At 42.6% G+C, this 137,500-nt stretch overlaps 11 protein-coding genes across 16 annotated transcripts in view; 4 read left to right on the forward strand and 7 right to left on the reverse strand.

Moving 5' to 3' along the window:
* LOC121308371 (CD276 antigen-like) overlaps window positions 1-3,092 on the forward strand; it is a 7,698-nt gene extending 4,606 nt beyond the window's left edge. The window contains exons 3-4 of one of the 2 annotated variants that reach the window (XM_041240728.1): window positions 339-620; window positions 876-3,092. In XM_041240728.1, coding sequence (XP_041096662.1) covers window positions 339-620; window positions 876-1,045 — 452 coding nt within the window. In that variant the 3' untranslated portion in view covers window positions 1,046-3,092. The remainder of the gene's footprint in view (window positions 1-338; window positions 621-875) is intronic. The other variant, XM_041240729.1, reaches the window with a different exon arrangement.
* zbtb8os (zinc finger and BTB domain containing 8 opposite strand) lies at window positions 2,489-8,126 on the reverse strand. Of its 2 annotated transcripts, none has more exons than XM_041240730.1 (7): window positions 8,022-8,126; window positions 5,777-5,801; window positions 5,347-5,468; window positions 5,049-5,131; window positions 4,816-4,868; window positions 4,461-4,497; window positions 2,489-3,539 (listed from the first exon to the last, which is right to left on the reverse strand). In XM_041240730.1, exons 1-7 carry the CDS (start codon window positions 8,113-8,115, stop codon window positions 3,453-3,455), a joined length of 501 nt encoding a protein of 166 aa, XP_041096664.1. In that variant the 5' UTR covers window positions 8,116-8,126; the 3' UTR covers window positions 2,489-3,452. The 2 variants fall into 2 exon arrangements, with proteins under 2 accessions (XP_041096664.1, XP_041096665.1); XM_041240731.1 differs by lacking the exon at window positions 8,022-8,126 and adding an exon at window positions 7,288-7,771.
* A 97-nt stretch (window positions 8,127-8,223) lies between these two features.
* rbbp4 (retinoblastoma binding protein 4) lies at window positions 8,224-16,543 on the forward strand. The gene is made up of 12 exons (XM_041240726.1): window positions 8,224-8,370; window positions 9,725-9,872; window positions 10,363-10,508; window positions 10,910-11,083; window positions 11,419-11,534; window positions 12,050-12,210; window positions 12,639-12,765; window positions 12,878-12,955; window positions 13,341-13,417; window positions 14,410-14,467; window positions 14,661-14,771; window positions 15,041-16,543. Exons 1-12 carry the CDS (start codon window positions 8,355-8,357, stop codon window positions 15,101-15,103), a joined length of 1,275 nt encoding a protein of 424 aa, XP_041096660.1. The 5' UTR covers window positions 8,224-8,354; the 3' UTR covers window positions 15,104-16,543.
* Window positions 15,388-19,024, reverse strand: sync (syncoilin, intermediate filament protein). Its single transcript, XM_041240727.1, has 4 exons — window positions 18,754-19,024; window positions 17,656-18,427; window positions 17,317-17,441; window positions 15,388-16,939 (listed from the first exon to the last, which is right to left on the reverse strand). The coding sequence occupies exons 2-4, from the start codon at window positions 18,418-18,420 to the stop codon at window positions 16,864-16,866; spliced, it is 966 nt and encodes a 321-aa protein (XP_041096661.1). The 5' UTR covers window positions 18,421-18,427; window positions 18,754-19,024; the 3' UTR covers window positions 15,388-16,863.
* A 17,326-nt stretch (window positions 19,025-36,350) lies between these two features.
* On the forward strand, window positions 36,351-80,994 carry kiaa1522 (KIAA1522 ortholog). 3 transcript variants are annotated; one of them, XM_041240715.1, is made up of 8 exons: window positions 36,351-37,129; window positions 37,409-37,687; window positions 70,655-70,810; window positions 70,968-71,017; window positions 71,570-71,687; window positions 72,315-72,422; window positions 72,737-76,762; window positions 77,703-80,994. In XM_041240715.1, the coding sequence occupies exons 2-8, from the start codon at window positions 37,420-37,422 to the stop codon at window positions 77,741-77,743; spliced, it is 4,767 nt and encodes a 1,588-aa protein (XP_041096649.1). In that variant the 5' UTR covers window positions 36,351-37,129; window positions 37,409-37,419; the 3' UTR covers window positions 77,744-80,994. The 3 variants fall into 3 exon arrangements, with proteins under 3 accessions (XP_041096649.1, XP_041096650.1, XP_041096652.1); XM_041240716.1 differs by lacking the exons at window positions 36,351-37,129; window positions 37,409-37,687 and adding an exon at window positions 49,800-50,170; XM_041240718.1 differs by lacking the exons at window positions 36,351-37,129; window positions 37,409-37,687 and adding an exon at window positions 67,573-68,197.
* Window positions 80,850-89,627, reverse strand: yars1 (tyrosyl-tRNA synthetase 1). The gene is made up of 14 exons (XM_041240721.1): window positions 89,521-89,627; window positions 88,591-88,677; window positions 88,031-88,177; window positions 87,370-87,545; window positions 86,707-86,836; window positions 86,308-86,388; window positions 85,633-85,725; window positions 85,046-85,181; window positions 84,361-84,446; window positions 84,033-84,168; window positions 83,656-83,753; window positions 82,852-83,045; window positions 82,396-82,537; window positions 80,850-82,033 (listed from the first exon to the last, which is right to left on the reverse strand). The coding sequence occupies exons 2-14, from the start codon at window positions 88,645-88,647 to the stop codon at window positions 81,923-81,925; spliced, it is 1,587 nt and encodes a 528-aa protein (XP_041096655.1). The 5' UTR covers window positions 88,648-88,677; window positions 89,521-89,627; the 3' UTR covers window positions 80,850-81,922.
* A 330-nt stretch (window positions 89,628-89,957) lies between these two features.
* On the reverse strand, window positions 89,958-94,269 carry LOC121308365 (CD276 antigen-like). Its single transcript, XM_041240722.1, has 5 exons — window positions 94,090-94,269; window positions 93,149-93,242; window positions 92,538-92,885; window positions 92,063-92,344; window positions 89,958-91,654 (listed from the first exon to the last, which is right to left on the reverse strand). The coding sequence occupies exons 2-5, from the start codon at window positions 93,216-93,218 to the stop codon at window positions 91,482-91,484; spliced, it is 873 nt and encodes a 290-aa protein (XP_041096656.1). The 5' UTR covers window positions 93,219-93,242; window positions 94,090-94,269; the 3' UTR covers window positions 89,958-91,481.
* A 1,432-nt stretch (window positions 94,270-95,701) lies between these two features.
* LOC121308362 lies at window positions 95,702-100,660 on the reverse strand. Of its 2 annotated transcripts, none has more exons than XM_041240720.1 (9): window positions 99,994-100,660; window positions 99,731-99,846; window positions 99,457-99,557; window positions 99,175-99,349; window positions 98,761-98,878; window positions 97,942-98,030; window positions 97,779-97,864; window positions 96,258-97,434; window positions 95,702-95,892 (listed from the first exon to the last, which is right to left on the reverse strand). In XM_041240720.1, exons 1-8 carry the CDS (start codon window positions 100,543-100,545, stop codon window positions 96,299-96,301), a joined length of 2,373 nt encoding a protein of 790 aa, XP_041096654.1. In that variant the 5' UTR covers window positions 100,546-100,660; the 3' UTR covers window positions 95,702-95,892; window positions 96,258-96,298. The 2 variants fall into 2 exon arrangements, with proteins under 2 accessions (XP_041096654.1, XP_041096653.1); XM_041240719.1 differs by having other exon boundaries at window positions 95,702-95,896; window positions 99,994-100,659.
* Window positions 100,661-101,844: 1,184 nt separating this feature from the next.
* On the reverse strand, window positions 101,845-105,598 carry LOC121308366 (zona pellucida sperm-binding protein 3-like). Its single transcript, XM_041240723.1, has 5 exons — window positions 105,234-105,598; window positions 104,925-105,028; window positions 104,502-104,676; window positions 104,010-104,124; window positions 101,845-103,788 (listed from the first exon to the last, which is right to left on the reverse strand). The coding sequence occupies exons 1-5, from the start codon at window positions 105,389-105,391 to the stop codon at window positions 103,648-103,650; spliced, it is 693 nt and encodes a 230-aa protein (XP_041096657.1). The 5' UTR covers window positions 105,392-105,598; the 3' UTR covers window positions 101,845-103,647.
* Window positions 105,599-110,450: 4,852 nt separating this feature from the next.
* tmem54a (transmembrane protein 54a) lies at window positions 110,451-116,609 on the forward strand. The gene is made up of 6 exons (XM_041240724.1): window positions 110,451-110,611; window positions 112,541-112,725; window positions 113,124-113,183; window positions 114,303-114,494; window positions 114,649-114,789; window positions 115,045-116,609. The coding sequence occupies exons 1-6, from the start codon at window positions 110,599-110,601 to the stop codon at window positions 115,123-115,125; spliced, it is 672 nt and encodes a 223-aa protein (XP_041096658.1). The 5' UTR covers window positions 110,451-110,598; the 3' UTR covers window positions 115,126-116,609.
* A 3,801-nt stretch (window positions 116,610-120,410) lies between these two features.
* On the reverse strand, window positions 120,411-133,446 carry LOC121308368 (hippocalcin-like protein 1). Its single transcript, XM_041240725.1, has 5 exons — window positions 133,040-133,446; window positions 123,959-124,155; window positions 123,152-123,433; window positions 121,711-121,816; window positions 120,411-120,778 (listed from the first exon to the last, which is right to left on the reverse strand). The coding sequence occupies exons 2-5, from the start codon at window positions 124,052-124,054 to the stop codon at window positions 120,681-120,683; spliced, it is 582 nt and encodes a 193-aa protein (XP_041096659.1). The 5' UTR covers window positions 124,055-124,155; window positions 133,040-133,446; the 3' UTR covers window positions 120,411-120,680.
* Window positions 133,447-137,500: the final 4,054 nt, after the last annotated feature.

Genomic DNA, 137,500 nt, shown 5'->3' on the forward strand with positions numbered 1-137,500 from the left:
TATGAGTTGAATGAGCTCTTGCTTGAAAATTAGACTCAGTTCACTGCTCAATGGCTCACTAACGCCCAGGAGTAGACCCAAGATTCTGTGGGATTATATAACACAATAGAATAGGGATTTACAGACAGGGGACAAGACAGAATCTGTAACAGCAGTGTATCACACAACACTGCCCATTGCACTGGCGCTTACTAATATAAATACACATTGGCTGATCTAGATTAGGTTACGTATATATATCTACGGCAGCCAACTAGAATTGAAGTGCAGCTCCAGAGTCAAATCACCTGAAACAATGTGAATCTGATTACTCTTTGATTTACTGACTCATTCTACAGCTTACTACAAGGAGCCCCGTGTCAGCATCAAGACGCACGCTGGGAGCACCTCTCTCCTGTATGAGACCGAGGGCTATCCTGAAGCACAGGTCCAGTGGCTCACCCCGCAGGGCAGGGACCTCCCGCACCGCACTGAAGCCCTCCAGCAGACCAACGGGAGCGGGCTGTACACTCTCAAGAGCCTCCTTGTGGTGGATCTAAATTCAGACACCGACTTCGCTTTCATACTGCAGAACAACGTGCTGAATCAGACAATCACCAGATTCGTCAGCTTCAGTCAAGGTAACGAGAGAGAGATTTACTCATTCACAGTTTAGTCTTGGGCTCATTTTAAAATGTATTTACAATGGAGCCAAGGTCCTTATTTTAATAAGGCTGACAAAGGATGAACCTTTCAACAGTAAGAAAACTATGTATCTTAAATGAAAGGTTTAAACTCGGAAAGGTAGATTACTACACTGACTTTGTATTTATATTGTGTGAAATATTAATAATGATTATTATTATTACTGCTGTTGTGTTTTGTTTCATATGCAGACGGCTACGGCGATTCAGAAAATAATTGTGATTCTCTCTGGAAAAGATTGACTATCGTTCTCACCGTGATTACTGCTTTACTTCTTTCAGTGGCTGGTTTGATTTGCTACCTGAGAAGAAAAAAATCGGACATTGGGGGGGGGGGACGGACGGACGGACGGACTTTATAGCTAAATGAACTGCTTCAGTATCCTGACTCGATTGTCACTCTTTGCAGCAGATTTCTCTCAAGGATTATTATTTTTTATATATTTGTTTTTTAAACAAAAGTAGCATTTTTATTTTTCAATAATTTCAGTACTTAAATGTCGACTAACTTTGTTTATTCCATGCACTAATGTATATATACATTTCTATACGTTTTTAAATACACTCTTATGATTAATAATATGTTATTTAAACGCACACAAATATACTGTTCTTGTATACGGGCATATCAACACAGTAGAAAAATTCATCGGAATTGTGAGTGGCTGGCCCTGCAGTCCAGATCTACAAAGAGCGTATTTATATATCAGCAAGACTGAAACCCAGAAAGAATTCGGAAACTCAAGTGAATGTTTCCCAGCCTGGATCCTGAAACTGCTGTGTTTTAGAATTCCAAAGACTACTTATTCCTTAAAGGGGTACTGTGTACCCACAGCTTTAACAGCATGGTCGCATTGCCAATCCTGGACCAGTTTACAGAGTGATATTAGGCACTTCAAGATTAGTGTTAACGGGGGGCTATGAAACCAGCCGTTACGCAGCTAGGAAAAACTAGTCAAACTGGACCTTAAACAAAGCCTCTGCTACATTGGGACTTTGTTAACAAACTACATAGTACATGAACAGATGCATTAGGGCAGGACGCCAGGGGAAAAAAATCCCCAAATAACCATTTGCTGTACTTTCTTTCTAAACAGGATATCCGGTACAGCGCACAATCAAGACTTTGTTTGCAAGCCTTGCTTACTGGTAGTCCAGCACTTCCATGGTCATTGTATTGATATTGTTATTGTACTGTATGGTCTACTTAGATCTCTCTTTGTATTAGTGCTGCATTACTGTACCAGTGCTGGCTCTGTGGCCACATACTGAACAAACTAACTAAACACTGAGAATGTGGTTTTCTATTTTTAGAATGGGACAAATCCAGCACCATCGGTGCGTGCACGCCACTCCTGCACTAATGCTCCTTATTCAACAGATGCTGGAACGAGAAGCTTTCTTTTTAGAGGCCCACCCTTTCAAACTGCCCATTAAACTTTCGACAGTGCGTTAGTCTTTTTTTTTTTGTCATGCAAATACCAATATTTTAGCATAGTGAGCAGATGACTGGGTGACATACATATAACATGTAACAGGTTATTAATATTAGTCATTTAGCAGACGCTTTTCTCACAGGGACTAGGGGGTGAACTATGCATCAACAACTGAAGCTGCAGAGTCACTTACAATAGGGCCTCGGTTTTAAATGTCATCCGACGGACAGAGAAACCCCAGCAGGTTTGATTTATCCTTCATGGGAAGTAAAAAAAAAAAAACACACATGAGCCATTGTAAGGTTATGAAAGGGCTCATTGTTGTGAACCTGTTTTGACTGGAATGAATTGAGGGAATGAATCTGCAAATAGCATTCTTAAGAGCTTTTATTCTGGGGAGGAGTGCGTGAATCTTTGAAACAGATTTTTTGCTCTGTTCTGAAACTAAAAACTGAAAAACACAGAAACGGCATGTTAAAAAAACAAAGGTCACAGCCATCTTTTAAACAAGCTGCACTCACATCTACTTGACCTGTCTAAGCTTTCTTTCTGCAGAATTGCAATAAAAAATGTACCATCAGTTAGTGTTTGTGACAGATACATATGTTTCTACAGAACTAACAGCCGTTTCAGAATGCGATTCCTGCACACCCATCAGCACTTTGAAACAGCTGCCATTGAGAATTTTTACCTGCGAGGCAAGCCGATATCTGAAAAGGATAATTAAATAAGAATTAAATAATTAAATAATGCAAGCTTTATACTGTATGCTTTACTGTATAATCTTGGCTAAATACAATTTATAAAAAGATAAAAATTGCACACCAGAAAAAATACAACACACACACACACATCATTCCCAGTACATCAAGCAAACAAAATAATACATGTAAATCTGAGCTAATTTGCATTGCCATCACTTTGTCAGTCTCACATTTTTCTGTATGAAAGACACGCTTGGTATACATGCATTTTAATGCTGCATTAGAAAAATAACTACCGAATTGCCAATTGTTGCTTTTCCAATGACTCGCGTGATTTCAATGTCCACGCTTTCAATCAAATACAAGTTTACTTTCCCGTGGGTGTCTTTGATAAAGAAAACGAGAAGTGAATACGACAATGGCAATACAAGTTTAGATATATGATTTTGTTAGCTCTCAGCGCTTTAATTAAGGAGAGTCACTCTGTCAATAATTACAGCAGCCTTTCAAGATATCGCTCCCACTAACACAGTGCCCGGGGTCTGAAAGAACCACTGTGAAGATCAAGCAGCCCTTTAGTCCACTGAGCCACATCTTCCCGTAAACCAGCTGTATAGTCCATGCCGTCTTCAGATGTCAATAATGACAAAAACCTGGGGCTTGTTCTCTTCGTGAATCTGCATCGCTGAGTAAGTGATGGCTTTTACTTCAGTTCCCTGGGAGGAAACAAAGTGGTGTCTTTTCACCTTCAGTGTTTTCAAATGCACATGTTAAACATAAATCAGGGTCTATTTCACGGACTTGAACAGTGACTGATCTTAATACTGTACCACCACCAGATAAGCACATCTACTCGCGGATGCATGTGGGCTCAGAAGTAAAACCACTGCATGAGCACACTGGCAGGGTTAGATGGGATCACTAATGAATGATATCCTTGGTGGCAGCAATACAGGGCTGAGTACCTCCTGAATCCACAAAAGAAATCCCATGATGCAGGGGAGCATTTCAAACTGAGCCGGCCCCACCTGATCTATTCACTGTGGAAAGATCTTTATCTCGGAACAAGGCTGGGAACCACTGCACAATACAACAGAATTCACGCTGTAGCACGCTGTAGTAAAACACAGATTTATAAGTTGTCACGTGACCTGACAACCATTCACAAAGTATACAAAGCAGCAAGGAACGCTACAGCAGGTGCATCTGAATGGGATATCAGCCCTGAGAACAGATGAGAAATTCTCAAACTTGCACAACAAAAGCTTGCTTGCCTGCCACTGAAGGCGAGGTATTGTCTGCTAGTTGAGGGAGTGCATCAGGGAGATACGAGTCAAGCTGCTGCTACTGATTAGACAAGGCTGGTCCAATTAAAAAGCATTAAAAAGGGTGTCCTTGTTTTTTGTAAGATAAAACCTCCACACATACCAGAATAGCATGCCTAAGGAGCACGTAGCTTCAAGTCTCTTTTTTGTTGCAATTACTTAAAGCAGAATTGAAGCAAGATTAGTTCTGCTGGCAAAACCTGGTGTGGGATCTTACTAATACAAAGACACTCGGGCTGGTCTGGATTAGATTACATTTGCAAGCAACTAGAACCGAACAGCAGCTCCGAAACTCAGCATGTGTTTACATACCTGTGGGTGTTTGGTTAAATTAAACTCCTCACCCCACCTGAAATAAAACAAAAGAATCATGTAACACTGTTCAAACTGCTACACCACCTTCCTTTTATTAAGCAGACATGCAGAGAACCCAGATTACAGGCTGGGTAATGTTAAACAAAATGGGATTCGATGACTGATATACATTTCAGAGCATGGCTTTTTAGTTTTGTTTCAGGTCTGCAGGTAGACGGCAACACATATGTGAGGAATTAATGTTCCTACAGTATTTCTGGAAATGCTCTGCCTTTAATACTTTGCATTTAACTACATGCCCATGTTACTTAGCTGATCTAGTTGTTCCAAGAAACCCATACAAATCACTTACCCTATGGACCGGATTCTGAAGCGCATCCTGTCTATGTGCAGCACTTTCACCTCCTGGAAAGACATTGCAACACATTTAGCAAGTGTCACTGGATCACCTCCTTCACCTCTAGCTACACTTGGGGTTACCCTGGAAACAACAGCATTGACAACTGTGACAGTCTGGTTTTTGTGATTAAATTGTGAAATAACACAAGGAAATGCCGCTATGTTTTCTTGTTTCACTGTGCTTACCCTGGGAACAAAGAACAGGTCAGCACTGAATTTATACAACCAGTCATCCAGAAAGTGGTAGAGGAGGGAAATCATGTCATCACCTGAAAAAGAAGAGAAGGAGCCAATCCAGTGTTAGTGTGAGCTCAACGGTACAGCCCTGGGCCTGTTTCCACAGTGTGAGATCAACGGTACAGCCCGGAGCCTGTTTCATTTCAGTTCAGCAGGACAACTTATCAAAATTCAAATGAACTGTAATCTTCGATCATTTCGGGGGGGGGGGGGGGGGGGGGGGGCTAGACAGGCTTTTTAGGGTTACCTTCCGATTCCACTTCAACCGTGTCGATGGGCTCCACGGTTTCGGTGTCTGTCATGTAGCCGAACATCGCCATGGCGCACTGTTCAAACGCTTCCTCTAATGTGTCTCCCCACGAATGCAGCCTGGAATGGAAACACTCGAAATGAACACGCGTGCCCAAGCAGGAAAGGGAAAGCCTGGCTGTACATTCACAAAGAAAAGCACATGTCACTGCAATTGATACTGCCAAACAAACACTATACACGCATGCAAAACTGCACTACAATAAGGATGGGATTGCATTCAGGACTGGAGACAGCAGTCAATGAATGAATCATTTGTATACAACGAATGACACATTTCTCTGGGACTGTAGTACGCTTTTAAGGCCACATTCGTGGCGCAGAACAAAGCAAGATCTGTATACAGAAGAAGCAACAGAACAACTTACTGGACATCGGCTGTGTGGTCAAGGTCTGAAACAGAAGCAAAAGTTTACTGGTTTTAGAACGTGAAATTCAGAAAGCCGAAAACTTTACTGCAAAGGCTTTTACTCATACAGATAAACAGCAGCAGTGACACGTTAGCAGTCCACTTTAGGGCACAGGTGAGTTTGATGGCTTTTCAAACCTTGCAGCAAAGAAAATTCAATACATCTTACCTTTCATGCAATTTTGAAAGAAAAACATTATAGAAAACATGTGTTTTATTTTTATTATTTAACCCATTAAGTACCAAAAAAAAAAATCACAACACGAGCTGTATTTAAGTAATTTGATACAAATGGCTGCGTCCTATTTTGAGGACAGTCAAGTTAGAAGTGTCCAGAAAAATTTCATATATCGGCTATGAAGCTCAACACATAGAAAATGGAGCACAGCAGTTTCACCCATTCTAGGTTTGACTGGGAGCTCGACCAGCCACAGTGTATAGGGAACAAGCTCAGGTGTGTCTTGTTAATCTCATTGTAAAACCAGGAATGGATCAAACGGCAATGCAGCGGGAGTCGTTTTTCCAAACGGCAATGCAGCGGGAGTCGTTTTTCCAAACGGCAATGCAGCGGGAGTCGTTTTTCCATTCCTTTAATTATTGTTATTTATTATTATTTGTTCTGCGCCTTATTTATAATATAGTCCAGGCAGGCACAGCTGGAGTTGCTAGGCAACGTTCCGCCGCTGCATTCCAGCTAGACTTGTGAAGCCAGGATTTGCAATAAAAGTTATACAAAAGCACCGAAGTTCAGAGTTTCAAAAAGTTAATTAAAGAAAGGGAATGTGTTGATTACATTTTTAATAAGATGTACGACAATCATGAGATGAACAACGGTTGGAATCTATCCAAAGCCGTACATGTTATTAAAGGGATGTAGCCGAGTCACTGAAAATATGATTCAGCATCAGCCTTGGGTTTGTCATCTTACAATCACAATGAATATGTTGCTTTTCACCAGCAGAGGAAATCATGCAGACAAAAACAACTACTTGATTTCAACTCAAGTTCACACACTTTGTTTCGTGTTTCCCGGACAAAAAAAAAAAAAAAAATAGGTTACATATCTGAATGACAGATTGCCTGCATGCATTAGTACAAAAATCAATAATTAAATACTGGCTCTGTACCTCGAATTCGCGTTCAGGTGACGCGCAAAATACTGTAGGGCAGCGTACGTAACGTGCCGATGCCATGAGTCATAAATGACTGTGTACTGACACAACCCAACTAGCAGAATAATATCTGGAGCGTTATTTTTCTGAAATACAACAACAGACGGTTTTAGGGCATTACAGGGCTAGTTTTAAAAGGTATTAAGCCCGTAATGTGTAAGTTTAACACGCGTTTAAAATGTGTATGGCAAACGGATCGAGGCTGTAGACCCGTGATGTTTACTGATCACCACATACTGCCGCCGGCAACTTCTTCAGACGCGCTGAAAGCACACGGCAGAAGCAAAGCCCCACTCACACTCGTATTTCTTGTTTATAGCCGGGTACTTTGCCTTGGTTTTCTTCTGCTGCTCCGTGAGATCCAGCGCTCTGTCATCCATGGCTGTCTGCCTCTGATTTCCGTGTTTAATGCGCGACTCTTCTTTTCGGTTAAAGGCCACCCAGCTTCCGCCGAAGCTTATTATCGCCACCTACTGTTTGTTCTGATTATAGTTATCGTGAGCCCAACACTTATTCCTGGTGGATTTTTTTAAGGTCAAATCTCCTTGTTTTCCTACATACCTGCCCCCTATCTATTCTACTACCACCCCCTATACCCTCCCTAAAAAATACATTCAGAATATTCGAAGCCCTCAATTCTCCCCCCTACCTCTAATCTCACTTCCCTATAACTAGCACATTCAACCACTTCCAGTTTCCATAGCATCTCATACACATCCCATTCTCCTGAGCTCTGTAGAAATATTCATTTATAGTTGAGTGTCCTATAAAGAGCCTTATTAGGTTACCTTCCTCCTGTCTATTCTCTCCATGCCATCCTTCCCGCAAACTGACTTTGTGATTCAGATCATTTTCGCCCCTTTTTCCTCCCTATTCCACATATTCTGCCCCTCATCCACTATAATGTTATTTTTTTTTTCTATTATAGTACTCCCTTGACCCACAGTGCACATCCATACCCACACACACCTTCTCCGCTGCTATTGCTAACCCACCCGCTCTCTCGTTCCCCTGTCCCTGTATTTCACTTGCCTCGCGTGTCACAGTGTGCTCTGGGTTGCAGGTTTATTCTGGTTTTTCTTTTGTAAGCGTTAGTGCTGGGGTGTGTAAAAGCTGCACAGGACATCACATTGCGTCTCACTCTATTATAATTCTACACAGTACGCGCTTCAGAAGGGATTCCCGCACTCGGAATGACGTGAGCGCCTCGCCTTCTGATTGGCTGGCGGCGGTTCTGGGAGCGTGACGTGTGCCCGGCGGAGTTGGCGCCAATGTGTTCTGTGACTGGAAGAGAGACAAAGAGCAACCGGTTGCGTTTTACATTTCAACATCTTTTTTTTTTTTACCCGCAGTTAGGGCTCAGCTATGGCGGATAAAGAAGGTAAGGCGAAAGCTTGTTGTTTTTTGCCCAGTTCCAGACAGAGACTGGCGTGTGTGTGTTTTATTACAGAGGGATGAAGAGCGCACGTTACCGTAACAACGCAGGCCTCACGCATTCGTCATGTATATTCGGTGCTATTCAATAGCGCTGGCGCCAAATAACAATGAACTGCTGGTATAGTCCAGACGCAATTTCAAATACCTAATGTGTGCTTTACTGTTAATGTCACTCTTTTAAGCTATAGCAATAATTACGGTTTAACTATACCGTGTTATTCTGCGGGCTAGAGCTACTTCCTATGTACAGTACCCTGTATTACTGATTATTAACCAGAACGTAAAAACACGAAGCTGCTGTTTTTGCCGTATCATTTGTATTGTGTCGTGCTCTATTGTATTTGTTGTTATGAAAATGAAGTTTCTACTTGATATGTCACTGTCAGTCGGAGCGTTGCTTATCTAAGAGATATATATATATATATATATATATATATATATATATATATATATATATATATATATATATATATATATTTCGCCAAGCTGGATTTGATCATTTCTTTCATGACCACTCCTGCGATATCTTAATTTGACAATGCATTGGAAGCGGTTACGGTAGAAAAAAAGCCTTTCTGTGAAACAAAACAAAAAAAACAACTACGTTTGAGTTTTTGTGCCTGCATTGAATTGTACAGTCGTCATGTCAGGAATCGTGCGTTAAAATCGACGAACTTGCCTTTCATGTACTATTTCACTTTCTTTTAAAACTGTACCAGTCTACTGTTGGACCTTTTTAAGATATAATTTTAAACTCTAGCCGCAGTCCTGTTTCAATAGGGACTGTTATTAAAACCAGTCTCTAGTTTGTTCCTGTACATCTAGTGGAATCTAGAGCTTGGCATATGAATGGGATGTTTGAAAAATAAGTTTATAAACCCTGGTAGCTAAAAGGGTTATTTGTTATTGCAACACAGAGGTGGCTAGGATATCAGAATTGTGATTTCCATTTTTAAACAGTGTTTTAAAGATGCAAAGTGTGTCATTAGTAAATACAATTGCTTAGGTGACTGCATTATTTGATGTCATCGAGGAAATCCCTGGTTTTCAACTATTTTAAAATTTGCACAGGCAAACATTTAAGCCAGTGAGAATCTCAGTGATTTAGTTAAATACTTGCATCCAAAAATAGCAATCCCAACAATGCTTGGGTCCTAGCAATAGAAGGATGTAATGTACTTTGTATGTGCATTACAGTTCAGCACTTTGTAGAATACACACAGTGTTTTTAGCAATGAGGAAGATGACTATGAGTGACTGATATTAAAATGCTTGTGTGCCCCTCTTGACTGTTGTAGCAGCGTTTGACGATGCGGTGGAGGAGCGTGTTATTAATGAGGAGTACAAGATATGGAAGAAGAACACCCCTTTCCTGTATGACCTGGTGATGACACACGCTCTGGAGTGGCCCAGTCTTACGGCACAGTGGTTACCAGATGTCACCAGGTAAGTGCAATGCCCTCCACCACCTAAAACGATGCCGGATGTAGGAGTCAGGTCAGTTTCTCAAATGCGACCACGAGGATGGTTTTGTGCAATAGCTGTAACCACCCCCCAAGTAACCACTCGACAAACTTACAATGTTGTTGGTCACTGCTGATGGCTGTTGTCCTTGACTGGGCTTGCATATAGTTTCTTCAGTTTTCCCTTTTTATTGCCTGCTGTTGGGCAACGTTCATGCACTCATGCAGACTCTCCCGTGCTTTACTGTGTGCCGGCACCTGTTTGACAGCTGCACTGTCACCCTGGCTGTGGCAACGCAGATTGGTTGATTGTTGCAAGCTTCTTGAGTTTTTGGGAAAGCGTATTGGTGCCAAGTTGTTCAGCTGGAGAACCACTGAGTGAGTAGCTTTTTGCCCCACGCAGTTTGATGTTATCCATGGAGATGTTGGAGATCCGTTGCTAAATGTGTGTTTTTGTTTCTTTCGTTTTGCAGGCCTGAAGGGAAGGACTTCAGCATTCACAGGCTGGTGCTCGGCACTCACACGTCTGATGAACAAAACCACCTTGTCATCGCCAGCGTTCAGCTGCCCAACGATGATGCCCAGTTTGACGCTTCTCATTATGACAGCGAGAAAGGAGGTAAAGAACTTGCATGTGAAGAATACATTAAAAAATATAGACGTATACGTATTGTAGACTTCATCACTGTACAGAAGAGCCTGCAGGTGTCTGAATCCTTATGATGTAATGGACTTATCACTAGGTATGTCTTGCATAAAATAAAATTTTAAAAAATCTGGTATCAATGTAGGGAAGTTTAACACATATAAAAATGTGCTATTCACTTTAAAATCAAGTAGATCATTCCTGCTTGTATGGACCCCTTGAAATTCAATTTAAATGCCAGTAGAAAGTTGACACAACTTGTTTATCATAATGTGGGTTTTTCCATTGCTATCAGGAACCACCCTCAAATGTTGGTGAAACTTGTATGACGTGCATTTTTTTTCCCACATTCTCCAATTTTGGATCCTCCACAGAGTTTGGCGGATTTGGATCAGTCAGCGGGAAGATTGAAATAGAAATCAAAATCAACCACGAGGGGGAAGTGAACCGGGCCCGCTACATGCCACAGAACCCGTGCATCATCGCTACGAAAACCCCAACCAGTGATGTGCTGGTGTTCGACTACACAAAGCACCCCTCAAAACCAGGTGAAGGGTTACCGTCATTTCTATTGCATTTCCCACTCGCAGCTCCACACTGATCACAAGAAGAAAGCCTGGTTTATTATCAGATACAAAAAATGACAAGTCTAAGTGTGTATTCATGCCAGTCACATTTATGTAAAATTCTCTTGTAAGAATTGGGTGCAGTTGAAGTAGCCTCTCCGGGCTTGCGGTTTTTTTAACGACACTCCTAGCGTAAAGATCAGTGTGTTGTTGTGCAACAGAATAACATTCGAGCAGGGTGGATGGTTTTATTATTTTATTTTGGTTCATTTTCTGAAATACAAGCCTTGACTGTAGTTTCTGTTGCTTCTGTCTAGATCCCTCGGGCGAATGCAACCCCGATCTGCGTTTACGAGGGCATCAGAAAGAAGGGTACGGTCTGTCCTGGAACCCCAACCTCAGCGGCTACCTGCTGAGCGCGTCGGACGATCATGTAAGGAAAGCAAGTTTGACTTTTTAAACTTAACATACAAGTTCTGATTTTTATGACTTGCACGCAACAGTAGAACCTCTGTAACGAACTGACCGGTCACTTAAAAATGGAGACAGGGCTCCTGCCTACTATAAATAACCCGCTGATCAGATGCTGTAATTATTAATTTTTTTTTAAACCTGTTAGACTTGTCTGTCCCGTCTTTTAATTTTATTATCATTAATCTTCAGTTTTTAAATGTCAGGACCTTTTACTGTGAATACAAAAGTACACCTACATTAAACCATTGGAAATAATGCATGTTTCTGAGTTAGACGTTTCAGGCTTACAAACAACCTCCATTCCTGCTGTTTCGGTACATTTTAGCTTCTGCATCATCTTCTCTGGTGTGTATTGAAATCATGACAGAACGCAATGTATTACTGACATGCCTGTTTTATTTACAGCAGCTGATCAAGTTCTCTGTCACGTTTATAACTAATTGTGTGGGTTTTTTTTTTTTTTATCTGTTGTAGACGATCTGTCTGTGGGATATCAGCGCTGTCCCGAAGGAGGGGAAGGTGGTGGACGCTAAGACAATCTTCACCGGGCACACAGCGGTGGTGGAGGACGTGTCGTGGCATCTGCTGCACGAGTCTCTCTTTGGATCAGTCGCTGATGATCAAAAACTCATGATGTAGGGAGACTTGAAAGTGTTGCATGTGCTTTTGAATACGGTTACCCCTTCTTACACTGGTTCTTTCAAGTCAAAGACAACAGGTCCTGACAACATACTGTGAACTCTATATATATATATATATATATATATATATATATATATATATATATATATATATATATATATATAGTGAGTTCGAGCAGAGGCTTTGTGCTTTAGGGACACGTGAAGCTGGCTGCTTGCAGGAATTCCAGGTTGCAGTCATCTACTCAACTGAAGAAACTTTTTTGAGGTTAACGTCGTGCATTCCTTATAGGTCTCCATTGAGCTACAAGACCAGACAGCTGAACAAACTATTGAAGTGTAGGTTGGTTTGGCTTGTAGAGTAGCACAGAGCATAAAGTCAAAATGCAAAATTAAATGTATTTATTTTTGTTCTCCTTCAGCTGGGACACCAGGTCTAACAATACATCAAAACCAAGCCATGCTGTCGATGCCCACACTGCCGAAGTGAACTGCCTGTCCTTCAACCCCTACAGTGAATTTATCCTGGCAACAGGCTCTGCCGACAAGGTGGGACCAACTTTTGATAGATCGTATATATTTCTAATATTTGATAACCAAACACATTGTAGTCTGTACACGAATCTGTCTAAACCTGTGTGTTTCTGCTTTTCTCTTGCAGACTGTTGCACTTTGGGATTTGCGTAACTTGAAACTGAAGTTACACTCGTTTGAGTCTCACAAAGATGAAATCTTCCAGGTATTCTACCTCTATTGAAACTGAAGTGACACTCCATTGCAATAAGAAAGAAAAAATATATATATACCAGATCAGTTGCTGCTAGGACATCATTAATCCCTTGCATCCACTTAACAGCAGAATAAATAAACTGGGCACTAATATATATATATATATATATATATATATATATATATATATATATATATATATATATATATATATATATATATATATATATATATATATATAAAAAATTGTGTGTGTGTGTTTTACAAAGGTTTATGATTTTGTTATATACCACTTTATAACAGACACTCGCTTTCCTTAAAGGGCTGTTAAAGAAGGTTGTAAAATCTATTTTCTTACCTCTCTTAAAGGGTTTACTCTGTTTTTATTCCAATAGGTTCAGTGGTCTCCTCATAATGAAACTATTCTGGCATCCAGTGGAACTGACAGGCGGCTCAATGTCTGGGATTTGAGGTGAAGTGGGGGCGTCTTTGTTTTTGACTTTTAATTCAGTCATGTAGCATCTGCTTCTTGGTCGTCTGTTGCGTTTAAAATATCCAGCTTCTTTAACTAGGATAGCTACAAGCTTGCTGGCCGCACATCTGAGCACTTTTGAGTGAGATACAAGAGTGGGATGTGAAGTCATACTGCAGAAATGCAGAGTTAATATACTGCATCAAATCCATAAACAACATCAAACCTAAAATAAAGGACGGCTGTTAGACTCTGTCTTTAAGAAAGGGTTATTTCCCAAAGTGGGAAACTTGAGAGCGGAATACTTCCCATGGGGTGGTGGTGGTGGTAGTTTGAGTGCTGTACTGTTTGGGAGAGATGTCTGCAGTCGTCAAAGCAACCGTTAATAGCGATCACTCATTGGTTGAGCAGACAGCCAAACCTGGGGTGCTGAAGTCTGAGACTGCTCCGGCTTCATTGCATGATCGGGTTACCCTTCTGACTTTCGTGGAACGAGTTGAATAAAAAATACATTTTAAATAAGTAAAGGATGAGCACAGTCTACAATTAAACAGTTGACAGGCTGTTTCATTATTAAACCTTGCAGATCTACTGCATTTTTGAAAAGCATGAACTCTATACCTTAGTCTAAACTTCTCTCTCTGTGCCATAGATAAAGTGCGGTCTGGGTGTGATGGCGTGGAAACTGCTTTATTTATAGTTCTGTACTGTACTGGCTGGAATAAATTCTCATGCTTTTTTTTTTTTTTCTTTAATGATGGGATTGATTTTTTTTTTTGTACACCACATGAAACTAAACCACCATTAAAACAAATTTATTTTTTGCATATCTTTTCATGTCTCATTTCTCTTACTAAATGGGGGTATCTCTAGAGTTTAGCTTTAAACATTCAGTGAATGGCTAAATGTTGCGAGGTAGTAAACTAAACTGAATTGTGTGCGCGTTTAAACGCCCGTACTAATGAGACTGTAACACGTTTCTCCATCTGCAGTAAAATCGGCGAGGAACAATCCCCTGAAGATGCAGAGGATGGACCCCCAGAGTTGCTGGTGAGTGTATATTTCAGCCTTTCCGATCAATCTGGAGGCTTAAGCAGTGTAACCCTGCTCCTAACCGATGGAGAGGTGCTGCTCAAGGTTGTGTGTTTTCATTAACCTTGTCAGTACCCAGTCTCTGAACCTGCACAGTTTGCATTTTATTTGTGCATCGCTTATATCCTTGTTTTTTTAAACTACCATTCAGTTTATCCACGGCGGACACACGGCCAAGATTTCTGATTTCTCATGGAACCCCAATGAACCGTGGGTGATATGCTCTGTATCAGAGGACAACATCATGCAAGTCTGGCAAATGGTGAGTTTCAAACTGTAATACACCTTATTGTCAAAGGAAATGGAACAGAATCAAAATGCAGCATGCAAAGGCATGAAAGACTTCAGCCTTCTGATCAGAGTGATGTATTTTACCAAGCCACCTAACTAATTAATCTCGTATTTCGACGTGAACACGTTACTGCATAATATGGTATTGCATGTGACACCTGGGACATCATGTGTATCATTTTGTCATATTCATTTGTTTAATGCAGTTTCGTAAGAACAGTAACTTTCTTTTTTTTGCAGGCTGAGAACATTTACAATGACGAAGACCCTGAAGGAGCTGCAGATGCAGAAGTGCAAGGCTGATGAACCACAAATCCATTGTGTCTCTGTCTGTCTTTCTCTGCTCTTTCTCTTCTCTCTTACCCATTAAGCTTTCCTACTCCTTTTTGTCTGTATCTTCTAGACACAAAGCACAGAGTTAGCGGTTGCATTTGGCACATAAAGGGCTGGTTTCGTGGACCCCGATCAGCATGACTCTTGGCCAGCCTAATGTTATTTTAGGTAAGGTGCTTATTGGTGTCTGTGAAACCAGGCGATTTTTAGTTTTTTCAAAAACAGATTTTTCAGAAACCAAACCGTGCCGTAAATGAAGGTAGTACCAAGATGGACGATTTATTGGCAAAATCTTATACAAAAAACACTGCCGTTATGGAGTGGGTGCCTGTATTGTATTAACTGTGCAATTTCTTAACAGTTACATAAACAATCGCCCCAACACAAGGGGTGTACAAAAATCTATTTAAGTAGGGCAACATTTTCTACTTCTCCAAATGAATCACTTTAGTTCTAAGTGGGGGAGGAGTTGATGCAGTGATGTTCATTTAGCATTACCTGACAGGTGACTGACTTGCGATGCCCCAATCCAGAGGTACCTATACTTTCTTTAAAGCCATATGTGCCCCACAAGTAACCCTTATTGGAACACCCTTCAGGTGGGCCATTTGTAAAACTGGAGCAGTTAAGGCTGTATTCTATCTTTTTAAAGTGTCGTATACAGCCAGTGGTGGAATACCCAGTTCGACACTCTGTCTGATAAAGAAGTAATTCCTGATGTTTATTGGATCAATTTTTTCAGTGGCATGTTTTGTAAACTAACCAACGAGAAGATGGTGCTTTTTTTTTTTTTTTTTAAATAAAGAAAAAAGCAAGCTTTGCACCGATCTATGTCTTGTATAGATGTAAAGCATTTTCTATTGCTTTTTGCTTATGTTGAGAGAATAGAACTGTAAAGAGGCATGTTTTCAGGAGAGTGAAATCACCAGCCTTTATAGCTACCTTGTAGGGAATGGTGTTTGAGTGGGTTCGGATGTGCTCATTCTGCTATATCCATCTCCCCAATCACCTTGTTTTTAAAGAACTGTTTTAAGTTCTTGCATTACTGGTTAAGAGGTTTACCAGTCAAACTAAGTTGTATTTCTCAGTTTTAAGAAGAAAAAAAAAAAAAATTTGAAGAGAAGTTGAACAGGAGATTCTGAATTTTCAAGCCTTTAACCGCTCGCAATTTTACTTTTGAACCTAGCGCATCCGAAGCCAGATAATTATTTTCAATTTGTAAATCCTACTTTACAGTTGCTATTTATCTCGTCGCAGACCTTGTATAATTGGACTGTCCCATTCCAAATACCATGTTTATTAGCTTTGTGTCTTGGTGGATCAAGCCTTCCTGCAGCTGCTCCTGTTGGTATTGTCTCTTGAATTGTCAGTTTTTTATATTTTAATAATAAATATTGTGATCTTTTTTTATGCACTCTGTCTATCGTCTTTAACTAATTGTATAAAGTGCATCAGAATTAATAAATTGTTTTTTTTTTTTGTATTTATTTTGTTGTGACACTTACTAACAACAAATTATACTCTTTGCTTCTGTATGGGATTGGTACAGAAACTTGGTACTGTAATATTGCATACAAGACTAACATTGATATTTACCTTTTTGCAGTTGGTGTAAGCTGGTCATGGGGGAGGACGCTACAAAATCTAAATGGCTTATTAGACTATTTTCCTAAATGCTTATAGAAGTAGGCATAGGTAGATAGATCTTCAGGGATTTTAGAGTTAGCTTCTCAGGAAAGTTCTTTTTTTGTGTCTTTTGGCTTCTCTGTGGCAGTAAAAATATTTTCATAAACTTCAATGCAGCCTCTGGAGGAAAGACAACAAAAACATCGGAGTGAACTCCACCTTGTTAAGAAATTTGCATTCATCTACAATAAATCGTTGGCTTAAGTTTGGACTTTTACAGCAACATGGTTCTGATGCAGCATATGCTGTTTTACAATGTACTATGCATAGCTGTAAAGAATAGACGGGCATTGCCAAAGCAGCAATTTAGTTTTGCTGCATGCTTCCAAGTAAAGAGAGAGCACCACAGAGCTGCTTTCTCAATATTCAGATACTCTATTTGGATAGTGGAGTGATAAAAAAATTAATTAGCAAACCCTCTGGATTTGTTAGTTGTATGTTTTTTTTGTTTTTGTTTTTTTAATCTGCAACGTTTAGTGTGAATTTGAGCTCCTTACTTGTAAACTGTAAGCTCTTGTGAAAGGCTGTTCTTCAAGGTTTCCATCTCTTTCTTTTTTCTCTCCTGCAGTTGCACTTCAATTTTCAGTTCCCTGATGCTGTCTTCCAGTCTTTCCAATGTTTCCTATTAAATTGTGAAACTCTTGTAATGGCAAAGTTGCATTGTCCCAAACTGTTGCGTCTTTAAAGCCCTAATAAGTAAAGCTGCACCTCAGTAAGCATTAAACCCCAGCATAGATAGCTGTGCAAACCTCTGCCTCTATTGTATTTCTTTCTTTGGGATGCCCTTGTCTCCTCTCCTAACTTCACCCATGTACACACTGTAGAATTGGCCTTACCCGATACTGCAAGACATCCTCGTCCCTATTTCTCTGAATGAGCGTCACCCGTTCTTCAAGGCATTTCCTCTGCAGACTCAGCCCTTCCACCTCTCTCTTGAGGGGCCCCAGTTTGTCCTTGAGGTTCTTGGCTTGCTCACGTGTCTGTCGCAGATCTTCCATGCTGGCCTGCCTCTGTTTCAAGAGGCTGACGACCCTGGGATCGTAAAACTCCTCCACGCTCCTCCTGCCTTCCTTCAGGGAGCTTTCAAAGTCCAGAGACAACCTGCGACAGTCTGTCAGGTCCAGGCTTCCTCTGGGCCTGCGAGAGCTTTCTAGTTTTTGCCTGAACTGGTCTAGGCGCTGCTGCTGGGCAGCCTTGAGCTGAGAAATCTCCTCAGATAGAGAGCAGACTTGGTTCTGGAGCTCCTCCTGGGTTATTGAGAACTGGGCCACATCGTGGCGCTGGTTCTCCAGCATGCACTGGCACTGCACGTGCTCTCTTGTAGTCTTGAAAAGACTCCACTTGACCAGGCGTACCTCTTCTCTCAGGCTGTGGTACTCCAGCTCTGCCTTGGCTTTCTGTTTCCAGGCAGCAGTCAGCTCCCCGTGCAGCGCTCTCATCTCCTGGAGCATCGGCTCCTGGAGTACGATGATCTCATGAGCCAGAATCTCCCTCTGAGCTACGAGCCGATCCACCGCGTCAATGCACGTTTGGAAGCGGTTCCCTAGTTCTTCCATGATGTCTGTCTCTGTGATGGAGTCTGCTGGGTCTGTGGCTTCCATTAAGTACCTTTAAAAAAAAAAAAAAAAAAAAAAAAAAGATGTTTGAAGCTTGAAAAGAGTACAACTGTTTTATAGTACTACTAATAATTAATTTTACCCTTGCATTTTTCTTCTGTTGTGAGAGTTTTGTATCTATACTGAGTTAAAAGCACAGTGGAAGCATCATATTAAGCAGCAAATACAAGCACGGTAGAATATAATTTAAAAACCTACGATAAAACTTAACTGTGTTATGCATTGTAGAAGCATGGTATGTTTAACGACAGAATAGCTGCACGGGGACCATTGCAAACTTAACGAACATAAAAGAAAGTTCTCTCCGGTGCTACCTACCTCTTCTTGAAGCAGCGGCCGCTTCTAATGCTGCGTGGCGCTAAGATAACAGGGAGACCGTGTTTGTGTTTATTAATAAATGGGTGAGACCGAACCCAACCCTCCTGAGTGCATTTATTTGCTTGCACACCAACTGTGCTGCCAGCTGTGGCCAGATACTATATCTAACAAGCAGGGACCAGCTTGGGACGTTGATATTATTAATACTCTTGTTGACATGACTAGCAGTGCCCGTGGTTGAGATTAAAATTAGCCAGAGTCCGGCTGAGGTGGCTTTTACCCAGGAGAGCATGGTGAAAACCCAACCCAAGACCACTGAACGCTCTCATTTTACGTTCAAAAGGTCACTGGTTTGGGTTCCAGCCTGACCCCTGCTGCTCCCTAGGCATTGAGCTATTCAGATCACATGCTTGCTTTCTCCATGCCGAAGTGCACCACATGGGTAGGAAACCCTGCTGTAAGTGTGCTGGTCTTTCGTCTGTGGCAGCCTAGTATCAAGTCCAGTTCGATCACGAGTGAAATGCATGCAACCGTTGCGGATTGCTTAATCTTTGAAACGCTACACCCTGCACTGTTCCCATGCCTCAATGAAATGACCAGGGAGGGATTACTATTGGCTGGCAAAGAATTGTATTGCATGCAACTTGTATTTTTATGCTACAATCTTGCTTTAAAAAGTCCATGATTTGTGTCGGGGGGGGGGATCATTAACTTAAATATATATATATAGAGAGAGAGAGAGAGAGATAGATAGATAAGTTTATTTATTCTGCTGCTAATTGGATGTAAGGGATGTATGAGTCACACAACACACCACACATCTGTATATGTTGACTCTGAAACACGGTTCCAGACCAGGCAAGGCCCCACATAAATCCAGGAATAACACACTTCTGTATCTCGTTAATCAGTCGTGAACTCAGTCCCTCGATAAAAGCCAATGACAGCTCGGTCACAGAACAAGCTGAATTGTGTTCTGCACAGAAGAATGAAGTCAGCCATTGTTTAAAGTGAACACAAACGTTTTGTTTTGCAAACCTTTTTTTTTTTCTTTTACCGTTGGCACTGTCAGGTCATTCTGTTGAAGATCAAAAGTAATGCACGGCAACTGGCAGGAATACAATAACGAGTTGGTCAATACCCCTATATCGCCACATGGTGGCTCCAAAGCATCAGTCAAGATGTGAAACGTAATAAACTCTGTCTTATTTTTTTATTTTAGGTTTTTATTTTGAGTTTCGGTTAAAGCACGTGTACTGCAGGAGAATCTCCAGGTAATAAAATGCAGAATGTATTGTTATTTTACCAAAATGAATACCTCTAAAGGATTAGTATTCATTTTACTTCTAAACAATCAGTAACACGTGTGAGACAATTGCTCATGCATCATTGGTGGATTTGAGGATTGTGTAAGTTAACTTGGCAGCGCTACGCTACATTGTGTTTTATTGCGGTATATTTATAAAATAAAAATTAAAAGCTAACAATATCAATCTTTTTAGGCTTAACAGCATGACTGTGCTAAATTAGGCACATACGCATCGGTTAATGCTTCAGTCGCGCAACTAGTTAGTGCAAATGCAACGGGAATAGAAGTAACAGGAAAAAAACAAACAATGGAATAGGATTGAGACCAACGTGACGGCAAATGTCAAAAACATCACATTTCATGTTTAATTTCCTGGACAAATACACTAGCAAGCAAGCAAGCAAGCACTAGCATCTGGGTGTTGAAGGTGACGCGCATCGCTTGTGGAAACAAGGTATGTTATAGATTTAGTTACATTATTATTATTATTATTATTATTATTATTATTATTATTATTATTATTATGAGCGATGTTAATATAGCACGTAAAACATCAGTCTTTTATATTAGTGCCTGCTAGATCATGTAACCGCCTACCGCGCATGTGTGTGACATTCCCAAGCGTAAAGTGCTTTATAAACGCGGCCACAAAAACGAAAAAAATAAAAAACATTTCCTAACAATGGGTTTTTGTGTAAAGTAATCGCGTACAGTAGTTTTTACTGCTAATTTATTTTTGTATTTGCATGTGTAGTTGGTTGTGTTACGGTTTTAATCATTTTGAGATGTTTTTTGGGGTAAGGAACGCTCTGTGTTGACGCGGCTGCTCCTGTACACCCCGCCAGGCCCGTTGCAAGGACCACACTGCCAGGTGACCAAGGAAGACCCGGGTACTGATGCTGTGTGGGTGCTGTCAGAATAGACGTAAGCACGAAATATCAGTTATCCTCCAGTATATAGTAACCAGGAATGTTAAGCACACTGTTGGTATTCATTATCAGCTCTGTCGGGTACAGTAATATAATTAGTGACACTGTACACACACACACACACAGGTCAGTGCTTCTTCAGCACGTTTGCATTCAATTGGACCAAACATTTGCAACCTGTGCAACCCTTTACACGTGTTACCAGCAGAATAGCTTCATCATTAGAAGCTGGACAGTAATGTCTTTGACTTTAGTAGGCCATTCATTTCAGTTGCTCATTTAGTGGTGGGTGCTGTAGTTATTATTGTACAGGTAAAAACCTGGTAGGAATTGAAGAGTACATGTTGCATATTTCATGAACCGGCCACAGCTGGTTACAAGAGGATAGCCCACAATATGAGAGAGGTCCACTCCTGCTGCCAGACCAGCTGACTGTGTTTTGTCCAGTAATCATTAAGCAGGAAAAAAGGATCGAAGGTTCTGTTTGCATTCAGCCCCCATAACGTCACATGAAATCAGCCAAACCTAACACGAATGTCCCGGGGCATGGCCAGGGTGTAACTGTTTGCTTTGTTCTTTGATAATGTAGAGTGCATTGGAAGCCAGTTTGAGTTAGCTATGCAGCATTCTTAGCACAGGCATTAATAAGCAGGTGAAAGATGTTTGCAAGCACAGGCTGCTTCCTAATGCTGTTACTCAGATCTGTACTGTGTATATTGGTGCTGGCTCGTCCTTCTATATCTAGCCTGTGTGCCATATGTCTATGACTGGCTACTAGAACTGAAGTCGTTGAAGCGTTCAAAATGATTGCAGACGTCATAAAAAGATAAGATGGTGGAAAAAGAATAAACTGTTATTGGAAGCTGTTTTAAACATTGTAAACGCGATTTTGGTGTTGTTATAAAAGTGTTGTCCACTACACCTTTTAATAAGCGTGTAAAGATTCATCATGCAATGAATAATCGTGATACTTTCAATACATGATACATGAGGTGTGCATCGTGATACAAGAAAAAATCCACAACATAACTCTCTGTAGTTCAAGTTGTTCTTGAATGCAGAACAGGTACTTTCCCTGTTTCATTAAATTTGTGGTCTTTTAACTAACAGTCCGTCACTAATTGATCATTTGATCTTGTTATGCATCATAACCATCGGGACCGTCACATGTATCGTGATACTTATCGCATTGTGACCTACATATCGCGATACATGTAGTATTGTGACAGTGTTGTGGTTACACCCCTATTTTTTAAGTTGTGCATTTGATCCAGCTTTTTAAATCCAAATGAATTGTCGCGTTTCAGTTTTTTTTTTTTTTTTTTTATTATTATTATTATTATTATTTTATTTTTATTAAAACGCACAGACCAGCTTTGAAAACAATTGCATGTTGCAGGCAGGGCTTTCTCCATGTGAGTCATAATAGAGCCATCATCCTTTTAACTGTTTATTTAAAGCAAGGCGTGCTTGCAGGGGTGTGGTGCCTATGCATGCTGTGCGTTCTGACTTGTATAAACATGCATCTGTAGAACAGGCTGTAATTGAGGAACCATTCCATTAGGTACTTGGGGAGAAATGTCCGTGGGGTAAATATCAGAGGCAGGGCAGTGAGAGGGCAGTAATTTTCAGAGCTGACTCTTACACAGGTTTGCTGAGCAGTGCCACTGGTCAGATCATTAAAACAGGACCCTGCCGACTGGTTTTACAGACCCAGAGTAGCACCTGGGCTACCTTGTGTTACCCTAGGTTTACCATTTGAGACCGAGGCTTTGTTTACAAGGGGGTCCTGAGTAACAATAAAAAGACCATTTCAAAGTACAAAAATCCTATGGTTCAAGCTTAATCAGCAGCATACAGAGATCAAAGAACAGAATAAATTGACACGTATTTGTTCACGTGGACTGAGGGAGAAGCATTGACAGGAGGTTTTAAGCAATTCCCAAATTCAAGCTTTTAAAACCAGAGAAAAACAATCGAAAAAAAAAAACATTTATTGATTTCTCTTTGCTTGTAAAAATGTTTAAAACACCAAGAATGGTTCTATTTTAAAGGAACAAAGAGGGTAACACAAAAATAACCAACAGTGAGGGAAAGCATAAACCTGGAGGGGGCAAGGTAGCTGTTTACTGTTGTAGCTGTTTACGTCTTTCATCGCACAAAGATTATTTCTGAGTTGCACAAAGAACCATTTTGTGTTTTCTGATTGTTCCAAGCGTATTTAACCGTTTACTTCTGATGAAACGTTTAAGTTTGGCGGAGCCGCTGTTGTGATGTCACACTGTTACAAGCTAACCGCTGAAATAGAGCATAAAAAAATAAATCTGCCTTAGAAAACCCAGTACTGAAGATTCTGTCATGGCTAGCTCAAAGCTCCCTCTGCCTGCTGCTTCAATCAGTTGTGGTCCGACTGCATTGATTAATTCAAAGCTTGACCCTGTCTGGGACTCTGTTCTATTCCTTACGCAGTTCTCTGGTGATTTCAGCGCTAAAGAATCCAGGTAAACAGCCAGCACTCCCTCCCTCATCCAGCCAGATCCACAGGGAAGATGGAAAGACTTCAATAGGAAACGCTCATGATAACATTTCTTTATATGAGGTCATTGTTTGTTACACAGTTGATGTAAATAACGCTAGTCCATCTCAAATGTATAAAGCTTTCACTCCATGCTTTGATTTTTGATGTTGGAAAAAGCACAAAGGATTGCGTTAGATCCACTCCAGCGCCCTTACAAAACATTATCCTTTTATTCCCCCCCAGACAAAATATCATGCAGATTTTACCCTGGTCTGAAAAACAACTGAGTCCTTATCAGATTTTAGCACATCAAATCCATCATTTTAATAGCAGATTTCAACTAGGCAGAAATAAAGATCAGGAGAAGACAAGTGGATGTCCCCTCCCCAGATTGTATTAAAAGCTAAAGATATAAAGCATATTTGTAAAGCACTTACTAATATAAAGACACTAATCCAGTCTACATCCCATAGGACTTGGACAACTAGACCTGAGCAGAGAACCCGGTCAAAGTAGCTTAACAGAGACTTGCCAAAAAACACAGCTTTTTAGTATCACAGTGCAGCAAATATCGTAAAAAGATAAAGGATCAGAAAAAAACATGTGACTCAACGATCCTCTTTTAAAATAAATTATAGATTCATATTCTGTGATGGTCTTTATCCAGTGTAAAGCAATGCTTTCCAACCTAGCCAACTGCCGTGTCACAAGAGGGGGAGATTTTGAATTATTTTAGTGAAATCTGGTTTAATCGACTGTTGCATGTATTTTTATTTTTTTTGTTCCACTGCTGTATTCTGTCATTCTGAAGGAAATCTTCAACGCGGCTTCAAAATCTTGTTTGATCCTATTAAGCCATTTTCCAAAGCATGAATTCCTTTGATTATAGACTCTTAAAGGAGTTTATCCGGGTTGGCTTTGCCAAAAGCTCTCGTTCCTGATTTTTATAGTGGCTTTAAATAAAGAAAACTGAATCTAGTCCAAAATCCAAAAGTGCAGAACCAACAGAAGAAGGTTTGAAAGGCTGAATCTCAAAAGCTTTAGCAAGGGATCTATTTATAGAATGTCTTCTTATTTTTTATTAAGGTATTTTCACATGAATTGACCGTTTTACATGCATGAAGTATTTTACTCATTAAACAACTAAAAAACATTTTTAAAATACCTCATTTGCTAAAGCTTTGTTCATAGGTGAACTGTGGCTAAAGGAAATTTACTGGCATCAACATGACCTTAAGTTTAAAAAAAACTAAAAAAAACTAAAAAAAACCTCTTAGATATATAAGACAGGGATGGAAATAAGATTCCCATTGCATAGCAGTTTGATCCATTCCTGGTTTTACCATGAGTTTTTTTTTGTTATCTATATGCTATGGCCGAACAGGCTCGTAATAAAACCTGGAATGGACATAACTGCTATGCGATAAGAGTCGACTTGCCTTCCCTGTCAGAGCAACTTTGATATGGGGCACTAGACTTTTAAATTATTATTATTTTTTTTTTTTTTTATCTTTTAAAGCGTGAATGTGAGCAGGCTGATTTTGCAGGCCAGTTTGTTTAGAGTAAAACATATATACTGTTTGTTTTTTTTTTTTAAAACGGTGAAGCTGTCTTTGTAAACGTTTTCCTAAACAGACTGATCTTTACCTAGAAAAATGTTTGTCAACAACAACAACAACAACAAAAAAAAATACGCCCCAAGACTAGCGGGCACGCAGACACATTGAAGGCTGGAAAACCAAACCGAATGGAACAGTAAGACCCATGTAGAACACACTGATCCACATGGGAGCCCCCAGGCCCAAATCCACAGGGTGCAGAGAAGCAAACAGGAACTCCTGGCAGGCACTGAAGGGAACGCGGGACGGCTGGGTGTCATGGGGGCAGCCACGGCCCCCGAAGGCTTGTGAGGTTTTTAGACTCGGTTCCTTTTGAGCAGTATTTATTCATAGTCTTCATTTATTCATAGTCTGTCATACACACTAGTGGTGTACACATTTAGTCTTACACACATTCATATTTTGTAATTTGTTTGAAACTCGGAGTGATTCTTGTTATGGTTTTACTGTATCTGGTTGAGTGCTTTACCTGCATTTCAAACATGTTACATTTGAAATAGAATCTAGATGATGGGTTAAAAAATATATAGTTTTATTTGTTTCAAAACTTGATTTGCTGGTGACCACAAAATGTGTGAACTGAATTGGAAATGACTAAAGCCATTAGATTTTTTTTTAAATGTTCCTATCAAATCCCTAGCACTGTCACAGTTATTGTTTTTTTCATTAAAAGATACCAAATGATTTTGCAGCCGTGCGCCATCCTCCCTTCAAGCAGGTGAACTCCAGAAATGATAGATAAACAACAGACTCAACCCTTTCAATCCAGGATTTGATAACGAGGGAGGGAGGGAGGAGGGGGGGGTTACAAAGTTGAATAACGTTTTTTAATTAAGAACTTTTTCTTTTTATGATCGACGAAAGAGCCAGAAGGTATTGCTGCACTACATTTTAATAAAGTCCTGATTCACCGTGATGGTATGAGGCATGGAGACATGGGAACATTCCTTTCCCCAGTCTGTCAGCTCCTATCGCATGATAAGAGGGGTCACAAAGGGCATTTTTCACCCAGGACAGAGCCTCTGCATGCCAACACTAGCTTTGTAGTTCAGGTGTCCATGGAGAGACAGACTGAGTGAGGTGGAAGATCACACAGCTTTTTCATTCTGCTTTTTCTTTCTGCTTACCATCATAAAAGCAAAGCTTATTGAAGCGCAGTGGCAGCATGAGTAAGTGTACCGGGCAGTGATGTGTGATACCAGACCAGTCGGTGAGGTGAGATGAGGTTTAAAGCTCTGTAACCACGAATGAGAAGATGCCTTGCAGGGTGCGTAGTCGCTGGTTCGTGCCCAGCCTCCTCTGCTCTTTGAGCACTCTAAAGCCCAGACAGGTCTGTATGTAAACGTTGGTGAATGCATAGTATAACCATGGGAAAACTGCAAAAAATACAGTGCAATTTTACATTCATGAGTGTATGCCTTTTTAATTTTGTTATCTATTTAAACTACTGTATAGCACAATAGGATTCCCTGTATGTTTTAGGTTCCCTGTTCTTTCGTGGAATTAGATTGATACCGGACTAGTTTTGCAGAAACCTGCTGCAGGTAATTCCAAGCCGGAATTAGAACAGTGCAGTTCCAATGCAGGGCTCTCCCTCATTCTTATACCAGCCTCGGAAGCCTCTCCAGTGCAGTGTCCTGGGGAAAGAATCAGGGCTTGGCCCTCCTAGTGTGCAGGCTCTTTTGTGTTTTACTGTGTTTTGTTTTATCATGCTTTGATACACTTTGCGATGCACAGCTACTGTCTGCAGCATTGTGTTCTGAGCACGGCTGGTTATTCAGATGACATCTAGTCTCAATGCCCGCCCACCCCGTGGTTTAAGGATCTTGCCAACACAGGCAGGCTTATTGCCGTTGCTGTCTACTGGAGGGGTGGTGTTTGTCAAACCTGGAGAATTGCTTTAGTAAAGTTGTCACTTGTCAGACCAATGAGAACAAATAGTTTTTCAAAATCCCAGATAGATAAAAAGTGCTTGAGTAAAGCTTTTGTAATTTTGGTTAAAAAAAAAAAAAAAATCCTTGCTAATGCAAAACCTTCAGTGTGCTGTATCTTTACAGGCTTGTCTCTATAACTTCTTACACATTTTACTAAACATTAACCAGGGTGTGGCCAGCTGTGGGCAGTTTATTACCCCCTGGCTTGTTAATCATTTTTCAATCTTAGCTGACGGTATTTCGTTTTAGTTTCTTTTTAAAATAGTTTTCTCGGATGACTGTTCTTAATTCCGCTGTTATTTCCTTTCCTGATGACTACGCATCCCAATAATGAGCTGTTTGGTTTTGTTCTCCAGTTATTTATTTGCTTGGGGTGCTCCGTTTCCTAAGCAGGAACAGATCTGCTTTTGCTGGATTCCTATAGCAGCCTCCCCCTGTCTTGTATCTGAGGATTGTTAAATGCTGAGCTGGTATCAGCGTTGTTTTCCAAGAGCATGGTTGTGAGATCATGGGCTGTACTCCCATTGATTTAATACACTGACAGGCCAAAGAGTTAGGGGAATTAGAACGCCCTGCAGTGTGTGGTGGCGTGGTCCACCAGGTCTAGCTAATCTGCAACAAAAATGGGAAAGCAGAAGGATCTTGGTGACTTAGTGGTCATGATAATGGGTGTCCCATGCAAGTGGCTTGCCCTGCTTGGACAGAGTGGCTGCATTGACTCGTCTATTGGCGTTACTGAAACGGTTTGCAGAAAACCACCACCACCAGATTAACCCTAATTACGGCACACTTTTGAAATAGTTTTTTGCTAGAAAATGTTCTATTCTTGGTTCATAAATGCATAACACTGAGACAAGTGCAGCATTTGAAGAGACGTGAAATTGGTGGCAAAAATGACCCATGTTCTTCTTCATTCGTATAATATCAAAAAGGTATTGTGCAAAAGGAAACTAATGCGTAAAGGACACCAAAGATAAGCACTAAACATTATACTGTACTCGAGCGTTCCCAGTACATCAAGAAGCATTGAGGTGGCAGGCTAGCTTTCCATAAACTGCAAACCTTGAAAAGAATCAACTGTAAATAAGGGAAAATTCCTGAGCGCAGCTGCTGGACAAGACTGAACTGGAAAAGCAACGTTGGGTGAGGAGATGTGAAGGGACGCTGCCTCAAAGGCAGGGTGAGGCACAGGGCATTCCAGGTAGAAGCTGCCCCTGTGCTATAGCCACAGCAGAGGGAAACAGAATGAAGAAAGTGAAGCAGGTTTGAAAGGACCATGAAAGTAGGCTCAGGAGTAGAGCCCTGTTGCCATAGCACCCTGTCGCCATGGCAGTTCGGTCAGTGGTGGAGCACTGTGGGTTCTGAGCCGGCATTCCTTTACTGTTGCGCTGTGGAGCCGAGGAATTCAGCATTCTTTCAGCTGAACCTAGCACTGCCACTGCTCTATTCAAAGAATAACAAATGAGGCCGGCGCAATGTACGTTTTTACAAGGGGCTGTGCTCGGGAGTGTGAAATTAATTGCTGAAAATTTGGACACTCTTTTGTTGCGTGTTTCATAAACACATTTTTTAGTCCTGTGTTTTGTGATGCTACCCCAACTGCTTTTACTACCCCTACAGAAGAATGGGTGGGGTATTTGCTCATCGTTCACCCCGAATCTGAAAGACTGTGAAGACGCTATAGAAATGTAAGGGTTAAGGCCGTAGATAAGGTTCTGCATGTCTAATTGGAGATGACATGCTGGTATGCAGTTGCTGTAGCTCCATTGGCTCACTGGTGCATCTGCTAGACTCTGTAATTAGACTGCCCTCTGAATAGAATGGGTTCTGTGTACAATAACGCTAACTATATTTAAAAGTCTCTGTTTTTACAAAAGGGAAAAATAAATTAGAGGTTTTATCCTCACAGAGAGCTTGCTGTTCTGGGATTCAGTTTCAGCAAGACGACTCTTTCTGAGATGGTACAGTTTTAAATAGGAAAATGTAATGAAGATGTTTAGCGTTTTCTCCAAAATCGGCTGTTTTGTTTGATGCGGCTCTCAAAGGCATGGCTGTGTTGAAATGGAAATCCAAACTTTATTTCAGCTTTTGATCCCCTTCAGCTACGTGGAACAAATAATTCAGATTTCTTACAAAATGCACCCCTTATTTCCAGTGGAAGAAAAATGTTTTGCTAGCACAGAACGCATGTAATCAGTGAATGGTAACTGCAGGGTTGGCAATAACACTCCTATTGCATAGCACTCTCACCCATTCCAGGTTTTAATAGGAGCTTCATTAGCATCAGTGTACAGGTAACAAGCTCAGATGTGTTTTATTAAACTCATAGTAAAATCAGGACTGGATCAAAGGGCTATGCAATAGAAAGTCTTATTGCCAGTCCTGCAACCGTATGAATAAAAACTATAGAAACAAAGTCAAGCAGGGTCGGATCCATTGTCTTCAGTTTTTGAAGTGATTCAGTGTTTGAGAGTAAAGTTATATTGTTACAGTATAACTGGGCGGGGCAGGCTCTGCTCTGTCAATTAAAAGCAAAATGCCCGCCCCCTATGTTTGTTCCTGAAATCAGAGTTGAAGGACGTGCTTGACGTGTCTGACGTTTTTGTTTAGTTTTCAGCCCAAGGGGTCAATTCCCTTAACTTCCTGCAATTACTGGAGTGAACGGGGAGCAAAAATAATAACTGGGATGAATAAAAAAAATAGTTTCCAAATTTTAAAAGTACTTCTTCCCCAAGATAAGTCAATCCCCATTTGTCCTCAAGGATGTCTTGGCTGTTTTGTGACCTTGTTTTTTAGTCTGGTTTTATTAACAGGGGAGCACTTTATTCTCTTCTGTTGTAGCAGTTACAGATAGAAGTTTGCGTGGATTTATCCAGCTGTGCCTTCCTTGTATTGAAACCAACCTGTTTCCCTAACTAATGAGCTCAGGAGCAGTTGATTTGCATTACTCGCTGGCAGGGAAGACTGGTCCCCTCCTGTGCTTCAAAGACGCACAGTGCTCTGAGGTATTAGAAAGGGTGAAACGCTTATCCGTTGAGGCGTTTGGAACAAGGCTGGGCTGGCACAGAAATTAAAACTCGGTCGTTGTGTGGGTCGTGATACACAGCAATGGATGCACAGTGCGACCCTTCTGAGACGTGCGCTCCACTGCAGCAAGCATTACCCTGGAGATGTGTCTGGGTCAGCGAGTAAAGGAAGAGGGTCGGGTTACAAGGTCGCTGTGCTGTCTCAGAGACTGTAACATGGGCCAGGGACTGGAGTGGGTGAACTGAACCAGAACACAAAGCCCGTCACTCATCACTGCCTCCCCGGTCTCCTCCTTGCGAAACATCTTTTTGTTTGTTTTGAGTTATGTAATGCATTGCAGGCTGTATTCACTAAGACCTTCTTTTGTATCAGATAGTTTTGTTTTAGACAGAAATTACGTTGCATTAAGAATAGCTGTACTGTTTAACCCTTTAATGCATGGTGAACTGTCTATACCTGTCTTCTCGTCTCTCTCTCTCTCTCTCTCTCTCTCTCTCTCTCTCTCTCTCTCTCTCTCTCTCTATATATATATATATATATATATATATATATATATATATATATATATAGCCCAGCTGATCTTTAAGTCACCAGTTAAGTATATTTTTTACCCTTAAAAGGGAACTCAAAAACATCTCCCTGTTTGGAATTTTCAGAAGGCTCTGTGGTTTGACCCCTCCCACCTCTGGAATGCCCGTGCCTGACCCCTGTGTCAAGTCTACCAGACGTATTTCATGGGAATAATCCTGCTTCATAAAACACAGTCATGCAAGGAAATCTGGAACTGTAATAGTTTAAGAGCCACTTCCAAATACAGGTACCTTAACGATGAAAAATCTCTGTTCTCTAGCTGCAGTTTCTTGGTATAAACTTCAGAAAGAACTGAAGCTCACTGTCTTCATACCTTTAAAGGAGTTCGAACAAAAACTTGGCGTCTGTGTAGCTGAGATGTGTTTTTGCTAAGGCCTGTGCTCCTAAGTTGTCTCTTGGAATTTGATTAAATTGTTTGTATTGGTTGTGGCTTCTGTTACAAAAAAATGCACCAGATGTGGTTCTGGTTTCTCTGTAATTCTGTTCCAGTGCTCCGGTAGAACTCTGCAGGAGTCCCGTCTTCCAATTGATAGCTAGACTCTCCAGCAGACCTGACAGGCAGAGTGTGGTGTCTGTTTTTAAATGAGTGGTTGGTTGGTTTGTTTGTTTTATCAGTATTTGAACCTGGACTGGTATGGAGATACTGACATAATTATAACCTGATGCATACTGTAGTGGTGAAACTGCAATTAAACTCTCTAAATCATCATTATAATACTGTGTGTTTTTTTGTTTCTCTCTATGGCAAAATATTTCCATCTGCTGGGTGGGGGGAGCATTCCCTCCCAGGTCTGTTTCTGTTTTGATCAGATCCTAATTTAAAGATCAGGCTTGGTGCCCAGATACCGTGGGAAGCTGTTCCGCTGCTTGGTCGTCTTAAGCAATCGCTACAGGGAAGTTTTTGTTTTTATGATTTTTTTTTTCTTCTTTTTAAACGAATGGTTGGACAACCCCCCCCCTGCTTGTAGTTTAACAGCATTGTGTCATCAGACAGATTTGAAAAGAGTTTGGTTTATGAGACCAATCATGCAGCCAGTAGTGGGGTGTATTGCACGAGACTTCATGCTAATAATGGGCTTGGCTTTCTCCAAGATAAAATGAGATAGTAGTGGCGGGGACCGACCAAGACGCAGCTTCACTGCCCCATCTGCACACCTTGCAGTAAGAGCTCAGCCTGCAGTGCATTTCCTCTGCCAGGCAGCGGGGAGTTCCTATTGGCTGAGGGTTGCTCCTAGGATATTTAGTCTATCCAGGTTATGTTTGGACACTCCAGATTTTATCTTGAAAATTAATAACTTCATAAACCTAACCTGGCTTCCGTATCTATCTCTCTCCCGTTGCTAGTTGTCCGGCGCTGTAATTTTCCATTCAGAAAAACGCAACACCTGTGCATAAGTACGCATCAGTCATTCCTGTAATACACCTTTGAATGCAGGTAAGTTAATGACACAGCAGTGAAATGATGTGCTTACAATGCAGTGATGTGATCGGGACAGTAAAGTACATGCTGTTAATGCAGTGTCCATTGTCACAGTCACAGAGTTGAAAGGGAAAGGGAGATGTGTATCTCAAGGGTTCTAGCCTGGTTAAATAAACCCATCTGAAGTAAAGCACAGCACATTTTTCTTGAAGGTACGGAGAAACGTGCTGGTAAAATCCAGCGTGATGTATTTCTAGTTTTTCACCCCCTGTTCGTGATCCTCGGTCTTGCTTTGAATTGTTGTGGCTTTTTAACCTGGGGGGGGGGAGATGTACTGTAGCTTTGTTGCTGTTGTGACAGTGATGTTTTATATCTACTGGCATTTACCTTGATTTGCTGCTTCCAGTACATGGCAATATTAAATATTACCACTGAAGAGGTGTTCAGATTGATCTGTCAAGCAGGATAGATTGTGTTATTCTCAACACTCTGCCGGTACACATTAGCAGTGTTAACACCTGTTGTGACCACGTGTATTAATTACACAGTTTCACACCTTCATATTACAGAAGCCATCGAGCCATGCCGATATCCATGCCTTCAGCAGCCTGGCAGTTGGTCGACTGGTTAAAGCTTATTTTAAAGATGCATTCAAAGTCGTGCAAAGTGTGCTTCCGTTAACCCTTTACTGTCTGGGGTACCCTATCATGCACACTTTGTTTTGCATCAGTGAAACCTGGCAGGGCACATGTTTTGATACCTGCATGGAAAGGAGTCAGAAGTACTTCTCTTGGATCTCGCTAGAATGCAGAGTAGAGTATTATCTCATGGGGGGTATGCTGGTGCCCTCATGATCTGTGAAATAGGCACTGCGTTGTTGTTGTTGTTGTTTTCATAATCTGTATGAATCCTAGACTGTATTAAGTGTGTTTTGAAGCCTTGGTACATTTTAATCTATCATCTTTTTGACAAGCCTAGTTTTCAAGTGTGGTCATGCGTTCAAACTCGGCACATTTTGTTTTCCCAGCAGTGTGTGCTTTGCTGCAGTGTAGCGTTAGTCACAGTCACAGCAGTTAATCCACTTCATTGTGTGCGGTTTCTCTTCTGCACTCTGTCCCTCTCCGTCCCCTTTGTCTGTAGAGAAATGCACGTGTAGGGCTGGTCCTGTCTTGCCGTTCAGCCATGTTAAACCTTCCTGCTGGTAATGTAGGTTTTTTTAATTGCCCATTTGATGAAATGATGATGGCTGGTTCCAGTGATTAGGGTGGGGTTTGCTGACTGTTTACTCACACTGGCCAGTGTTATGGCAACTGCTGTTGTTAACAAGGTCAGGCCTTGCAGTAAAACAACATCACTGTATTGCTGTTTAACTGCCAGGTTTCATTTTTAGTTGCCTGGGGGGGCAATTCATTTTCTCCTGAATTCTCTCTCTCTCTCTCATATGTATATGTGAGAGGAAGACAACGTTTATATATGATGCCTTATGAATGGCTTCAAATGGGCCTGGACAAATTCACTTGCACCCAGGTGTGTGGGCCAATGTATGAAACACGCCAGTTTGCACGATTTTATACAATATTGGTTTCTGTTTTATTACCTTTCAAACACTGTACAGCACAGCAGACTTTAAAATAAAGAAGTCCTTAGCCTGCATTTAAAGCTGGGAACAGTCCAGGTGTCACACGTGCAACTAGGCAGTGAGTTCTTATGGTTTCGTCAAGGACTTTTCTATGACCAGGGAGGGGAAATGGTTCTATAAAAAGGGGACATCCGGGATCCCAGTTTCCAGTTTAGTGATCAATAAAAAGGGAAGTTCAGAGGTATAACGATGTCAGCCGTTTCAGGCGTGGGGTTGTGACTTCAAGTAGTCCCTGTCTTTTTTCAGAAATATTTACAGCACCCAGAAAGTTCTTGCTACTGCTCTTCCAGTACTGCATTTAATATATTCATAAGGAGTGGAATTGTAGCTAGTGGACCCAGGGAGGTCACATGCCAATCCATGATCCTGCGTTGTTACCAGGGTGGACACGTTGTGCTTTTGCTGCCTTTGGTATGCTACAGGATTTTTGTTTTAAAGACAGTTGTGCTGTTGTGATTCTGTGCACGTGTCCTGGACCCTTCATTTTTTTTTCTCGCCACTCCTTTGATCATACAAACACCGTGCTGGGCGCACGTCCGCGTTCATATAGTAAGTCCCTATCAACCCCAGAGCTGCGCTTGCCATCAGCCTTCAAGCCTGGTTACCAGTCCCCCTGATTCCAGCTGCGTTGTTGTGGGTGTTTTTGTTGGTGAGGTCCATCTGTTTTGGATGATTCCCCTGTTCTCCAGGTGGTGTTCTGCTAGCAGTCTTTTCCGATCGCTGCTGTCCTCATCACACGCTGTTTCCTATGCCGCGGTCCAGCTTTGCAGTTTCATGGAAAGCGTTAGCATCTGAACCTAGTTAGTCATGCTCCACGGTCCCTCCCTCAAACTCCATTCTATTCTACTTTTTCTACTCCTCTGTAAACCCCCATAAGAAAAGCTGTCAGCTTGTTACCGTTCAGTGATTTCTCATTGTCTGATTTTCCCCTTATATTTACTGTGCTTTTTTTTTTTTTTTTTTTTTTTATAGTTCTCTGTGATTTACATAGCTTGCCCGGGATGGAAACAAGACTCCTATTACATAGCAGTTTCACGCCATCCATGTTTTACTAGGAGCTTGGTTAGCCACTGTGTACAGGTAACAAGCTCAGGTGTGTCTTATTAAACTCCTAGTAAAACCAGGAACAGATGAAACTGCTATGCTATGGGAGTCTTCTTTCCGTTCCTGCTTGCCTGTGCTTTACTACACATTCACCATTGTGTATTGCAGATATAAAATCTAAATAAAACTAAAGCAATTGGTCTTAACAGGTCTCTTAGTTTTATTGATTCTGAAATCTTTGACAACTATTATCTTATGGGTTGGTGAGCACTAAGCTGTAGAGTCCCTGACTACAGGTGTCACTGTTTGCTATAATAGTCTGACACCCGCAATCAGTTTTGTCAATGTGATGAATCATGAACTGTTTGCCTTGGCATTGCCACTGCATTCTAGGGGAAAGTCAATGCAATGTACAGTACAGTTCCGCTCGCTGTGGTCCGGTCACTTGACTAAATCTGATGTCTTGCAAATGGACAAACTGGCATTGCTCACCCCTGATGTGCTGTAATTGAGAGTCTTCAGGTATGTTTAACTAGCTTACTGTATAACAAGCGAGGGACCGGCAGCTCCATTCAGGCTCTTAGCACGTGTCTTGATTGTTTCATTTAGTTCTTCCTTATTATTGTTGTTGTTCTTTTTTGGAGGTTGTGGATTGAGCAGTATGCTTGAGTAATTTCGCCAGGCTGTGAAGCTCACAGCAGCTGTGGGTGTGGCCTGTAAATACCACCATTCACCCCCTGCAGGTTAATCTGACATTTTCACAGCAGGCAGGACTCGATTTAGTGGCAGTTTATACTTGCAGGGCTGGAGCCAACGCTCCCATTGCATTGCTGTTTGAGCCTTTCCAGAGTTTTTATCAACTCTGTTTAAACACTGGCTCCTAGTAAAACCGGACTGGATCTCGCTGCTTTGCAATAATAATCTATTTACCTATCTTTTAAACAGAGATCTAGCAGCCTCTTTCTTGATCAGTGCCTCCCCAAAGAAACGCCTTCTGAAACACAGCTGTGGCTTAAAAACCGCGCCTGTTAACGGCTGTTAACGTGGGACGTGGCTGAAAGCTAGAAAGATTTATTTTTTGGATGCACACACAGAAGGTTTAAATTATTATATATATATATATATATATATATATATATTTTTTAAAAGCTTTTCAGGACATTTCAGCTGTGTTGAAAGAAAAGTTAACTGCAGTTATACATCCTTTCAAACATATATCAGTCATCAGCATTTTGTGTTGTTTTTATTTGTTTATGTATATTCTGTGATTAAAAGAAGAATGAGCATTCGGAGAACTCTGTTCTTTCTTCCCCAGTAAAACTAATCATTAACTGTTGCAGACAGTCCACCACCAGCACTCAAATGGTTAAACTGATTTGCAGCTTATCTGCAGTACAGCACAGTGTGACTGTGCCGTGCTATAGGGCAGTGCATGAGTCTGCCAGAGGGACGGTGTTTTAGTAGTTCAGCAGCGGCAGCGAGAGGTTGGGCGGATTTTTGTTTTTCTCTCTTCTGCGTGTTTGCTGTGAGCCCTGTCAGGATCAGGTTACAGTCCACAGTACCTACCTGCTGCATTAGTGGAGATCAGAGCTCGGCACTGTTTGCTGGAGGAGTAACCTAGCTAGCTGGCTACCTATTTTGCTCCTAAAGGGGTGTGGACAAGCTCGCTCCGTCTCTTGCTGGATCTGAGAAGCTCCTGGCTGGTTTTTGTTTCATGTTGTTTTCGCAGTGAATTTGGGACACCACGGTGAAAGGCAGCAGCCATGTGCTTCCAATGAGGAGACTGTCTGTCGAAAACAAGCCAGCTATGCTCCTGAAGAAAGAAAGGGAGTGGAAAAAATAGGGTTTTGTAGTGTCATGTGAAGAGGGAGTTTTCGAGAAAGAGAGAGGGAGAGAGCAGAGGAAATATGAAACATGACTGCATTTACAAGAATGAGGAGTGAAGTGCCAGTTCCTTGCTGTGGATTTTACTGGGGAAGCTGGTCAATTGGATAAGTGCATACACACAACACACAGAGACCAGGCAAGAAAATAAGATCACACAGATCTTGTGTGGGCATTTTAGAAGTCAAGCCTGGGAGATACTAAAGCACGGTGTTACAGGAAATCGTGTGCACTTTCTGTAACCAGCAAAGCAATGCTACAGTGCGGAGATCAACGGACACTGGGTTTAGTTATTAGGGTTGTGTCAAGAAAAAGGAAAGTGCTTGTGAGAGAGGATTGTGTCTGTAGGTGGTAATTTCACTTGTAAAGAAGCTACACAGCACAGATTGGAGCAGATTGAACTGCTGTTTCTTTGAGCTGTTCAGAGATTGTGCTGGGAGCAAACTGCTGTTTCACGAGAAGGTTGGCGTTTGTTTGAAGTTGACTTTATACTTTTTGTTTTTACACAACCCTCTGGGATACATTTACTGCTGTTTTTTTTTTTTTAAGGGGTGCACACACAGATATATATTAGATACATGTGTATACATATTTAATACAAGCCACTCGGGGAATCTCTTTGCGTATGGATATGTTATAAAGATCGTGGGAGGAATACGAGCGGAATAACCCACGCCTCTCTCCTTGCTGTTTTCTCAAGTCGTGCTTGTTGTTTCTTTTCTTCCTCCGGGCACCTTCAAGGATTTCTGGGAATGTCGGAGACCAGTTTGGGGGAGCCGCTGTTTGGGGAGGCCCCTGACATTCTAGCTAGAGTGAACAAGGATTCCAAGGCGAGCAAGAAGCGGAGGACGGGCTCCATCAGCCGAGCCTTCAGCTGGCTGAAAGGGAAGAAGAAGAAAAGAAGCAGCACCAGCAGCACGGGGTCTGGAGGAGGAGGAGGAGGAGGAGGAGGAGGAGAAGGGAGCAAGAAAGGAGGGCACCCCAAGAGCAAAGAGCAGCGGGGAGACTTGGCCAACCAAGGTAAGAACAGGGGGCCTTGGAACAGGGAGCTCTGGCTCGCCAGATCTGTTCCAGTCCAGGTCTTTATTCCAACCTGCTAACAGTCCTTTAGGACCAGGCTGGACATGGATTGGAGTGGATCACTGTGCTAGAGCATAGCTTTAGATCCATGGGGGAACAAGCTTCCAACTACCTGTGGAAAACTTGCAGAACTAACCCAGTTATACAAATAAAATGGAATTTGTTTTTTTTTTGCAGTCATTAGGGATTTTCAATTCCAGTCCCGTAGGAGATGGATAGAGGTTTAGTTAGTTCAATTAAGCAATTTTTAGAACCTGGCTGGGTCAGTGTGGCCAATTTTGCAGATTGTGTGATAGTGAAACAAAGTCAAATCGTCTTGATGCCCCAGATAGAAAAAAAATTAACCGGAGTGATTGGTGTTAACTCTTTTAAAGCGCAGGCTTCTTTGTGCTCTCGGCATCCTGTTAAAAATGTGTTTCTGCTACCACCCTGCAACAGGAACAGGTTCTTCAGTAACTTCAGAGCAGCCTGGAGATCTACCGGTCCGGCTCCTTTTAGTCACTGGGTGTGTCCGTTTGTATTTTAAACAAGCCGTCTCTGCTTGACAGGGGGATTTCAGATCCAGCGCTTGCTCATTTCGGCAGGAATAAAAGTTACAGCACAGCAAACTCGGATTAAAATCTGCTCTTCAGATGTGTGTGAAAACCCCATGGTTCACAACTCCATTGCTTAATGAAAGGCATCTTGTGTGTGCGTCTGGGACTCATTTACATTACATTACATCTTTGAATTGTTGGATCATGTTGAAATAGATTTAATAAGTTTATATTTCAACATAACTTTCTGGGAGGGAGAGTGGAAAGATCCCGTGAATTTTAAATTAGTCCAAATCTGGACAAACCCAATGTCGCAATAAATTAAACGAAACACTGACCTTGCCCTCAAGTGATGATGCATTTTACAGTGAGTCATTCACTGGCACACGAATCGCTGGCCATAGCTTTCACTGTTAATACAATAATATGAGATAAGCCTACAATAAAACATGTAGGTGTGTACAATATGCCACACCTTGACCACCTGTCTGTAGACAGTCAACAGATCATTTCAAGGTACAGTATATTACAGCCTGTCTACTCATGCCCTTTCACATACTGTATGTGCTGATCCCCAGAGCCATTGTCATTTCTTTTTTGTTTTATTACACAATGCATGTTTGCCAATAAACACATGGAAATGTTTTAATGAAAATCTCATTCTTGTGTTACAAAGAAAAAACTGGAAAATAATATTGAAACAACACGTGCCAACTGTTTTCAGTGAGATTCTGGGAACTTTCCCTAGACATGACAGTCCTGCTGTTCAAATCCTGTTTGAAGTCACACCTTTTTTCTTGTAACTGCTAGTTGCCTTTTATCTCTGTAAAGACTGTGTTTGTCTTGCTGGTTCTCCTAGATTACCTCCATCGTTGTGCACACTCGGTTGTTATTCTTAGTTGTTCGTTGCTTACCGTGTTATGCTTTTACTTTCTCTTACAGTTCACTACGCTTTTCACTTTAAACTTCTATATAGGAGCTCCCCGCACCCTCCGTCCTGCATGAAGGCTTAGGGCATGGAGCTCTTTAGTCTCCCTCTGTTTACTCTGAACTGGGAATAAACCTGCTGTTGTGTCTGGTTCTGACTGCTGGGTGCACAGGCTCCGTGATTCTGAGTACAGATTGTGAAAGGGACAAGGGGTTATTGAGGCCGAATGATGGCTAAGTCTTGTTCTTTTAAATACTTTTTAATTAGAAAACCTAATTCAGAGAGTGAGCTGCTGTTACACTTTCTTTCTTTTTTTGTTTCCTTGGTAACCTTGTGTGATGTAATTAATTCCATATCCCACTCTGACACATTCATATCTCTGCATGGGAGGCGACACGCTGGCTCTGTGGTGGCTGCGGTGTGATCTTGCACCATTTCCTCCTCAGACTCCATGTCAGGGTTGCAGCTTTACTCCACTTACTGTTTTCTTAACCTCCCCACTATACCGGGTGTGGCTAATTTGAAGTAAGTGAAGACATTCATTGCTCGTTTACTGGAATGAGATTAATTATCCTAACAGCCACACCTGGTGATTTCAAAGCATGTCGTTCTGCAGTTACAGGATAGCATGAAGTTCAGAAAGAATAGTAAATATCAATAAGGTAAGCCCTGACCCTGTCATTAAGGATGATGCGGTAATTCCCCCAAGTCCCCAGAGGGCGCTGTGGATCCTATAGGGTGCAGCACCTCCCAGTGCTTCAGGTTGAAGTAGCCAGCAATAAGAGCCTTCATGACTCTTCATCGTGGTGGATTACTCACCTTGAATAAAGCTGGAGGAGGTTGCTTTATCAGAGCCAGTAACTGCCGACTGCCACTTTTCTTATCTAATTCCTCTGTGTGCTTTCCTGGGTTCTTTCAGAAGAGACGGTGTGTTGTTGGGTTTGAACTTTGAACCCAAACAGAGCTGTGGAATGGCTTACCAACCAATGGTCTGGAACGGAGATTTAAAAAATATATTGATTGGTGACATAACTGTGGATTCCAAAGTCAGATAACGAAAAAAAAAAACAAGTTTATTCAAGTTCTTGCACATTTTAAAACATGTTCTAAAAATAAACAAACAAATGTGTCATTTCATCTCTGATAAATATATGTAAGTAGTAATCTGATATTCATCAATGCCATGTAAACAGACTTGAAGAAGCCTGGAGGCGACTCATTTGAGTCCCGATATATATATATATGTGTGGTCTTGCCTCAGATATCGCACTTAATACTGTAGATTGAGAGAGAACATGTCTGTTTCTCTTCTAGTGATTGCATTTGCTATCTTAGAAAGAATAATAGATTTGCCTAAAGAGCTACGTACAGTTGCAGAAGCCACTCCAGAGTGTGATAGGAGTGCAGAACCTAATAAATGCGTTACGAGGGAGGACAAGAAGTGTGCAGCCAGCTAGCTGTGGTTAACGTCAAGCAGGAATGCGGCTAGCCCCCTGCACCAGTGTACCAAGTTTCAACTTGCATGGAGCGGACCTATGCCTCCTCATTGGCCTGATGCAATACTGTACAGTTCACATTTCTAGAGGCATTTCACAGCAGCCGCACTGATGAAGATTCCTGTCGTCAGAAATAAAGCTGACCTGCGTTGGAGTCCATAGAGTCCAAGGGGGGTTGCTGCAAGCTACTGAACCAAGTTTTACAAGCAATCTGCAGAACCCAGTTTTAATATAAAAGTTTGAGGTTAGAAATGGATTTGGGGATCGTCAGCAGCCGAAGTTCAGACGAGAAGAATCAGGCAGGTGCAGCTGTACCTTCAAGGAAACAGGATGTTGGATATGAGGGTCTGTTCTTTATAAGTAAATAAATAATGTGTAGATGAATCATCTTGCACCATTGTATTTATGTAGATCCAGGTGTGTGTGTATAAGTTCACATGTGATTGTGTAAGATTGGGCTGTAATATAACCAAGTCGGAGGTAGCCTCTCACAGCCACAGTGCATGCCAAATTAATGGGAAAGTTTAGTCCTCAATGTTATCATTTGTAAGGTGGAGTGACTCATGTGGGTTTAAAAATAAACACAGTTTTATATACTTCCTTATGAAAATATGAGAGCTGTATTTCCTGCACAACAGAAGCATCCTTCCCCTTTGTTTTGTAGCTTGCAGTTGGCATACATACTAGCAGCTGCACTAGTGTAACTGTATGGCTTAGCTAAAATGCTATTCTCCCCGGTTGTGGATGGTGACAGGGATATACTGTACTGGTAGTGCCTCTAAAAGTTTCCCACAAGCATTGCAAAGTGTAATAAAGCATAGTGAAAGCATGGCTTGGCAATGTAAAGAATAGCAAGGTGCGGTCAAGCATGTTAACCCTATCAGTCTGTTCATTGTCTGTGCGTCTGTCTGTCACGCTGTCTGTTTCGCAGTTCTGGGGGGTGTGTGGAGAGGCAGGTCTGCGTTGCCTACAGTGATTGCAAGTCGTGGGCATTTCATTTTCAGGGTTGTTCTGCTTTTGTGTTTGCAGCTGTGGCTGACAGAGATGTGTGTCGCTGACGTATTTGTTGAAGGAATGTTAGCTGTGAAATAAAGAAAGGAAGAGCTGTATTTAATTATACAAATCAAAGGGATCGAAACAAGAATCCCTGTCACAGATGGGTTTTAATAAGTTATGCAAAGAAATCGCAGCAGTCTGGACAATATTATATTCCATTTTATATCTGACTTCAATTGTTTTTAGGTGATTTAATGCTATTCCTGTTATCTCTTGTTTTGAGTAAAGGAAGGATAAGTCCTTGGTACACATTGTGCTTTTATCCTCCCAAGGATTACTGGTGTATTTTTGGCGTCAGGCCACAGGTAAAGTTTTCAGATGTAGGACAGTACTTTCAAAGACTTGGAGTGTTGCACGCATTCCAGAATCCAGTCTCTCTTCATTTAAAGAAGTGAAGCAGCTGTAGTGAGAGATCACATCTGTACGTTATGCTTTTGTCATGTATCCACGGCTTCTGGTGATGAAACGGGACAAATAATGTACCACCTTAACACCTAGACAGATTATTAAATATTAAAGCAGGATGGCAGTAAGACTCCCATTGCATAGCAGTTTGATCCATTCCTGGTTTTGAGTTTAATAAGACACACCTAAGTTTGTTACCTCTACACATAGATAATCAAGCTCGTAGTAAAACCTGGAATGGGTGAAACCGCTATGCAATATGAATCTTATTTCCATCCATAAACAACTCCATTTTGTGTTTTGGATATGTCTTTTTCTGTATTTTCATTTTACATTTTTATGTCGTTCAACCCCAACAACACTGCATTCCAGGGGGAAAAAAAAATTGAGATTCACTGAAACTATACGTGTAAATACAGACGATACAGCTGGGAAAACGATATCAACACAGATTACACTGACCAGGATTCAATTCATCTCTGCCTTACTTAAAACCAAACCTGCTGGACGAAAGTGAAAACCAGTTTATTTATTTCTGTCTCAAAAATACAACCTATAAAATGTGTTCACAAAGTATGAAACGGAGCGTCTTTTATTCACTGCAGAACACATGGTGAGTGTGATCATATTTACTGCCGGTGCTCCTCCGGTTATAACTTTCCCACACTGGGAAATATCTGCTACAGTTGCTAGGTTTGCTGGTGCTACATAATGACTAATAGTGAACAGACCTATCAAAACAATGTATCTATTTGATTTATTTTTTCAGTCACTGGTACGCACAAAACAATTAACAATAGGAGAGAGCCTTTGCTGTTAATGGTCTTCTAGTGTCGGATGACCTTGTTTCAAATCATGTTTATGCACCGTTGGCTGACAGCCATTATAACAGTTCCAATTTTCTGGTTCCAGTTTTTAAAAATAGTTCATGCGGGGAGTTTTTAAATTGAAACAGGCAGGCGGTGAAAGAGCTCGGGGGAATTTGTTTGTATTGCGAAGCAGTTTGAAATCGACTTTGTTGTTTTTGTGTTTTAGAAGGCATGACCAGCGGTACCAGTGGCTGTCCCTCACACAGATGGGAAGCGCTGCGAGAAAAGACTTGAGTTCTGCTGGAGAGACTGTTTATTAATCTAAACATATTCCAGCTTCATAATTAAAATGTTTGGGGTCTAGTAAATATGCAGGTAGTTATATATGCTAAAGGCTGTAGAGGTCTTGAAGGTAGATTGGTTTATGGTTGCAGAAAGTGAATTGGTATAAGATGATGTTCGATCATTAGGCAGGTGAAAACCTGCTTGTTGTTTTGTGATTTCCCTGTCCTGATTTAGAATGTAATAGCTGTGAATGAATTGGTATGCATGCTGTAATTTCAGCAGCAGCAGACTGTTTGTAAATTCCCAGTGAATCAGCGATTTCACAGTGTCCTTCTTCTCTTTCAGATATAAGCCCTTGCTGTATTAGGGGGGTCTTGTTGTGAACAAAATAATAGATAGTGAGATAACTGTCTAGGTTTGGAATGCTGGGGGGGGGGGGGGGGGGGGGGCACCTCTCTCTCTCTCTCTCTCTCTCTCTCTCTCTCTCTCTCTCTCTCTCTCTCTCTCTCTCTCTCTCTCTCTCTCTCTCTCTCTCATGTGTAAAGTGGCTTTGTGGAATGAATACTGCAATCACTGTCTGTGCCTAAATCACTAAATCCACATACCTCGAAAGCACTGCCTTCAGTTCTGCACAGTTACCAGGGCAGACAAGCAGGCAGAGAGTGAGAACAGTCCATCCATGCTGTAACAGCAAAATCATTGACTGGAAATGAATTGTGAAATGCAGAAAAAATATTTGACCAAATGTATACAGTATACTACAGCAGGGGTGGAAATAACACTCCTATTGCATGGCGGTTTCACCCATTCCAGGTTTTAGTTTGTGCTTGATTAGTAAAGGTAGCAAGCTCAGGCGTGTCTCATTAAACTCATAATAAAACCTTGAATGGATCAAAGCGCTATGCAATGGGAGTTATTCCCATCCCTGCTACAGTGTATCATGATTTTACGCTCCTCATTATGTGCTGATGGTGTCTGCCCGCCCGCAGGTCTGTTCCATGGTATACTACAGTTAACTTTTACAATTGTAACCTCTTCTAAAAATGAAAGTCCATTCCAGGTCTCCCTGTAAATCTGAGCTGCAAGGTCCTGCACGGTAGGTTTAGCATTAAGCTCAGGTTTGCGTCTAACGAGATCTTTTAAGGAAATATTTACCAGCCCTGACCCTGACCCTGGCACCACATTCAAAACTCGAGTCTTTTTGCCGTCAGCTCTGTAAATGATTCTCAGTTTATTCAGTGAAGCCAGACCTGCCCAAGCAAGCACACACGGTAAACAATCCACGTGTTTATGGAAAACCAAGCATGTAACATCTTGACTGCATAAAGACTTGTGAGATCGGTGTCATGGATTTTATTTCTCTGCTAACCTGGTGTGCTTTGTTGCATTATTCCGATTTGGAGCCGCAGGTTTTTCATTTCCAGCTAAAAAGAATAACCTCCAACAAAATCAGATCATCTTTCCAATCAGGTTTCCCACCTGTCCAGCCTTAAATTAGACAACACCTTTTAAAACTATGCGATTCAAATGCCACCATGTTTGAAGTGTCTTTTGGTAATTGCTGCGTGCGTTACACTGTGTTAACATTTTACAGTGCATGTCACCACTGTAGTACAAATTGGCCCAGATAAGCACATGCTGTCTGTTTAAAAAGGAAAGAAGGAATAGGACATAGTGTACCTGCCAACAGTAAATCACAGCAGCTCTTTGTGTGTGTTCTGCATGCAGATTAAGAAGATCCAGCTGTTGCCTGCCTTTGTTAAAAGCACATCCAACTGCTGTCATTACATTGTTTTATTGCACTGGACACTGGCTGTTTAAAATCCATATACCCTCGTGCACTGCCCGCCTCTATTCCAGTCATCGTTGACTCCATGCCAGTGTTTTAGTACAGGTGTGATCAGAGTGTTTCCAGCCCTGGGCGTTCAGAAACTTCATCGTATGTTACTGAAACAGCTCCACCATAGGGCTGCACTTTGTAACATAGCCAAGCAAGGGACTGGACTGAACATGTCTGGAGGTGATACTGGAAGCAATGCAATATGTTCAGAGTAATGTGCTTAATCTTCCCCCAGAGGGTGCTGTTACAGCAGGCTGGGTGTGGATCCCCTGCAAGCTGACCTTGAGGAGCTCTGGCGTCAGCAATGCCTTGTCTGCAGGGATGTGGCATGCAGTACAATACACAGGAGCTCTCCCCCATAGGGGGGTGTCATGCTTCAGCATGCCAGTTTGATTCTATGCGGTTTGCCCCTGCAGCTAAACTTACATGGGTTGACCACTTTGTCTGGTTTCTGCTTGGCCAGCATGCACAGAAGGGGGATTGTAGGAAACGGAAAAATATTAATATTGAGTGTTATTTTGGGTCATTGCAGTGTGAAAATTACACCTCAGCCACCTGACAATTCACGCATGCATCTGTTTACTAAATGCAGTGTAGCTTTTGTGCATGCGTGTAAAGGACAATGTAAGTTATCATTATCTTGCCAATTTTGAAAAAAAAAGGCAGATTTTTGTATGCAGTTTAAAATAGCTGCAGAGCATAATCATACGTTTACAGGAACAGTTGAAACTTGATGTGGAGATAAATACGTGTTACGCACGGCAGCTTTCACTGGGGCTCAATTACAGCCTGGCGCTGTTCGAAGTTGTTACTGTGAGAAGCTGCCTCCTCAAACAGGGATTCCAGTTCTCTTCTCCAGGAGCACGGTCGTTCATTTTGATAAATTAGAGAGTCTTTTATATGCATTGTTTTTGATTCACCTACTCAAGGCAATTTTAACTATCCTCGCGGTTTTGGCAAGTTTAGCATGAATTGTGGCTTCGCAGTTCCTGTTCACCTAGGTCCAGTTAACCACATGCATCTGACGTGGTGTCGGTGGAAATCGATAACTGGGTTGTGACGTGATAAATAAAGGGAAGCCTGTTGGCTTGTGCGGGCGCTGCAGTGTATTTCCTGATTTCACGTCTGTCTTGGTTGCCTGGAAGAGTTGGCTGTCTATCATTCAGTAAGTGACGTGTTGGGGAATTGTGTTGGAAACTGGTTTTGTAAGTTTGAAGTTGCATTGTGTTGCAAGCTTGCTGCCTATCCAATGCAGTGGAAGTTAAAGTTCTAGGCGTGGGGAAGCAGCCAGCTAACGAGTGACCCAAAGCCAGGTCAATAAGCCAAGATTTAAATAAATAAATAAATGAAAGCCCAGCTGAATTCATCCTACAGGAGCCACAAGCAGACTAGCACTCTGAGGTCTTGCAGTACCGGCCATGCTTGCACTATGCAGAGCCACAGGGAGTGAGCCGGTCAGAGCGTCGAGGAGCTCCAGACAGTACCTTGCACTGTAGTTTAAAAACAAAATCAATATGATCTGCTGATGGGGTTCTGTTTTTGCACAGCTGTATTTTCAAATGATATCGGGGTCCCTGTACTTTTGTTTGCATATCCACACTGCTGGGCAAGGGTGCGCTCCAGTTAGCAGCAGGCAAACCATTTTCCTGTCAACGCAGGGTTCCTTATGAAGTCAGCTGATCACTTGGCAGGGACAGGGAAAGGGGATGTTCTTAATGATTTTGAAGGTGTTCTCCATCAAGAGCTGAGGCCAGTAACATGCAGCTTTCTACTGTTTTTAATTACCCTTTCTTTGCAACAAAGTGTGCTCTTAAGCAAAAACTGAATTCTTGCAATAGTAAGCAAACTCTTTCAGAGCTAAGTAACTACATAAAGATAACTTAGTAGTTTTAGTGGCGTTCCTAGATGTAGACTATACAGGTCTGTATGTATTGTATTGCATTGTATTGTATGAAGTCATTTTCAGCTATTAAGTTTTAATTGGCAGAAAACAGCATTCCTATTTCCTGTCTTGAACGATTCTGCATGCTTTTAATGACTTGTTCATTTCTGAGAGAACTTTGTTGATGTTGAAAGGCTTCCTGACAGCACTGGTGAGTGACGCAGAGCACAGAGCTTGCCAGCGTTCCTCAGCCTCTCAGTAACGGACCTCTCCCTTTGCATTACTGAAAGGTGCTTTCATCCCCATCGCTGTTCAGTCCAGCTCCCCTTTATTACATTCTGTAATCTGTGCAAGAGATTATCAAGTGTCTTTCTTTAACCCTTCCATGCATGGTGACCTCATAGGGTGACGGATACCAAAAATACCTCATATGAAGGCTCTTTATATGGGGAAACCATTTTCAATAAATATATTTTGTGTTCAGAATTTACTTTTTTTCCAGCTATTTTCAGTCTTTGCATGAAAGGGTTAAACTGCCATGTTTTTTTGTTTTTTAATATGCTTTACTACCACACCTTGCTCTAATTTACAAAGCTTGCCTATGCTTTACCATGCTGTCACTATGCTTTATTACACTTAGCTGTGCTTTTACTATGGTAACTTTTTATAAGGGAAAGTCAATTAAGATTTGAACAATTATCGCTCATACTCATGTTTGAGCACTGGTTATGTTTTACTCCTGGTTTACTAAAATAAATCATTCACTGTCACATGCATATGGGCTCAGTGATTTCGGAGGGCAGTATTTACTGTAATACCTGAGTTGGTTGTGCTCACCTTTTGATTAGATGGTAGCTTTGTTAAGACTCTTTCCGTGATTCAGAACTATTCAGATTTGATCCTCGAGTGATCTGGGTGAATTTTTCATATCCTGTCTTGTATCAGGTAGATTTGAGAAAGATTCTGTTGCAAAGAAAAGATCCCTTCACAATATGCTTTGGTTGTGAAACAAAAAACCTGCGCTGCCAAGGACCCCTCAAGGGTACATTCTTCATTCTATCTATTATAAATAAAACCCTACCTTCTGCCCCTTTTGAATTAAATGTTTGAAAGCTGCATTTCATGACTCACTCCCTTTCGTAGACCTCAGAGATGAGGGCGTGTCTGTATGCGTGCAAATCTTCTGCTCTTGGCAACAAGACTGTTTTTCTAGCCGAGATACACACCAGTTCAGGGAACAAACAAAAGACAAAATTTATTTTTATTTTTATGGTAACATTTAGTGGTAACTCTTTAAAATAATGGTTGTAAATTCAGAATTAATTCCAGGTGAAAACCACAGGAATAACACCTGAATATCTTCTGCACTTCCTCTGAGCTCCGAAGTAATTAATTTTGAATCCAGCACCTGTTAATTCATCATGGGTTAAAAACATTTCAGTTCTAATGAATTCACTGTTTATTCTGCTGATTGGTACCCTCTTACTCGCCCACCAGGGGATTGGGAGAAGGCTTCATTCATTCATGCAGGAATGCCTTCCTTATACATGCAATCAACATCATTTGTTACAAAGGAACATGAATACGGGTAATTCAACCGACATGCATGAACAGGGCTGAATTTAAAGGGAATTGCTTCAGAAGTGCAGAAGATATGCAGGTGCTATTCCTGTGGTCCTTACTGATTTTAGCTTTCAAGTAATCTTTTGGTTGCTAGACTCCCTGGTAAAACAAGGAAGTGTGGAGCTGTTTTAGTTTCCCATACAGAAGATTGCTAGCTTAGTGATTAATGCTAAATACAGTTGATCAGTGCTTTACAACTACAAGATAACAAACAAAAAAAGTTACTGATTTTCTAGCCTTCATGGACTGAATAACCTCCTACTGCTGCGTTTTCAAATTCAACATTACTTCTTAAATCGGGATCGAACTCTTGTGATCTGAATCTCCTTTACAAGGGCTTCCTGGCCAGAACGGCGCTGAAAAGGTTAACGTGTTTAGAAATCAAGAAAACAAAATAACTGGGTCTAAAAAAAAAGAAAAAAAAAATTAAAAAGCTGTTCCAAACAATTGTTATGAGTCTCAAATTCAAAATCCAGACAACATGGCGAGATTGATATAGACAGAGACAGGCTGGTTGTGGGTGTGGGGTTGTGTTTCTACAGCTTTGGAAATAAAACCATGGACTGTCAAGGTCTGCTTCTGACGATAAAGTAGAGCACACAGGAGGATAAGCTGTATGAAAAGAATGCAAACGGACAGCAAGGAATTTTATTTTGGTGTAGAAATCAAACATGATTAGAAGACCATGCAGTTTTGAAGGCTCTGAAGAAATATTAGTGGGTGTGGAATTGGGATCTGTGTATGGTAATCAAACCCACACTAGTCCTGCAAACAGCCCTGGGTTTCAGACCTATCCACAGTTAAGCATATATTTTAGAAATGAGCAGAAATCAGGTTCTTGTTAAATACAGTGTCTGTCTACCATAGCTCATAGTAAAGCTACAGACAGCTAAGAGTATGAGCTTATTTACAGCACCATGGCTTGATTGTTAACATTCCTGTACATACTGTACCAGCAATACCTGGTCTTTTCAATAATAATGCCTAAACTGGGCTTTGAAACCCAGGAGTGGGAGCAGGTCTAGTGCGAGTTTCTAAACCTGCCAAAAAACTAACCTTAGCATGTTTGATTCATGATCTGCTGAGTCCTGCGATACTTTTAACTAAAATTGCACCACATACTTGAAATATATTTTTCAGGGGCTCTCAATTCCACCCCCCCCCCCCCCCCCCCCCCCCCCCCAAAAAAAAAAATAGCTATACTGAACTAGCAACACAGCAAAGTACTGAGAGCCCTCCTTCCCCACATTCCTACTGTGACTGATCTGCATTCAGCACTGCAAGAGCGAGACACACACACACACACACACACACAGTCTCACACACGGACACACCCCCTTCACAGTGCTAGCTAGCTGCTTGACTTCTGCCTGTGCCACGGCAGAGCCAGGTGTGACATTATTCATGCAGTCATGTAGTGGAGCGTCTGGGTTTACTTTCGCTGTAACTCCAGGAACCCTTAGCGAAAGCACAGCATGGGCAACGCACACCACAAGAAGAAAGGCCAGAATGTAAAAGCCAAGCCTTTCTGGAACTTTGGATGCAATGGGAAACTTAAAACAGGTTGGAGGACATCTACTGTGCAGCATGTGGTGTGCATGCCTGTGTGGGTGGGTGTGTGTGCTTGTGTTGAGAGTGCAGTTATGCCTCGGTGTAATTCGCTTTTCCCGAATCCCTGTGTGTGTGTGGTTCAGGATTACAGCCTGCAGATAAGCAGTTTCAGGTCCAGGGTTGTGTGAATAATAATAAAAGTGCATTCGCAACGCGAGTTAGTTCACAGGATGAACAGCGCTGCAATGGCACTCCAGTGAAAGAGGATGGGAACTGCCTGCTTCCTACATCGAGTCCTATCTGTCTGTTGATCAGAACGACTGTCAGACACACTTCCCTTCTGGGAAACGATATTGACAGCTAGCCCCATATGGCGAATGCTTCATAATGCTGTCTTGTAGAGCTGGAGCAGCGCAGGTGTGTGTTGTCTGTGGAAAGAAAGACCTGTGAATTTGTGTTGTACGTTTGCGAAGACTTTAGTGGTTGAACAGGTTTTTTTTTTTTTTTTTTTTTAGGTTGCCTAAGGTGGATTGTGATTGTAGGTCTTATGCCTGAAGCCTGAAATGTACTTCTTTTTAGTTTTGTTTTGTTCAAGTTAGGGAGTGTCCTTATAAATGTTTCCCATAGTAAAAGCATAGCAATGTGTAATCCAGCACAGGGAAAGCATGGTCAAGTATGGGTAAGCATTGTAAACACGGCAAGCCAGAGTAAACGATGGTGATTGCGTAGTACAAGCATGGGAAAAGTGCAACAATACCCAGTTAAACTTTTATAAGGGAGCTTTGTGAAGTTTGCTTACGTTATTGTTGTGCGGATCTTTTTTTTAAATGATATAACTGTCAATCCCTCTGTCAGGGTTTCTGCTTGTTAATAACCTGTGTATGTTTACGAAAATGCTTGGGAAAATACTGTATATAGTGGCTAAGCCAATGAAGATACACTGTATATAGTGGCTAAGCCAATGAAGATGAACTGTATATAGTGGCTAAGCCAATGAAGATGCACTGTATATAGTGGCTAAGCCAATGAAGATGCACTGTATATAGTGGCTAAGCCAGTGAGTCTGATCTTGAAGGTTTGGGGGTTTCTTCTTGTTACAGTGGAGACCACCCCTCCCCTTTCGGAGTTTGAAACCACAGCTTCATTCAAGCCAGGGCTTGCTTCTCAGACAGTGTGGGAGCCACTAGACGTTACTATCGGGTTACAGGGCTTGCAGGAAAGAGAGGTTTGCCGTTGTGTGTTCAAAGCACTGCTCTGTACCCTACACAGTTTAGTTCACTTGCGTATCTCTGTGTTAAAACTGCTGTTTTCCACAACACTTTTAGTTTTTTTACATTGCCGTCTGTTTGCTGTGTTCTTCCATACTTTAGCTTTGTTTACATTACAGTTTGTAACCATTCAATGCAATTGTTGTACTAAGAGTACCTGTACAGGTACGGTACAACACTTTTTGAAAGGTCTGTCACTTCAAGAGAAAGAAAACATGCACTGCCTAGAGATCAGGGTTAGAGTCACTGACCTAAAACCTGTGCTTATTATTCTGTGTCATTTTTAAAAGGGCTGGTTTTGCGCTTCGGCTGCATTTTTCGTGCGCCTGCGGCAAGTTTGTTTTTCAAACACACGATTAGCGAGTGGAATCCAGATGGTATCAGGGGTTCGATGAGAAGATTAAAATAGTGACGCGTGAGGGCACCTTTTTGGAGACGGGTACATGGGAGTCTCGTGGCATTGCGTTTTTTTTTTTGCGTCAATTTTTTTCGTAAAATTCGTTAGCTTCACGATTTCAGAGGGAGGCGTGGGAACTTGAGAGAGAGAGTGGTTCGCTTCCTGTTCATCTTAACAGTTTCATTATTATGCTGTCAGACACGGTTTTTAATAAGTTTACTTAGTGTGACCTTTTAATATTGTTGTCCCAAAGCCTTTTAATAAATAGTTTTGATTTGATTGACCTAATACCTCACTGTGATAAACCGCAGCAGGATCCAACACGCTCACTGTGCTCCAGTCTGTTGGGTGGTGTTGGATTGGGGTTGTTGGATTAAGCTGTAATTCTGATGCTGTTAAGCAGCCATACAGGATTTTAATCTGTGGCTCTGGTGCAGGAAACCTGCATGGTTGTGCTTCTCTCCCGGGACGTCCGTTCAGATGCAGCTTCATAATGGAGATGTCATGGGAGAATAACTTCATTGATGCTATAGAGAGAGCTGGATACGCCAGCATCACAGGAATTAAAGCATTCCTCACTCCTCTATTCTGCATGATTTGCTACAGAAATTATCCAGAGACTGGAAAGACTGCGCTTGCGGTCTTTTTCCAAAGTGTAATAATTTGCATCTGTAATTGCAATGTCTTCTGATTCCAGCCATTTGAACTTCCTTTGTCTAACCTGTGAAAAGTATTGGGACAAGAATGCAGGACTACCAGGGGTGGGACAAATTATGTCCATTTTACTCATACATCCTGCTCACTAAATAGCTTGCTATCCCTGGATAGATGTTCCTATCTCCAACCCCAAACTGCTGTCAAGGATTTGAAACCAGTGGTGGTTATGAAACCAGTTTGTACTGGGAACAGAGTTTCTGAGCTGAGGCTATGTCGGGGGAGAGGGGACTGACATTTTAAAAGGGTTACTTTCTTACTGATTTAATTTTAATAATGCATCAAATTTCCAAATGAAATAGAAATTGCATCACTCTGCCATAGGGTTGTTCTGCATCACAGCGGTAGGCAAACTCCTACGCAGTATATAAAACTAAACGGAAACACACACAAGAATATTCAGCTGAGATCCCCCCCCCCCCCAATCTGCACATCTTCCTGCGCCACTATGAAACTGACTCGCTGTTGAGCCAGGCAATCCCGGGTAATGAAGACCTAACTGATTGCTCCCCTGACCTTTTTCACCAGGCGCATGTGGAGCACAGGGATAATTATACATCGATTTCCTCAGTGGATAATGAGCATTTCCGCATTAAAGCATAGCTAATTGACTGTGAAAGATCAACAGCAAATCATTTCAGCTGTCCTGTGCCCAGCAGCCAGTGGGCAGCGCATAGTGCGCTGTGACACTTAATTGTCAATAAACTGGGACATGCATTTAGCACTGGAGAATCGCATGGTGGCCATATTCCGAATCAGCACTGGAGTGTTAGTGCTCACTTAAGTGTGCCAAGTGGTTTTCTTATTTAGAAAGCACAGTGAAGTGAGCACTGGGGGGATGGGTTTCATTGCCTGTAGGAAAGTATTGCAGCTGACACAATGAAGAACAATACACAGACTTCAGGGAATGCTTCCGATAGCTGCAGCACATGTCCAGACCTGTGAGAGTGACTCACCACAACACCCCTGCTTTTTGAACTTCTACAATAAGTACCAGCAATGAAAAGTTTTCAGCTCCTCAGTAGCCTTGTGTGTAATCTCTTTACCACCGATCGCACTGCATGTAGCATAAGACTGGGAATGGTGATTGGAGGGGATTCTGTTTAATTGACATTCACTTTATAATCTAGGGTGTGGAGTTATCTGCCCAGACACATTCTTAATCCACAGACTGCACATATATTAACTAATCTGAATGGATCTTGAGTTTACAAATGTTTTGTTCCTTAAAGTTTGCATAGTTATAAGTGGAAAGCTCTGCAGTCAGCATGTTATGCTGTATTGTAACAATAATGAGCATCAAAGTAAGTCTAGAAGTTAAAAGAATTCAAGTAAGAACACAGCAGGGTGTGGTGTGGGATATGTGATCACATTAAAACACTGTTCTGCTGCAGGCAAGAGCATTTACATGATTTTGCTGTTCTTCCCCTACCAAATAAAAAAAAAAATGGTGCATAGAAACGCAACAATACCTCCCAAAAACAAACACACACACAGAGGGGGAAGAAAACTAGAAGGGTGCCAAGATCGTGCAAAACTCTACAGACTTTCCGTTTATGCTTTTTTTTTTTTTTTTTTTTTTTTTTTTTTTTTTTTTTTAAAAACATCTTTTTCAAAGTAAATTAGGCTGGAAATCTGTTGTGACAATGATCTTTTTGTTGTCCTTTTTTGTTTCATTTTCACCTCCTGGTATCCCAACTGAAATGCAACATCAAGCTTTTAAGAAGACTGTACCTACAGTACTGGATCTGTACACAAATGTAGAACTATAATATTATGGGGATTTGGATTAACACACAGTACTGTCGGAGATGTAGGAACACTGTACCAGTTGGTAAATTTTTTTTAGAAAAGGTTCATATTTTTTTCACGTGGCGCAGAACACGGTAATACAAGAGCATGCTTTTTTTAGTAAAGGAATCCCCTTGCTTTTTATATCTGTGAGTAAACTTTAAACTTCACAGTGTCTGACGTACTGTAGTACCGTCGTGTCTTGGCATCGTGACTCAGTAACTCTTCTGAGTTGTGAGTCGTTGCCCTGCCCTCCGCCCATTAGCTGCCGGTATGAATCGATTTGTACTGCGTGTCTCTCAGCAGACAGTGACTCGTTCCTGGGAACCGGCAACTGCCCCTTCTGTCAGTACCAGACATGCACTGTTAGGAGCAGATCATCTGCTGCTTCCAAACAACATGTCTGTGTGCCAAGCGAAGAGCACGGAAAAACAAATCTGAATCCCAGGACACTTTGTGATTCTATTGGCCCACCCAACCAACCAACACTGGCATCGATCTATTTAACTAACACTGAAAATACCGGTGATTCTTAGCATGCACTGCTATCATGTATTATCTAGTTACCTCATTTTAATCCTCATTATGTCTTACTTCCCTTCACTTCACATGGCTTTGTAAACTTTAAACTCCACGTGGCCCCTTAATACAGATGCCATATGGTCCAGTGACTAAACAGATTGAGAGACTGTTTTCAAGTTTGGCACGCCTCTGTATAAGCCTAGTCTGGTAATAATAACCAGGTATCCCAAGTTTGTGAGTTACGTGTGCTTTAATTACCAGACACAAACATTTTGGGGATACCTATTATTTTGTTTCTACAGTCGTTGCCCGTTTCTAGGAGTGTCAAAAGATCAAATGAATGTTATTTCATCTTTGATTCAGAGGGGCTTTATTTGAGTGGCCTTTGAAGATTAGAGACAACCTAAAAAAGGCATGGAGTGAATATAAAGAAGGAAATACAAAAAGATCTGATAGGATTATCTGTTGAATCGCGGGTTTAGTAGCAACATATCATTTAAATGGTTATTGGTTTCAAATACTGTCTGTGACGCTGTGTACTGCACGTCAGCTGGATAAAGATGATTCAAACTAAAGGTGTTTTTTGCTCAAGCATGTTGTTGAAAATTGAAAATGTCAGTGTTTTGACATGAAGGATCCGATTCAAGTCTACAAAAACAGGCTTTGACAAGACCCGCTGAGGACACGAGGCTGGGAATCTGTGTCTCTTCCACTTCTCAGCAAGGTTTTTTTTTTTTTTTTTAATCCCAGGAAAAAGTGCAGTTCTCATTACGAACTAACCAAAGGTAAAACCATTAAAAACACATATTGATAGGAAATCAACACGACACTGAATGCACTTTTTACATCTGCCAGCAGAGCGATCACATGACCTTAACACTGCCCTATTGTCAGAAGTCTCGCTTTACATCCCACCTACAGGTAGGCAATCTTCGCTCTGATTTGTGAATTTCTGCTTTTGATTGACAGTCCGGCAAGACCCCCTTGTTACACTTTTATTTTTCTGCAGTTACAGCTGCCGATGGTGCCTGCTTTTCACTATTAATAGAAGAAACCACATAGAATGTCATTCCTCCCGGTGGCCCCACCGGGACTGTGTCCACAGCTTGGGAACCCCTGCTCTAGAAGATTATATTTGATCTTTGACCCATTGGACTCATGTGCACCTCGAGACCACTTTCAAACACAAAATCTGAAGTCTTTTTTTTTTTAAACAGATACTAATATCCATGTATTATAAAATAGATGGGCTTCAGTGAATTACAGGGAAACAATTCCATCTCGGGGGTTTCTGTTAGTTTATAAACTCCACCTAACGGCCTGACATTACGTAAACCCTAGATGGAATTATTGTCCTGTAACTCACTGAAGAGGCCCGTCTGATACTCTATATATAGAATATATAGTTTAGAAGGAGGAGAGACTCGGGCTCTGTAAATCGTATTACATGGAGGCCTCCTGCAAATTAGCTTCCATCTAATGTTGTTTATTTCATAATCTGAAGCATCTGAGAGAAGTTCAGCTGAACTGGATAAAGGTGCTGTGGGGTGGTAAGTACAGTACTTGAAAAAATGCTCCAGTCTCTTCTGCAAGTCTGGAGGTAAAGAGGTGGACGATTCTGTCTCATTCCAGATTCGAGTCCAGGGCCTGGTATAGTCTGTGTTCAGTAACCAGGATCTCTGAGATGGACTGCAGCCCTGCCACAGATGATCATTGTGTGGTGTTTTTTTTGGAACGGATTCTTAAAATCGATTTGAAAGTGTGCAGGAAGCCACTCAGCTGAGTCTTTGTAATCTGATCACAGTGTTGTTGGGTTTTTTTGTACGCGGAATTGAAACTGCAGGATTGAAACTAATCATCTGTGGAGCTAACCTGTGGGCGGGGTGCAGTTAAACTGTAGCGCCCCTAATCATTTTCCATGCACACGGCTTCCCTTGCTTATTTTACTTTGATAGCATTCCCAAAAGGTTTTATCTGCAGAGACACAAGCTATCCCTTTTCTTTTCAGCTTGTCTTGCTGCAGCAGCAGAGTCACTATGAATGTCATCTGCAAGCTTTGTTGCATGCAAAACAAAAAATATAAATATTGTTTTTAACTTTTAATTGATTGTGTGCAACGTAAAGCCTGATTGTATTATTTTTTTTTTACTTGGTTTTCCTTTCCAAATAAAACTAATCAAACTTGCCTGGGCTTGTCCATAAAACCATGATTTAAATGTGTAAGTACTGCATATTGTAAGATTAGATAATCGCCATTACCTTCAATGCAAAACAGGGATTTTAAAACACAGCATTCATCTTAAAGTTTTGTCTCTGACCTTCCAGCTTGTGCTGGAAACAGAGGCATTCCTTTAGAGGGGTGTGTACTGACCAGCCCTAGCCTTGCTTGGCTTTTGAGATCCCGCAACATCCCAATCAGTATTGCTAATAGTATTGCAATCACTGTAGTGCATGAGCATGTGTATGAAATCATATAATCAATTAGTTGTTTAAATAAAGCCCTTATGAAATATTGTGAAATCAGTTTAATCCAGCCCAGTGTGTATCGTGTTGCAGTTTGTTGTGCATTGTTATGGAAACCCTGTGCACTAACAGAAACAAAATGTTCCCACCCCTGTTTGAGTTCACTGAGGTGTGAGCTGTACTGTGCACAACAAACTTCCAGTCAATTCCTAACTTTTATCATAGCCTCTTATGGACAGTTCAGGTTGCATCTGGGTGTAATCCTGCAAATTAGCGCAGAGTGTTCCAGGATAATGTGAGCCCTCTGTACGAGTGTGGTGGGTTAAATCCTGTACCCCTACTAGAAGTGCTATGGGACGTTTCATTGCATGAAAGTGTTATTATTGATAAGGGACATCACTGTACAACGTGCTGATGCAAACCAGTGCATTCAGTCTGAAACTCTGCTCTCTGTAACCCCCCTCAGTATTATATTAATAAATAACTTGATGTACTGACTCATGGTTAGGAAGTAATCAGAATGGAATGAGCTGAGATAATGAAGCACAACAGGCTTTTGTTTTTAAAGGTTATAGCAGTGCGGTATGAAATCTGTGGAATTGTAGTCCAAGGTATGTCGTGCCCTGAAAGTGTGTTCCTTCACTTGGAAAGTCTTAAAGTGTTTCCTTATTGTAGACGTTATAAAGAGCAAGGCTGCTGGCAAGGAGCTCCGTGGACAGGCAGCAAAATGGATTTTGGGCAGAATGAAAATGATACTCTTGCACAGGAAACAACAATGCAGATTATGAAGACTCCCAAACCTTTTCTTTTTAGAAATATACAATCATTTCGAAAAAAGTGCCTAAACTAATTGCTAGGGCAGCAGTAACTTAGTCTCCTATTCTGCTTCAGTATTTTTAATTTTTTTTTTGGAATTGATCGCCCCTTTTTTGGAAATTGACCCCCTTTTTTAGAAATTAGCCCTAAGCTACAAGCTAACTTGCAAGGCTCACAATCGGATCAGGTTCTGTCTTCCTGTTTACTGGCGCCTGGAGCTGCTTGTTAAAGAAAAGTGATTGTTCCGAGCTGACATGGATGCGGAGCGCGATTTCCGTGAAAGTCAACCCTAGCTTAATGATGCATTGCATGATAGCATTTCTCTTGCAGCCTGTAGACTCATTTACTACACTTTCACCCCATGGGTTGTATCGGTGTATGATTCTGTATTGTTCTTCATCCTTAGATTGTTATCCGTCCTGTTGACTGACTATTCCAGCAAAAAATTGCTACTGAAAATACTCCTTGAGGCTAAATGAGGGGAAGCATCATGGGGTTGCGCTGTGTAAGTGATACATTGTGCACTGAAGCCTGTGCAACTTGGATATGCTTCCCCACGATCTTTTCATGACCTAAAGTTTTGTTGAATTAGTAAGCAGGCATGGCTATTGATCAAAGCAGAAGTAGAGAGTCGTACTGAACGCACTCAGTAATGTATCAAACAGTGGACGTTTCTCACTTGTACGGAAAAATAAACTTGGTTATGAAATTAGATATACGGTCTGAGGAAGCCTTGTGTGTTATAACATTTATTGACAACATTTGTCTAATGTTGTAGCCGTCTTTCTAAAATTCACTGCTGTCTAGGACAGCAGGTAGGCTATTTTAAGCCACGATCACACAGTCATGTTTTTTTGTATTGATGTATTCATTATCACACATCTCTACCCTTGACTGAAGCTGGCAGGGGTTGTGTAGAGTATTTCAGTGTGGCGGGCCAGGCAGGCTTCTTTTGGGTTCTCCCAAGCAAGGTTGATTTCCGACTTGACAGCTTTATCTAAACGGATTGGCCCTGGCTTGGAGATGTAAGTATTTGTAGTGGAAACCTGCTGGGCTGCCTGTGCAGGAATCAGCAAGCTCAGACATCCATCCACATAACGGCACCCCCCCCTTGAGCCAGCCCCCATGTGTCGAGCAAAAAAAAAAAAACATGAAAGCATATTTCTCAGATCAAAACCAAATAATGGTGATCAAAACCAAGTAATGGTAATCAATGTGTTCTATTTAGGGTGTCTGCTTTCTGTGACAATAAGACACACCCTACACACAACATAATGACTTTTTATAAATCACAAAACCAAAGCTTTGTACTCATGATCTGCTGTTGTAAAAAATGTTGCAAAAGACCTAAGTCAGGCACAGAAGTGTTTAATGGTCCCCATGTGATTCATGTCTAGTTTGGGGGGAAACGTTGATGAGAAAGAGCTTGGAAGTGAGTCTGAGACAGCGCTTTTTAAGGAGATGAACCGCTTCTCATTCCCATGGGAAATGTATATGAAACCACTGCGGTGAGCCGAGCCACAGGAGCGTATGGCTATCTGGCTCCATTAGGTACGGTTTTACCTCCAGTATCAATGAATTTACATGCTGTTTGAATGAGTGTGCTTTGCATAGACTCTTGGGCTGGGCATGGGAGCACAAAGCACCACATTCACTAAACCTCCACGTAAGTAATGTTACAATTTGCATGTCCTGAATTCTGCATTTTTCTAACGAGAAGTTAGTTGCCCCCCTACCCATCCCTCGAGTAGATTCACATCATTAACAGTATCCAGCATTTTCTGTCAATAGGCCGACGTGGTTAATGGAGAAACTTGTTTCTGATGGATATGTTTGTGTTCAGTGTCCTTCAAGCAATGTAACGGCCACCAACAAATTTACAAGATCTTGTTTAAAAACCATATTAAGAAACTAGGTAAAGCATGGCACAAGTTTCAACTACAGAAAACAAACATCTCCACTCAATGGTGCTGTATCATGCAATCCACGGCATACCCCAGCGCTGTAGAAAGCTAAACGGATCCAGTGCTGTCTTATCCTGGCAGGATGCTCAAATCGACCCCGAGTCAGGTATGTTATCGGTCAGACAAAGTGTTGCATTAATAACAGAATACTGGCCCTGTTAAATAAGTCCAGGCTTCCAATTCTGTGATACTGTGTGTAAAATGTATGTATCTGAAAAGGCCGTTATCAGTGCCTAAGCCCCGCTGGTTGCTGTCGTATTGGTGGTTAAAATCTATTGCATGTTTGAAGATGGGATGATTACCTTTCAAGATTTTGTAGTAAGCAAGGGGTTTGTGCAAAGCATGCCGTCATAGTCCTGCAGCGTGACCTTTGTTCCTGTAGTGTATTCCAGTCCTTGTTGGCTCTCTGCAGGGGTCTGGTTACAGTAATTGCTACAGGGTGGATCTCTCCTGGATTGCTCATTCCACGCTGGCTTGTAATGAATAGGCTGCATTGCAGTACACATGGTTTTCGTAACACAATACATCAGCATCAGGCTGCAGCCAGACGCATGTCACTGATGAAACAAAGAACGAAAGCCCTGGAAAGCAGTCCAGCGACAGTTTTAGTGAAGTGGTGACAGCTTTAGAGGGTTGATTTATTTCACATGTGGGGACAAATCTTATTTTTAAAAAATGTGCAAGACAGACTATCTTCCTTCTCTCTCGTTTCTTGTTTGGTTTTAAAGTGCAAAGTCTTTTGATCTGGATTTTGTCATTTTTAATATTCACTCCATTTCAACCCTAAAAATGAATAAAGTGCAGATTTTGGTATTTAACAAAGTAAACAGTTATGACAAGAGCTGGCTGGAATGTAGTATCTGAACCTGTTTCTTTACAGTGCAGTGATTTCATTGAGCTTTGCAGGGTTGTCTCTTTGACTTGCTGTCTTGGACCACGTTGTCGCAGTTGATTTTTAACTTTCTTATAACCATACATTGTATGCTTGCATGCTTTCTCACTGCAGTGCCAGCTGGACCCCACTGTACTAAATTTAACTTTTTCTCATTGGTGAAATTATGTGGTCTGCTTTATTGTAACTTGATGGATCTGTTGTGCTGGTGTGAAGTTTCTGGGTTCTCTTATTGGCTGTGCAGAGCTCTGTCCTTCTGTGGTGGTGTGTCTGGGCTCTTTATTTAGCTCTGTTTTATTTATATGTAAATATCGTGATCACACCTTCCACTTTGCAGCATCACAAGTGTGCTAACCACTCCGTCACATGGTTGGTTTTATATAGTAAACACTGCTCTTCAAAATGCGCAGTACCAAATGCTTTGTCACGTGTTGGTCTGCATTCTTGTGAGATATTATTGCAAAGCACTGTATCCAATGGCTAATTAATCCGTACTTTTTGAAGGTTTCGTAAGGTTCTGAAATATCAGAGTTATCTATTGCAAGATCTGTCCCGTGTTTCTATTGCAATCCTCACATCCAGGTGCATTTTAAAAAGTGTTACGCTCCCCCCAGCGGTCTCAATACTGCAGCGCTGAGAATCATGGCTATCCTTTATGCATGTACATCTCGAACAGCAGTGTCTCCATTAACCAGCCCCTTGTGCATGCAAGAAATACATCAGCAGGACATGCTGTACAGGATGAACATGCTGCTGCTTGATGCTGTGGACTGTTAGTCATGGAAAGAACAGCCCTTGCTGTTAGTGGAAAAGCAGAGACCTGCTTTGCACTTCAGTGCTTCTGCCATCACTTGAGACCAGGAGGAATAATTAGACGATGACGTAACTTGCAGAGCCGGGTTTGCCTTGCTTATTTGCTTGATGGTTGTTTACAGCAGTAGGCTGTTTTGGAGAAGTGCAGCTGTGTCTCTGTGTTTCTTGTACTGTCGGTGCTGCTCTGAATGCGCATGTTATCAGGGTGCAGATTGCCAAGCTTTGCTTGGGGAGGATTGCAGTCAGAAAGCTGGCCCCACTTTGGTTGCTCCCATATTGCAATCTGTGCTGGGATAAATAGATGTGGCAAAGCAGAGGACCAAGTTTTAATAAAAAATAAGTTCTTCTACATTGACACTACAAAGTGTCATGATAGTCTGTGAGTTCATCTGCTGTACAGTATAGGGCTGGATTGCAGGATGTCTCAGTCCAAAGCACTTTTTTAATGTGTTACAAATTCTGTGCTGAAATTCTCACCGATTTTATAAATCTGCTTTGTTAAAGCAATCTCTGCAGTTTCTCACCTATATTCCAAAAGGTTTCATGAATTCTACATTGCAAAGTATTTGAAGTAAAGGGTTTTCGTTCCCATCCCTTTGTTAATAATGAATGCTCTGTTTGTAACGGTAAATGCATAATATAACAAGGGGAAAGCATGTGAAAATACTGTGGTCAGCTTTCATTAGAGTTCTTTACCAAATTCTTCCCTGGTTATGACAGTGCATTTTTCAAACTATAAATACAAGAGACACAGCATGGTCTTTTAAAAAAAGATATAATCTTTTAAATATGTGAAAAAAAGATATATGTATCTATAAATATATAAGCCCTGCGAGACCTTGATAGCATGTGCACACTGTGGGCCAGGGTGAGCTGGGCTGGCAATAGGAGATAAGGGAGTGAATGTCTGATTGCAGCGCCTGCAGATATTAATAGTAAGAAGCTGGGACCCATCGCTGCTCAAACCACATCACGAGTGACGTGAAGGAAATCGGAAGCGCTCAGCTGCTTCATTAGACAGCTTTGCACGTTACCGAGATACCGTTAATGAGTTTAACCCTCCAAGTCACAAGTGAATCGAGTCTCCCTGCTGGAAACGGGAGCCATGTATAATTAAACCGTGCAAAAGCAAATCTCTTCTGTTACAGTAGCTACTGATACGTGATTGTGAGCTCTTAACAGGTGCATTAAAGGTGAAATGAATGCATTCCTCTGCGGATTAGTAAGATTCAGGGATGGGGCTACCAGGCTGTATCTGAGAGCGCATGGTGTGGGGTGTAAGTTAATTAAATTCCTTTTAGCTGCTTCATCCTCCTCTTGGTTTTTAGACTGAGCTTCTCATACTCTAAGGAGATTTACCTCTCGGTGAACCCGGTCCAGTTTCAGGCACTGTGAATAGCCTCTGTCTATAGAAATGTGCAGTCTTTATTTTACATATTGGCATTGCTGTAGCCTCTAAGATTAGGGTATAGCAGTTTATCTCTTCTTTTCTCTTTGGTTTTGCTGTACAATTAAGCTTAAGAGAACTAAACCATAGTAGCGTATGCACAGAAGTGAATCAGAAGTGTTCTCAGTGAGACTGTTATTCCATAAGAGTTAGAGTAACAATTGCACTGAAGAAGAAAATAAACCTGGACTTCTAAACAGCGTTTCACCGGCTCCAGCACCATAGAGATTGTTGCACACTCACACATGTACACAGGGACACACATCTGAACACATTAACAATCGCTCCATTGATTTCTCAAAGCTAATGCAGGGAGGGAGAGGAGCACAGTAGCTTGTCCTTGGCATTGGTCTCACAGAGCTAGCACACCTGCCCTTCTGTCTACGTCCTGAAAAAGCATCCAGTAATCCAGGGGAATGAAAATAGCAACAAGAAACATACCCTGACTGGGCATCTCATGAGCAAACAGTGAGTGCCAGTGTGGAATAGTAGCTGCCTCCTCACACCACTCCCTGTTTGTTTCTGGGTTTAGCAAGATTAAACTCGTCTGGAGCTTGGTTAAAGATTGTTAAAGGTAATTGTTACTATGAAGTCCTGATGCTTGAGCAGTTCAGGGTTTTTTGGAGCTTGCAACATCAGGTCCTTGTGGTATTGTGAAACTGTTCTTGAGTTCACTGGCTGCTCGGTGCTGCCCCAAAGGATTGTTCAAAACCCACCGTCGGAGGTCTTAAGGTAAAACTGTAAGAAACAGTGCCCTAAAGAAGGCACTGCTAACTGCTAAGGAAGGAGCTGTACTGTACTTGACTCCCAGTGTTTGAACAGCAAGATAAGCACCAGTGTTTTCCTCTGTGCATTTCTGCCATTGGGTAGACAATGAGAAGGGTTGAAAAAACTAATCCACTGTTTTTGATTTCCTAAATGCATATATAATATGTTTCAAATAATCCTCTTCTGGATGTTAATCCCCTTTTAACTACTGATAATTGAGACCCAAAGAAATCGTAGTAGAAAACAGTGTACTTTATAGAGTATGCCGGTTCGCACCTTGGTAGACATCAAAAGCAAAATTTTAAAAGGCAAAAAAAAATTGTAACCTTGGGAGTTATTGATGTAATATTAGGTCTTTGTTGAAAGATACAGTCTCTCCAGGGTATCAATTTATGAATCGAAAGAAAAAAGTCTTAGCTATAATTTTAGGCAACACATTGTTCTACTAAAGTTACAGGGTAAAAAAAAACACCATAGGAAGTGTGCAACAGCGGCACCCATTGGTGGGTTTGTAGAATGCGCTGTCTGGAGTCCTCTTGGCGATTTTGTGACCCAGGAGGTGTGCAGCATGCTCACAGAATCGCTGCCTTCAGGGGAGGAAAACAAAAATGTTTGCATGTACGTCGGGAGAGCTGAGAAACGATCATTAAGCACGTTTTTTTTCCTGATTTCCTGAAGTTCTGGAAATGAATGAAACACATTGTTGCTAGGCGTTTCCTGGGCACCGCATTAGGGCTGTCTGTCTGCTATTGAAACACAGTTAGAGGTGATCAACTGGAAATGAACGGGGGGAGGGGGGGGGGCTTTCCAGTCAAAAGGCCTGCAGTCTATTGACAGAGTGCTGAGCAATTCCTGATCAGACCACGAGAGGGTTAAAGGTCAAACTGTGTGCAGTGGACTCGCGGTTCAGTGACCTGTCCTTGACTGCAGGCACTTTGTATTGATCGGCAGCACACTGCAATTGGACAGAGCTGTGAAGAATGGGGGAGCCAGCCCTTTTGTTTTCTGTTGTAGGCTGCCAGCCAGTCTTCTCCTAATACCCTGTCGACAGCCAGTGTTGTACACATCTCCACGTTTTGAAAGCAGGCATAATGTACACTCCACACCCATCAAGTACTGGACAATCTGCATCCCCCGCACTGTTCCTGTTCTTGTAGCAGTGTAGCTTACTGGCAGGCCAGACAAAAACAAATCTGTTTTTATAGTGATGATTTGTATGCCCATGGTAATGTTAAAGGAAACCCTTTTTTCATTTTTACACAGCCTGGTGTGTGTATTGTCTTGTTGCCTAAGCTTTTTCTATAGACTGCTACATGCTGCTCATACTCAATACACATAAGGTATTGCAAGTGTTTTTGCTTGTATATTTTCTGTATTTACAGAAAGTGTAATAATCAGTGTTGTTTGGCCCTGCGACAGTGTGTGTACATATAACAAATATATTATTTTAAATATATTCTGATTAAATACAGAGATCTCATTTTCATATTTCTTTTGATTTGATATAGCCTGAATATTTTTTCCAAATCTGAAGACTGAAATTCGCCTTCAAATACGTCAACAGAAATAAAGTACTGACGAGCCGTGCAGTTGTCGAAAGCAGTGCTCCCCAGTATGTAAACGGTAGCAGAATCATTCTTAACCAGCACAGGCAGGCAGTTAGACAGATGGCTCATGTGTTACGCTGGCCAGGGTCTGCTGGAATGTGCGCTGTCAGAGATGCTCGGAGATTCCCCGCAGGATTCCGGAGTGCCGGGCTTGCCGTGTGCCAGATGGCGCGGTGGTTGAGCTGCCATTTCACGGGAGCGCTGATGAATATTCATCCCACGGAACAATACTGTCCTGCTGCCTTCTAAACTCGCCCCAAAGAAGCAGAAAATCTGTGCTTTATTATCCATCGCTAGCCATGCGGCAGGGAGGCCTCTGCTTCACAGACTCCCGTAGTGCAGGAGATGTAATGTGCAACAGCTAGAAGCGCTTGTTCATTAAATCTCCCAGAGTAATTCTGTTATGGTCTGTCTCTAATCCAGCTATTGCCAGTCAGAGTTACGCACATACTCTTGTTGACTAAGGACAGCTAAGCCACTGACTTCAATGTGTGCACGTCCAGGTTTATATTAAAGTTGACACTTTCTCTTATGGTATTTAAGACCTACGCTTTGCTGATCATAATCAGCTTCTACATTCTGCGGTCAGACCCAGAAGGCTTGATATTGAATTGTTTTACTTGGCCATGAATTTGCAGGCATGATTTCTGATTTTGCGCGTTCGTACTAGAGGGGCACTTGCAAACTTATCGCTCGAGGAGATTTACATCCTGCTGTAGCACAGAGCTGCATCCCCACCATTCAGGATCAGACTTTCTTAACCACATCTCGGAAATGTGTTGGGATAGCGGGTGTGACGTGAATTCCTGGAGAGAATGAACTTGGATTTTAAAATTGCATTACCTGTGTATTGGAAAGAGGAGACTGAGCCAGGGAAAGCTATGGGAGAAGTGTCTTTTTTTTTTTTTTTTTCTGTTCCGTTGTATGCAATCTTAACTATCCACGTTCAATAAAGCAGTCAAGTTCTTTTAATTGGTGTATGTAAATGCAAGTTGGTAGTTGATTTAGTAAACAATATAATAATCTTTTAAATGGAAAAAAATATATATTAAGTTATTATTCTCAAATTGTTTATGCAATGAAAATGGAGCCAACAGTGTGTCATGACTGTTAATGTACAGTGTGTAGGCTGATAATAAATGTAACATAATTTAGAAAAATAAGTATGGCTGGTCTTTCTGGAAGAGTAGGTGGAGTAATTATTATTTCACAACAAGGAGTGGTTTGTTGAAGTCCAGGTGGATTTACTCAGTTGTGTAGGGGAATGCTGTCAGAAATGTTTGCTGTTAGCACAGTGTACTGAGCACTACACCTTCCTCGGGATAAGATTAGAAAGCAGAAGCATGCCTACAGGGACACCTCAAGGCTGATTGCGGTTTTCAGTTGTGCAGTATTGTGACGCAGTCCAGCATCTCTGTACTGTGCCTAACATGCCAACTGTTTCCTTATGAAGATGCCAATGGGTCAGCCTGCATTCGGGCACAGCTCTGGTATTCCGGACCCCTGTGCTCCCTGATGCTGTTTCTCAAGATGGCACAGAGGTGAAGTGCATCAGAGGGCATCTTGTCTTACCTGCCCCCTGGTGCACTTAAACCAAAAGATCATGCAAAGAGAGATGAGATTATATTGCTTTATATTTAGAAGTGTTGGTTTATAAGAAGAGATCAGACAATAGACTGCACAGTGCAGAGCGGGGGGGGGGGGGGGGCTGTAACAATGCATGATCTAGGAAAACAGAGCTGGTGCTAAAGAGCGTTGCAATCGGTACCTTCCGCTCCCTGTGCCAGTCTGAACACCAGCTCTGCTCCACTGCTGCCTTGGCTGTGCTGAGCTCAGCTGGGGCGCCTTGGGGATTACGAGTCTCTTCTTGTGCAGCCTGTGCCGCTCTCATTGGCCGCTGCATTTTTCCAAAGCTGTAATCAGCCCATTAATCCCTTGAGCAGAGGTGATATTTCTCCTAACTGATTGCAAAGAGAAAGCAGGCGAGAGAGAGCGACAGAGAGGAGAAAGAGAGATGCACACACAGAAGGGGGAAGCCATCAAGCAGGGGATTTTGCTTTTGTATCCATGAATGATTATTGAGCAGCAGCTCTCACACTCTGAGGGAGTAGTCTGAAGTGGGGCACGGGGGACGCTCCTGTGTAATAGTGTCAGCCAGCCAGCAGCCTCTGGGTTTCTGTTGTTCTGATTTGAGGGGATTGGAGAGCAGCAAGGCGGCTCCTCCCTTTCCTTGCTACCTCTCCCAGTAAAGGACAACATCTGTATTCCCCAGCCATCAAGGGCCAGAGCCGGGAGAGGCATGTGCTAATGGGAGGCGAGTGAGGACTCCCGGTGTCGGGGGACAATAGGGGGGGTGTGAAGCCAGGGAGAGGCTGGCAGCTGGGAGGGCTGAACGCAGAAGGGCTCTATTGTGGAGGACAGTTCAGCCCGTCACTCTGCTCCAGCTGTCTGCTCAACAGCACTTCTTTTTAAACTGGGGTTCCTGGACTGGATTACTTGTTTGTCATCCCAGGACCGCAATGGTGGTTTTCTTAAGTAAAAACATCCGTTCTCTGTTGTCAATTTTTAAAAAGAAAGGTGAGTCAACCTATTTTTTTTTTTTTCTGTGCTTCTTCATTTGCTAATTGAAGTTCGTCAGGGAGAAAGCTGTCGATTTGTAATGCTGCTTTTGGGAGTGAAGGCAGGACCGGTGTTGGTTGACAGGTGGTCTATGTGTGGAGTTGCCATGACATAATGCAAGGATGGAAAGCAACGTAAACAAGTAGCAATGAAACAACAAGCTTCAGTGACGGTTTGGTGCATTTGAAGCCTGCTTGTACTGTATAGAGCTTATTACCAGTATAATGTGCCTCAGGCGTTGTAGGACACTGTTTTGGATGCTGTTTTATTGCAATTTGTAGAGGTTGTTTTGCAAGTGATGCATTTAAATAAGGCATGTTTATTGCTTGACTGCTAACCACAATAATTGTAAACTAAAGACAAGGTTTGTTATTTGTGAGGGCTTGTTATGCATCAGGTGTGCTGTGTTGATTTGGGTTCTGTAGACTGTAACTGTATCCCAGAGAACGGGAAAGGCAGTAACAGCCTTGAGAACCAAACTGTCGACCTAGACCTTTGCAGCGTAGTCATTTGTTTTTGTGACTTTATATATTCTGTCCTATTTTTTTTAAGGATCAAAAAGTTAATTTTAAAAAGTTAAAATGGATTTGCTGACATCACGTTTTAATTATTGAAGAAGAATTTTCTTAAATAATAATAATAACAGCATCGTCACCCCTAGGGCCATATTTTAACCCCTTAAGGTGCACAAAGAATTGAACGTTTGCATGACCAGATCCAACCTGTCACTAAGCCAGCTTTGTGCCCCTCATTGCAAAAATAAGAAAGTTTGCATCGTTTTCATTTATGGGACACATGTCCCTTTTACCTTTTGTAAAGGGTTAACTACAGTGTAGGTCTGGGGCTGTGGTTGCACATGTGAACAAACACAAATAAGCATTGAACACCCTAGATGCGTCTGCCCAGCTCAACAGCAGTGAAGATAGTCCAGTTTAGCAATAGATGCTAGATTGCCTCTGTTCTTGTTGAATTGTTCTAGAGTACCTGCTGCACCCAGTCACACCCCACACAGCACAATGCTTGTACAGTACTGAGTCACTGGATTAGCATTGCATACTGGTGCACAAAGACTCTTCTGTACTGGAACTTTCATTCTGACAGGTTTGCTAGCTCACTGGTGCACTGCTGATTGTCTCTCTGTTACTTGATGCTCCCGAAGGATACGTGCTGTTGAGTTGATTCACTAGGTAAAAAGTTTAAGAGCGCTGGATTTCTTTACTAATGGAGTGCAGGTTCTTTTTGATCTTCTTTTAGAAATGTCGGATTCCTTTTCCCTGTTGGTCCTGGTGTGCTTTTGTGCCCTCTCTGTGCGGGATCAAGTTACTGTAACTGAGAGAGAAGCTGCAGAGGGAGTGTTTTAATGGAGGACTGTGGGAGGGTTTATAGCCTGGTTGCTATCAGGTAGTCATGCAGAGTGCTTTTGACGTCACCATGTGTTTTTTTTTTTTTCCCCAGTTAGCAGCTTCCAAAGATGGAAGAACCCTTTTGTACTCTACACTCTGCAAAGCGTTGCAGTTAGAAGCTTGATCTTTCATTCCAGTTCAGGCTAAGCTGTTTAATTCCCATGGGGCATTAAGCTGTACCTGTGCTGGTCTGCAGCCCCCAGCTTCCTTCATCAGAGAGGGGTTTGTGATCCAACTGAGGAACAGGGAGGTACTCCACTGTAAAGAGATTGGCTGGGTGTCACCTGACCTGAGCCCACACTGAGCCTGTGAGGCAGGCATGTGCTGCTCTGTCCTCGTGTAGCTCGCTCTGGATTAAGGGAGAGTGTTGACTGGACAATGCTGTGGTGCTCCAACTCCCTCCCGGGCCATGTCAATGAGACTCTGATCTGATCTGTGGAAATGTACCATACGTAATACAATACAGCACAGACAGTGATTGGGTACCAGGAAACAGAAGTGTTGTGCTTGCAAAATCTGTGTATCCCGATTTAAAAGCATATATATATATATATATATATATATATATATAATACATATATATATATATATATATATATATATATATATAAGATTCACATGCACGCCTGTCCTCTGTTTTGTAAGATTCTGTGTGTGTGTGTGTGTGTGTGTGTGTGTGTGTGTGTGTGTGTGTTATATATATATATATATATATATATATATATATATATATATATATATATATATATATATTACTGTATTATAGTGTGTGTGTGTGTGTGTGTGTGTGTGTGTTTTTAATTCCACTGTCTACCAGCACAACAAGATGTGAGTTTCCATTGCAAATCTACTCCAGCCGACCACAAAACTCTCCAAGGTGCTCCCAGAATAGGCTGTGCTCTGTGCCGCTGATCCTCCTGTGTAGAGCACAGGGGAAGGGATCTCTGGTTTTGCTGAGGGCTGGTGAGCTGTCACAGCGTATCATGGTGTTGTGTTGCATTCTTGCCCACAGCGATTTCCAAGCCCGAGGATGACAGTAAGCTGACTGTGCACTACAAGGCAGCCCAGCACTACCAGGAGAATGTGTTCCACCCGGGCAGCCGGCCGCAGTACCTGGAGGACCTGCACAGCGAGGCCCAGGAGGGGCTCAAGTCCCTGCAGCAGCAAGGTAGCGTTGAGATGGAGAGCTTGGAGAGCGGGGCGGTGTGGGTATGTCAAGTGCCTGACTGATCAGGACGTTGCTGCCTTCTTTTAGATTAACTTTGGGTTTCGGTTCTGGCCGTCACATTCCTGATGCCTTATATAAATGTGTTTTCTCCCTTCAGAAAACCAAAGCGGGAATGGATTGGATCACGGGGACGACCAGAGTGTCAGAGTAAGTTGAGTGTGTGACTAAATAGGGAGCGGAAATTTAATTAAGTGTCCAGGCTGAGATGTATACTGTGTTCCTAAAGGAGCATTTTATACTCAAAGTTTAGGAAAACTTGATAGATAGCTCTTTGTGGAAAAGTAAAATAATGTGGGGTTTTTTTTTTTGTTTATTTTTTTTAATAATTGTTTTGGGTCAAAATTAGTTTGGTTCTTAATGAGACAGATTATATATATATATATATATATATATATATATATATATATATATATATATATATATATATATAATATATTAATGTACAGATTTCTATAACTGATTATATGAACTTACATGTAGGTGTGGCTCATATTGTACAACATTACTTGTTTGTTAATGTACCCTGTGTGATTGAAAATGATTTGCGCATCTTTCAGATTAGATTGAGGCATTACTCAAAACAGGTGTTGACTGTCCTTGATTTACTTCAGTCAAGAGAAGCGGTCCTCCTTTTCAAGCGGTCCTCCTTTTCAAGCGGTGCTCCTTTTAAAGCGGTCCTCCGTTTTGTTTCCTCTGCAGTCTTCCAGGACCTTGCAGCCAGAAGATGAAGGCACGTTCCGAGACAGGGCCAGGTCCGTGGCTTCAGAAAGCACCCAGGCAGACACAATGTCACTGCGATCAGAGCTGGTGCGGACAGGTACTGATGGGGTTGCATGCTCTGGGTTGAGGTGACTACAGCAGGGTGCAGGGTGGGATCAAATCCTGGTTTTAAAATCAATTCTCAATTCCTTCTAAAGAACAGGAATTGATATTTTAGAAACATTAATACTTATTGTGATCGTTCGACTGCTTTCATTCAAAGCTGATTGTTACTCAATTAAAGTGTCTTCAGTGTAAGCAGTTTGTTGCCACTGTGAGAAGCTCGTTTTAACAGAATACTGCTAATTGCAGTTATGGTCAGTGATGTGTTGGAACTGGTTTTAAAAGGGAACGGGAACTGGGAATGCGTTTTAAAATGGGTTTGGAATTGAAAACCAGGAACGGACCCCAACTGTGACAGCGAGGGTACAGCCCTGTTTGTTAAACCAGAGAAGCAAGTCAATGGGAAACATTTTATTGTGAAAGAGCCTGTCGTTGATGCAGATTTATTTTAGACATACTCTACAGGGTCTATATCCGAAGTCCTATTAACTCTGTATTAACCCTATAATACAAATCCAGAGGAATAAAGAGCCGCCACCTTCAGAGAATGTGAAGATGTGAGATTCCACTGTGTGTTGACGGTATGTTTTTTTTTTATTTTGTGTTTTTTTTTATTGATTAGGCTCAACTTTCAAACCACACAACAACACCAAGAACAGACCAGCGAAAGAGAAGAGAAGCAGAAGAACCACAATCATGGGAATACCTCAACACGTCCAAAAAGAACTGGGTACGTTCAGCGCCTTTCTTTAGTTAAAGTGGTGTTTGCCACACAAGGAAAACACAAACCCAATTTCCAGTAAGTGCACCGAAAGACAGATGCTGCAGAGTGTAGGATCCAGTGCAGCTGCTGTTTAACATCAGTACGTTTGCCACCCCTTAAGTGCAGTTTAACATTACTAGAATTGTATTTTAACCTCGCTGTTAATGCTTTTGACGCTATCTTTTCCAACTTAGTCTGAGACTTTTAATCATTTTAACATCACCTCAAAAGCTCTCTTTAGTGAAACCTTATTTGTTTTTTTGTTTGTGTATTTTTTAAAGGGATCGAGACAGGCAGGGACAGCAAGAGGCACAAAGCGCACAAGAAAGCAGATGTTGCAGATCCTGCCCAGCTTGCTAACGGAACAGGTGACGTTGTGGTTGTGCCTACCATAGACGGAGATGTCCAGGAGAAACATCTCAAGGGAGCCAGGGTCCACCTTCAGGCCATTGAAGCCATGCACCTGTCAAAGCAAGAGAAAACAGATCGGATGCTGAAACATCACATCCGGACTGTTTATAAAGATGACTCCGTCTTGGATCATAGCGTTGCCCCTAGGGTGTCTCCGATGCAAAGACCCAAGTCGCTGGCTGTCCCGGGAATGACCACACACAGCTACAACGAACCACAGAGTCCTGTGATGTCTATGTCGCCCCAGGCCACCTACTTATCCAAGATCATCCCTAACGCCATACTGCCTTCTTCTGTGGAGGTCATCGAGATCAGCCGGAGCAAGAGCAGGAACAGCGTCCGCACAGTGAGCAAAAGCAGCCTGGTATCCGCCAGCCCGGGTTCAACCCGCTCCAGCCTTCGCTTTTACAACTTCAACACCAGCGATCTGTCCTCCTCCTCCAGCTCCAACTTTAGCCACTCCCAGTCTTCGGAGACCATCGTGTCCAACAGCTCAACCCTCTCCTCTGGAGGGACCAAGACTCCGAATGGAGAAGATAACGTGTCGCACGAAGGGAAGGAAGTCCACAGGCTGGCTCCCGATAAGATGAGCATCAACAGCTGGATGAGCGCTTCTTCGGGAAGGCCCCAGAACGCCAACGGCTTCGTGATGGTGAAGCAAAGAGGCGATGGGAGAAGCACGTCTCCCGCACCCAGCACGGGTAGTGCGGTGGAGGGATCGGACACCATGAGCATCCAGAGCGACCTGTCCTTCAACAAGAACTTATCGGTCACAAAGATGAAGAGGCCACCAGCTCCTCCAAGGAGAACCTACTCCCTGCACCACAAGAACAAACTGAGGGATCTACAGGGCAAGGAGGTCACAGAGTCTCAGGAAAACCAGTCCCCACAGAGTCTCCGCGACAGGGAAAGCAGAGAGAAGGTGTTCTCTCCGAACGCACTCAGCGAAACTGGCAGCGTCCACTCGGACAGGCTAGCCTACTCTGCTGACTACAGTTCCCCGGATGTATCTCTGTGTTCTGCGGCCACAAGCCCACTGACAGCTGAGCAGATGGAGGCTAGAGAGGCCATGCTGAAGGAGCAGCAGGCCTCCAGCGACGTCTTGCCCCAGAAACTTCCCTTCCCGGGGAACAAATTTGAGAGGACCATGTCGCCATCCAGCGGTTACTCCAGCCAAAGTGGCACCCCAACTTTCTCGCCCAAAGGGGTGATCAGTTGCCCTTCCCCACCAGGAATGAAGAAAGCCCAGCCGGTGAAGCCAGAGAGGTCCTGTTCTCGCTCTTCTCCGGCTGCGTCCATCTCGTCTTCACGGACGTCTTTGTCATCTTCAGTGTTGGAGCCTGTTCAGCACGAGACTATGCTTGCAGTTTCTCCGCTGGCCCAACCACCTGCTAACCCCCTGCCTACCAAGCTTAAACCTGCCTCGCCAGTACCCCGGGTGAGTGAATCTGTACCTCCAGCCCCTGCTGCCATCGCATACGATGAGGTGTTTGTCATACCACCCCCCCCGAAAGTACATGCACCTTCCCCTCCTCCCCCAGAAACGTGGATGCTCAATAAACGCACCTTTGATTCACTGCGCTCTTCCACTAGTCAGCTCGCTACCTCCAGGGACGTCCAACAGCAGCTGAAGAAAGATTCTGCCCCAGCACAAAAGGAGGAGACCCCCCCTGTGCTGAAGATGGTGGAGCCACCAGTGCAGACGGAGACACTGATAGTCAAAAAGGAGGTGCCACCAGTATTCAAGAAGGAGTTCAAACCAGTACAGCATGAAATTCAACATATAGTGAAAAAGGAGGTGCCACCAGTATTCAAAAAAGAGTATAAACCAGCATGCGTGGATTCTGTGTTTATAGTCAAAAAAGAGGTCCTGCCAGTATTCAAGAAGCAGACTCCACCTGTGATTAAGAAGGAGGTGCCACCAGAACAGACGGAAACTCACCCAATACTCAAAAAGGAGACACCGCCTGTAGTCAAGAAAGAACCTCCACCAGTACAGAAGAAAGTGTCCCCGCCTCTAGTCAAGGAGGAGACTCTGCCTCTAGTCAAGAAGGAGACTCCCCCTATTGTCAAGAAACAGACTCCACCAGTCTTCAAGAAGGAAACTTTGCCAATAGTCAAGAGTGAGACTCCCCCTTTAATCAAAAAGGAGGTTCCACCAGTGTTTAAGAAAGAAACCATACCAGTGCAGAAGGAGATCCCACCAGTGGTGAAAAAGGAGACTCCACATGTAATAAAGAGAGAGATTCAACCTGAAATCAAAGAGGATGTTCATGCAGTTCTCAAGAACGAAACTCCACCAGTGCAGAGGAAAGATGTGCTGCCAGAACAAAACATAGTGCTACCAGCAGTGCAGGATGTGGAGCAGAGACCCGCAGTGCAGGCAGCACCTTCACCACCTCCTTCTCCTCCACCCTCCTACCTCCCTCCTCCTCCACCCACCAAGAAGACCCCTTCAGAGTCTTCAGCTTCTTCTCCTCCACCCCTTCCGGATCCAGAAGTCTGCCAGGTTTTGCTGGCAGCAGAACCATTGTGGCCTCCTCCACCTCCTTCTCTGGAGGAGCCTGTGGTGGTCTTCTTCACTTCCCAGGAAGAGTCTGACTTTTCCTTCCCACCACCGCCGCCACCTGTGGATCACGTCTCCCAGACATCAGTGGAAACTTCGTCAACGGTGGAGCTACCAGTGAAACCGGCAGGTTCAGAAGTGATCCCGACACCACCTCCGGAGACCTCATCTGAATCCACAACCGTTTCAGTGACTGTAGTAGAGTCTTCTGAAACAACGAACCCAACATCGGAACTACAAAGAGCTCAAGAGATTCCAGCTGCTCCTCCTTTGCCGACGTCCAACGACAAACCCAAAGAGCCTGTAGCGTCGTCTTCCCCCTCAGTACTAATCGTGCAGGTTCCGACATCTGGGAGTCCATCTGTGTCCATCACTGCACAACCCACTCCGCAAAAGCCACCGGAAGCTCCCTGCCCTCCTCCTGCACCACCCCTTGTGAACATCAAAAGGCAACAGAGCCCGATAAACCAGGAGGTTAAGGCTAAAGAGCCACTCTCCCAAACCAAAAGCACACCTGCCCCCAAAGAGGAAGCCAGCATTCCCTTGGTCACACCTTCTCTCCTCCAGATGGTACGGCTCAGATCCGTGAACGTTGGCAGCTACCAGCCGGATGAACCGCCCAAGAGTCCAGTTGAGGAAAATATGACAAGTCCGGTGAACGGAACCACCCCGAGTCAGACCGTGCCGCAGAAACCTGTCCGCAAATCCCTGTCATTCAAATCTCCACCAGCAACATCTTCACCTTCGCCTTCCATGAATCTTCAGGAGGCCATCCGCATGAAGACTGCGGCCATGTCCTCCAAGGACAGGCCCCCGCACATCCTGTTGAGACCAAATCTACATGCATCCTTCGCTCCCACGTCCCCTCCTAGCAGTGATGCGCACGGGCAGACTTCTCTCAGGACTCCAGAAGAGGGCGGCGTGCTTAAATCTCCAGCTTCCACTGCCAGCTTCATCTTCTCCAGGAGCTCTAAGAAAGTTGTCTTTGAAACCCCCGCATCCCCGGAGGCTCAGACGGATCTCAAGAGGGACCTGGTGGCCGAGCTGATGTCCACGTCTCGGAAGAAAACAGGCAAGGTTCCACCGCCCGTAGCCAAAAAGCCAACACACATCCCAAGCAGCCCGTTGCCACAGGGAGCACCGCTGAGTCCTCTGATGAAGATGGCAGGCCCCTCGAAGGAGCACCATGCTTCTTCCCCCACGCAAGGGGGGCAGGGAGGGGCTGAGAGTAGCGTGGCGGCAGACTCCGCACCTGCTCCAACGAGGCCAGCAGGGACTGTGCAACTGGCGGGCCAGCAAGCACAACCAAAGGAGGGCATTGCATTAAAAAGTAAGAACCTGTCTTGCATTTAATCATATTCGAGAAGGGTTAAAATCCAAGCTGGCTATCTTGATTTCTTTTTCGTATGTCGAAGCTCTTACTTTATGTTAAGCCTAGTAAAGTGTCAGAAGGACATCCGATCTTACAAAATACAGTTACAAGATTCACCAGGTGATTCACATTTAAATCTCTTTGCTCCATGAGATACCCTTTCCTGTTTGTTTGTTTTGTTTGCGTGAAGTAAACGAAGATCGCCTAATTGGATTCTAACCTCATATAATATACTTTTTATTTTGCATGCTTTTGCAGTTGCAAGTAAATCATGCAAGCAAAGCAGTCAAACATCGCCTTCATCAGCGCTATCATTTACAGCATACTGTAACAATATTGTTAGTTTCACCATGGTTTTGCTGTGCTTTACCTACCGATGTAGAGTTAAACATATAGCAGCCTCGTGGATGACTTGACCTTGTTTTCAGGTTGTTAGTCCACTGCTGGTAAGTCATACATACAGGGTAGCTCTTTCAGAGTGTCTAAAAGGAAATTCATTCATTCATTCATCGCCCTGTTGTCTGGAACTGAAAGCTTTGTCTGCAGTACAGTAGCGTGGCATGCAATTCAGTATTGAAGCACTGGTCAGTAGCACATCAATAACTGCAGGTGAAACGCGATAGCATTGCTGAACCGTATCTCTCTCAGCTTTCCAGTGGGGCGCTGCTGCCCTGCACACTAAACCTCAAATGGGGTATTAATAGGTAGTTGTCGTTTGTAATTTTGTGAGTAGTTCAAATAATTTACAGATTTTATATTTAAAAAACACTACTGTAGTGTTAGGTTAGTTGCAGTGTAGAGCTATGTCTATTTTATTGTACAATGGGATGTGTGCTGGTATTGTCCTTAGCATCGTCCATAAATTAATTCCATTCTTTTTTTGTTTTCTTCCCGGAAGGCATTCATGAAGCTGGAGACACAGAGGCAGTAACTTCATGAAAGACAAATCCAGCTTTTGTTATTGGACTGGTTAATCGTAAATCATAATATTCTCTCAGGAACCTGGGCAGGTCAAAGTTCGAGAGAGAGAGAGAGAGAGAGAGAGAGAGAGAGAGAGAGAGAGAGAGAGAGATTTGCAGCTACTCAAAGGGAGAAGAACACTCTTAAACTATTGTAAGCCTTAGCCCCTTAATGGCCTTGATATTTATGCAAAAAAATGGTGTTGGTCTTTAATTTCTATAATGTAATAGCTTTATTTTTGATTTTTTTTAAATCTTATTAAGACTTTGCGCTTTGCAAATCCACAAAGCTTTAAACAAGGTCACTTTGGAAGATGGACGTCTTGTTTAGAAGATTTAGACTCACGCTTGACTGGAGAGGAAATTGCACCACCTGTTGGTCTAGATGGGTAGAAACCAGCACTCAGAAAATAGAGAAAGCTCTGTTGTCTTGCCTGCCATAGTTAAGAGTCTTTAATTGAAAAAGTCTGAGTGGTCGACCAACGCTTTCACGTGCATAATATAGTGAAGCTTTATTTTTATAAAACAGTGAAAATATGCACTATTCCTTTTTGGGGGGTGTAGTTGAATATTTTATATATATATATATATATATATATATATATATATATATATATATATATATATATATATATATATATATATATATATATATATATATAAAAACCAAATTCCAGATTAAGAATGCCAATAAAATGTCAATTTAATACATTTCTTACGGACCTCGTGCAAAATAATTCCTAACAAATATGCAAATAACCTTATAAAAAAGCACTGACTTATAGATTTTTTTTCTTTTTCTAGTGCACATTGAAAACTGAAATTGAAGCCGTTGCTTTTCTATCTTTCTTTCTTTGTGTTTGCGGTGGAACAGTATGCTGCACTCGACCAAAAGGGATATTGCATCTTTGAAGCAATCTGCAATTGCATCTCAGAGCTTAGAAAACTGTCGATCAATAAAGTGCTTTGTAAGGTTGCTCAAGACGCCTGCTGTGGTACGGATGCACAGTATAAGGATTGGCACACTGGCGTTTTAACGCCTTCAATAAACCTACAAAAGCAAAGCAGCTGTTTCCGAGTTAAGTACCAAGGCAGAACTACAAGGGATACATACACTCTTCCCAGATCTGTGGTCATTCCTGTATTTTAATGGAATTCCCTACACGTTTAATGGGATTATCTGGGGGGGTTGTTGTTGTTTTTTGTTTTATTTATATCCCGAAACACCTGACCATCCAGCCCGACTAGCTACCTGTTGTGGCTCACAGCGTCCGGCAGACTTGTGTAATTGTACAGGGTAGTGTTTGGCTATGCTGGTCCCACTAAAACACAGGTTTAGCTGAAGTATCTCTGCCTTGGACTTTTCTGTTCTAATAACGCTGTGTGCTAAAAAACAGGCTTTATTATTACCGGTACTCGAAGAGGAGAGACATTGAAATCACACCAGAGATCAATCTAAAACCTCTTCCATCTTTCTTCAAAACACAGCTAGAGTACCAGAGAGTTTGTGTATCATCCCCTTCCTCTCCAAGATAGTGTCATTTCTCAATTCCAAGACTCTTCCATTGTTACAGGGTTGGGGTACAAGGAGCTGAGGCAAGTCCCTGGGTGAGTTTCGTGGTTACTGAGGGTGGGTGAGACGATGACATGGAATTAATGGAATCATTCTATTGTATCCAGAATGCTGCACTTCACAAAATGCTCAACACCAATTATCTGTAAGACTGAACTTCAAAAATGCAATACTGTTGAATCATTTTTTTTTTTTCTTTTTTAATTTAAGATATCTGTCCTGAATTAGTATTTGTTTTTCAGTAGAAGACACTCAAACTATTTGATTAGGTATCCCAGGCAGTCTTTCTGTATACTTACTGAAGTTAAATTCTCAAGATATGACGAAAAGATGTCCAGGGAAACCAAGTTAAGGTGGGATCTGTCTGCAAAAGACAGCCTGAGTGGCATTACATTTGTGTTTATAAAAGTCTTCAGTTATAGCTCAAAGCTGTACTTGTTAAAAGTCATTCTGTCATATCTATACCAAGCACTTCACGTTTTCCAAGGTCACATTACTGGCAAAGTATTACTGGTGCAGTACAGGCTCAGGGCAGTTAGGAGCTAATCTTTAAGGTTTTCTATTAAGTTTGGCTTTTTTTTTTTTTTTTTTTTTAAGATCTGTTTAAGAATAAGCAATATTGTTGTCAGTTTTGCACAGCTTCCCAAACCCCTGGTAAATACACTGTACTGTTGTCATCCATACTCCAGATTCCTAACTGGGATTGTGGCCGCTAAGATCAAACTAACACTGGAGCTAAACTGTAAGCAATTTGGTTTCTGTATTGGTAGCAGCTTGCTGGTTTAGACGAATCCTCCTAGCAAATTAAGCTTATGCTTTACCTCTAGTGATCTCGACAGGCTTACCTGGAGTTAAGGGTTTGCACGCTCCAGCAATGCGTCTCTATCCCCTGGATTACATCTGAATTATGGCATCGCTGTCCTTACAGCAACTTTTAAAAAGTACCAAAAAACAATGATGATTTTGGGGTATTGTATAAAGCAGTTGCACACAGTCACCACGGTATCTGGCTACAAGGATAGCTGCACTGTATTTAAAATGTATTCCTAGGGTCTACGTATAGAGAACGTGAAATGGGATTTCCTGAGGGCTGCTTGCGTGCACAAAGAAGTGATGCATTAAACCAGGTGCTGCTGCTTGATAGGGGCAATAGCTGTGAGACTAAATGCAAATTACTTTGAAATTCATTCCACACCAATTTTCATATGAAAGTTGTATTTGCCCTGAACTGGCTCTGAGTGTGAGGAGTCATTGTATGATATAAGCTTACAGCGGTACGTGGCAAAAATAAATAAATAAAATAAAATTTAAAAAGTAGTGCTGAGTTAAAGATACTTCTATGGGGAACAGGGTTACTGCCTCTTTTGTGTATAAATCTAGATTCTATACAGAGCATACTTTCTCTATATTAAGTATTCATTTCAGGCGTAGTTCTGCTTCGTGTGTAATATATTCTGTATAGGTCTTTCCAGTGACACGGAAAGCAGCACATTGATTTACGGTGACTGACTTCTTTTTGTTTTTTGTAAATGGGGACGGTTCAGTTTTCCAACTTGCTTAAAACTGTAACACCTTCTGCCTTGAAAAGCCAAATTAATGTACAGTTCCTATGTCTTTGTTTAAAAAGTTTAAATAAAAGCGCCTTAGACCTCTTGAAAGCATCGACTTGAGCCGTATCTATTTTTATCTATCTATCTAATCTCATTTTTTTCAGGTCTTATAAATGACCTTGCAGATGTCATAGATAACCAATCTAAAGGTAAGTATAAATATGAAATATTCAGGGATGGAAATAAGGCTCCTATTGCATAGCAGATTCACCCATTGCAAGTTTTAATACAAACTTGGTTAGCCACGGTGTAAGGTAATAAGCTCAAGCAGGTCTTATTGAACTTCAGAGTAAAACCCAGAATGGTTCAAACTGCTATGCAATGGGAGTCTTCTTTTCATCCCTGAATATTCTTGATGTGGTCTAGGCCATAGTGAGGGTTATAATGGCAGATGTAATAAATACCAACAGCCCAGCAAGAAAGAGGCTAGCCAAGCCTTACTGGTTAACGTACACTGTTTGGGAAGAGCAGGAAAACTTTATTGAATATTAAATTGCATGTGATATCTACTGATTTACAGTTAGCAGGCTGGTAAAATGAAGGTGACTTACCCTTTAAAAGACAGTTCTGTTACAATTTCAATCAATGTTGATTATCCTCCTTATTAAGAAATATATATAAACCATAGCGCTTGCACCCACTTTAATTTTATAACAGCTCTGAGGTTCTGGAAATCTCAGCCAAGACCTGTGCATCCGAATCTGAGCCAAACACGGGCAAAACTCCCCTGAGCAAATCAAGGGTCAAGACACAGAAGCCCGGTTTTGTTTATCCTACAGTCTTTATTCACCCATGTGGGATCAGATAATGGTGCTTTGTCTCCCCCTGCTGGAGATTGGTACTAAAATAATACCTGCGTGTGGATCACTGGCATGCAAGGATTCTTAGTTAGAATGTTGAAGAGTAGGGGCAGGCAGAGGATACTTCGGATTTGGAGCGGCTGTTGACTGAAGCACGGATTAGGAGGGGTGGTCTCTTAGCTGATGTTCCCTCCTCTCAGCGATTTACATGTGATCAGTCCCAGTTTGGTCATGAAGTTCTTCTCACTCCACTGCGCAACGCATTCCCCTGAGATTTTAAAGTCGGCCTGTGAGATTAAAAGAAATGCATTCAAATAATGAGGCATGTTATAATTAATAAACACATGCAACTGTGGCTTTAGAGGTCCATTTCTGTATAAAGCAAACTGACAGTGTTAAAGAACAGCCTAGATGTGATTTAGGAAGATGTAGGAGCTTTTAAATGAACACCGCACTGGTTGTTAGCCGCCTTGTTTAACTTTTCCATTTAAAGAATGCTGGTGCAAAACTTTACAGAATTTGGGGTAAACACAAGAGACAGAACACAACTACACTCGTGCAAGAACCACAGGCATACAAACAAGTGAGGTAACGCATTGCACTGATATGTCTGTCCCCTTGAGGGGGTCCACATAATGACGAGAGGTACCTGGAGCTTCTCGAACACTTTCTTCTTTGGCTTCAGCTCGTCGTCTGGCTTGCCAGCCTCGTACCCTTCCACGAAGACACGCTCCCCCGGAGCTGACCCTGTGGGGGGGTCCAGGGGCTCCACTCTGCGACCCTCTCCTTCACTGCAGGGACACGAGAGAGAAATGCAGTGAAGAAACCGTGCCGACCAGATCCATCTCAACACACCATCAAATAATGTCAATTGACAGAAACCGTTACAGAACACTCTAATAACATAACATCAATGAAATTGATAAACAAAATAAACAGGAAAGCTAGAATAACTTGAACCTGAAAGCTAGAATAACATGATCTCCGTTTTACTGTGAGAGAAAGGATGGTATCTCCACTACAGTGAGAGACGCCCCTCGCACACTGCATTCCCTTCCAGCAGTGACGCAGGCTACCTCCTACCCTTGCTCAGCGGGGTACCTACGTGGAGGCACACAGCAGCATGGCCTGGGACTCGATGCCTCTCATCTTCTGGGGTTTGAGGTTACAGAGCAGGACCACCAGCCTGTCCTGCAGCTCGGACGCAGGGACAAACGCAACCAGCCCGCTGACCACCGTCCTGGGCTCTGCCTCGCCCACGTCAATCTTCTCCAAGTATAGACTGTCTGCTTCCGGGTGCTGCGGCACAAACCAGAGCAACTCCCAGTTACGCTGCACCCACTGGGACAGATCCCTTAACGGGTAGGGGGAAGACTCCCACTGCATAGCAGTTTGATCCATTCCTGGTTTCACTAGGAGTTTAATTAGACACCTGAATTTGTTTTCTATACACAGTGGCTAATCAAGCTTCTAGTAAAACCTGGAATGGGTGAAACTCTGCCCCTTTGGCACCTCTGTCTTTATCGAAATGGTAGAAATGTGTGAGATTGACTTTACTTAAATTTGGTTTAGTATTTCTATGTAAATGTGTCATTGAATTCACTAAGTTTTGTTTAGTATTAGAGGGACAGACTACTCAATGCAGCAAAAGGTCATTACAAATTCATAAATTACCACTCTTTAGATTAGCACTGTGATACACAAACACTGCTGTCGACGCCTCAAAAGTGTGCAAATTCAAAACAGCAAGTGGCGTTATTAACACGTTTGGAACAACAGAATCGTAAAAACATTCCATTCCTGTCATGAAGATTCCTGGGACAGTAAGAGCGATTCTATTTGTTCCCCCCCCCCACCAATCATCTTTTTGCAAATAACCTTGTGCAGATTCAAGAACTCTCCTCCTCACCTTCTCAACGCTGATAACTTTCCCAACTCTGATGTCCAGCCGCGACGGTACCACCTCATCCTCTTCTGCATTTTGGGGATTTCCTTTAGCCGGCCCCTCTGGAATAAAACACACGCAAACGTGCCTTTCATTGGCTTCAAACAGCCCGATATCAATGATCCGCATTCATTACGAAACGGAGAAACAACACGGTCGAAGTTTGTGACGCCTCGTTGTTCTCAGGGTGTCGCTCGAAGCGATGAATACTGCAGCTATACTCTGAGCGGCTGACAGTTTGACACATCTGTTGAAAGCACTTGCTTCCAGGTGAGGATCACTCACATTAAACCTTTTCCTCTACCGAACGTGTATCGCAGTTCTGGGTCACGTTCACTCACTCGGTTTGGACTGGGCTGGGTAGGCTGTGTTTGTCAGTTTCCTCAGCTCTGGGCTTTCAAACTTCTTCCTGATCGGATCCATCAGTTTGTTCAGGGCGGCTTCAACCGAGTTCTTCAGGTCCCCTGGGTGCACGAGCTGGGGTTACAGCAATCACACACACGCACACGCACATACAAGGGTTAGCTATTGATCAGCCCGAGTCCCTGTTTCAATACAGTAGTAGACACTTTGATGAATATGAAGATAAATGTTTAGTGGAAAGCAGCAAAAAGATTGATTATTATTATTATTATTATTATTATTATTATTATTATTATTATTAATTACCTCCTCTGCAAAATCCTTCTCCAGATCTCCAAAAGCGGTGTAGGTTTTGTCTCCACCCCACTTTTCATCTTTCTTGATGACAAACTCTGCAACACATTGTGATTTCATGCATGATTAAATGCACACATGTATCTCTCCTGACAGACCAGACAAACTTCTCATGCTGCTCAAATGCTTTAAACGGAAGGCAAAAAGTAAACAGGGGCACCTTTTTTGAGACAGCATCTCTAAGCACATCCCTGAAGTTACAAACTAAATCTGTTTATAACTGTTATCATCCGTAACATGAAAAGCCAAGTAAAGTAAGTTTTGGCTTGTGCCTCATTCGGGTTACTTAGGGTTTCCTTGTGATCTAAAAACTCTTTGGGATAAAATTGCGTTCCTTTCAAACGGCTACGACTGTATGTGAGAGATTCTGGGAGTGCCTGTTTCTTGTGATGAACCTTTATTTGCATGACTTTCTGCTAAGTTTGATCTATCAATGGCTGTGCATGTTTAAAGTAGGGAGAGGACCTGAAGCAACAGATATTCCCTTCCCTCTCTGACACAGCCCAGCTCAGGAATGGAAATAAGACTCCTACTGCATAGCACTTCCACCCATTCCAGGTTTTAATGTGTGCTTGATTGGCCCAGTGTATAGGTAAGAAGCAATGGGAGTCTTATTTCCCGCACTGCAGCTGCTCACCAGAGTGGAGAGGAAAGATGACGTGCTTGACGAAGGACAGGACCCCGTTATTCTCGATGTTCCCCGGCTCACAGAAAGCCTTCTTCAGCTTCTTCTTCACATCTTCCTTCCTGTCCAGCAGGTCAATCTTAGACTCCTGATTCACAGAGGAACAAGAAGGAGAAAAAAAGACATTCAGCAAAGGACGTCGCTTTCGCTAGTACACTGGACTTCAATCTTCTGGATGCAGTTGGTAGTTACAACTGAACACCCAACTCCTGAAGCCAGCTCAACAACACACGAACAAAAGAAGAAAAAATCTATAAAAATTTAGTTCTGAACCACGTGACCAATTTCAAACACTTTGTAAAAAAATAAATTATATATATAAAAATATTTGTGCTCCTAAGAGAGATGATGACACTTGCTGTGTTTTGTAAAAACAAAAGGAGATGGTGGACTGCAGTGAAACATGTCCATTTGGTGTCACAGACCCTGACTGGCATTAATGACGGACTTGATAATGTTACATTAGGCAGCTCTGAGATCAGGGTCTGCAGCACCCCCCACAATCACAGCCCTGCCAGGACCTTGCTCTCCCGTCTCACCTCCTCAGAGGAGCTCATCTTCCCCCCTGTGAGTCCCGGGACCATGGGGTTCATCATGTGGATGCGCTTGGTGTAGCCCAGAGACGGCAGGTACTGGAGGGCAAGAAAGAAGAGCTGGTTATCCCCCTGTGCGTTCAACGCCACACACCACAATACTGGCAGTCCCTGTAGACATAGTGCACCGGGCACTGCCTAGCTCCCTCTGCCTTATAGTATGCTGCAATTGCAAATGTCTAAGTTACTTTATTGTTATTTTTACACATAAACACAGACAGATATTGGATCTGCTCCATGTTTTATTTCGCTAAGCACAGCTATAACATGTTTTTATAACCTCCTGCTGCTGCAAGTAATTCTATTGGCTCACTGTTAGCTTTTCAGAGGGGGGTGAAGCATGCATCTCCGATGGGTAAAACTTCAGGGATGGACCCATTCCAGGTTTTACTGAGAGCTTGATCAGCCACAGAGTATAAGGAACAAGCTCAGGTGTGTCTCATTAAACCCACAGTAAAAACCAGGAATGGACCAAACTGCTATGCAGTGGAAGTTTTGTTTCCATGTCTGTAATACCTTTAAGGAAATGACTGTTAACGTGTGCATTCTATCTGATGAAGTACAGTGCACAGAACTGAAGATCACTTTAGCACCCCTCTGGAGGTTTAAAACCTCCCTTACCTTTTCAGCGAAGGTGAAGATTTTCCTCTGATCCACTCCCCCAAACTGGGCATCGACTTTCAAATACTCCTCATCAAGAGCCTGGCAATGAAACAAAGCGCTGAGCAGAGCAGGAGAAACTCATTTTCACTTCCCTGCATCTAAAACTAAAAGGTGGTGGAAAACACACTTTGAATAGCAGCCACGGGGTAAGATTTCTCCAAGTAATCTGCTAGAAGAACATTGTGCTTGGAGAAATCTTCCCCAGTGATTATGCAGCACAACTGTAACTGTAATTGAACGAAACAGCATTGTAATTGTAACTGCAATTTCAGTAAACAATTCTGCTGCTATTGTAATTGTAATTATATTTGACCCAGGTCTGGCTACCCTCCTGCAGAGACGCTGCCCCGTCAGTACCTGCAGTCCTGGGTACAGCAGACCGCTCAGGAGGGGATGGTCCACTTGCTTCACCACCTCCGCCCCGGCTTTCTTGGCATCATGCTGTGTCACCGTGGAGGACAGCTTGTAGACATCCAAAGTGTACTCCCTGAGAAAGGGGACGGCAAAGACCGGCTCAAATAGGGGGTCTGCTGTGACATTCTTGTTAAAGGAGTTTACAGAAAAACATAGACAGTAGATCACTTGCACCAATGGATTTGAGCTTCGGTCAAGTGAGCTTGTCTAGAAAATCCTAGACGCCAGGACAAAGCAACCGCCCTCCTTCCATTCAGATCATGCCACACATGACTTAACTACGCCAGCCTCGCCTACTCCACATGAACACAGGCAGTAGGGGTGGCTGCTTCACTGGAATTTCCTTCAAAAGGTTACTTCCAGCACATGGATGGAAATAAGACTCCTGTTGCATAGCAGTTTGATCCATTCCTAGGAGTCCAATAAGACATGCCTGAGCTTGCTGCCTATTCACTGGGGCTAATCAAGCTGGTAGCAAAACATGGAATGGGTGAAACTGCTATGCAATATGAGTCTTGTTTCCATCTTTGAAGCAGGTTTCAAAAAGCTTGTGTCCCTCAGTGGATTTGCAGACCTCGGCAGTGCCGTGCTTGTCAGCATCCTCACCGGCTGAGCTGGAAGTCGGTTCCCTTCACAAACTTGAGCTTCTCCAGCGGCACCTCTATGCTCTCCAGCATGGCTTTGATCACCTGCTCATAGTACTTTGTCCGCAGCTCCAGCAGGTCCCAGGGAGCCTTCATGTTGTCCAGGTAGGCATGCAGGTCAGCAAACAGGATCGTCACCTGCCACAAGAGGGGACTGTGATAGCAGCACGTACAGCAGACACATCTGAGGCTGGCTCACATTCTCAGGTGGAGCTGCTGGCACCACGTGCTCCTTGTCGCACCCTGAGATCAGTAAATGCTGAACTAAGCCTAGTTCCTAGAAGTCGTCTTAAACCAGGAGGGACGAGAGCCTGTAGTTGTTCTGCTCCTTGCTTTTGGAGCTCCGTCCCAAGTCATGGCAGAAATGCTGGCACAGTTGAAAGAGCATTGCTCAAATTTTAAACACTAACATAGTATTACTAATAACAAAATGATTGATAATTATATTAAACTACATATTACAGTAGAGAACTAAAATAACATCCCTCTGGAAGAAAGCAAAGCATTCCCTTAGGCGAAATGATCTCTCAGGATGTGTTCCTATACGCAGAGACTACTGTATATTAATAACATGCGGACTCCAGGACACCCCATCCCACATGCTACTGAGAGACAGGACTCACTTCACACCCGGCCTTTAAGAAGTCAGCGATCTTGGACATGGGCACAAAGTAGGCAACGTGCGGCTTGCCGGTGGTGGCTGTTCCCCAGTAGATCTTCAGCTCCCTCTCTTTCAGGATCTCTTTGAGCTTCTCCTCCCCCAGCACCTCCTGACAACACACAGGACAGACCCACTGTTATCACCGATGCAGGATCAGAGCCACCCTACTGACAGTGTTATGGCAGGTGTTCCTATTTCTCTAGCCACAAGAGTTCCACAATCCATTGGTTGTAGGTCTCTTGTTTCTGCTTCTATCCAGTAACAGGGCGGCGTTTGAGCACAAACTGGCTACCATGCACACTGCACACGAGCGTCTTAACCGCTATGCCAGAGAGTCAAGCTAGTGATAGAGCCTCTAAACATCACACAACACTGCCTGTTACACGCAGACAGCACATAACCACTGAATCATAAAACTAGAAGAAATTTAAATAGGCAGAACTATTGTATTGACAGCAATCTGTTTTTCAAATCTTCACTGGTTTAAAGAGAACTCTGGTGCTGTGCTGTGCAATATTATACCTGCAGATTCCTGGTGATGAGGTGATACTTCTCCTCTGGGCTCAGGTTGTCAGTCATGATGCTAACTTCTTACTGGGGCAGTAGACACTGAAAGAGGAAAAACGTGTCATGATCCTTTACCGATTGGTTATTGTATCTTTGAAGGAATGTATATTTGGTTATACAGTCCCTTTCATTGTAAGATTGATTGATCTGGTGAAAAGGTCGTTCCCACAGCAAAGGAATACAGCTCTCCACACGCTGCAGCGTCATCAGGTAGAATGCTAACAAAATGCTCGGTTTTCACTCAGTAGCCCAGAAAGACTTGCCATTACAGTATCACTGCAGGTCAGAGACAACGAAGTGACCTGCACTGTCGTCAGAAAGAGATTAGGACAAGTTATATGCATTAGCAATATGCATTCACTCGAAACATAGACCATCCGACTCAACACGGGGTGATGTACAGTACTGTGGTGCATTATTCAGAGTGAAATCGGGTGCTGGCAGTCTGGTGGGGCTCATTGACCATGCCAAGTGAAACAACAAGTGAAGAAACAGCTCCCCGGATTTGGGGGTGACTGCTGCTGTTCTTGGACTGCGGAGAACAACGATCCACACAAACACAACAAGCAGCCGATTCTTCAGTTGTTTCTCTTGGATCGGTAAACACCGATGACCCTCATTTGTGCAGAGAGTGATCGAATAATCGCTTCGTGCAGCACTAAAACCTATATAGGCAATGTGTAGGTACGATTCACATCGAAGTAATGGGAACGCACTGAGCTAGGGCGCAGTCTGTGCGCTTGGCAGCTTTCCGATTCATCAGCGCGTTTAATACAAACACACACAAAGAGACAGTAAATCAGTTATGCACAGTAATTAACTGGAACTAGATATTGTATTTTATTCTTCTGGAATTACTATAGCTGATCTATATTTCTGACTCACCGGTGTCTTGAACCAGGTAACAGCTCCCCAGCGTGCAATGCTGCCGACCCGAGCGGTGACAATGTGTTGCATCAGCGCTCGGCTGTGATTGATTACAAAGCCTGCGATAGCAGGGAAAGCAATCCAACTTCGATAGAATCGCTTCAGATTCTGCACTTCCATTAACACTAATGCTATTTTTGCTGATCCGGGACTTATTTGTAACATTGGAATTTTGTTCATAAAAAATTACTAACGTTTAACACGGGGGGGGGGGTTGGGGGTGAAAGTTGTGTACTCAATAAAATTGTAAATGATTGCAATATAATGTTGTACCACTAGTGTGTCCCATTGCACCGAAAAAAACCAGCAAACCCTTACAGGGCAGTTTGCACACGTCATTGCGAGTACTGCAGAGTTCCGAGCGGTCCAGCAATAATCCAGGCTTTACAATAACATCCTCGTTACTTATCAAAAGCTTTATTATGAATCACATTACATTGCTTTTTCAGTATACTGTACTGCATTAGATGGGGAAGATATTATATTTATCACTCTATTTAATTATATTACAATATATTTTCCTATACATTGACACACTGTGTTTATGGAGCCAGCAGGGCTAACAGTGTGGATTAAGTTATGAAAACTGAAACTAAAAGGTAGTTCAATACATAACTGTACAATGCAAAACAATGAAGTGTTGCTTATTGGTATTATTTTAATACAATGCGTACTTAAATTGACAAACTTCAGTGTGTACATGTTTTAAATACAACATTGGTATAACGTAATACTGTAATTGTAATAATGCAATACACACTTGCAGTTACAAACAACCAACGCTCAATACTGTTAACGCATCAATATCTGGAAATTCATAAAGACCCTTCCCTCAGTTATCACTGACACAAATATGTATGTTTTCTTCTTTAAGTTAGTTACATGGTGAAACATTGTAATGTTATATGGCAATTTTGAAGTCATGGTTGTGATTTAAAGGTTAATACAAAAAAATATTAATGGAAGAATCAATATTTTGATAACATTCATATCTGTCCTGCTGCTGTATTTAGTCCATGGTTTGCATTGTTCAAAGTTCCTTGCCACACCACAGTTGGTAGTGATGTACATCAGTAGTAAATAAAGGGTGCAGCAAGTGTAAAACTAAAAGATATGAGTTAAAACACAAGAAGGGATTGGCAAGTGAGATGGCCATCTCCAGCTATATCAATACACAGTCCAATTCTAACAATTCTGTGACAAGTGCATTTGAGTTATCTTTTATAACACAACCAGGATTTAAAAAAAAAAAAAAAAAAAAAAAATCAGTCATTCAGCACGCTGCGCTGTGCTGTGCTGTGCTGTGAATGGGAGCATTTGTGACATCTGCTTATTGAACAGAAAAACAAGATTCAGAATCTCAATCAAAGTGAATGGCAGAGACGTTCCACTTATCAGTTAACACTAGACACATTTATAGCAGGTAAGAATTGTGTTAAGATATCACTATTTAAATAAATACAACACTAAACAAGAGTTTAACAGGAAAAAGGTTATCCAACCAGTACAAAAACAGGCATTTCTCTAGTATAAAAATATTGTATGGACAAAAGAAATAAATGACCACCAGTGGCTTTACAATACAACACAAAGTGTTTGATAAATAAGTAACTGTGGTATATACAGTTGTGGCTATACCATATAATGTATAGCAGCACAATATAAAAAGTCTCTTTCCTGCTATTTATAGACAAGGTATTCCTGTTTATTCAAACCATTACATCCCTTCTATGAATTTATATTGTAGCAGTAAGTCTGAGTTTAAAACCTTTTTCTCCCCCAATCGCTGAAAAGGGCTCTTAATAAACAATGGAGAGACACTGTCCAGGTGAATCTTCTCAGCAGCACAGACTCTTTCCAGTTTCACAGATTAGCAGCTCATGGGTGGATGATATCTTGCTCCTGTCCAGAGGTGCTGCTCAGCTGCTCATTAGCTTCCCGTTCTCCAGATGTTCGATGCTCTTTGCTGTTGATTTTTTACAGGTCTTCCCGTAAACAGTCAGTGCCAGGACACACAGCACAGCTAGGACAACAACAGACAAGACAGGAGCCCACCTCATTCCAGCAGGATTATCATCCACAGGAGCACCTTCTGAAGAGGAGAGGGGTTACAGTAAAATAATCGTCAGCACGCACACAACTCAACACTTGAATACCATGTGACCAGCACGCAAACCAATTATTATATAGGATCTCAGTTAATCTTGCGAAGATGTAGTTTTGCATTGTCAGTTTGTATGCAGGCTAATACATCTGCTAAAGAAAAACTCTATTTCACTACTCTATACAAATAGCAGGGGGGTTCTTATGATAAACATTTCGCTTGGATGGGAGCAAAGAAGAAATAAAAACAAATTTCTGTCAAGCTAGAATCAGATTTAATTTCCCCCCCAAAAATCATTAGACTGGGCTTTTAATAAAGCAACAGCAGCTCACTGTAGTAACACTAAAAGAAGCCGGTACAATTCAATGCCATGCTCCTCGGTGCTGTTGTGGGTACCTGGAAGGAGGCTGAAGGTCCTGCTGATGTGCTGGTTCAGTTCCCTGTTTTTCAGGATGAAGGTGAGGGTGGTGTTAGAGCTCCTCGCGGTGGACAGGGTGCTGGTTACTGTGTACAGTCCCACAGCGTTCTTCTGGGAGACAGTCTGCGCCAGGATGGAGACGTCCTGCCCCTCTCCATCCAGCCACTGGACTGTAGAGTCCGGATAACCTTCAGACTGCAGGGAAGCGGTCACGTTGTGGGGGTTCACTTTAATTCTCAGGAGGGGTTCTGTGTACAAAGCTGGGCACAACCAAGACATGATGTTAACAGAGAAACCTAGTCACATTCCAGTCAACTGAACTCCAAATCCCTTTATACTTCTTATACAAACAGGCAGCGAGAGACCATATTGACAATGTTGCATTTAAAAATAATAACACAAATTTACTGTAAAGCGAGGATGCTGAACAAATCCGAACGAAACTAAAAGTACCTGCAAACATCAAGGAGAGTGTTTTCCTCTGGCTTCCCAGCAAGGTGCTCACAAAGCAAGTGTACTCCCCGGCATCCTCTGGTCCCACCCCCTCCAGTTTCAGGGAAGCGTTCCCCCGTTTCAGCTCAGACAGATAGAGGCTGGTCCTGTTCCAGTAGCGCGGGCTCTGCTTCTCCAGCTGGTCCTGCGTGTAGTAGAAGCTGTGCACGACCTCGCTCCCCCTCTGCCACGTCAGCACGCTTTTATCCAGATTCAGGTCCCCTTCCACAGTGAATCTGCACTCCAGCACTGCATACCGACCGTGCAGGGCGACTTGAGGGGTGCTGGGGACTCTCACCTCAAATGCAACTGAGAAAAAGAAGATGATGTGGTACAGCTGCAAGTTAGTAAAACTAGACTTCCGACTCAGCTCCTCTGCACTGTGGTGAAGATGCTTGCTTGCGGTGTGTGGAGTCACCTGTTGGTGCCCAGCCTCTGCACTGTTGCACTGCAAGAAGCATGTAGGAGCTCGTAATGAGACTGCTATTGATCTGAAGATTTGTAACATACTTTCTCTTGGCGCAGCAGCACATGCTTTGGAAATACACACCGTATTATTTTTTCAGACTTACCGGAAGAGGAGGACTTCAAGACCAGCAGGGAGACAAAGATCATGTGTGAGAATCTCAAACTGTCCTTCATACTGCTGATTCTTCACTCAAGAAACTGTAAATGACAGCAGCGGAAAACAATTGCATTGAAAACATGTTACACATTCAGCCGAGAGCTAGGTTTACAACAACACTGGTGTTTGTATAAAACAGTTTCCAGCGTGCAGTGTGTAGCAAAAAAAAAAAAAACTTATTTTTATATTAACAATATTATCCACAATCCAAGACATCTGTCAAATACAATTGTGGCTCGAGTGATTTTTGAAAAATGTTGTTACATTAGTTATCATAGTATTTCTATTATGTAATAATTATCACTTAAGGCACGGGTTGTGGGATTAGATTCATACATATGAATGTTGGGGTTTATTATATATATATATATATATATATATATATATATATATATATATATATATATATATATATATATATAAGATACGTTTGTAGTACGGTTATGTATGCATTTAAAAAAAAAAAAAAAAAAAAAAAAAAACGTTATATAAAAAAAAAATTGAAGTAAAGCGCACGACATAATATATTAGATTATTCCAAAACAAGGGATCAACTATACTCAATTAAAAATCGCCGACAACCCAAAATGGTTACAGTACCCAAAATATTTTGGTTATGGAATTTGCTTCCAAGTTTGTTCCAGTCAAAAATATCCTACATTTTAGTGTCAATTCAATATTCCCATAAATCTTTGCCCAATTTTTTTTTTTTAGCAATGCTACCAGTACCGAGACACATTTATGCCCTATGAGCTACTTGCTTCAGTAAACTTTAATATTCATAACTAGGTCTGTCGATTACCTTGATCAACACAGCAAAAACTATATAATGTTGCAATACCATGAATGACAAAACTTACACGCTTTTGTTGTAATATGTTGGCTTACCTCTGTGAAATTAATTAGGTTTTCGTAGTAATCTGTAAAAACTCCGACAGTGCAGCCTGTTTCTTGCTTTGTTACAGTCCAGTTGCCCTCTTTATAAATACCTCCACGACTCAGGAGTGTACAAACTACCAATTACCAAATCACACCGACGTGCTGTACGCTCCCACACACGCTGTGCTGACGCTTTTATAGGCGCGTCTCGGCGTGACGTCACGTCCATGGTGATTGTTGCTAAGCGGTTCAAAACAGGTCAATATTGCTTTCCCTCAGGCCAGGGCAGCTTAAAGCCCCGCTTCCCTAACCCAGTACCGCAGCACTGTTTAACATGAGCTGAAACAGCAAGCCCTTTATGGGGCACCACTACACCATTAAATAAAAACACACTTCACTTTTCGCGTAAAAAAAAAAAAAAAAAAAAAAAAGCTTTTGCTTTTTATTTAAAATACAAAACATTTAATTTACAATATTCTGAGGTAATGTGTCCATACGGAGAACAACGAAGTGAAACTGTGTGTAGCAGAACAATAAATCGCGGTGTCAGTTATCCAACGTCTTTTTCATTATCTACTGCTATTATTCTTGTTTAAAAAACAGTTTTTAAAAATCATTTTATATCAAACGATAAAGTCTGAGTCTATTTTAGGAGGGGAAACTTACAGCAACATCGTAAGTTTCAGCTTTCATACTGGCGTTAACTTTAACTTTCAAGATACCAAGTGTGCCATTTCAGAGAGTTTTCTCTTAATTAGTTGTTTCTCACTCAAAAAAAAAAAAAAGTCAACGCGGAAAACATGAAAAGCGGTATGTTTGGAACCAGGTAGCAACCCCCTCTAAAGGAAGGGAGTGTCAGTGACGAAAGCACGAGTAAAGAGCGTGCGTGTCACAACTCAGGTGAGATTAGGGCAGGTGTGTTCCCAAATACCGTACTACACATTGTTAGATAACCAATACTAAAAACAGAAGGGAAGAATTCTCTCGCTTCAAGCAAAGCCCAACTATGGATATACAGTAGTGCTTGTTATCACAGTGCCAAGCGATTGACAAAGCTGGTCTTTATTTAGAACCGTCTATTTATACACACGTTAACACTGTGCTGCCCATGGCTATTTGGTTTTTCAGGATGCGGTGAAAGAAACACAGCTGCTAACTCCAAGTCAGCAATTAAGCATTTACTGGGATAGGTATACAGTAGGGTCCGCCCACCCCCACTCAAATACAAATCTACTGGTGCCAGAATGTAATGTTGCTGGCGCTATACAAGATACCCTGGCGCTAGAATCTAGTGTCATTACACCAAATTTGCACCTCGAATAGGCCACTAAATACGGAGAACATACTGGGGCAGAAATTTAGATTTAAAAAAAAAGGTTGTAAAACATTGGTAAAGAAAGGTATCGGGCAAGAGACATGGTTTTATACGATGGAAAACGAAATACTTAACGATTTGTTGGATTAAAATACTTTTAGGCAGCTGTGTATAAACAAAGTTAGTTTCCTTTTCACAAATGCCTGAAACCACTGCATAGATTTGATCATGCGATACATTTAATAAATACACACCAATACAAAAGAGACCCCAGTTAATTGGGAAGCCAATGGCCAGTAAAGAACTGGCCTTTACCAGACCCCTCTTACACATTACATTTAGCAATCCAACCCCAAAGATAAACCTCCAAAGGGTTAGTTTTAATAACCATGCAGAAGACAATTCTCTTTGCAAATAGATTTATTTACAACAAAGTTCTCAGGTTACAACAGTTTAATAAGTTAACTTCAAGCTTGTGTAGCCAATAATTCCTTCAGCTATCTGAAAAAGAAATATATAAAAGCAAGGGATTAATAAACTGTACCACTATAACAAGATGCCCTGGCTGTAAAATCAAAAGTGAAGTTTAAAAGCGGTTAATATAATTTTAGAACTAGGATGACATTGGGCCAGAATGTGAGGTAATCAATATACTTCTGCATACTGAAGATAGTTATAGTAGATCAATAGTGGGTTCCAAAGACATGTAATGCAAGCGAGACATGAAACTTCCATCTCTCCACAATCCGATACTCAAATAACATGAATATCAAGTTTTATGACTACTGGATAGGTAGTTTCACATAGGTGCAAAGACACAAAAGTGTGACAGACAGATGAACTAAAAAGGTCACGCACTTACCCAAATGAGGTGCCAGGTTATTCTTCCAGGGGTCTTTCCTTCTAGTAATCAGGCTGCATCTTTCCCCAGGTGCCTTGGGCAGGGTTCTTCCTCATCCTGGCTTTCAGCTGGTCAGGGGCATCATGCTCTGCCATAGTGTGGCCAGGGGGAACCCCAAACCCACCAGCTCTCTCAGCATCCTGGACAGCTCCCGCAGACGCACCCCATTCAGAGTAGTTGTCTCCCTCAGTATGGGCCTCAGGCAGTGAAGTTCTATTACTTTGAATCTCTTCAGGTAGGATTGTCACATTACTTTGATTCTCATCAGCACTTCCATTTTCTAGACCCCCTTTAGACTGTTCTAGTCCTTCACCCTCATCCCAGCCAGAGGGGCTATAACCTTCATATCCGTCCCAATCATGTAGGTCTCTCTGTTCAGACCATTCCATGGGGTCCACACTGTCCGATTGGAGATCAGCATCATCCATCGTATCATGGTAATCCTCATCAGATTCGGTTCCCTCCGCATAGTCCCACACCCGTTCATCAGCTCTCGCGCCCTGCTCAGTTCCTTCAGTCACAAGCCATTCGTGCTGTTCAGCTTCCTCAGATGGGGCTGCTCCCTCGCTCTGACCTGTGCCTGAACCTTTCACCCATCCAGGTCCTCGGGTCCTTTCAATTTGAACAGTTGCTGCATCCAGATCCCCTTCAGGTTGTGCCACTGCTACATCAAAGTCCCGATTAAAGTTTTCCCACTGGCCAGTTTCATGGTGTTCCGACTGTAGAACACCTTTATACTTCTCCCCCTGTGGAACCTCTTCATCATACTCATCCCAGTCAGCATCCTCCTGGTCATCCCATTCAGAGTGGTCAGCCGCTTCCTCGGAAGGCTCTTCAGGTGCACCAGGTTTGTTAGCTGGGACAGAATGAGCTTCACGATACATTTCAACCTCTCGCCTCTCCGTATCAATGTGGCTAGACTTGCCCTGCTCCTCTGCCAAGGCATGATCTGTCATGTTCTCTGCAGTCTCCACTGCATTAACCCAGGTAATCTGATCATCTGGATCTGATGAAGAGGAGCTCACCGTTTCACTGTCATCCAGTAGAGGGGAACTTTGGCTAAAGCTGGACTGCTTTTCAGTAAGAGGGTCTTCAACCTCATTGCCCACGAACAGTAATGGACCACTACTTTTAAGATCTGAAAAGAGATGATACACCATGTCTGAGGCTCATTAGACTGCACAATGAAGCAGAACCACCACAGGTGAGCACCTCCTTCTGGAGGCACAACACGTAAAACCTTTATGCCATCCATCTTCAATAATTAATCTAAACTTCACTTAATACCCTACATAGGGGATCCAAGATCCTGAGCTCAACATCTTCTGGTTCAAATCTAAAGCCTCAACCCAGTTATCATACAAATCGCATTAGCCTGGGAGTTTCCCTGCCTTCATTCCTGTTACATGCATACCAATGCTCTGGCCCCCAGCTGTCAAAGGGTAATCCTCCTTCATGGTTTGCAAAGTGACAATGACATACCTTCAGACAGGGACTCGAGTGCTCCACCCACACACTTTGAATTGCAGCAGGTACAGACGCTGTTGAAACCTTCAAGTTCTTCCCACCTAAAAACACAAAAAGTGCACTGAAGCTTCCATTGGGTGTTTTACAGAAGCTACACCACTTGCAGCCAAATACTTGCCTTTTTTTTATTCTGTTGTAGGTGCAAGACTTGGCACCTGGTGTCACTTGTGGGCTGTTTGCAAGAAATAAGATGCAGTGAAGGTAGATCTGAAAATAGAAAGGGAAATGTACATGGGGCAGGTTATTCCAGAGTTTTAAAAATTAATGCTCTGGTTACAAAACATGGTATTTACTTAGCCATTGCTAAGTCCACTTGAACAAACAGATGTGGCCCATTATTCAGTTCTTTGATCTCTATTACAGATTAAGTTTGAAACACACGTGTAGTTTGTTTTCCAGGACCCCCTTGTAAACATGGCCTCGTCTCGATGGGTACATTTCATGGTTAAAATGAAAAATATGGGAGCATTAAAAAAGTAGGGGTGCACAAATCCAGTCCATGAGGCCCATAGTCCTCTAGGTTTTATGCAGATGGATTCAAAGCTACCCGATTAAGTCATACAAATCAGGTTAGCTTGGTTCTGCCAAGTGGAATAGGACACAGGAGGGCTCCAGAGCAGAGCATGCCCACAGCCAGACACTCCTGCAGACAGGAATTAAATACAGGAATGCTGCTATAAAGTTATAGAAGAATTTCTGCAAAATAAAAAGGATTGGTCATACAAGGAATAAACAAGTGCAGCAATTAGGTTTCCTATACTCAGAACTTTGTAGCAGCTCTCTAAAGCAATGAGCAAACTGCCAAATAACTAAATTAATTAGTCTGGGTTTAGTCTAAATTCCACTAATGACCCAGTTTCACCAGTCTTTGAAATTAAGACTTAACAGCTCCCCAGAATGTTCAAAAAGCAGGGTTGACACCGATAACAATGAATACCTTGGAAGAGGGCTTCACGTTAAACTGGAAAGCATCAACGACAAAGTTGATTGTGTCACGAGTTCTCGGTGGGACAAATGAAGAGTTGGAGGCTTCAATTTTGCTGTCCACCATGCATCTGAAAGGAGGTTAACAATGCAATCTTCAGCCAACTGAAAGGAAATTTAGTGCAATATCAGACCCTACCTAACAGAGCTCAGAACCAACAAATTAAGAGTGAACGCAGTAGTATTTGTTAATTCAATAAACTTAACATTGGAAGAGGGCAGTTTGAGCACATTCCAAAATCTGTTATTCACAATTCGGAATCAGAACTACAATACCTTCACCTTTATACTGAATGCAAAAGTAATACAATGGCAGTCTTTACAAGTTAAGCCAGCATGGGGTAGCATCATTAAAAGGAAGTCTTACCCATAGTTGTCAATCACATTGTATTGGGGGGTTGAATTAGAATCTGGAGAAGCAGTTGCATGACAGGAGTGAACGAAAATCTTCTGCCCTGGTTTACGAGGATATCCCCTCGCCTGGAAGTTTATGACCTGACCAAGTTGGTACACGTTGCTCAAAGAACCTTTAGTCCAGGCACCTAAAGAAAGAGGAGCACAGCTTACTGGCACATCTCAGAGTATGGGTCATCAAAAAGATACAGATATCAGAGTGAAGCGAGAGCAGGCCTGGTGGGAAGATACTTGCTGTTCATTGGGATCAAGTCAAAGCCAGACTGCTTCAGAGTCCTGATACCAGCAGGAGGATTCCAGGTGGGGCGAAACACAAGCTTGTAGAGGTGGTGGAACCTGCAATACCAATGAGAGAGAGAGACACACACACATTGGGTTTAGCCAAAGAGGAGAGGGGGGAGATAATCGTGCAACAAAATACAGATGAGCTGATCACTCAGTCATTGAGGCAGTATAGCGAATTGGTTGCAGCAGAAAAAAAGCCACACCCCAGGCAATCTATTGCCTACCTCGGATACCGGCACTCAATTTCTATATTGAGCGGATGGGTCCTTCGAATTGAGCTTCTTCTTCTATTGGGAACATAGCGAAGGATATTTTGGTATACTACTAATCCGTCGGGCATCTTAAAAAAAAAAAAAAAAATCAGTTTGAAATGATGTGCAGCGATAAATCACACACCAGCAGTCTGTCAATCTACGCAAACACACAATGCCGTGTATTAAACAGCTTTGAGACTATTTTAATATTCCGAACTGGATCAGAGACTTACCGAACGCTTGCTTCCACACGCAGACTGGCTGTACGTGAACACAATGTCCCCGGTTTTTCGGTCTACTCCGTTGCTTTGGCATTCGTAGTTGTACCCCAGGCTCAATTGCGATGCCGTGCAGCCAAAACCAAAGAACCTCTTCTTAACTTTCACCACCATGTGACTTTCGCCGCACAGGACAGCAACATCGGAGACGGCCGGGGTTGTAGGCGACTTGTCCACGCTACCCAGGCTCATGATGCGTTTGATCTCAGGAGGCAGGGTTGCGTGTGTGTCTCCATCACTTTCGCGGGGGCTGAGCATTTTGTGCGGGAACGGGGTCACGTAGAAAGGGATGCCTGCTTCAGGTAGCACCACCCGTTTCTTAGCCTTCGTTTCGTTGTTGGATCGAGCGAAGGATCCCGAATCTCTCTGCCACGTCTCCTCGTATCCCGAAGAAGTGCTACGATGTTCCTTCTCGCTGATCCATTTCGAAACAAACTTTTGTGCAATACTCAGAGGGACAACCCCGCTCCACACGCAACAAACAAGTAGCAAACACGGGAGCTTCATCGTGCACTGGCAACCAAGCTGCGCACTGTACCCAGAGGACAAGAACAACCAAATCAGGGTTGAACGTGTTTCTTTACCACTACATTTTTTTTAAACGGTCGTTAATGAGTTATCACCTGGTAACAGGTGTCTCGTCAGTATACTAATGAATTCTCACGTGTAATAAATGCAAACAAAAGAGAACGCCCCTTAGTTATGTTAATCAGAGCTCCGTCATTTTTCACTGGTGCAGGAGAATTGTGATTTTTTTTTAGCCAGAAGGGTTTTCGTGTGTTAATTTCAGATCGATCTATCTAGCCTAGGAATAACACTAAACGGGGTAAAACAGCTAATCCTGGATGCTAGAACTCTACAGATATATCAAGAATCAACTATGCAAGGACTATTACAAGGAATATTACCAAGATTGAATCACTCTTACTGTTTTCACATTAAACGTACAAAAAAAAAACAACCTGCCGCACAGCCACGGCACCGCCCCTTTGCAATTCGTGCCCAACTTTAGATCTTATAAACTTTTGTATTGCTACTGTTACCCATCATTTCTGTCATTTTGCATATGTCAGTTTAGGATAGTAACCTAGATTACAAATATTATTCACCATATCTGTAATATGATTGCCAAGTGTTTATGTAATTAACGCAAGGACCGTGGCGCGATCAGAAATCAGGACATTCAACTATTGAAGAAAAATCTTGGGACTTAATTTTTGGAATGTGATCTAATGGGAGGGAAGGTATTTGGTTCTATAGCAATATGTGTTATATAACAAGAAAATTACGTCATATTTAATTTAAAAAAAAACACAGCTCTCCTGTTTAAATGTTCTTATTTAACTAAATATTATATACACATAGTGCAGGATTGTTATGTCTTTTTAGAGCTTGTTTATGTTAAACATTTGAAGAAATAGAAAATGTGTTTAATAATTTATATAGTTATTAGTATTTGTTGAAAAAGGGTGTATGACGTGTTTTCTCTTACCCAACATATACAAGGTCTTTATCTAAACTCTTGACTATTCAGGTTATATTGATCATTCTTGTGAACTGGCGCCCCTAGTGGTCAGGATCTCAGGCTGTTAAGCCCCTTGCTCACTGGAGGTGGGGCTGCTGACGAACAGGAAGCTCCAGTTTCTATTCTGGAACCAGCACTTGTCCAACTTCTTTTTTTATCCCGACAAATGGGGAGGGGGGGGGGGAGAATATTTATATATATTTGTGACAATAGCAGGGTCGTCCATATATTTTAGACTGTTCAAATCTAAAACAAAGATGCAAGTGGATGAGAAGAAAGTTTCGGATTCTCAGATGAAGGAACAATCTGGAGGATTTAGCTTGTTCCTTCTTTAAAATTCAGGACCTCAGATGCCTTTAAGCAAGAAAGGAATTTTAAACCTTACAATTCTATTCTAGTGAGTGTTCATCTCTCTCCAGCTATGCAATCTGTGGTACAACCCATTTAAAAAAAATAAATAATAATAATTAAACCTCCTTCCTAAAAACACAGCTACACAAAATTCCCCACTACAAAAAACTGATCTTGTTCCCTGTACCTACTGGGGATAAACAAGCATGTATTAAAAGCTGCTATGAAATGCAGTCCTATTTCCATCCCTAGTCTTAATTTATAGGCACCAGAAGTATACTCAACTTTTGTTCAAAGTTGTGGTTATTTGGCACCACCTGGTGGTCTGATGACAGCAGTACATTATTGCATGGTGGGCTCTTTCCCTCTTCTCAGAGTGCATAGTCTCACGAGGGCAAGGGGGCTTTGGAGGCTGTCGCACATCCTTTCCGATTCTCATGAAACCCATTGAAGACTAATGGAGGGGAACAGCTGGTCCTAGATTTGTTTCCTCAGTGCATACCAGCATTTTAGAAGCAAATTATGGGATCAACACACCTGCTTTAATTTAAATGCTTTTATCCAAAGCAACTTGGGAGACAAGGGGGTGAACTGCACATCTATTGCTTCAGTCACTTAATAGGAGCTCCGTTTTTACGTCATCCAAACAGAGAAAGCCATTTTATAAGAGACACAAGGGAAGGCCATTCAGCCCATCTAAAGCTCATCTGGTTCAGAGCAGTGGATTGGTCTCAGAACTGAATTAATCCAGCCCATTTACTTCACTTGGTTTATTTAATAAACCTCAAATCAGGATGAAATAACAGAAAGTACAAGGTATAAGTGTTAATACATTTTATTTAGCAGTCATGATCCAATAACTCGAGATTTAGCCAACTGCATCTTCAGACACCATCTGGAGGAACCAAAGAAAGACCATTGATAAGCAAGTCCATCAGCGTTACAAGCAAAACGAGTCATTTTGAAATTATGAATGACACCAACTATTGAATACTTACATTCCAAAAACACAGCTATAAACTTCAAGGCAAACAAAAACCTCAGGGAGTTGGTCAACAAACATTGCCCTATCAGACATTCATATATCTTGCATGTTCTCCCATACTACAATATCCAGTTAAAACCAAGCCATAGATTGTTTATAAAAATTGTTTCAAAAAGGGTTCCACCAAAAAAGTAATCTTCCCATTTCCCTCTGCAGACAGAGCCCTCCCCTCACCCACCTCCAAGTGATCAGGCTCCCCAGCCCTCTCAGTTCTCCGTGTCGTCGCTGTGCTCTGCCACCTTGGCCTCATCCGAATGAGGGACAGGAACGTCATGACCTCCCATTTTTTCAAGGACCAGCAGGGCATCACTGCTTACACTACCTGAAGCGAGACATTTAGAGAATTTTACAATACGAGCCAAGACCATACCACTATTAGACCTGTACATCACATCCACAAGCTGAAGCCAACAGCTTACACTACTACAAAACAGTTAACTACAAAAATAAACTTGCAGAAGTTACCGCATCTGCAATTGTAACACCCTTCCCCTTGCTTCTGGGTGAAGTATACATACCGATGGGCAAAGTCTCATCATTGATGCACACAGAGTCACAACAGGAACAGGAACTGTGGTTACCTTCAAGCTCCACCCACCTGAAGACACATTCACATGTCAATGGAATGCCACCCTCCCAAACAACCCAATCTTTACTTCTAGATAAAGAAACATCAGAAACCTTCGAGTTACCCAAGACATGCAATGATATGATCATTCTTAAATGGAACCCACCTTTTCATGTTCTCGTCATAGTGGCAGGACTTGGTGCTCTGCGTTCCCATGCTGCTGGTTACCACCATGGTGCAGTGCATGTAGTACTTGTTCACCTTAACAGAAGGGAGAATTCCTTAAGACAAACTACACACCAGATTACTGGGAGCAACTTGGTCCGCTTCTACAGTCAACCAAGTGTCCATGCACGCAAGCACCTGAACTACATTGAAGGATCTTAAGGCCACACTGCCCAAATGCAGCTTGACCACATGCATCAGCCTTCAGTTTCCATTGCCATCACAGGCTGGCAACATATAGGGGAAGGCAAACCTACCAGAGGGGACAGAGCGTTGAACTGGAAAGCATCCACAATGAAATTTATTGTATCGTTTGTTCTGGGAGGCACAAAACGGGAGCTACAGGTTTCATACTTGCTGTTCACCATGCACCTGGAAATAGAGGGCAGTGCAATTAACAGCACGTGGGCTTTGATCACCAACTTAGAAAGAGCAGATTAAAAAAAAAAAAAAGTACAGAACTTCCTAGAGACTCAATTTAAGCCCTGGTATATTTAAAAAGGATCATAGAATGGCAGTGTTGAGGGAATGCAATTCTAAAGGCAATAAAGTCACTCCCAAGTCATTACCCTGTAAACACCAATGTCATTTTACTACTTCTGAAGCTGTACATCTGCCTCCGTATGAAACCGCATTTCGCGCAAAGTAACAGGCCTTGCACACATCCCTGTGAAGCCATGGTTTTAGAACAGCTGACCTCAACATAGCCATGAGAGCAGCCTCCAGGTTTTGGTATAATGAAGTCTTACCCATAATTCTCAATCACTGTGTATCGAGGGGTTGAGTTTGAAGCTGGAGATGCCGTTGCATAACAGCTGCGGATGAAAAGCTTCATCCCAGGAACAGAAAGATTTGCAGTAGCTTGAAAGTGTATGGGCTGTCCAAGGTAGAATGTATTCATCATGTGATCAGGAACCCAGTCACCTAAGGAGAAGGGGGGGGGACAGCCGAGAAGCATGCAGTTCAGGAGTAGCATTTAAAACACTGCTTTATATGGAGTCAATCAAACCACCATGCAGTGTAGCACCCCCTGCTGTAGAGTATGACTACATCCTATACAAGTCATTTATTCCTCATTATGGCAAGGTTAAAAGATAATACCTTGCCATGTACCTTAAGATTAATTGCTATTAATGATATTTGTAACTCAGCTTTTGCTCAGGTCTGCTTACCATTCACTGTTCTTAGGGAAAAGCCATACGGGGTCTTGAGATTCTTCAAGAGAGCTCGATTCCTCCAAAACGGACGAATGCCCTGCCTGTAGACGTGGTGATACCTACAAGGACACGTTTTCAATGCAATGTGACTGACATTAACGTCAGTAAAAAAGTTGCTTAAAACCAGAACGATTAATAAAGCAATTCGGAACAGTTCTCATTGTACTTTCAGCAGCCTATTGCAGCAGCTCGCTTAAATGCATTAGTCCGCTTTACCGATGCTGCAGTTACACCAACTATGTAGAGTGACAAGAACGACCTTACCTATAGTAATTACACTGAATGGGTACAGTGAATGGCACGAATCTCCGAATTGTACCGTTTTGAGCAGATGGGACAAAACGAAGAATGTTCTTGTAGACCAGCTGTCCGTCTTCCATCTTAAAAGGTGGGGTAGAAAAGTTAGATTTATATTGGAACATCGTAAAGCCCTTCAAAGCCGCACACGTTAGCGTTTTAGGATTCGATCGACAACTATTAAATCACTCAGCGTCAAATTGAATCAACTAAGATTCTATGACAAGTCTTACCACTGCAGATTATGCCAGAATCCCTTCTGGGACGACTATCGTAGAAGTTAAAGATTTGACATGAGATATTATACATGTAACGCAATACAACATGCACGCAGTGAGGGAAGCAATATCTATATATTTAAAAATGAAAAGGTCACTCTGAAGACCGATCTACTGCTTGTAGCTTTAAAAAAAAAAAAAAAAAAAACACAACGTTAAGACAGAAATGTTAACTTCAAAACGCTCCAGAGCAGGGCTACTCACAGACTCCTTGCTTCCACACTCCTTGAGGTCGTAGGTAAAGAGGAGATACACGCCAGAAACCCCATTGCTTCTGCAGCCAGTTCCCAGAGTTAACTGGTCTGATTTACGTCGGATCCCGTACATGTCCGTCCTGACCCTCACGTACATTTTGTTTTGGGTGCACAACACGCGGACCGCTGCAGCACGGCTAACGGGTAGCGGCCGGGGCATGGGAATAACAGGCTTGGGATTCATGACGCTTCGGAGCTCAGGCGGCACCGGTGCGTTGACAGGGACCATCCGAGGGCTAAGCAGCTTGAAAGGAAAGGGAGTGACAGGTACTGGGATGCCGTAAGGTGGCACGAACTTTACTGGGTAAGGCCTTGTTTGTACTGGAGGTCTAACTAGAGCAGGGTCCTGTCCCTCGCTGTGCGGTTCTGGAGCAGGGTCCCGTCCCTCGCTGTGCGGTTCCGTTTCTATTTGTTCCCATTCTGGAGCAGGCTCGTGTTCCTCGCTGTGCGGTTCCGTTTCTACCTGGTCCCATTCTGGAGCAGGGTCGTGTTCCTCGCTGTGCGGTTCCGTTTCTACCTGGTCCCGTTCTGGAGCAGGCTCGTGTTCCTCGCTGTGCGGTTCCGTTTCTACCTGGTCCCGTTCTGGAGCAGGGTCCCGTCCCTCGCTGTGCGGTTCCGTTTCTACCTGGTCCCGTTCTGGAGCAGGGTCCCGTCCCTCGCTGTGCGGTTCCGTTTCTACCTGGTCCCGTTCTGGAGCAGGGTCCTGTCCCTCGCTGTGCGGTTCCGTTTCTACCTGGTCCCGTTCTGGAGCAAGATCGTGTTCCTCGCTGTGCGGTTCCGTTTCTACCTGGTCCCGTTCTGGAGCAGGGTCCCGTCCCTCGCTGTGCGGTTCCGTTTCTACCTGGTCCCGTTCTGGAGCAAGATCGTGTTCCTCGCTGTGCGGTTCTGTTTCTACCTGGTCCCGTTCTGTGCGGTTCCGTTTCTACCTGGTCCCGTTCTGGAGCAGGGTCCCGTTCCTCGCTGTGCGGTTCTGGAGCAGGGTCCCGTCCCTCGCTGTGCGGTTCCGTTTCTACCTGGTCCCGTTCTGGAGCAGGGTCCCGTCGCTGTGCGGTTCCGTTTCTACCTGGTCCCGTTCTGGAGCAGGGTCCCGTCCCTCGCTGTGCGGTTCCGTTTCTACCTGGTCCCGTTCTGGAGCAGGATCGTGTTCCTCGCTGTGCGGTTCTGTTTCTACCTGGTCCCGTTCTGGAGCAGGATCGTGTTCCTCGCTGTGCGGTTCCGTCCCGTTCTGGAGCAGGATCGCGTACTGTGCGGTGTTTCTACCTGGTCCCGTTCTGGAGCAGGGTCCCGTCCCTCGCTGTGCGGTTCCGTTTCTACCTGGTCCCGTTCTGGAGCAGGGTCCCGTTCCTCGCTGTGCGGTTCTGGAGCGTTTCTACCTGGTCCCGTTCTGGAGCAGGGTCCCGTCCCTCGCTGTGCGGTTCCGTTTCTACCTGGTCCCGTTCTGGAGCAGGGTCCCGTCCCTCGCTGTGCGGTTCCGTTTCTACCTGGTCCCGTTCTGGAGCAGGGTCCTGTCCCTCGCTGTGCGGTTCCGTTTCTACCTGGTCCCGTTCTGGAGCAAGATCGTGTTCCTCGCTGTGCGGTTCTGGAGCAGGGTCCCGTTCGCTGTGCGGTTCCGTTTCTACCTGGTCCCGTTCTGGAGCAGGGTCCCGTCCCTCGCTGTGCGGTTCCGTTTCTACCTGGTCCCGTTCTGGAGCAGGGTCCCGTCCCTCGCTGTGCGGTTCCGTTTCTACCTGGTCCCGTTCTGGAGCAGGGTCCCGTTCCTCGCTGTGCGGTTCCGTTTCTACCTGGTCCCGTTCTGGAGCAAGATCGCGTTCCTCGCTGTGCGGTTCCGTTTCTACCTGGTCCCGTTCCCTCGCTGTGCGGTTCCGTTTCTACCTGGTCCCGTTCTGGAGCAGGGTCCCGTCCCTCGCTGTGCGGTTCCGTTTCTACCTGGTCCCGTTCTGGAGCAGGATCGTGTTCCTCGCTGTGCGGTTCCGTTTCTACCTGGTCCCGTTCTGGAGCAGGGTCCCGTCCCTCGCTGTGCGGTTCCGTTTCTACCTGGTCCCGTTCTGGAGCAGGGTCCCGTCCCTCGCTGTGCGGTTCCGTTTCTACCTGGTCCCGTTCTGGAGCAGGGTCCCGTCCCTCGCTGTGCGGTTCCGTTTCTACCTGGTCCCGTTCTGGAGCAGGGTCCTGTCCCTCGCTGTGCGGTTCCGTTTCTAGCCCGTTCTGGAGCAGGCTCGTGTTCCTCGCTGTGCGGTTCCGTTTCTACCTGGTCCCGTTCTGGAGCAGGATCGCGTTCCTCGCTGTGCCCCTCGTTGCGGTTCTTTCTACCTGGTCCCGTTCTGGAGCAGGGTCCCGTCCCTCGCTGTGCGGTTCCGTTTCTACCTGGTCCCGTTCTGGAGCAGGGTCCTGTCCCTCGCTGTGCGGTTCCGTTTCTACCTGGTCCCGTTCTGGAGCAAGATCGCGTTCCTCGCTGTGCGGTTCTGGAGCAGGGTCCCGTCCCTCGTTTTCTTTCTACCTGGTCCCGTTCTGGAGCAGGCAGGGTCCCTGTGCGGTTCCTCGCTGTCCCGTTCTGGAGCAGGGTCGTCCCTCGTTTTCTACCTGGTCCCGTTCTGGAGCAGGGTCCCGTCCCTCGCTGTGCGGTTCCGTTTCTACCTGGTCCCGTTCTGGAGCAGGATCGTGTTCCTCGCTGTGCGGTTCTGTTTCTTCCTGGTCCCGTTCTGGAGCAGGGTCCTGTCCCTCGCTGTGCGGTTCCGTTTCGATATTATCCAGGCCAAGCCTTGGATAAGTCTCGCTTTCCTCGTTGTATACCGTTTCGACAGAATCCAGTACTACGACTCTACCAGCCTCGTTTCCCTCGCTGTATACCCCCGGTTCCGACTGTTTCCAAGCTGGGACCGCATTATCCTGGTTTCCATCGCTGTACAGATCTGTTTCGAAGTGACGTAATAGTTTGCCTGTACCGACCTGGCGTCCTTCAGAACTCTGAAAATGCAAAACACCTACAACAAAGAGGTAGATAAAAATCTCCATCGCAAAGGGAATGAAGCAGCGCAATAGCGGAGACGCTATAGGGACCCCCGCCACGTAAACAACGCCAATAGACACAGCAAGAACCGAAGAGATACTTGAACTTCCCCAGACCACACCTTTATAGAGCTGCCCATTAACACTAATCACCTGTGATTACGTGATTATCACCTGTAGGGGACCACTGCACCTGTATGACAAACCACTAGTCAACTTTCTGGCCGCTTTGGTGAAAATCCTGGACCATGTTTATATGTAGTCAAATAAGAAGTATTAAGAGGGATAGCTGTTTTTATTTTATTTTATTTATTTAATGTGACGTCATTTCTATATGTTATCTAATAAATATTACATACCATAGAACCCTCCCTCCCATTAAATCACATTCCAAGTATTGTGTCCCAATATTTTCCCCCAAAACTTTACAAATGTCCCGATTTCCAAGGGCGCCAGATACCACTTGTTTCGTTACATAAATATTCGTCAATCATGTAAAAAAATATATGGTTCCAGAACAATATTTTAAATCTAGGTTACTATACTAAATTAAAAAAAAATATATGCAAAATGATAGAAATTAAAGGTAAAAAAAAAAAAAAAAAAATACAATGCATGTGTTTATAAGATCCAGTTAAAGTCGGGACGATATATCTGGTTATCTACCTTGTGAAAATAATTAACACTTAAAGCCCTATGTTGCTGATCCATCCATCTATATTGATTCTATTCATTAACATATAATTGCATGCATATTTATCATATCCATTGGTTATTTTATATTCTAAGTGATGACATTGCAGAGCAGTCTGATTTTACTAGGAGTTTAATAAGACACACCTGAGCTTGTTACCTGCACACACACACACACACACACACACACACACACACACACACACACACACACACACACACACTGTGGCTAATGAGGCGAGTAGTAAAACCTGGAATGGGTGAAACTGCTATGAAAGAAGAGTCTTATTTCCATCCTGATCTTATAGGCACATCAAATATGTTCAACTTTTATTCAGCGTGTTCAAAGTTGTTAGGTTGTGGTTATTTGGCGCCATCCAGTGGTCCAAGTACAGCAGTGCGTTAGTTTATAGTGGGTTTAATTTCCCTGCTCTCTGACTACATAACACCACCAAAAACAGCAGATAGGTTAAACTACACACACCATATATATAATATTATAGAGAGAGAAGAGCTGGCAATTGGTGCATTACAGCCATGTATGTGTAACATATATTTTGCTTAAGATAGAAATTCTGTTACATTAAGAATTGGATACAGTATTTAAATGTTCCCCTTTATTTAACCCTTGTGTACAGTATAGGGTGCCGTCTCCAATACACGCTCACCCATTCAAAGTCAGAGCAGCTGGTGTACATACAGAATACACACAGACAAGGTATTACTTCAAGGTTGGGATGGTCTCTGCCTGTTTTACATGTAAAAGCCACGGAAGGAAAGGGTCAGTGGTGTCTATTTGAATACAAGCAGTAATGACATCACATCAAGCACTGGCTGAAAAGATAAAACAGTCAACTGCTGTACAGAAGAAGAAATTAGGAATTTTCCCACACCCACACACGCTCAAAAAAAAAAAAGTCCTGTCTCTTTAAGAGAGTAAGGGGCGTGGTCTTCTTTCTGGCTCTGAGAGTGATTCACCTGGACTGTCTGCTTCAAGGAGGAGTCTGAATGAGACAGAGAGATAGAGAGACGAGTAAGGACAAAGAGGGGAAATAACAAGCGAAATAAACTCTTTAAAATGAGCTGAGCTTGGAAGAGTCTACAATGTGCAAGTTGGGTAAGTTTATTATCTTCTTCCTCTTGAGTTCATTAAGGGATGTAACATAGCAGGGACCAACTCATGCAGTGGAAGGAAGTCTAACACACAGCAGTTCAATCCAATAGTGGCTTTGCTAGGAGCTTTAGAAAATCCACCAAGCTTGTTAGCCATCTTAAACTGTGAAGAGAAGTCTAAGCTACACATCCAGTGTGCACTGATTCTGTGCAGCGTGGATGATGGGTGTTCCAACAGCTAGAAATGTGTCCAGAATTTCAGAAAATGACAACTCAAAAAGTGAAGCAAACATGGTTTTGGACAGAGTCAGAAGGAGTCAAAACAAGGTATTGCATTAAAGCATTTATTTTTAGCAGTTATATTCCAAGAACTGCAGAGATCAGGAGCTGCAGCCAACTGCATCTTCTTTCAAAATTACCTGACAAGGGAAGAAACATGGAAGAAAGATCATTGGAAAATAGAAGTCCAGCAATATTAGAGTTACATGCATGTAAAAGTAGAAAGGGTTATGAATTCCCACCCACACCGCTCACAAGGACTGCACACTTGAGTGTGTAAACTCCAAAGACATCACTGCTCAGGCATCAGACAAGAACTTTAGGGTTAATGTCAGTAAGTGTGCCAGAAAGACAAGCCTGTTAAATTGAGTATTTTTCTAAAGCCTTTCATGTTTGCAGGGACTAAAAAACAACCAGCCGGCTCTCCCGGCTTCATTGTTCTGTAGTGAAACTCCCTTCAGCTTGAACTCTTTCAGTGCCGAGCCCCGGGAATACAATGACTGATAACCATGCACAGCTATTTAATATCAACGCGCTGCGTGAAATGACAAAAAAGCACGTCTCTTTATCACAGCTGCCTTGCTTTCTGTTCTTTTGTGGCATTCTGCTCCATAATTAACTTTACACAAAGACTTCCCTCAGATAGCTTATGAAATAGTTTTGAAAGTGTTTTTTTTTTTATGTTGAAAAATGGTCTTGCAGTTCATACAGGCTACACGTTACTGTTTTAGATTTAGTTCATTGGTCAGCAGTTTTGAGTTTATATTTGCGCATTCCAGTGAAAGGGTTCAGTAATATTTCCAGACCTGGAAGCAGTAGTGATGGGATGTAATTCCTATTATTTTCTAAAAGTATCAAAACAGAACTTGTACTCTGTGCGTGTGTGGGGCGCGTTTTTAACATGTAACCAAACAACCTGAAAACCGAGTAAGAGAAAACAAGACATTCCTTCATTGTTTAAACATCGGTTAATGTTTAAAGCAGTTGGCTGGATATCGCTGTCCGAACTGGGAATCTGTCTTTTTTTTGTTTGTTGTTGTTTTGTTTGTTTTATTGTTTATTTGTTGTTAAGTTATTTTTTAAACAATTTTTAAAACAAACTTGGAATCCATAACGGTATGTTTGGTTTGGAATTGTCAATAACTAAAAACAAAACCAGTAATAGCTGAATAATGTTTGCATTGTCAATAAAGTATGAATTTATTTTTGTCCATAAAAAAGTTGTATGATTAACAGTTATATAAATTGTTATTTTATGGTCAGGTTATTTTTATTGTTTCACACAGTACATTATTACTTGATTTTAAAATTTGCTGTGTGTACATAAAGTACATATTTCCATCCCTAAGAGTTCCAACAGTGACACTGAGCAAGGTAAATAGAAAGTGGTGCTCGCAAAACCTCAGTTTACAGGGCTGGAAATACCTGTACACACCTGTTAATCAAGCTTGTGGTAAAAGCTGGAATGGGTGAAACTGCTAAGCAATAGGAGTCTGACTTGTCATCTTGCAAGCCTGGGGTTACTGTACGGTAGTGCTCTGTGCGTGTGGCTTGTTATGGTGTAGTCATGCACCAGTCAGAATCTCAGTTTAGAAGTGGCATCTCAGCGCTCTGTTGCTGTAACTGTGGCTGTGTTTGCTTGCTGTGTGTTCAGGTAAGCTGGACGACGCGAAGGCCATGATGAAGACGGGGCTGGGGATGATCATTCTCGGGCACACTGTCTTCATCCTGGGTGCCATCATTCACGGCACGGTGCTGCGTCACGTGACCCGGCCAGAGGACATACACAGCATCGAGTATGCCATCGCGAACATCATCGCCGTGGCGTCCGGGCTGGTGGTGAGAGACACACGCTCCCATAATACCCTCTTCGTGTCCCGGACCGCTGTAGAGCCGAGTAGGAACGGGACAGTCCCTTTAAACGGCTTGGTCCTCTTAAGCTCCCTCAACGGGTTTGTTTTTCATTTCATAACATTGACGTGATGGTGGTCTTTCAAAAAATAAACTTCACCATTTGCTGAGGTTTAGTTCCATGCATTTCCATTGACTTCATTAACATGTAACTAAACTTTAGCTTATGTAACAGTTCCTGGATCAATATAGGGAAAGCATTTAATACCACCATAAATGTTAAAGGCTCTTGTCAGCATAGATACGTTGCCAGGAAAAGCAGGCTGATGCCTGTGCCTGTCTCTTCTCAGCTGCGAGTGTGACTTGCTGCTGTTGTGTGTTCACAGTGCGTCATTGCAGGGATTACAGCCATTGTCTTTTCCAGAGACATCGGGAACAACAAGCTGGTAAGTCACGTCCCCGTCCCATGTGTCCCCCTTGTGTCCTGATTTATATAACTCAATTTATGGTCCTGGTCATTAGGTGTCCCAGGCAGGCATATTAATTTCCTCAAAGCCTGGAAGAACCAGGGGAAACCGGGACAGGTGACAACCCTAACAGCAGTGATAGGTTGGTGCTTCATCACTTCCTGTCCTGGCAGTCACATGGTCTGGTTGAGTAAATCTGTGTCAGAGTAAATCGTGTCAGCAAACCCGTTATCTTTGCTCAGGCCTACCCCTAGATTGCAGAGCAGGTGTGCGGTTGGAATGACTTACTTGGTGTGTCTAAAACATTAAAAGACTCAAATATGAGACTGCGTATTTAAAGAAAGCATCCAGGGCCTGCCGAGGCTGGCGGATTGCTCTGATAGACACGTTTCCACCTTTTTTTTTTTTCCTTCTGAAAAATAAACTCTGTTTTATTTTTTTGTTTCTGCCAGGGCAGAAGAGAAAGCCCTAGCTTCTTTTTACAGCACGTTTAACACATGACTGACTGCTCATACAGTATTTAAAACACACAGCTTTCTCAAGAGAGAGGGAGGGAGGGAGGGAGAGACAGAGAGGGGGAGAGAGAGAGAATTTGAATGGCTTTTCTCACAGCAGAATAATTTGATGTATGAGCATTTAAGACGGTTTGACTTCTTCAGAACACGTCTGTTAATGAATTATCTATGGGTTTCCTTTAGCATTGCAACACATAGTTACCGTTGTACAGGACTGAAAGAATCAAAACACAAAGCCCCAGCCAGAAATGTAAATCTGGTAAACCACACCTTGTTAAGGGTGTGTCTTCAAATTACAAACACCACCACAACATATGTCTGGTGCCAGGGACAGTCTCCAAATAACCACACTATATAAATGTTACCATATTTAAGTAGATAATTATTCTTACATACTTCATGTAGAAAAAAAATCTAGACAGGTGTGTGTGTGTGTGTGTGTGTGTGTGTATATATATATATATATATATATATATATATATATATATATATATATATACACACACACACACACACACACACACACACACACACACACAAGGTACAAATGATATACAAATAGATTTCTATTTCTCTCTCTCAGAAGGGGATTGTTCTGGGCCTGAGTGTGATCAGTGCCCTGCTGGCCGGTGCGTGCGTCGTGGGGCTGGTCCTCTCGCTGGTCACCACCATCGTGGACGGTGGGAACAGCTTCCTCGCACGCTGCAACTCCAGCGACTCCTCGGGCATGAGTCGCAGCTCCCACACGTGCCCGTTCGACCCCACCCGCATCTACGTGAGTACAATCCGCTCATGTCACGCTGCCGCACGTCTCACAGAGTGACATGTGTGACGATATGTGTGTGACGCACAGTGACCTGGAGTGGTCCAATCGCGACGGGCTGTTTTGAGGGTGCTCGGCTCTGCTGAGCGCTGTGTCTGTTTCTCAGGAGACCACGGTGACTCTGTGGGTGCCCCTGATCCTCCTGGCTGCGGCGGAGGCAGTGGTGTCCATCAGGTGCTTCCTGGCTTCCCTCAATCTGCTGGGGATGCAGCTGTGCAAGAGCAGGAAGGTGGTGCGGGCCAGACGGGTAAGGGAATTAGCTGTGATGTTAAATTGTTCGTATTTAACTATATTATAATATACCAGCTGCTTTTCACCCTCAAGGTCAGAACGGCCAGTAATCCCACGCTGACGTCTCCTGGCGTGGCTACAGCACACTATATATATATATATATATATATATATATATATATATATATATATATATATATATATATATATATATATAAACATGCAGGTGATTTCTCTGTTGAAGACGGGTCTCGATGTTATCGTGTTGCAGGTCAGAGTGAGGTTTAACGAGGCGGTTCCCACGGAACCAGCGGAGAGACAGGATCTGATGTCCCAGAGTGTCTGGATGTGAGGAACCCTGCTTGCTGATGATCCACAGGAATACCTGTGAGCAGGAGCTCGCTTCAGCCCCATGCCGGGATAAAATAAAAGCATAAGAAAGAACTGGAGGGAGACGCGTTTCTGCACTGTGCTACAGCCAACCTGCTTCATTAACCAAGTCACCCAACGGAATGCACTGCCTACTCGAAACACACACGATTACAAAATGAGCCTTCACCTATCCTTCTCTACCCAGAGAAGCACCGTTTCCTCCGGACACCCCTGTGATTGAAAAGCCAGTCAGAGCAGCTTGTCGAACTCTGAGCAGTCCTTATCAAAGAGTCTGCAAGTGACGAGCCAAGCTGTTTCTGTAGCTCAGGCGTAACAATAAAAAAACAATCGTACGATATGCAGCATATCTAAAAACAAACCAGTCAAATTTATTTGACATTGGGGGAAAAAAACTGTAATGTTTTTCCTATAGTCTGTATAACATGTGCTCTTTGTGTTTAGCACAGTATAACAGGTAGGCCCTTTTATATATGGTGCAAATCTAAAGGAGTAAAACCAGGAGCTACTATGGTGGTGGCTCCTGGCTCCTCAGGGAGCTTCTTTCTTTCTTTCTTTCTTCCCTCAGGGCCTGTGCTCAATCCCTCCCCCAACATGGCACTAGCACAGGAGTGCAGGGATGAAAGTAAGACTCCCATTGCACAGCAGTTTGATCCATTCCTGGTTTTACTAAGAGTTTATTAAGACACACCTGAGCTTATTACCTGTACGCTGTGGCTGATCAAGCTCGTTTTAAAACCTGGAATGGTTCAAACTGCTATGCAATCGGAGTCTTACTCCCATCCCTGGAGTGCTGTTCTGCAGAGAGTTGTAATCAATATGGTCTCTCATCCCTCCAGAGCCATTCAAACACCTGCAGGAGCGCTAGATTAGAAAGATGCTGAAACAAGTAAGAATTGAGATGGTATTGTAAGTCATGCCCCAGTTGGCAAGCAAGACACGACACTTTCAGAAAGGGAAAGGCTAGACCTTCTGTACGCGTACAGATATATCGAAATGCAGGGGGATGTCTAAAGTCATAGCCTGACAGACTCGGCATGACTTGGCGGCCTGTGCTAGAGTATTAATCTAATTTGTTTGGTCTAACCTCAATTGAAAGAAACATGCCACTTCGTGTGGTTGCCGTTTGAGTCTCCACTTTGCATTCAAGCTTCCGGATCCTGCCGGGGACTCGATTCCACTTTGCTTGCTCAGACACGCTTGTTTTTCTGCACATTTTGTTGACAGACCCTTGAGCAGCACTCATCCTGAACTGGAACTTTAAGGACTGTTTCTAAGGGATGTTTTGTTTTAAAGAGCACTTATTTTAAAGCCCTTTCATGATGAATTAAGTCAAGTTTGTTGGGCATGAAAACTATTTTAGGAGAGGGTTTATTCTCGTTTTTGCAAAGGTGTAAATGTTAAAATAATAAACTAATGTGGTGTCCTACATTACTGACAACAGTACTTTAGTTTCCCTAATTTCTGCTCTTCTTAATTGTGGCCAGTATCCATTTTGTGGATCTGATGTGTTTTGTTTGCTGTGTCTGGGAGGGAAACATCGTGTTAGCTATAATAAGAATAATGGTTGGTATCCATGGTTGCTTTGCAGGCTCCTCCTGTACGGTCTCCATGGTTGCTTTGCAGGCTCCTCCTGTACGGTCTCCATGGTTGCTTTGCAGGCTCCTCCTGTACGGTCTCCATGGTTGCTTTGCAGGCTCCTCCTGTACGGTCTCCATGGTTGCTTTGCAGGCTCCTCCTGTACGGTCTCCATGGTTGCTTTGCAGGCTCCTCCTGTACCTGCTGTGCTTGTCTGACAGGGTTTAAGCTGAAGGTTTCAGAACCGCCCCATTTGGAAGAGTGGCACAGTCTTATTAAAATAACAGACAGCTGCACGGTTGCTATCTGTTAACACAGAGAGGCTTTGTGAGGGTTTTTGATTAAATATACAGCAGCATTTGCAGGTGCTTTTGCATGTGAGAGCTGCGCTCACAAAGCGTTAGTGTGCTTATTTCAGGGGGCTTTTTTTCACTTTGTTAAACAATATGGGCTTGATTCTCAGAGCTATTTGCTGCAAAATGGCAGAAGCATGATATTTTCCCAGAGTAATGATACGCCTGTCTGCAATTTCCCCACAGATTCCCATGTTCTCTCATTTATTTTCTAGTTTAAAGGCAATTTTAAAACAAGGGCTACCAATGGCAGATGAACTCCACCAGGATATGCTAACAGTAAGCAATTCCATTGGAATTCTGAGCAAACTAACCAACCAGCTGCTTGCCTAATGACTGACAGGTTTAGCCAGCAGTGACACAGTTTGACCTATAGGGAGTGAAACAGTAAGACTACTGGGGAACTGAGAAGTCTTTTAAATCTAGCGTGTTATCAACTATTTTGCCAAAACATGCATTTCTTTCAAAACTACACGTATTGATCTGCTCAGCAAAGCGAAGTGAGGGCAGGTAAGAGTTATAGAATTACTTCATTAGCCAGAACCCCTTTAAATGTAAATCGCCGCCAAGCCTTTTAATCTTATTAACAGTGGCTCTTTATCGAAGGGTCTCCAATTGCAAGGCAGTGAGAACACAAGGACCTCTACAGTGGTGTGAGCCACTCCTAGTTTCACAAACTAAAAACACATTTGAATGCAACAGGTAAAGAAATGCCACTTTATTGTAGTTTTACAACAGACTCTGACATGCAGTACACCAAATGCAATGTCAAGTGCACCAGGTAAATACATGTTGTAAATCCACATGCGATAAATATAGAATACATACATATACTGTGTATATAGAAACATAATCATCTGTGTAAATAAGTGTGCGTCTGTCCCTTCAAGCAGCTTGTATATTTGTTTAAATGAGCACAGATTAAATGGGGAATTTTATGTCCTTTACTTTTTGCTTACCTGTTCAATATCATAGTGTTTGTTCTCTGTACCATTCTGTTGTGATTTGCCCTGTCTACAAACTATTCAAGCAAACTTTTTTTTTATTAACCCATTAAGCACTGAGTAACATTCTTTGAAAATCGGAACACAAGCTGTACAATTTGACACATTCCAAAAATCGGTACCCTACCATTCAAAAATCTTTTAGAAGTGTAAAATATTTACAACATCTAAAGAGAAATTTTAAACAACAGGTAGATGATGCCAGTTAAAAATGCTCCACAAAGTAGCCAGTCCTCAAATGAGGACAGTGGCACCTAATGGCTTAAGCAGACAGAGCATCACGCAGAAGACACACATTACGATATTAACAGCTCTTGGAGTACAGCTACACTAAACTGCAGAGCAACACAGGGATCCTTTACATCATCAGGCTAAAGGAATTAAAGAACAGAGCGAGATGTGGGTCAGGCTAAAATTATAGCAAGGTTATGAAACATACATTCAATCTCAAATTCCAGTTCGGAAGTGCAGTCGACTTGGAAAACACTTGCAAACAAGATAAGACAATTAATTCATTCATTAATAACCATGCATGTTTATAAACAAACATGCACACACAAACATATATATATATATATCTCATTATTTTTCATATGCTGTTAACCACACAATTGTAACCGCTGTGGGCCCTATAAACAAAACTTTAAGGATTGTTTTAAGGAATTTAAGGATGCTTTTTTGCTTTTTGTAAAGTCAATTTAAATAATTAAATCAGGTTCACAATTCATAAATCCTATTTAAACTGTTTTAGAGAGGATTCAAAGTGTATTCAAATTCTCTGAAGCGCTGTTTACCGTAAGAGAATGTTTCGGAAACTCAGTCCTTAAATAAACTGTCCTTGAAACAATCCTTACTGTTAATAGGGCTCTATATGTTTATATAATGAACACATATACCAGTACAGACATGTGCACATGGACACCTGTTCACACGTTCCCAAATGCAGAAATTCACACCTGGGTCTGGGGTTGCGATATGTGTTCATTATATAAATATACAGGACATTTCTAAAATGTCAACGTTTGTGTGGATTCGTGTGCATTTACTGCAGTATAACTTAGGCATTTGGTTACAGATGGTTTACACAAAGATTTACATACAGTACCTGTGTTGCTGTAAACACGTGTGTAAATGTTGCTTTTGAACACACACATATTATATATTATATATATATATATATATATATATATATATATATATATATATATATATATATATATATATATATATGATTGCATACCTATTTGTTTTAAAAATGGAAATGCATTCATAACATGAAAGTGAGTGGATCTGACCTCTTGTGTGTGTATGTGTATGTATATATATATATATATATATATATATATATATATATATATATATATATATATATATATATATATTATATAATTACTTTTTGTATTGATTTGTAATGGATGTGCTTAACAGATCTCCTACCTATTACACATTCTCTGGGTTTCAAATCTGGGTGTGAGAATAATCCGGAGGTCCCAAATTGTCCGTCTACTTTGGTTAAAAGAGCCACATTGATGACCAGGGAGTTTTCAAAAGAACCATATAAAAATATTTGTATCGCTAAATTAAAAAAAAAAAAAAAAAAAAAAAGATTTGAACATTTACCTAAAAGTAAAACAGCAAACTGAATTCTAGCAAAAACATTTTAAAAATAAAAAAGATAAGGAGCCGAAGTTTACCCAGGACTGCACTAAGACACAGATTCAGTGTGTCTGGGTCCATTAGACTTGTGTTCACACAATATCAATTAATTAGCATTTTGACTGCATGTCCAATGCTGCCACATGCTGGGCACTCAATGTATTACACCTGCAGTCTGTATTAACCCAAACAGTTTAGTCAACAGTATACATGTGTATTGTGTTTTATTTTATAACATGAAAAATGCTTGCCTGTAAATGATGGTTTTAATTGCATTCCCTAAAAACTGCAGAGAAGTAGCATGTTTCCATTTTACACAGTAATACTCTCTGTATATCATGCAGTGCAAAGACAGAGCAAAACTTAGAACCCTGCTCAATACAACAATGTATTCATGGGCTCAACTACAAGAAAGTAACATGTTAACAAATTTTAGGTAACATAAAAAGATAACACTGTGTGTCAAACCTACACGTACACGCACACACATGCACGCACACACACACACACGCAGCGTCCGCGCAAACCATTCCGCAGCTCCAGAACATTCTGATAACCGGCCGTAAAAACCAGTACAGACCAGTGGGGTAGTTACCAGTTCACAACGGAGAGATATCGCTTCTGTGTCCCTTCGGTCTTCCAAGGCCAACACTCTATTCTTTTCCAAATGCAAAAAGAACAATTCCAGGATCCTACAGGTTGTCCCTGGTTTCCCATCACTGTGGCCTTTTGGGAATTCCCTTCTGCGAAGCGTGATGAAGGAGATGGTTAAAAGTCTAGGCAGGTTGTGGTTTTTTTTTTTTTTTTTTTTTTGTATTATTTTGATTAATTTTCTTAAAATAACTTTAAAACTCGTCCCTCCGTGAGACAAAAGACAGGAACCTTCATGCGTTTTGACTCCGTTTCCCTGGGGCAGGAGGGGAAGCTCAGAACTGCGATGCGCTGCTGGGGTCACACTGCAGTAATCGCACGATTGAGGGGTCGCTTTTGGCACCTTTGATGAACTCCTCGAGAGATAGCTTGCCTGCAGAAAGAGAGAAGCTTTAGACAGAGGTATTGAACAAACCCTTACGTTTCTAACGATTAATTTACTGAATCTGTGCTGTAGTGCTCGTTGGCACTCACATGCATCGTTCACAACATATCACTCCAATTCTTAAATGACTGTACTAGCTTCCTGTTAAATTCAGGGCTCACTTTAAAATTCAATACTGAACTTCTGGTTGTTTCTAGAAGTCCTCTGAAATCAGGATAGGGCAAAAAGACCTTCAGTTGTCCTGCTCCCTCCCTTTTGGAACACTTTTGAGCTGGACTGATTGGCCTATTTTGAGTTTATTGTAAGCGCTCTCAGATGATCTTCATGAAGAACACTTTATAGAAGCAAACTTGTGTTGTATTGTGAAAAGCGACAAACCTCAGTCCTGAGCTGAACACCCCTGTCAGTCATTCAGCCTCTCAAGAAGCCGACTGTGACGAAAGGTTCATGACTCTGATGGACTGGTTATGTGGATCACAGTCAGGGGGGCTAAGCCCATACAACTGAAGGTATCTGATTTGTGGTTTCGTCCCGGATTTGAACCTAGATGCCATTGCGCTTAACACATTTCTTAATTTAATTTCGGCCTTTTTCCAACAACGTCCACAAAATAAAATTACCCTCCATGCTGTCAGATATTTTAGAATAAAGAATGTTCCCTTCATTGTGTGAAGTTCACTATTAATACAACATCACGTCCACAGAAACTGAGCAGGAGCTACACTGTGCTGCTGTGTCTACTGATTGCACTCTTGCTGCAGTTTAAACTTGATCCTATCCCCTTCGCAGTGAACTGAGGCTATTCATTCTAGCCCAGTTTCGAATGTTTCCATTTTGACATGAAGATTGAGATGGGGGTCTCAAGCCCTTCAGTCTCTCAGACGCCCCGCTCCCTGCTCCCCGCTCCCCGCCCCCCTTACCGTCGTTGTTCAGGTCCATCTGTCTGAAGATCTTGTCGGTCCGTTTCTCTGGCGTCGACTCGTCCTCCGGCATCTTCATCACCGAGGAGACCATCTTGTAGATCGCCTGGAGAGAGAGAGAGAGAGAAAGAAACCCGTGAAACAGAGCACTGCCGTTTTAAACATTTTATATATATTTCTGAAACGGTTTTAGAGGACTGCTGTTAAATAATAAAAAATAAACTGTCCAAGAAACTTCTAAGTACGCAGCAGTAACCATACAAGAGCAGGCGCTGTATATAACAGGTACAGTGTAATTACATGGGTATCCATGCCCCGTGATCTAGTGTGTGCTGAGAATGTAAAATTGAACAGGATCATGGAGCACTGCAGCAGCCTAAACACCAAGCTCTCCATCAGCCGCCCCCCCTACAGGTCAGTGACAGAATGAAATGCACACAAACCCATTAACGTGCTAGGGATCCTATTTAGAAACCCTACAAAGATATGTAGAGGCTGTCCCAGGGCTTGGAGGGCAGTGCATGCATTACTGAGTAAAACTGAAGAGGCTTCTTTGTCAGGCAGGAGTGGATTGAAGTGTCTATCCCCTTCAGTCACTGTGTGTGTAATTGTACCATGTTGCGTTTCCCATCTATGTACCTCATTTATAATGCATATATGCTTTGTTTTCAAAGTCATGGCAATTTTTCAAACTCACACTTAAACAGACAAACAAATAAAGTAAAATAAAGAGAATAAAGCGTTTTCATTAAATTCACTCTGGTTAAAAGTGTAATGTGATGTAAAAGCTTGTCAAACCCGCTGTGTGGGCGTGCGGTTACCTCGCGTAGCCTTGGGATCATCCTCCCTTTCTGCTCACTCAGGACAAATCCCAGTTAAATTTAACTCTCTAATCCTTAATCACGGCCCCTTTCAACTCATCCAGCTGGGGTTAGTGTTTGCAGGGAGCCACGGTGGCTACAAGGCACCACGCTCACTCCATGTGCCGGGCCAAGGCTTCCCTTCAACGAGGTTAGACACACACAGGCATGCAGGCACACAGACAAATACAGAGACAAACACACACAAACAGACAAACACAAAGACAGACACACTCAGAGACCACACACACAGGCATGCAGGCACACAGACAAGCACACAGACCACACACAAACAGACAAACACAAAGACAGACACACTCAGAGACCACACACACAGGCATGCAGGCACACAGACAAACACACAGACCACACACAAACAGACAAACACAAAGACAGACACACTCAGAGACCACACACACAGTCACACAGGCATGCAGGCACACAGACAAACACATACAGACAGACAGAGACACACTCAAGAGACCACACACACACACACAGTCACAATCACACTCACACACACACACACACCAAGACATCCAGGCGCACAGACAAACAAACACACACCGAGCCAGACTCACCTGTACGATCTCCAGCATCTCGTCCCTGCTGATGTACCCATTCCCGTCCAGGTCGTACATGCTGAAGGCCCACTTGAGTTTCTGCTCCAGCTTGCCGCGTGAGGTGACGCTGAGCGCGATGATGAACTCCCGGAAGTCGATGGTGCCATCGTTGTTGGTGTCGAAGGTGCGGAAGACGTGTTCGGCGAACTTGGAGGCGTCCCCATACGGGAAGAAGTTGGCGTAGATCTTCTTGAATTCCTCGACGTTCAGCGTGCCGCTCGGACAGTCCTTCAGAAAGCCCTGGGCAAGGGAACACAGGACAGTCACAGCACCCAGGAAGCTTAACATGGTACAATTGTGCACACAGTGACTGAAGGAGATATACTCTCTGTAAAGATTTCTTAACCGAACGGTCCCCGTGAACTGGTTTGATCATCTTTAACTACAGCTGTATTCAGACAATAATCTAACCGGCATGTTAAGAATTATAAATCAGGCAGGAGAAAATTCCAGTGCATCTAATCTTGAGTACAGATGGCATCCTGTTGTCATGCGGTCCCTGAATGCAATCTTTATATTCATGATTTATAACAAGCTGTTATGAGGTGTGTAGTGTAGGGTATGACATATTATTACTGAAATCTTTTCGCCGTTTGAGCAGCTTCGCTCTGTGAGCCTCTTGACCTAGATTGCACAAGATGGCATCTTATATATATATATATATATAAGTTTTTATTCCAATTCCCTAGCAGATATCTTCCTGATGTGCGCTCCCCTCCCCCCCGTCTCACAGCCCTGCTGACTCCCAGGGAAGGTCACACCCACCTTGTACCACTCCTGCAGCTCGTGTTCGGAGAAGTCCGTGTTCGCTCGCAGGTCCTGCAGCATCTCTGGCCTTAACTTGCTGTTCTGCTTGCCCATGGCGTCGGCTCTGCGTGTGTGCGTGTGTGAGGAGGAGGAGCAGACAGCGAGCGAGAACGTGTGGGGAGGCTGGGGGAGGAAGAGGAGCGGTGCCTTTGAACCTGCAATGACAGAACAACAACACTGCAGCAGGAGGACAAAACGCTGACGACAGGCAATTCACAAGCAGGTCCAGTTACGCACGACGCAGAACTGTATTAACAGTGTACCCAGAAACATTTTTTAATTCATTTGACAGCGCTTGATTTAATTAGTATACATTAAGAATAACTCAAGATGCCTTCCAGAACAAGTCATGTCAAGGCTGATCAGACACAGGTCCTAATAAAGTGGCCACGCAGTGTACATGCAAGCCAGTGCAGTTTATACAGAGACTAACAGGCGACAGAAATTAGTTGGCAGAACAAGTTTGCGCACAAATGACTTTGCCCTAGGTTAGGAGAGAAGTCTCTGAGGAATCAGACAGCAGGATATGGAAAGCAGCCCATTCCTGCCCTGTGTGTGTGTGTGTGCTGTATAGCAGATTCAAACAGATGCATGCTATACCGTGCAAGAGAAACACAGTTACAGGGAGAAGAAAAAGCCTTTCCAAGCAGCACAGCAGCGATGCAATTATTCTCCTTCAGGGATCTCATCCCATTACTCTGCAGCTTCTGCAATTAGCTGCTAATATTTAAACTGCTTAGCCTGTTTTCAAGTGTAGTGAGAATATCAACTCATTAGAGAGAGACTGTGCTGAAACCTTCACTAAATAACCGAATCGCTCCCCCATCCCAAGATCAGCCTGAAAAAAAAGATACAGAATGTCTTCACTCGAGCTTTGGAATCAGAATCGCTGAGGAAGAATGCACGATTGTCACATGTATAAAGCACTACAGTGACTTTGTAGTATATGGACACTTAATTACCACATTTACTGTAGTAACCCTCTCGCATCCCATAGGATCTCCTAGACGATTTCGAAACCTGTCCTATGAGATCTCACAGCAACCTATTTGAACCCTTTCCATGTATGACCATATCTTTAACATGCTTTGGTTCCTTGCCATTTGGGCAGTGGTGTGTCTGCCCCCCCCCATACGCACGCGCACACACACACACACACACACACACACACACACACACGGGGGTTACCCCAAGTGTTATTTTAAAATGATAACACTTCATTTGCTTGAAAACCAAGTGCTGGAGATGGAACGATTTCAAACAAAAAACGGTCTCCTGTGTTACAAGGACGACCCCACTGTTTCAGGAGTCTGTAATCTCCTCTTCCTTTGATACGCCAGCTGTTTGCTTACTGATCTGCCGATTTCCGCTCTTGTTAAACCCACGATACTTCCCACCCGTCTCTATCCTGGCCAGGGAGCAGGAGGGCAGGCCTTTATCAAAAAGCCATTTCACATAATGGATTCCGCCACGATTGTGTCTGAAACGTCTCAAACCCCTGTCAGGCTGAGCTCTGCTATTGAGGGTAATGCATGGCATTAGCAGCTTCATTAAGGGCTTGGCTTCAAACCAGCAGATTTAGCATCAAAAACAGGACTAAAAATAACACAAAAAACCAGAAGCCAGGAGGAGCAGTGACAGGGCTTTCAGGAAAGACGAGGTGTGATTCAGAACCCACATTGGGATCCCAGCCCACTCCATACGGCTGTCGTAATTCACTTCTGGAATGACCGCATTGCTATTTCAAACCAGAAATGCTGCCATTTACAAGGCCTAACTGTGAACGCTCTGCAATGTGACTCTCCACATGCATATTGATTTCACTGCAGAGAATGTGCGTTAAAGTGATACAGCTAACTAAAAGTTAAAAAAAAAAAAAAGTCTGAAAGTTTTTATTTTAGAAAAGTAAAAGTTTTTTTGTTTTTTCCCCTGGACTCAGTTTTCCTTTCTACACGGGGCACACTTTAAAACACATCCTCCTGATCCTTCCTGCCCCAGATCCAAGAGAACTTATTTCAGAAAGCCCATCAGTGGGGTCTCTGGAGTAACACAAGAACGAACTAAATCAGGGCAAGAGAATAATTGGAAATTTCGCTCAGCAGGATTAGCCAACGTGACATCAGGCTTTGAGCATGGGGGCGGGGGGGGACCCGACGCGGCTCTTCATTTCTATAGGTCGTTTCATGAAGCACCTCAAAAGATCTTCACAGACTGACTGAACTGCAGGAGAGAAAGTGCAGTGACTGCAGAAGGGAAGCCGTCATTACATGCTCAGAGCTGTACCATGTACTGGGAGTGCTGCTGGCATGACCTGGTGCAGTAAAGGGTCTGGAAAACAGAATTAAGAAAACGGGTTTCAGTGGCGCTACACTGGAGATGCATGAGCAGCCCACAACACTGAGTACCACGCCAGAGAGGTCCTCTGAAAGAGCATGATGAACCGTGTCTCCGGGTCTCTCTACATTACATACAGTACAGCAGCTAGGGCTGTGCTGATACTCGTACTCAGAATTGCCTTTAAGAAGAATTTATACAAAAAAAATATCATCAGGTATTCAATAAATCCATTCATTAATACCGTTGATTTCAAAACAAGAAAAGCAGTCCTGCACTCGCCTTTAGAACGAAGTTCCAATCGATGGCATCAACGTCCGCATGGAGTATTATGAGAAAACTTGCTTTAATGAAAAAGTCGGCAACGTTCTCAATTTTATTCATGTGCCACAGTGTAGTGGAACACAATGCACTTGACAATTCACACAAAGCTATGCAGTGGTTCTGTCCTGCAGTCATATCTGTGCAATCACAAGGGCATCAATACACCCAACTGCTATTCCAGGGTTCTGATACCCAAGCACTGAGTCTTTCTACCTCAGTACTGGGACCCACCTACAGTGCATCTTGACAAACAGTAAAAGATGAATGTCTGTTTCTCCTCCAGTTCCCATTCTGGACACCAGCTTCTTGATCCTAGATTGAAAACGGATGTCCTTCTTCTTGAAAGCAAAGCGCCGAAAGGCGACCTAACAGAAGAACTCGATCGAAAAGGTCACCGTTCGCCTCCGACTCATTGAGATGCACTGCTCAAAACCACTTCTTCCCTTACATACCGCGCATCAGCCTCCCAGAATCACTTCATCTCTCTCTGCAGCTCGCAGCTCTGTGGATACAAAGCTAGGTTAATAGAAGGGTACTTCTGAGATCATGCTAATGCACCCTTCAGTCGACACTCAGGCTTCAGCCCACATCGTCCCTCATTCTGTATGGCTTGGCTGCGCACACAAAACCATTCGTGATGCATGGCCGCTCACTCTCCATTCCCAATCTAGCGTGGAGAGGAACAGGATGCACGGCCGCTCACTCTCCATTCCCAATCTAGCGTGGAGAGGAACAGGATGCAAGGCCGCTCACTCTCCATTCCCAATCTAGCGCGGAGAGGAACAGGATGCAAGGCCGCTCACTCTCCATTCCCAATCTAGCGCGGAGAGGAACAGGATGCAAGGCCGCTCACTCTCCATTCCCAATCTAGCGCGGAGAGGAACAGGATGCAAGGCCGCTCACTCTCCATTCCCAATCTAGCGCGGAGAGGAACAGGTCTCAGGAACGCTGCTAATTTCAGTCTTCGTGGCAATCTGTTCATGTGAGGATACAGGTGTGCTAAGATCGACCGTATATAGATGTGATAAGCCTTTGTTCCATTGCAAGGTTTGTTCCCTTTCTTGTACACAGAATAAAATTAAATAGTAGCTCTCTAAATAGCACCATGCACTGTTTATTTCCTGTTTTGAATAGAGCCTTACAGTAATACACGGTTAGAATCCCACACTAGTCCTTTAGACTGCTCTTTGTTTAGGTATAGCATTGAAATAATTGGGTGCTCTGGAGTTTGAACAGTCCAGATCCTGCTAAATCTGCTTTCAGCTCATCACAGCATGAATAAGTCTGACCCGAAGCTGCAGGTTTACTATTAGGAGAATTTCTATCACAAAGTAAAGGCAGGGTGTTATCAGGGGTCAAGTTAATAGTAACACACTGGTGTACCGATTGTACTCAGAGTCACCAGGACTGAGAAAGAGAAACGACCTACAGGGAAACGAAACAAGAATTCGTCTCGACAGCCCTAAGATTGCACCCCTGTATCAAGTTAATGTTTAGAGCCGTCTTCCAAAGTCTGCCTGTTTCTACAGACAAGAGGAGTGGTCGTGTGTAGATTAATACAAACACACACACGCACGCACGCACGCACGCACGCACGCACACACACACACACACACACGGACCCAAGCTTCAAGTCCCGCACGATGCGTTTGGCAGCAGAGAAGCAGCCCGGATTAAAGACACATTTACCTGGGTTCCCACTCTGATGCATTAAAAGGATTGTGGTTTTCTTGACACGTTCAGAGCGATGCTCAGGTGCCTAGACCTGGACCCCTTAGATTGCCAATAACTCATTTAACCATCCTGTGCCTTGAAGCCTGCTTCGATCTTTCTAAATAAAGCACGAAAAAACATGAAATCAATTGCTTCTCTCCGGCATCTGACTGCAGCTAGGCAACCTCGTTTAAATATAACCCTTCCTTTATTAAAGTGTACAGTGGTAACGAGTTATAGCAAAGTAAAGCACAGGAACGACAGTAATGTGCAGTTAATCATGGGAAAGCACAACAAAACCTCAGTATAAGCATGGTTAAATGCGACATGACTGTGCAGTTTTCTGCTCGTTAATTCTGTTTGAAACAACCTCAACTCTTCAGAACAGCCGGTTGAGGAGCTATATATGGTTCAACAGACATTCATAAATCTACGACAATACACAAAAGTAGAAAATCACAGGGTATAAAATACTGCATCGCATCAGAAGGGGAACGTGGTGCACTGTAAAGCAGAGCCCTGGAGAGGGGTTACACACAGCGAGCGGCACGGCAGTCTGGGTAAACAAAGTGTCAGCTTGCAAACGAGAGGCAAGACAGATAGGGAGCCAGGGGCACCTACGACGTAATTCACCCAAACGATGTTAAAAACAAACTAAAGGAACATGGATCTGCTCCCTAGGAAAGCGCGCCTCCCGTAGGGGATGGTGCACATTAAGACTTTATCCTTTCTTACGTGCGTGATTTCAAACTGCACAACATGTGCAGATCAAAGGCAAATAGAAACCGCACGACTCAATCAGGGAGAGTGACCATAACTACTGCAGTTCAAATTCATTCCATTTACAAAACCTTTCACAGTTTAGCCTGCTCTGTGCTCTCCAGTGTCCCTTCACAGAAAGCAAGCCTTGTCTGTTTCCATTTCCCAAAGATCCACTCAGCCCGAGGGCCACAAGCCCTGTGAGCCTGACAGCCAAACTGCTGTGCTCCAGCGACTACTTGCAGCACTAGAGGGTTATAAATGCAGAGAAGCATTACGGGCAAGCTTTCTCCTCTAATATGAGCAAGCTGAAATGTGTAGCACTTAGTGACATTCAATTAGTGTTGGGGACTGGCTGGCTGATGAAGTTATATAACCCTGCTCACACTGAAGACAGGTATAATACGTGGATTATCCTAGAGCTGTCCAAGCACAGATTAACGCAGCTAAACTCCTTTCACAGCACAGTATCCCTGCTCCCAGGCACACAGACATGCGATCGCTATGACATGAGGCTGCCAGAGAGAAGGAGCTGGTCTCAGTATGTTCATTAAAAGACTGAAAATGACGCTGGACAATGATAGCGGTGCAGTCGGCTAATTCACTGGGTGTCAAATCCAGCTTGTGCCACAAACAGAATTCCTTTCTGCCAGTTAACAGAGGGCAGTCAATGGGGTGTGCTGGTGATTGTACTTATAAAATTGCCTTGAAGAATTATTTAAAAAATCGGCAGATATGAACCATGCGTTAATGTGTTGATTTCAAAACAAGAAACACTGTCCTTCCCTCACCTTTACAACAGAGTACCTGTAATGTTCTTAATAAAATCACAGACTCAATGATTACATTCACGAGACATCACGTTTGAAAAGGACGAAACGGGAGGGCGTTTATAAAATGGTAAAGGCATTGCGCAGCGTCTTTGCTTGCTTACTGAACTGGTTCACAGTGCTGCACTGAAGTTAACCCCGGCTTGCACCACGTTACACCTTACAGTACCTCTCTACACTGTGCAATGCTTTTACCATAACGAAGCACTGTGAGTGTAAGAAGGGTAGCAGGCATGGTGTTAGAATTCCACACAGGGTGCAATGTTATGTAATGCACTGCTTTAGAAATAATGAGGAGGCTACGCTTAGTGGGAGCAAAGGTCACAGAGAATGTAAAAACAGTTTACGATTATATACATTACTTTCAATCAGCCAGAAAACCAAAGTATTTAAAAAAAATAACTGGGAGTAAAATGAACCTGGTCGCCCGTCACATTCCACGCTGTATTAGAGTGAACAGAAGCACTATTCTGTAATGTGCTATTTATTACAGACGTCTCTGCCCCAGCACTAACAAGCAGGGACAATGAATCGAATCTGCTGTTTGTTTACGGCACTGAGAGCTGTCCAAGTGTCTTTCCTGAAGCTCTCTTATTTTCAGTCCTCTACTGCTTGCTGCCAGAATGGTTGAGCAGAGAGAGCTGTACTCTATAGGGTCTGAGCTCAGCAAGTCAAATTTGCAGCTTCAAAAAATCCGGGACTGGTTTTTATACCTTTGTCTCTGGTTTCCTCATTCCAGAACCCCCCCATTCATCTTCTCTGTGTTTGATTGGTCAGTTTGAAGAAAGCAGCAAAAGCAGGTAGGGCTGCAGAGCATTTGACTATATGGGTCATTTCAGCTACTGTGGCCCAAATCCTGGGAAGCTGTTTCCTCCATACAGTATGTGGTTGATAATACAGTGCACCCGCTGTTTAAGAAACAGGTGCTTGTTTGAGCAATAATTAATATCAGAATTGATTGATGTTCGGAGTCGAATAAGCCCCACTTTGAGCTGGAATGACCCCTGCAGAACAATAATGACTATACTATAGACTGAAGAGAGTCAGAGGTATATGAATCAATAAACAGCTTCATCTGCAGCTCACACACACTCACACACAATCCCTTACAAAAACGTACTGTACTGCTATTAGTAGGGTCATGGTTATAGTGTAGTTAGAAGCCAACAGAAATCTGACAGTTTCTTGAAGTGCGGAAATTACAGTAAGAACAATGCGCACGACAGCTAGCAGCGGATATAGCTGAAAGACAGATAGAGAGAGAAATCAATTCACTCAATTCCGAGCTCGGAATTACTTGCAACGTTTGCACACATTATGCTGAACAGGTACACTGTTAAATGAACCACTGCACCGCAAAAAAGAAATCAAAGTCAGAATTCATGAGTGGAACAAAAGAGAGCACACACATTTCGGAAAAAAAAAAGAAGTGCAATTCTCTTTCTTTAATTTCTATGAAGAGATGGCATGAATTTTAACCTTCTACTGCTGCAAGCAGCCCTAAGCGTTGACAGCCACCTAGTTAATTAAGAAGATTACACAGAGGGCTAAATCAGGGCTGTGCAAAGTCAGCCACTCCACTCCTGGTCTTTGCTCCAGCCCTGTTCTAAATTGCTTAAATAAAGCAATTAAACCTCCATCCAGACCCTGAAGTAGTTAATCACATCATTTGGCCTGTTGCACCTCGACCTCCTCGACCATGACAGGACACCCCTGCGCTACACCGAGGAAGAATGTCAAAAACAGACACAAATGAATGACACTCTCAGTTTAGAACTCGGGGGTGCAGGTTGCCCTCTAGTACCCAAAGCGGGGAACTGCAAAGGGGACTTTAATCTTCGGTCTGCTAACTATATATTCACCGAACAGAAACCCTTCTGGGAGGGAGAGTACAGATTACCGGCTGTATCTAGCTGGTGGATCACTAATACAGATTAATTAATAAAAGGGCTGACCTAACATCACCCAGCTTGTTTCACTGGTGATCTTATTCGCAGTTAACGGTTTTGTTTTTGTTTTTTTTGTTTGTTGGTTTGTTTTTTTCTCAGGGTAAAGAGGACTGTACCTCTAGACTGGCAGAGTTACCCCGCCCAGAACACGCTTAATCAGTATCGTTACTCTGACTGGGCTCCAAATATGTCAAAATGATGGCTCTGATATGGAATTCCAAAACATGCCTTCGGGTTACAGAACACTGCATTGATTCTAAGTTAGAACCATTGTGCGTCATTGATCGAAAAATACAGAACCGTGTGCGCTTTTTAGATCTAATAAAGAACGATACTATACTGTATGTGTGTATGTGTGTGTGTGTATATATATATATATATATATATATATATATATATATATATATATATATATATATATATATATATATATATATACATACGTACTTTGTTGCGGTTGTACATTACATGTAATGGTTTCAAAAATTAGACTAAAATTTTCACTTGGTGACCACTACTATTATTATTGTTTTTGACAAAAAAAACATGTGTACCTCTATGAAATACATTATTCATTTCTAAATATATAAATGCAATAGGATTAGACCATACTTTCGCCTTTGTGTGTATTTTTGTATGATTTTTTTTTTGTTTGTTTGTTGAAAATGCTGTATTTAGGCATAAGGAAGGTAGAGAAATCTGTTCTAATTACTTATCAGTAAAACGCACTGAGTGCACGAACGGGACTCAGTGAGACAGTGCAGCAACACCAGTATAAAATGACCTATTGAGGAATTCGCCTTCATTCGGTCGGTTTTACTTGTCTATTATTTTCCGGCTTTTTGCCTTATTTCCTCTCTGTTTCGACCCCAAGAAACCACGTACGCCGGCACAGGTGTCAAGAAATGTCACGTCAATTGTATGCACAATACATAGTTTGAGAAGCTAAAAAATACCCCGCAACACCGATTCTGCAAACAGCGGGCACACAGTTGCAGACAGCATGCACTTGAAATGCGGCAGCTGTGATGAACATAACTGAATACGCACTCTGGAAATGATAACATTACTGCATCAACGGTCATTTCAAAAGTACAGAGCGAAAACATATGAAATGAACCAGTACTTACCTTGTCGCCGAGGCTGCTGTTGGCGTTTCTCTGCGTGTGTGTCAGCGGGTCCCTCAAAAGCGCAGAGTCCTGTAGACCATGTTTCTGTATAAAGGCGCACAGTAGCTGCAACCCCCCAGCCCAGCGCTAGCGACTATACAGCCGCTTCCCAGCAAGGTGAGGACGCTTATACTCCGGGACAAGGCATTTAAACTGCTGTAGCGAGGGGTGTTGGTACTGCGGTTACGAAGCGATTTTAAAAGCAGATCTTGTTTTATCAATTGACAACGCAAAATAAATCTCAGTACTGTATTTTTTTATTTTATTTTTTTTGTTTTAAGCGCGTTTTCCGAGCCGGGGCGTTGTTTGTTAGCTGGATAATTCGTTTTAATGCCGATGTAGGACTATTGAAAATTGCTCGGCTCTCTAATTAAAACCTCCCGCCCCTCAGTTTCCACCCCCACGAGTCACACATAGTTCAGCCGGGATAACAGCAAGACGCACAACTGTGTTTTTTTTGAATGACTGAATGGGAATTATGTTTTGTATTGCCAGGTTAAAACCTAAGCTGATAACAAAATTATTATTATTATTATTATTATTATTATTATTATTATTATTATTATTATTATTGTTAATGTCTATGCATAATACCACATGCACACGTTCCTTATTTGCAGGATTCACAAATGAAATGCTGCCTTTTTTTTAATTGAGTACTGTACAGTAGCATTAATAAAAGGGGTTTATATTGAAAGACGACCACAATAAACCTTGAAGACACCCCCTCAATAAAACGGGGTGATCACCCTGAAAAACAATAACACGACTGTGATATGGAATGGGATTAGTTTGATGCCCCGCAGCGGCCAGGGCATTTATAGAGTGCAGAAAGGACTTTTTGAATGCATTTTTACATCATTATTATTTAATGGTTTCAGCAATCCCCACTAACCAATTGCCTAAGAGGTGTCTTATTAAACCCATAGTAAAACCAGGAACAGCTCAAACTGCAATGCTATTAAAACCTATCCTATGCGTGCTTCTTTACAGCACTTCACTCAAGCTGAGATCAAAGAGCAGAAAGAGGGGGATCCCTTGGGTTCTGGCATCCCCCACAGCTTGTCATATCTTTGATGTCATGTTTTGATGACCAATAGTGTCGTTCCCCACGCTTTACAGGATAAGCAATCTACATGACATTGGACATCAGCATACACCACACTCAATCAAACAACAATATAGCAATCAAATAATTCCAAACAATTACTAAAACTAATACATATGCACATCCACACACACACACACACATACATATGCGGATAGATATGTGAGCATCACTGGTCTGTGCAATGTTTGCAGTGGCTAAGGAGTCTAAGGGTTGAGAATGAGAATGCATGTGTGGTGTCATGGGCTGCTGGTAGGGGATTGGCTCTGGTCTGGCTTCTTGATTACAAGTTAAAGTAATCCTTCCACAGATGCAAGGGTACTTGTGTGCAGTTATGGGATTAGCAAGATAAACTATTTTTAGGCAAACGGGACAATCTTTCCAGTAATCCAGCCTAAAGCAGTGGACCAGCATGCTGGATTGCGAGGGATGGGGTGGCGAGAGCAGGCATCCGAATAGACCTACCTTCTACCTGCTGGTCAAGGGTTTATTTGGTTCATTTTATTGAGAAACTTACACACTGTGGATAATCAAGCCTGTATTAAAACCTGGAATGGGTGAAACTGCTATGCAAGATCTCAGTTTCCTAAAAAAATAAAATAATTATAATTCACATTTCAATGAAACATCATCAGATTCGTATTTATTTGTTTGCATACTAACAGAAAGAAAATAGATTCTCAACATGGGTTAAAATACATAGACCACATATAGTGAACCTACATTATAATTACATGAAACATATATATTTAAATAAACAGTATATAACTTCAAATTATATCTTTTACATATGCTTTAATATTTTCTTTCTTTGAGCGAGTGTTTAAACAATAATTTGCTATCTAGAAAGTCAGTAATTACTGTAAAGCCTTCAAACATGTTTACAGAGCATCTCAAGATAATAACATAACATTATCAAATTACACTGCAGTCTGGGATGCTGCCAAACAGTGCCTAATAACACAGGACAGGACAGCTGCCTGCAAACTGTTACATAACACAAGCTCTGCGCTGCACTTACCTGCTGATTAGGGAATAAAGACAACCTACAACACGGACACTCAAATACTAACCCTAACCCTAACCCTACTGCAACTCCCCTACCCTACTGTAACTCCTCTAAATCTACTGCAACTCAAATACCCTACTGTAACTCTCCTAACCCTATGGTAATTCCCCTACACACTAAAGGATGTGATTTGCTGGATCTCAGTGTGTGTGTTTTATTACTCTAATAACTAGGTTGCCTCCTTGTACACGACTATTGCAATAACATTGCAGTGATGCCGCTTTTTGCTGGTTCTTGAGGGGGGATTGGGGGGGGGGGGGGGCAGGGGCTAGGCAGTTTACAGATCGTCTTTACATACTTTGAGTAGCTGGACTCAATACATTAAGACCTCTCTCTCTCTCTGTCTCTCTCTCTCTCTGGGTCCAATAGGCTGTCGTATATACTGATGAAAACATAATGGTCAAGCTGTGCGATGTGGAAAGATAACACGACTAGTCTTTGAGTGTGTTGATGGAAACTCACTGACCTAGAGTTAGCACACACCACCGAGAAACTGTTCACCTTCTGTAACCATGGAAACAGCAAAAGAAAACCCCACTGACCTGTCACTACTGAACTGATAGATAGATAGAGAGATAGATACATAGGTAGATAGATAGATAGGAAGCAGGTAATGGCCTGTTAATTATTCAGTTCATTGTAATACCATTGGCATTTCAGAACATGAAAGAGATGAGTGTGGCATCCTCCTATGAGTGGTTAAGGGTTCGCTACACTGGACCTGTGGAGAGAGAGGGTGTAGCCTGGTAGCTAGCGCAGTGCACACAGGGGACAGCCTTTTGTAAATCCGTGCCTTGTCTCTTTACAAAGAGGTATGCTGCAGTCGTGACTGAGACAGGAACCAAACAGTTTGCAGGGGGGGGGGTTGCTAGGAAAAGATTTAACTCAGCGACAATAACCAGCGCATTAGGGCAACTAAGCAGCTCAAAATGAAAGGCAGGGGCTGCTCTGTACAATTGATTTAAGGAGTGACAGGTCTGAATTGATCTTTACACAGGTCCCTTTTGTACCGCAGGGAATAAAACCAACACCGACAGCAGTACAGGCAAATCTCTCGGGTGTTAGCAACCTTAGAAACAGAGCTCACCAAATGCTATGCAATTTGAAGAGCTTTTTTTGAATACCGCCCTCATCAGTTTGGATTATTAATACAGGACCCTTTGTGTATCTAGGTTCTGAAAATCTAAAGTCTAATAATGCATGTCTTGAGAGAATTTCTAGTCATTAAAATATGGAAAACACCAGACACCCTCTTATTTGCATTGATTTGAATGCATTTAGATCCGCTAACGCTTTTTAAAACACCTCTTGGTGCACAAGGAGCCGTTGATACTAAAAATGTATATTTGTATTATAATTTCATATGATATAGAGCAGAGCCTTACATCAAAGTGACCTGAACTGTCTTTGCGTCTGCTAGTTTGTATTGATTGGTTATACTGTTTAATTAGAGCTGCTATCCACCTCACTCGAGTGGGTGGCAATCCAATGTGATATTTCATGTTAAATCTGGATATGGAAATGGATCTGTGGTGTGCAGTGGTCTTTACTCAGTAAAACGCTCGGCTGCGCACAGTTATGGAAAGTGATAGCTTCTGCTGGGTTCTGGTGCTACTGCTGTTTTCTTACTGAATGAGCAGAGACTGTCTGACAGTTAACAGCAAAGCAGATCAATCCAACTCAAATCACTGTGACCATTCCTGCAAAGAACATTCCTGCAATCAGCAATCCACATCAGTGGTCAATTATATATATAATATAATTATATATATATATATATATATATATATATATATATATAGAGAGAGAGAGAGAGAGAGAGAGAGAGAGAGAGAGAGAGAGAGAGAGAGAGAGAATTTTTTCTGGAAGGCAACACAAATTGTAATTCTCTCTCTCTCTCTCTCTCTCTCTCTCTCTCTCTCTCTTAATAAATGCTCCTTTTCCTCTGTGACTCTCTCTCTCTTGTTTGCTCACAGACTCAGATGAAAAATTCATTTCCCTCTCTCTACACATATAGGCAGTGGCAGATGGGCACTCATTTCTATCTCATTTGGAGCTTTAAAACAGCAAATGGCTCTTTAATCTCTGGAATGTGCTGAGAGACCACTCTCTTTATTAAAATTCCACTCAGCCTGGGTGCCCTTCCTGATGTGTACGCGAAGCGGTGGGGCTAAAACCACAGCCTTTGTCCCCTACGACACCACTCTGGTCACGCTGAAATGCATTCGGTTGCTGTTTGGCATTG

The sequence above is a fragment of the Polyodon spathula genome, unplaced genomic scaffold (assembly GCF_017654505.1).
Source record: "Polyodon spathula isolate WHYD16114869_AA unplaced genomic scaffold, ASM1765450v1 scaffolds_666, whole genome shotgun sequence".
Taxonomy (NCBI): Eukaryota; Metazoa; Chordata; class Actinopteri; order Acipenseriformes; family Polyodontidae; genus Polyodon; species Polyodon spathula.

Bases quoted from the DNA above. Each gene is read 5' to 3' on its own strand.
- zbtb8os (XM_041240730.1), bottom strand. From the start codon at position 8,115: ATGTCCTGTGCAGCTTTTACACACCCCAGCACTAACGCTTACAAAAGA. The intron at 5,802-8,021 runs GCAAGTGAAATA...CTTCTGTTTCAG, and splicing joins AGCACACTGTGACACGCGAG to ACCTTGACCACACAGCCGAT. The intron at 5,469-5,776 runs GTAAGTTGTTCT...TTTCCATTCCAG, and splicing joins GACCACACAGCCGATGTCCA to GCTGCATTCGTGGGGAGACA.
- rbbp4 (XM_041240726.1), top strand. The intron at 14,468-14,660 runs GTGAGTGTATAT...ACTACCATTCAG, and splicing joins ATGGACCCCCAGAGTTGCTG to TTTATCCACGGCGGACACAC. The intron at 14,772-15,040 runs GTGAGTTTCAAA...TTTTTTTTGCAG, and splicing joins TCATGCAAGTCTGGCAAATG to GCTGAGAACATTTACAATGA.
- sync (XM_041240727.1), bottom strand. From the start codon at position 18,420: ATGGAAGCCACAGACCCAGCAGACTCCATCACAGAGACAGACATCATG. The intron at 17,442-17,655 runs GTAAGGCCAATT...ACAATTTAATAG, and splicing joins AGGATGTCTTGCAGTATCGG to GAAACATTGGAAAGACTGGA. The intron at 16,940-17,316 runs GTAAGGAGCTCA...TCTTTCCTCCAG, and splicing joins CAAGAGCTTACAGTTTACAA to AGGCTGCATTGAAGTTTATG.
- kiaa1522 (XM_041240715.1), top strand. From the start codon at position 37,420: ATGTCGGAGACCAGTTTGGGGGAGCCGCTGTTTGGGGAGGCCCCTGAC. The intron at 71,018-71,569 runs GTAAGTTGAGTG...TTTCCTCTGCAG, and splicing joins GGGACGACCAGAGTGTCAGA to TCTTCCAGGACCTTGCAGCC. The intron at 76,763-77,702 runs GTAAGAACCTGT...TCTTCCCGGAAG, and splicing joins GGAGGGCATTGCATTAAAAA to GCATTCATGAAGCTGGAGAC.
- yars1 (XM_041240721.1), bottom strand. From the start codon at position 88,647: ATGACTGACAACCTGAGCCCAGAGGAGAAGTATCACCTCATCACCAGG. The intron at 85,726-86,307 runs GTAAGGGAGGTT...CTTGCCCTCCAG, and splicing joins TCTTCACCTTCGCTGAAAAG to TACCTGCCGTCTCTGGGCTA. The intron at 83,046-83,655 runs GTGAGGAGGAGA...TTTGTGCCGCAG, and splicing joins AAGTTATCAGCGTTGAGAAG to CACCCGGAAGCAGACAGTCT.
- LOC121308365 (XM_041240722.1), bottom strand. From the start codon at position 93,218: ATGAAGGACAGTTTGAGATTCTCACACATGATCTTTGTCTCCCTGCTG. The intron at 92,345-92,537 runs GTACTTTTAGTT...GGTTGTGCCCAG, and splicing joins ACTCTCCTTGATGTTTGCAG to CTTTGTACACAGAACCCCTC. The intron at 91,655-92,062 runs GTACCCACAACA...TCTCCTCTTCAG, and splicing joins GACCTTCAGCCTCCTTCCAG to AAGGTGCTCCTGTGGATGAT.
- LOC121308362 (XM_041240720.1), bottom strand. From the start codon at position 100,545: ATGAAGCTCCCGTGTTTGCTACTTGTTTGTTGCGTGTGGAGCGGGGTT. The intron at 99,847-99,993 runs GTAAGTCTCTGA...TTTTTTTTTAAG, and splicing joins CGTGTGGAAGCAAGCGTTCG to ATGCCCGACGGATTAGTAGT. The intron at 97,435-97,778 runs GTATGTCATTGT...ATCTCTTTTCAG, and splicing joins ACTCGAGTCCCTGTCTGAAG to ATCTTAAAAGTAGTGGTCCA.
- LOC121308366 (XM_041240723.1), bottom strand. From the start codon at position 105,391: ATGTTCCAATATAAATCTAACTTTTCTACCCCACCTTTTAAGATGGAA. The intron at 104,125-104,501 runs GTAAGACTTCAT...CTCTATTTCCAG, and splicing joins ACAGTGATTGAGAATTATGG to GTGCATGGTGAACAGCAAGT. The intron at 103,789-104,009 runs GTAGGTTTGCCT...CCTTCTGTTAAG, and splicing joins TCAACGCTCTGTCCCCTCTG to GTGAACAAGTACTACATGCA.
- tmem54a (XM_041240724.1), top strand. The intron at 112,726-113,123 runs GTGAGAGACACA...GTGTGTTCACAG, and splicing joins CCGTGGCGTCCGGGCTGGTG to TGCGTCATTGCAGGGATTAC. The intron at 113,184-114,302 runs GTAAGTCACGTC...TCTCTCTCTCAG, and splicing joins ACATCGGGAACAACAAGCTG to AAGGGGATTGTTCTGGGCCT.
- LOC121308368 (XM_041240725.1), bottom strand. From the start codon at position 124,054: ATGGGCAAGCAGAACAGCAAGTTAAGGCCAGAGATGCTGCAGGACCTG. The intron at 123,434-123,958 runs GTGGGTGTGACC...TCCCTTGCCCAG, and splicing joins AGCTGCAGGAGTGGTACAAG to GGCTTTCTGAAGGACTGTCC. The intron at 121,817-123,151 runs GTGAGTCTGGCT...CTCTCTCTCCAG, and splicing joins AGATGCTGGAGATCGTACAG to GCGATCTACAAGATGGTCTC.